Here is a 144,179-nt window from a genome sequence, read left to right as displayed (position 1 = left end):
ATCTTGCTCAGCTCAAAGCGTGAGCAAGGTAAACGGTAGTTGGATCAGTGAAATAAGGCACCGATCCAAAAACCTGTGTGGTTGAAGAATATATCACTGCAATTTCCCATTCCTGTTCGACGCAATCCTCCTACTTCACCGCAGTGAGACCAGCCTCAGTATTGGCTTGAGTGAAACAATTTCATAGACAGTCAGTGTGTTTAGCAACTGTGTACCTGGAAGAAGTACACAAGTGTGCTTTCTCTCTTACTTCGGATGTAAAACGTGCGTTAGCGGATTTTCTGCAGAATATCAACTCTTGAGTAGAATAGCTTAGTTAACAACCATATTTAATATTTCGAAGTAAGCCAGAAACAGTTGGCTTGCCTCATATTCCACACACTGCACCAAACATACATCTAGGTAACATTAGCACTGGGTGACCGTGGAAATTACAGGATATCGATTACCCGCCCTTCATAGCGAACGGTTTTCATTGGTCAACGTGTGGGGGAATCTGGATGCCAATTCAATATAGTCAACTTAACAATAAAACACAAAAATTAAATAATCCCATCAACTGAAGTGTGGATGCAACTAGCTGGTTCAGTCATGTCAATTAAAAAGTTCATAAAGATGTCCCACAAAGTCATTTAGCAGAAATACTATTTTAAAAAGAAACAAACATTTGACAGAAATTCAAGTTTGCACCTTCAAGAGAGGAGTGGACTTTAAGGTTAAGGGCTGAGGAACGTTCCATCGGCAGCAATAATTTCATATCAGCAAATATAGTCACGTGATGCAAATGCACGCTCACATTTCATGTAAATGAAATACATCTGTTACTTGGTCTGTTTCTACCCTGACCTTCTATGCTGAAGGCACTGACTCCTGCTGTTCAAATCACTGCAATCTGCCGTACAGTACCCCGGGTCAAGCAAGCAAGAGGACAGAGCGTAACATAACAATCGGACCCAGTCCTTCCAAACCCGCTGGCCATTGCAGACACGCTTTCCAACAGCAATCATTGGATTACATTCATGATTGTGCGCCCTACCCGTTCCACCCCATGCCTGGCCCTGGAGCACCAATGAGACGTTTGCCGCCCCAATGCTACAGTTCAGCACAGAGCGAGAATAAATTATTCGCTGCCAACCAGACTCTTCTAACTCTATCACAAAACTTTGATGAAAACACTATACTTTTAGTGCACCCCGACCGACAATACTTTCATAATTTTAAACAAATAGGTTTGTACATATGCGGCGTTTAATTATTACACTCATTAATGTCACGATGATTAAACATAGACCAGCTGAGTAACATTTTGGAATAATGAACTATACAATGACAGAGCCAAAATGTCTAAACTATATTGATCACAGGAGGATTGCAACCACTAGCAAATCATGTAAGGCATATCGAAACATAGCCATGGAAATAGTGAATGCTTTGGTTGTCATCTTCCAAAATTCTATAGATTATGGAAAATTTCCTGCAGATTGTATGGTGGCACAGGTAAACCCACTATTTAAAAAAGAAGGGAGAGAGAATACAGGGAACCAGAAATGGGTTCGCCTAACATTAGTTGTACGGAAAATGGTAGAGTCTATTATAAAATATATGACAATGGGACACTTAGAAAATATTAACGGATGTAGACAAATTCAACATGGATTTATGAAAGGAAAATCGAGTTTGACAAACCTACTGGAGTTTAGGAGGATGTAACTGATCGACTAGATGAGGAGAACCAATTGCTGTAATGTATGTGGATTTTCAAAAGGTCTTTGGTAAAGTCCGATATAAGAGGGTATTCTGCAATATAAATGAACATCGGATTAGGGGTAACAATCTGCTAAGGATTGACAATTGGTCAACTTGCAGGAAATAGGGAGTAGGAATAAATGGGTCTTTTTCATGGTGGCTGGCAGAGACTTGTTGTGGTACCAAAGGGATCGGTGCTTGGGCCCAAGCTATTCACAATGTATATAAATGATTTGGACCAGGGAACTAAAAGTAATATTGCCATCTTTGCTGCCGACACAGAGCTTGGTGAGATTTTCCAAACCTCTTAGGCTACACGTTAGATCCCAATGGACTGGTAGACTCCTCATGTTGTACCTTGTTTAAAAACGGGAGAAAGGGATAAACTGAGTATTTAGAGTCCCGAAATCCTCACGTCAGTGGGGGGAATTTCATTTGAAAGAAACCTGAGGGAGAGGATAAATCTTCATTTGTAAAGGCATGGAATAATCAAGTAAAGTCAGCACGCATTTGTTCAGCGAAGGTCGTGTCTCAATAAGTTGATCGAACTTTTTCAGTTGGTAATCAGGAGGGTCGATGAGTGCAGTGCGAATGATGTACTTCATTGGATATTAGCAATGCTTTTGAGAAGCTCCCACATAACTGATTGATCACGACAGGACAGCCTGGCATCCAAGGAAAACTGGCAAGTTGGATCCAAAATTGTCTCAGAGGCAGAAAGTAAATAGTAATATTGATGGGTATGTATGTGACTGGAAGACTCTATCCAGTGGCTCCCACTGTAATGGGTCCATTCATTTTGTGCTATATATCAATGACCTGGATTTGAATGTTACGAATACGATTAAGAAGTTTTCAGATTACACTATAATAAGCTGTATGGTTGATAATGAAGAAGAAAGCTGTGGACCTCAGGAATATATCAATGTTTTGGTTAGGAGGGCAGAACAGTGGGAAGTGGAATTCAATTTGAACATGTGTGTGGTAATGAATTTTGCAAAGGTCTAACAAGGCAAGGGAATACAAGCTAAATGCTTCGACACTGAAAAGTGTAGAGGAAATACGTGACCATGGGGTACAGGTCCACAGATCACTGAATGAAGCAGGCCAGGTTGATAAGGAGGTTCAGAAGGCTTATGGAATATTTGCCTTTTGTAGTCGAGGCATGGAATACAAATCATGGCGTTTATGCTGGAACGGTATAGAACAGTAGTAAGGCCGCAGCAAGATTAAATAAAGGAGAATACAAAGGTATGAGGGTAGAGTTGGCTAAATTTCACTGGGAATATAGATTAAGTTGTAATACTGTTGATGATCAGTGGCGTTCATTTAAGGAGATATTTCACAACTCTGAAGAAAAACATATTCCAGTGAGGAGGAGAGGGTGTAAAAGAAAAGTTAGCTCTCCATGACTAATGAAAGAAATAAAGGACGATATCCAATCCATGGCCATACAAACTGGCCAAAAGTAATGGGAGGACAGGAACATGGAAACATAGGAAATTGGTGCACGAGTAGGCCATTCGGTCCTTCGAGCCTGCACCACCATTCTATATGATCATGGCTGATCATGCAACCTCCGTACACCACTCATGCCTTCTCTCCATACCCCCGGATCCATTTAGCCATAAGGGACACATCTAACACTCTTTTGATATATCCAACAAACTAGACTCAACAACTTTATGTGGTAGAGAATTCCATAGGTTCACAATTCTCTGGGTAAAACCGTTTCTCCCCAACTCGGTCCTAGATGGATTACCCCTTATAATTAGATTGTGTCCCCTGGCTCTTGGCGTCCCCAACGTCGGGAACATTCTTCCTGCATCGAACCTGTCCAATACCGTCAAAATGTGTATGTTTCTTTCAGATCCCCTTTCATTCTTCTAAATTCCCGTGAATATTAGCCTAGTCGATCGAGTCTTTCTTCTTATGTCAGTCCTACTATCTCGGAAATCAGTCTGCTATACCTTTTCTGCAGTCCGTCAATAGCAAGAATGCCCTTCCTCAGATTAGCATTACAAAACTGCACACAATACTCAAGGTCTGGTCTCACCAAGGCTATGTCCAAATGCTGTAAGAACTCCCTGTTCCTATACTGAAATCGTCTCGCTGTGAAGGCCAACGTGCAATATGCCTTATTCACCACCTGCTGTACCTGCCTGCAAACTTTCAATGGATAATGTGCCATGACACCCAGGTCTCGTTGCAGCTCCGTGTCTGCTAATCTGCCACCATACAGATAATGCTCTGCTATTCTGTTTTCTTTAAATTAAAGTGGATAACCTGACATTTATCTACATTATACTGCATCTGCCATGCATTTGCTCACTCACCTAACCTGTCCAAGTCACCCCGCAGCCTCTTAGCATCCTTCCCACAGCTCACACTGCCACCCAGCTTAGTGTCATCTTCAACCTTGAAGATATTATATTCAATTCCTTCGTTTAAATCATTAATCTATATTGTAAATAACTGGTGTCCCAGCAGGGATCATTGTGGTACCCCACTAGTTACTGCCTGCCAGTCTGAAAAGGATCCGTTTATTCCCACTCTTTGCTTCCTGTCTGCCAACCAGTTCTCTATCCACGTCAATACATTACCCCCAATCCCATGTGACGTCATTTCGCACCTTAATCTCTCGTGTGGGACCTTGTCAAAAGCCTTTTGAAAGTTCAAATACACCTACTCTATTGGTTCTCCCTTATCCCCTCCACAAGTTACAACCTGAAAAAATTCTAAAAGTCTTGTCAAGCATCATTCCTCTTTCATAAATGCATGCTGATTTGGAATACTCACTGACTGCTGTCCAACTGCGCTGCTTTAAATCTTTAATAATTGCTTATAGAATTTTCACCACTACCGATGTCAGGCTAACCGCTCTATAATTCCCTGTCGTTTCTCTCCGTCATATTTTAAAATTCAGATGGAGGGTGAGAAATTTGGTTCTCAAAACAGCTTATTAAGATTAATACTGGGGAATACAAAGGTATGAAAACAGAGTTGGCTAAAGTGTACTGGGAAATTAGATTAAAGTGCAGGAGGGTTGATAAACAGTGGCGTACAATTACGGAGATATTTCACAACTCTCAAGAAAAATATATTCCAGTGAGCAGGAAAGGGTTTAAAATAAATGATATCCACCAATGGCGAGCTAAAGAAATAAAGGACGGTGTCCAATTGAAGAGCAAACAAACTGGCCTCTGTTTCTGGAATTCTCATACATCTGGAGATTGGGAAGATTTAAAAAGCAACAAAACATAATTTTAAAAATGATTAACAAAGCGAAGATTGGCTATGAAAGTAAACTAGCACGAAATACATAAACGTATAGCAAGACTTTACACAAATATATAAAAGGGAAATGTTGGCTGAAATAACTGTTGCTCCCTTAGAGGACGAGACTGGGGAATTTGTACTGGGGAACATGGAAATGGCAGAAACTCTGAACAAATTTCTTGCATCAGTCTTTACGGTCGAAGACACTTACGATATCCCAACAGTGGATAGACAAGAGGCTTAAGGGGGAGGAACTTAACACAATCACAATCGCTAAGAAAGTGTTACTCAGTAAGATAATGGGACTAAATGCAGATAAATCCCTTGGAAAAGGTGGCTTGTATCCTGGTATTTAAGAGATGTCGTGGCCAGGATACTGAATGCTTTGGTTGCAATTTACCAACATTCACGAGATTCTGGGCAGGTCCATCAGATTGGAACACTGAAAATGTAACGCCCCAATTTAAAAAATGAGGCAGACAAAAAAGCAGGCATCTATAAACCAGTTGGCCGAACATCTGTGGTTGGGAAAATGTTGGAGTGCGTTATTAAAAGAGCAAGAGCAGGGCATTTGGAAAAACATAATTCAGTCAGGAAGATTCAGCATGGATTTAAGAAAGGTAAGTCATGTATGTCAAATTTGCTGGAATTCATTAAGGATATAACAACAGGGTGGATGAAGTGGAACCAGTGCATGTGGTGTATTTGGACTGCCAGAAGGCCTTCGACAAGGTGCCTCATAAAAGATTACTGCATAATTTGACAAACATTTCTCTGACTGGAACTGCATAAAAGATTGTTCCTTTCAATGTCATTAAACTATCCAATTTCCGCTATCACTCTCAATCTTCTGAATCAGGTGCCTCTTAATGTTCAACAAAAGTGACTCGTCCAACAAGGTGCTCGAGCTCAGGATCCTGAAATTAAGAACTTTATGCTCTGCCAACTGAGCAAGCCTAGCATGTTCCATTTATCTGTCGCTGTCGCTGATTGCAGTCAGAAATATGTTGGCTCCGCTCTATGGAGTTAACTTGTTCTACAAGGCATGACCCATTTTCTCCTGAATTCCATGTTCTGTAAGGAAATCAACCATCAAAATCCTTTCATTAACCACAAGAGTTCCGACAATTTACTGATCGCAAGGCGATTTTAGTGCTTGTTAGTATCTCTTGTCCATTTCCAGCTGTTTCCCGATTCTGATTGTCACTCTAGGCCTGTTCAATCAGACTCTGGGGAAGCAATGAGACATATTTTATAGCAAGGGTCTCGTTATTGTGATGCAGCAAATACAATGTCAATACTGGAAGAACAATATCGAAAAGCAGTGGGACCCCGACGTGAATTAAACACACAGCTGTCTGATCTGGTATCAGAAGCGGTAACATTGCGCCACGAATTTGCGGATGTTTTGTAAAATGTAATCATTGAGGAAATTTTATCACCTACCCGCCTTTACACACTGTATTTTAGGAGACTGCTTTAAAATGACATGGTCACCAGGATTGCTTTTCTTCAATTATATTGCATAATCGTTTTTGTTTCAAAAATGAAGTTTCAACCCAGGGACTTTTCACATGTGAGGCAAACGTGTTAACCACTTCACTATGGAAACCTCTGCTTAACGTCAGCCCCAGAGAAAACTGTTACATGAGAAGCTGAAATACTGAATTCCTCTTTCTGGTTAAAATGCCTTTCACAAACATGTCTCTCACCGAAACTGCACAGAACCAAACTGTTGCTTTCAAAGTCGTTGACCTCCAGAAATTCCGCGATTCCAATTTTCTGCACAATACACAGAGTGAAAGTGCTTTGCGCTCAGAAATTTGCAGGATCCACTGTGGTTAATGAAATGGCTTTTAATGATTGACTTCCTTAAACACCTTAGAATTTTGGAGAACCTTAATTCGTGGTTTGAAATTCAAGGTAAACCCATGGGGTGGAACTAACATGCGCCTGGCTGAAATCAAATACAGGGATACAGAAATTCAGCAATCTCACCAAGCTGAATCGGTAGAGCTTGAGATTCTTAATCGCTGTGTCGTGGGTTGGAACTATTTTCGTTAAACGTTTAAATTTGTGTGTGGAGGCAGAAGACGTGGGTATGATTCTTAATGGATACTTTGGACTTTTTTCATAAAAGAGAGGGTCGAAGCAGACTTTGCATTTAGGGAGGAGGTCTGTGAAATATTAGACGAGATAAACATCGTGAATGAGCAAGTAATAAGGGATTCAGCAGCTTTGAATGCGCAGACATCTTCAAACAAGGATGAAGTGTACCCAGGCTATTAAGAGAAAGGAAAGAGGTATAGCAGAGGCTCTGACCATCATTTTCCAATCCACACTGGCATATTAAATGAGGGATATGCTTGCATTGGAGGCATGTCAGAGAATGTTCACGGTGTTGGCTGATGCAAAAAGTTTGAGCAGATTGTTCCTCGACTTATTGGAATTTAGAAGAATGAGAGGTGATATTTTTGAAACTTATAAGATACTGAGGGGTTTTGACAGGGTAGATGCAGATACGATCTTTCCGCTCGTTGGGGAATCTATAACTAGAGGGCATAGTTTCAGAATAAGGAAACACGCATTCAATAGGGAAATGAGGTGGAATTTCCTCTCAGTGGGTCATGAATCTTTGGAATTATTTACCACAGAGGCTGGGTCATTGAATATAATTAAGGTGGAGATGGACAGAACTTCGAACAATAACGGACGGAAGCATTATGGGGAACCTGCAGGGAAGTGGAGTAGCAGTCAAGATAACATCAGACATAATTTTTTTGGATGACGGATCAGGCTCCAGGGGCCAATTGGCCGACTTCTGCTCCTATTTCTTACGTTCTTATAATATATTATCTGTCAAACCATTGTCTATTGCACACACTATATTGAGGAATCTGATTCAGCATGTTGATTGTAACATGAACATGCCAGTGCGCAAATACTGGGACAGACTGTAGAGTAAAGTTCTGGTTATTGTGAAACACATAATAACTTACCAATTCCGGAAGAACAATATCAAAAAGGAATGCGATCCAGACGAGACCATGTAGCATTCTGATCTGTAATCAGGCGTGCTAGCATTGCGCCATGAGGTCGCGGATGTGTGCATATATAAAGGTTCCTCAAACACAGTTTGATTTATCCTGCATCCAGCAGTGAAAGGGCTTTAAAATACGCACCATCTCCCACCGACGGTCAGAAAGATTCAGAGACAGCACTCACCTGTCAGTCACCATCACACGCGCACTTTCATCACCTGCTGCCAGCGGACTGCAGCAAATCCAGTTACTCACCTTTACGAGTTGTTTCGGCGTTTGAAATGCGATTTAGATCTGCTGATATTAGCCGATAGTGTTGTTTTTCAGAATAAAATAAATGCTACCATGGATTCTGAGAGCGAGTCGAAAGTTCAATAACTTTACTTTAATAATTTGTAAAACTTAATCATTGAGGAAGTTTTATCACCGATCTGAATTTACACACTCTGTATTGCAGGGGGCTCGTTTTAAAGGTTCATTTATCATGTGACAATGCAGCCTCGACTGCTTTTGTTCAACATAATTGCACGCAAGTTTTTTTTTCAAAAATATTCTTTCTGCCCGAGCTCGAACCACGGTCCTTTTGCATATAAGGCGAACGTGATAACCGTGAACGTGATATTACAGAAACCTCTGCTTTGCTCAGCGCCTGGAGAGAATTGTTACACGGAAAGTTGAAATACTGAATCCCCTTTCTGAGAAAATTTTATTTCACAACATTGTCTCTGACCGAAACGGCACAAAACAAAAATGTTTCTTTAAAATCATTAAACTCCAAATTTCCATGTCTGCAATTTTCTGTACATGGCTTCTCTCTCCACAGATGTTGCCTGGCGTGTTGAGTGTTCCCAGCATTTTCTACATTTTACTAACAAAATACCTGAGGGCGACGGGGGGGAAGGATTTATTTATCATTTTGCTTCATTAATTCTTAAACGGCAGGTCTAAAATTTCTGTAATGGAGAGTTTGGGAAGGGCAGCATTTACCCGATGATTTATAGGATAAATAGGGAGAGATCTAAATGCTCGTTTGCCACCTGAACATTTCTGATGTTGTGCGAATGGCTGATATAGCGGCGTCTCATGTTTTAACATCTTTATAAGATTTCAACAACAAAAACAACTTGTAGTTATCTAGCGCCTTTAACGTAGCAAAGCGTCCCAAGGCAGTTCACAGGAATCTTCAAGATAAGAATGAGTTTGCAATGTAAATATCCGCTGAGGTTGATGAAAAGTGTGAGCTGGAAATCACAATCATAATAAATGTTTTTATAATCTACGTGTATGGGCAATGATATTTGAAATCATCTTACACTACTGATTAAATCTGGTATAGTTTTCCGGATGAGGAATCGAGATAGTGTGGATAGGAAGTTGATATTTCACCTATCAAAGAGGTCAACTGATTCAAAATATTTGGTAGAAGGATTAGAGAGGGGCTAATGAGAACATTCTTCACCCAGCCTCTGGGGGGTGGCTTAAATTACTGCTTGAAAGTGTGGCCGAGGCAGAAATCCTCTTCACATTTAAAAGGTGCAAGGTTATGCACATGCGGTGCACTAACCGACAGGAGTCGGGAGCAAGAGCTGCCTAGTAGTATTAGGCTGGATGACTCTTTTCGGTCGCGAATCACATGCTGGTCCGAATGGCCTCCTTCTGTGCAGTAACTTTCTATGACAAGGATTTAAAGCGGTTTTCTATCAGAAAATTGCTTGAATCCCTGTGGTTATTGAAATGACTTTCGATGATTGCTTTCCTTACACTTGGAATTTGGAGAAAGTAGTTCGTTGTATTTATTTGGAGGTAAACCCATGGGGTGGAGCCAATAGGCGCCTGGCAGAAATCAATAAATCAATTACAAGGAAATGCAAATTTATCAGGCTAGCTCAGTCAGTGTAGCATTAATTTCAGCATCGTGGATTCGAGCCCCACGTTGGGTGAATTGTTTTCGTTAATATGTTGAATCTGTGCGTGGAGGTGGTAGATTTCGGGATGATTCTTCATCAATACTTCGCCTGTATTCACAAAAGAGAGGAACGATGCAGACTTTGTAATAATGGTGTAGGAGTGTGAAATAATGGACACGGAAAACGTGACGAAACAGCAAGTATTAAGGGAATTACCAGATTAAAGTGGATAAATAAACAGACCCGAATGAAATTCATCCCAGGCTGTTACGAGAAGGAAATGATGAAAGAGCAGAGGCTGTGATCATCATTTTCCAACCCTCTCTGGCTACAAGCGTGGTGCCAGTGGACTGTAGGACTGCTAATGTTGTTCCTGTGTTTAAAAAACGAGGAAAGTATAGACCGAATAATTACAGGCCAGTCTGCCTCACGTCAGTGATGCATTTCTGACATGAAAGTGCTTTAACTTCCTCACCCACTCCAACTGATGGACATTATTTGAACAATTAAAGAAATGCTAACGAAAGGAGAATCTATAATTGAATAATTTGTTCTGTGCTCTGCAATTTAACTGGTAAACCATAAATCACTTTACCAATTGTGGTTTAGGTGTCTTTTTCAAAATGTTCATTGTTGGTAACATCTGCATGAGACTGGGGAAAGTGTGAGGCACACTTTAGAGCAAGGGTCTGGTTATCGTGAAGCAGCAGAGAAAATATAAATTCTGGAAGTATCAGGTCGAAAAGGGATGTAACCACGACACTCAGAAAAAACATTAAATGCTGAATCCCTTTCTGCAAATGAATCCTTTCACAAACATTTCTCTGACCGAAAATGCACAAAACAAAAATGTTCGTTTCAAATTCATTTAACTCTCGAATTTCCGCGTCCCTCGAATTTTCAGAACAAGATGCCTCTCCTTGTGCCGACTCAATCCATCTCCCTTTGCATTGTTCTGTTTCCATCCACACTATTATATGTGTCACTAACTTATATTATCACAGAATAATGGAATTGTTACCGCAAGGAAAAAGGAAATTCCTCTCGTCGACCCCATGCCAACTATCAGATAGTCACCTTGCCCCGTCATTTACCAACAGTAGTGCAATTGCTTTTCCTTCAGATTCTTATTCATCTCCCTTTTTACAGATCGCATTGATGCTACATCCACAGCCCTTTCAAGCAGTGCATTCCAGTTTATAACCACTCGCTGCGAAATGGTCACCTCATGAGCAAAGTCTGGGAAAATAACGGGACATCTAAATTAGAATAGTGCAATCAAGCAGTCGCAACATGGATTCATGAAGGTGAAATCATGTTTAACTGATTTACTGGAATTCTTTGAGCATATAACGAGCATGGTGGATAGAGATGTACCAATGGATGTGGTGTATTTAGATTTCCAAAAGGCATTCGATAAGGTGCCACACAAAAGGTTACTGCAGAAGATAAAGGTACGCGGAGTCGGAGCAAATGTAATAGAATGGATCGAGAATTGGCTGGCTAAAAGAAAGCAGAGAGTCAGGATAATTGTGTCCTTTTCGGTTTGGAAATCGTTGGTAAGTGCTGTGCCGCAGGGATCAGTGCTGGGACAACAGCTATTTACAATATACATCGATGACCTGGAAGAGGGGACAAAGTGTAGTGTAACATAATTTGCAGATAACACAAAGATTAGTGGGAAAGCGGGTTGTGTAGAGGACCCAGACAGGCTGCAACGAGAATTATATAGGTAAAGCGAATGGGCTAATGTTTGGCAGATGGAATACTATGTCTGAAAATGTGAGGTCATCCACCTTGGGAAAAAAAACAATAAAAGGGAATATTATTTGAATGGGGAGAAATTACAAAATGCTGCGGTGCAGAGAGACCTGGGGTCCTTGTGCATGAATCCCAAAAAGTTAGTTCGCAGATGCAGCATATAATCAGGAATGCGAATGGATGTTGGCCTTCATTGCGAGAAGGATGGAGTACAAAAGCAGGGAGGTCCTGCTGCAACTGTACAGGGTATTGATGAGGCCGCACCTGGAGTACTGTTTGCAGTTTTCGTCACCATACTTTAGTAAGGATATACTAGTTTTGGAGGGGGTACAGAGACGATTCACTGGGCTGATTCCGGAGATGAGGGCTTTACTTTATGAAGATAGATAGAGTAGACTGGGTCTTTTTACTCGTTGGAGTTCAGAAGGATGAGGGATGATCTTATAGAAACATTTAGAATAATGAAAGGGATAGACAAGATAAAGGCAGAGAGGTTGTTTGCACTGGTTGGGGAGACGAGAACTAGGGGGCAAAGACTCAAAATACGGGGGAGCCAATTTAAAACCGAGTTAAGAAGGAATTTCTTCTCCCAGAGGATTGTGAATCTGTGGAATTCTCTTCCCAAGGAAGCTGTTGAGGCTAGCTCATTGAATGTATTCAAAGCACAGATAGATAGAATTTTAACCAATAAGGGAATGAAGGGTTATGGGGAGCGGACGGGTAAGTGGAGCTGACTCCACGGCCAGATCAGCTATGATCTTGTTGAATGGCGGAGCAGGCTCGAGGGGCTAGATGGCCGACTCCTATTCCTAATTCTTATGTTCTTATGTTCTTATGCAATAAGAAATCAATTCCTGCTAATCGGACAGCATTCCGAAATAAAGCACGGTGATGCTATTCTCGTAAAACAAGCTACTGAAGTATAGGTTAGCCTTGTAGGCTAAATCTCTGGTTATTTCCGAACGTTATTTCTACCGCAGCGTTTCTCTAGTTTCGTGATTGTTACGTTCGCCTACACGCGGGAGGGCCCTGGTTCAAAACCGTGCAGAAGCATTTTGCAAACTTGTTCGATTATATATTAGAAAAAATGGTATAAGTCACATTAGTGGTTCAATATTAACAAAGTGCAGTGTCTCAAAACCTTGTTACATTTGTTCATTTCTCTGTACAGTTCTCTACACACTCAGATGCTCCACTGTCTCCCTCAATGCTCCCATTTCCAGCCCTGATTGTACAGAATGCCCATCTCAAAGCTGTACAATCTTGTTCCTTTCAGGTGAGTAGTGGGCGAATATTAAATGATCCTGCAGTGCTGCCTCACCTCACAACAGTCTGGTTATTTGCTTAACGCAAACAAACCATTGACTAATATTTCCCAAGTATAGACTGAGTGGGGCCGGCACACACAGCAGATTGCAGCCCCACACACTTCAAACAGTCGCTGTAGAAATGCAGGTGCTCTTCTTTGAAAATATTCTGTGCAAATTCAAAATTCATGGGCTCATCTGAGATTTGAATAAGGTAACTCGCAAATTTCAAATAAACAACCTCTCGACCAAGAAGCCGACTGCTTGATAATTTTTCAGATAAAGCATAACAATTATAAAAAAAAAAATTTGTGCAGCTATGGTTGATAGGAGGAGCAATTGAGACGGAACCAGTGACTTTCCCTTTTCGACCAATCTTCTGAAGTGCCGCACGGTCCCTCTCTGACATCCAGGCAGCGGTTGGCCACCCCAAGCGCAGCAGAATAGTTTCTGCATTTCTTCTGGGCGGAGACAATATTTTTCCCCGACTCTCTTCCTCGTGTCTATATCCCTCTGCTTTGATTTCTATATTTAGTCCCCCCTCTCAGTTTCTAGTGTTGAAAAGGGAACAAAATCTGCAATGGGGCTTTTCTGTAGAACAATTTATCTCACTCAAAGTTAGACGCACTACGGTTGTGACATGAAATCTCGACAGCCAGGCATTGACATTAAGGTTTGGATATAACTATATATATGTAAACATATCTACAAGTGTCACATCTGTTTCTTGGTGGTCGAATGGTTAAGTGCGGTGCACTAACCTGGTTTCGATTCTCGATCAATTCATCGCATCAAAATAATTGAGCTCTGTTAGCCGATTAATAATTGCTGTAATCACCATGAATAAACACTTTATTTTCTATTACAGGCGGAGATTACAGATTCTCTTGCTGCTCCTACCATTTTGCCAGACACCTGTTCTGGGGTCAATTTTACAATATGTAGTAGACGTTAGGAGCCTCTGCGGCCCCAGTGTGAGGATGTGGAAGTGAACACGATGGCTGGGGTAACGAGTGACATTTCAGTAAAGGGCAGCAGAGGAGAAGTATTGAGAACTTTCAGTGTGGGACCGAAGTTATTTAAAAGAGCCAACACATTCCCGATTCTCTTCTCTTCTCAGGCAATCCGCTGGATTCAAGGATACGTTGCTTTCACATCAAACATCATTCCCGATCTGCACAGAGGGAGCTCACTGGTTGGTTCCCCTCTGGTGTGGCTACTGTGTCTGTGATTTCCGTAGTGTAGTGGTTATCACGTTTGGGTAGGAATATTATGTTGAAACTTGCTGTGGATGAACATTCGGAGGCGAGATTAGAGTCCTGGCAAAAAGGAAGAGGCTGCTCGAACTGCTGTGCTTTCCAGCATCTGCTGATTATATTTGCCATTTATTATGCTGCGAAAAAGGATCCATTATTCCTTAATATTTTTAAATTCACTTAAATAATTGGTTAACTTTCTTTGAGAGAAACAGATTTTGCGTGTGAGGCCAACGTGATATCCGTTGCACTGCAGGCCATTAATGGGCGGGAGGCCACTAAATACAAAGGATGAGCTCACAAATAACAGGGGCAATGGAGTCTGGTCAAAGTCAAACCCATTCTTTCTTATTCAGCAGAGGCATGGACGGGAGTCAGACAACAACATGTTTAATTAATGACACAAATACAGATAGCACTTACTTCTAAATCTTTTCACTGTAAAATGCTTTCACTTCATTTGAAATCGTATTGCGCTGAATCTGAAAGTGATCACCATGGCACTTTATCTTAACGACTAATTATACTGAACGTGCACGGTAGGAATAACCGGTCCTGTTCAATTTGACCAAATTGCCTCAGATTGCTGGTGTCATCAGCAATGAAGGTTTTGAACCATACTCCTAAAATACAGTGTGTAAAATGCGATGTGGTTTAGCAGTTAACATGCAAAGCATAGAGAAAAATGATTAAAGTACCGACTCTCCTTCAGTTAGCAATGCTTTCATTGTGCAAAAGATGTCGATGGATTAATTAATGATGTTTTCAATTAAAAGCAACACAAAAGTTTAACTTACAAACTGGCAGGTGAGTGCTGCTTCTGACAGCCGGTGAGAGTTGGCGGGGATTTCAAAGCCCTTGTACTGAGGAACGTTCAGATAGACAAACATTTCATGATCACTTGGTGCACCTCGTGCCACAACGGTAGCGCGAATGACTCCGCGTGAAAAGGCTGCCTGACCAAATGATGTCGGAGAAACTGCTCTTTTGTATAATTCTGGAATTAATTTTTTTAATGCTGTTGCGCAGTAACCAGACCATCGCTCCAAGGTTCTCTTAAAACAAGCGCTTGAAGGATAGGCCAGCTGTGTAGCGTGAAGCTCTGGTGATGTTCCAAACACTGCTGCCACAATGTTTCTGTCGTGTACTGGATATCACGTTTGCTTGACGCGCGAAACTTCCATGTTTCAAGACCGGGACAGAAACTTTTGAAAACTTGTTCAATTAAATATTAGAAAAAATTGAGCAAATCACATTAGTGTTTCAATATTAACAAAATGCAGAATCTCACAAACTTCTTACATTTGCTGATTTCCCTGCACAGTTCCGTGGACACTGTCTATCAGTCCCTCCCATTTCCACCACTGATGGAGCAGAAATGCGCTCACAAAGCTACACATTCCATCGGCTTTTAGTTGAGTTGTGAGAGATTATTAAGTGATTCTGCAGCATCGCCTCACTTCACAACAGCTGATCAAACCTGAAAACAAGCCCATGGATTATTCTTCTTCACCAGCTCCAGAGTGTGTGAGGCTGGAACAAGCATCAACTTTCCAACCCCGCACCCCCAATCAGCCGCTGCAGATATGCAAGTCCTTCTTCGCAAAAGTTCTATACCTGTTCGAAATTCACGGGCTCTATGAACCCGGGACTTCTCACAAAATTCAATGAACAACTCCTCAGCGAGAATCATACCTCGACCCCAACGTGCCGAATCATTGACAAATGTGCAGATAAGGTGTACCATTGTAAAAGCATATTTTCCGTTTAGCTATTCTTAATCGATGGAGCATTTGAGACTGAATAAATGACTTTGCCTCTTCGCCCAGTCTTCTGGAGTGCTGCACGGTCTCACTCCGACTGCCAATGAGCTTTTGGGAGCTCAGTGTATACAGGCTGCAGGTGACCACCCCGAGCGCAGCAGTGGAGTTTCTGCATTAGTTCTGGATTTGGACAGTAAATTTCCCCTTCTCTCTTCCTCTTGTCTATATCCCTGTGCTTTGATTTCACTATCTCTTCCAACTGTCTCAGTTTCTAGTGTTTAAAACTGAACACACGATGAAGTGGGCATCATTGTAGAACACTTGCTCTCACTCAAAGTTAGACACGCTACCGTTGCGCGATAGGCAGCTAGCCGTTTATATTCACGTGCACATATAAATATATATAAATATATCTACAAATTGCTTGCTTTTTCCTGGTGGTCATATTGTTAAGTCCGGCGCACTAACCTGTTTGGCTTCTCTATCAATTCATTGCAATAAAATAATTGAGGTCTGTGAGAGGATTAAAACGTGCTGTAAATAACATGAATAACACAATGACGTTCTGTTATAGTCTCAGCTTAGAGCTGTTCTTTCTTCTTCTGCCGTTTCCCCGACACATGTTCCGTGCTTAATTGTATAACCTATATCAGTTCACTGATCGCGGGGAGATGGAAGCAGCCTCTGCGGCACAACGGTGAGCTTGTGGAAGCGAACACGGTGTGGGGTAACCCATTGCATTGCTGAAAAGGGCAGAGGAGGAAAAGAACTGAGAGATTTAATTGTCGGACCAAAGTTGTTCAAGGCGTGTCAAGACATTCCGTGTCCTCCTCTCTTCTGAGACAATCCCTCGGAATCGAGGCTGACTTGCTTCTCCTTCAAAAATCGGTCCCGATCAGCACAGTGCGAGCACACTGGTCAGATCACCTTTGTTGTACGTCTTGTGACAGTGTATTCCATAGTGTAACGTGTATCACGTTCGTTTAGAAGTGAAAGTTCAGCAGTTGGACCACGGGCGTGTATATGAACAATCGGAGGCCAGTTTAACCACCTGGGAAAAAAGGCAGTGCACTATGTTCAACATCAAACACCTACTTTCTTGTTGAGCAGAGACACGGACGCGAGTCAAACGCCGCAAAGTTATTTAAAAACACAAATACAAGTAACACTTACAAATCTTTTCCGTGTAAAACGCTGTCACTCTATTTGAAATAATACTGCGTTGATTCTGAAAATGAGCACCAGGGGATGTTATATGCACGACTGATTCTGTCTTCTGTGCACGATGTGAATAATTGGTCCTGATAAATTTGACAAAGTTGCCCCAGATTCCTGGTGTCATCAGGAATGATGATTTTGAACCAGTCTCCTAAAATACAATGTGTAAATTGGGATATCGTTGAGCATTTTACATGCAGAGCACTGAAACATGATTGAAGTTTCGACTCTCCCTCAGTTACCTTTTTTTATTGTGCAAAAGAAGGCGAGGTGTAAATTATGTATGATTTCCCGTTAAAGAACACAAATGGTTAACAAAAAAACATACGTGGCTGGCAGGTGAGCGCGGCTTCTGAAACCTGCTGGGAGTGAGCGGGGATTTGAAAGCCCTTGTATTGAGAAACGTTCATATTGACAAACATCTAATTTTTATATGTAGACGTCGAGGCGCAACAGTAGCGTGTTTGACTCCAAATCAAAACCTTGCGTGAACAAATCATGACTGGGTCACTGGTCTTTTGGATAATTCCAGAATTAATATTTTATTTGCTGTTTTGAACGAAGCAGACATTTGCTCCAATGTCTTTCTCACTGCTTTCCTTGTTTCGGGCAGAGAGACGTCAGATGCAATAATTTGTTTGATTTGACAAGACACAAAAGTTCAAAATCAACATGCAGGCGGCCACAAATGTCAGTGAGTAGGCAGCATGGCCGAGCGGTCTAAGGTCTTCGATTTCGGTTGTGATGTTCTCTGCAGGCCTGGGTTCGAATTTCATTTCTGGCACTTACTATTTTTAATCATAAAGTGAAACTCCTCTGTTTGGCGCCATGAATACACCAGAAAATAGGATTCAGCAGTACACCTGCTCCCTTAACACTTTCATCTGACCTGGTGCTGAAAGTGGAGATGTTCCGCAGTGTCGCCTTTAATATTTTCGCCACACAGGCAAAAGCACGCTGGTCGGAAATATTTTCTGGAGCTTTAGCCTCATGCATGCTCAGGGGTGAATTTGTTCTCCTGTGAAAGATCATAAGATCAAAAGAAAGTAATACTTACGAGCAGGAGTAGGCCATTTTCCCCAACACTCATGAAGATCCTGGAGGTTCTTCGACAGCAATTTAAACAGCTGGGGCGGAGCCTATAGGCGCCTGGCCGCAATCAGTGAAAAAACGTAGCTTTAGCAGAGGAACGCTAGCTCCATCGGTAGAGCATAAGACTCTTAATCTCAGGATGTTGCTTTCGAACCCCAAGTTGATCGATTATTTTCAATAGAATCAGAATTTTACAGGACAGAAGGAGAGCATTTCGGCACATCGTGTCCACGCCGGCCAACAAGCTTAATCCCGCTTTCCAGCTCGAGGTCTGTAACCCTGCATGTTACGGCACTGAAGTGCACATCCAATTACTCTTGATATGCGGTGCGGGTCCCTTGCTTCACCAGTCTTTCAGATAGTGAGTTCCCGACCACCACCAACCTCTGCATGAAAAACTTTCCCTTCAAATCCCCTCTAAACCTTCTACCAATTGCTATACATTCATGCGCCCTTGTTGTTCAACCCTCTGCAAAAGGAAAAAGGCCATTTATATTGGCTATATCTACGCTCTCTTAATTGTATACACCAAATGTTGTCCCCCTTCAAACTCTGTCCCAAGGGGAAAAAAACAGCCTATGTAATCTGTTCTCATAGCTAAGATACTCATTGCCAGCAACATCCTCGTAAAATATCCAATGCAACGTATCCAGTGCAATCATGTCCTCCCTATAATGCACTGGGCAGAACTGCATGCAGTACTCCAACTGTGGCCTAACCAGTGTTTTATACACTTCAAGCATAAATCACTTGCTTTTCTATTCCATGCCTCGGCAAATAAAGGCAAGCAGGCTGTATGCCTTCTTAATCTGGCCTGCCACTTTCAGGGATCTGTGGATATGCAATCCCTGGTCCTTTTGTCCCTCTTTACCTCTCAATGTCCTACTATTTAATATGTATTCAGTTACGTGTTCGTCCGACCCAAATGTAGTATCTCACACTTCTTTGGAATAAATTCCATTAGCCACTGTTATGCCCACCAGAGAAGTTGACTTATATATTCCTGCAGTCCGCAGCTTTGCTTCCTTTCGCTGAGCCAATTTTGGATCCAATTTGCCATTTTGTCCTGTGGCTTTTACTTCATGACCAGTGTGTCCTGTGGGACCATATGGAAAGCATTGCTAAAATCCTTATGCACTACAACATACGCACTGCACTCATCGAAACTCCTGGTGTCCTCCTCAAAAAATTCACTTAAGTTAGTCAGACACGACCTTTCCTGAACAAATCCGTGCTGACTGTTCCTGACTAACCCGTCTTGTTCTAAATTTAGAAATTATCTGATCGATAAATGTTATCCTGCTTTCAAGGGAAAAACGTAATTAATTAAGCGATGAACTTCATTTACACAATTATATAAATGCTAACTGATGGAATGTGCATAATTGAATAATTTGTTCTGTGCTCTGCAAATTAACTCAGCCATAAACCATTTTACACATTGAGCTTTAGTATTCTAGTGGTCTGGTTCAAAATGTTCAAGTTGATAACAGCTACATTAGACGGGGGAAACAGTGAAATATACTTTAGAGCAAGGGACTGATTATTGTGAAACAGCAAACGAAATATACAACTCGATGAATAAATCTAAATGAAATGTGCCCCTGACGCACAGAAAGAAGTATTAAGGCAGAGGATTAAATGCTGAATGCTTTTCTGCGAAAAATTCATTTCACATATATTTATCTGAGCGAAACGGCACTTAAATAAAATTTTACTTTCAAAGTTATTAAACTCCCGAATGTGCGCGTGCTCTGAAGCATCTGAATCAGATAACTCTCGGCCTGTCAACTCAATCAGTGTTCCTTTGCAATGTTCTCCGTCCATCCTCCCTACTCAATGTGGCACTTACTTATAAAATTATGAAATCACGGAATGGTAACAGCAGAGAAGTAGGCCATTCGGTCCGTCGAGCATCTGCCCACTCTCTGCATGTCACATTCACCCCCGCCCTATCCCCATATCCGTGCAATCGTTTTTCCTTCAGACTCTTACCCAATTCTCTTTTGAAGGCTGAGATTAAGACTGTCTCCACCGCCCTTTCAAACAATGCATTCCAGATTGTAATCACTCAGTGCTAAATGGCCAGCTCCTGTTCCGATGTGTAAAGTCTCAGAAAAACTCGATCAATTTCTGTCACACTCACAGCCTTCATAAATATAGCACCGTCACTCTATTCTCGTAAAACAAAATCCTGTTGTTATAGGCTAGCTGTGTAGGCTAACCCTGTCGTTATGTCCTCTTCAATGGCGTTTCCGCAGTGCAGCGGTGATTACGCTCATCTTACACACAAAAATTCTCTGGTTTGAAACTGCGAGGAATCATTTTGAAAACCTGATTAATTAATATGAGGAAAAAATGGAATAATTCACAGAAGTGGTTCAATATTAACAAAGTGTGGTGTATCACAGCGTTAATGTATTTGCTGATTTATCGGTACAGTTGTGTATACACACACACACAGTGTCTCTCACTCTGTCCCGATTCAAGGCCTGACGGTACAGAAATCGCCTCTCGAAACTGCACAGTCCGGCTGCTTTCAGTTGAACTGTGAAAGACTATTAAAGAATCTTGCTTCACAACAGCAGACCAAAGCCACAAACAAATCGTTCGAAAAATCGCTCTTCCGAAGCTCCAAAAGAGTAATGATGTGACCAGGAGCAACATTCCAGCCCCGCACTCTCCAATCAGCTGCTGCCAGTGGTAAGCGGAGAAAGTAGCCTCAATCAACGGGTTACTTCCTTTCGTTGGGAGGTAACATGCCACTGCCTGGCTAAACATGCTCATACACCAAACACAAGCTGATTAAACTCTTAATCTCAAAGTCATGGATTCGAGCCCCATCTCACATAAACATTATGTCACCGCAAAACAGCATTTATTTACCGATCGGCTCATTTTGCACAATACAAGTTATGCACACTGATGAGGAGTAAATACTTTAATACTTTGTTCTATGCTTTGCATGTTAACTGAAACAACATATCCCATTTTACAAACTGTATTTTAGGTGTCTGGTTCAAAAAAGTAATCGCAGTTCACACCATTAATCTGGCGCAGATGCAGAAGCAGACTGATGACATGCATTAACAATGAACAACGCTTTTTATGGTAAAGCAAAACGGAGAGGGGATACGTCCCCTCCTGGTCGGAGCAATCAGAAGCTTTACTTCACTCACAGCTTTGTTAAAGATGTCTCGTAAGATGTGACTGCATCAGACTCTGTTGCACAATCTGTTCGTGCGTTCGGCTGCTCACCAAAATGTTGGAAGTTAGAATCCTCCAAGTGGCGAAGCATTTAACAATTAATTCTTCCTCTGAAGGTGCAGTGCCCCACAGTTCCAGGTTGTCATCGAAACATAGAAAATAGGTGCAGGAGTAGGCCATTCGGCTCGTCGAGCCTGCACTGCCATTCAATGAGTTCATGGCTGAACATGCAACTTCACAACCACATTCCTGCTTTCTCGCCATACCCCTTGATCCCTCCAATAGTTAGGACTACATCTAACTCCTTTTTGAATATGTTGGCCTCAAGAACTTTCTTTGGAAGAGAATTACACAAGTTCACCACTCTCTGGGTGAAGAAGTTTCTCCTCATCTCGGTCATAAATGCCTTACCCCTTATCCATCGACTGTGGCCCCAACATTGGGAACATTCTTCCTGCATCGAACCTGTCTAAACCCGTCAGAATGTGATACGTTTCTATGAGATCCCATCTTATTCTTGTCATGTGCGTTTTGGCTGCACGAATAAATTCCGCATATATTGCCAGTTGTGCTGTTATCCCGTGAGTTCCCACTCATATACGTTTATGAGAACACAGTTCAAGTAAAATTATTCAACAAAATAAACGAATCATGTTCCTGTAGCAAACCCATTGCAAATAAATTAAGTCATTATGGTTGAAGGTACTGCTGGACCTTGATTCTATGGATACATATGTAGAATTGGAACACGCCATTGCACCTTGTGATACTATATTTAATTTCTGGCTGTTCTACATATGGTATTAGGGGAAGCAATTCAGAACACACTGGATAAATTTAATGATATTTTACCTGTATCGAATATTTGTTGAAGCGAAATGCACCATGAACCGTTTTGCCATTTGATCTCTCCTGCCTTCGACCCTGCACTTTCATTTCCGTACCTTACAATTGCTTAAAACCTGTTGCATCTCCAACATTTCCCGGTTCTGGAAGGAAACGCAGGACTTTCATCGGCAGCTTAAAGACTTTGTACTGGATATTTTTTCTCCACCTGACTTCTGCCGTTTCCAAAGGTGAAATGAGTGCTAAAGTGAATCAGTGCAGAAGATTCCACATTTCACCCTATTTCTGAACACTGCCTTCTTACCCGAGGCCAAAAAGTTTAAAATAATGCATTCCAGATTGCAATACTTCGCTGAGTGAAAAAACATCTCGTCTCCACACATCTCCGCCCCGGATATCGCTTTTTACAAATTATCTTCTGTCATTGTCCTCTGGTTACCGACACTCCTGCCAGTGGAAATATTTTCACTATAATTTTTGAAACCACTATTAATTTGCCCCTTTCGCATGATTATTGGCGTTCAATGTGGTGAAGGTGAAGGGTAAGTTCATCCATTTTGCAAATAAAATGCTCGGCCAGTGCATGATCTAAAAGCATTACATTAGAAAATATATTAGCTGTGAAATAGCGGATCCGGTTAATTTTAACAAAATTTGCACCGGATTCCTGGTGCCATATGAAATTAAAGTTTAAACCATTCTCATAAAATACAATGAGTAAATTAGATGGTGATAACACTTCATCATATGCAAACAGAAAATAAAGGAGTGAAACATTTCACCGTCCCTCAGTAATCATATTATCATTTCTTTCATTCTGAAAAATAAAGTTATCGGTTAATTAATGGTGATTAAATTATTTATTATTTTTAACATTAGCTGCACGTCGTCAATGTTGTGCGGGTTTTAAATTAAAAACCGTGTTGTCAATATTATTTCCCTGACCAAGAGTCTAAAGTGTTTTGCATTGGTATAAGGAGTGGATTCAGCAAGTCATTTAAAGGTGATCTCAAAATGGCGTTAATTTATGATGACGGTTACAATTTGTTTCGGTGTGAAACAAGTGGATTGTAATGGACAATAATATCATTAACCTTGAGGATGCCGCAATGCCGCAATGTTGGTTTCCTTCGTGGTTCAGATTCAGCATTCTCACTGCCGAAGTGCATCGATGTTACACATCTATATGCATCTTGTGCGTGTAATAAAAAGAATAATTGATTTAAACATTATTAATTAATCCTTAACTTTATTTTGTAGAACAGGAATTAATTATTTTGCCGTGATCATGTGAGGAACTTTTATCCCTATCTCATTGTGTTTAATTTTTCAACAAATGTCGAATGAGCACATTGTTTATGCGAAGCTTTCCTTATGTAGTGATCACATCAGATGCGATAAGTCCCTGCTTCGAGCCCTGGCAGAAACATTACATTGGAACAAAAAATTGCATGCAATATAATTGAATAAAAACAACCCTCGGTACCTTTTCGCACGAGCAATTAACATTTTAAAGCAGTCCCCTAAAGTACAGAGTGTGTAAGGTCAAATAGCGGATAAGACTTCCTCAAAGATTAAAATTTCATAAATTATTAATGTTCAGTTCTTGAAGTTTAGACTTCCCTCAGTGACCATATTCGCATTTCTTTCATTCAGTTAAACAGGTCCATCGGTTAATACCAGCAGATCTAAGCCGCATTTCAAACCCAGAAAGAAGTCATTAATTATTTGCCCTTCTCCAGTTCCAGAGCGCAGACGGTTGTTTTCCATCCCTGAAAGATACCAAGGAGCAGGGCCAAACATCCTCATCGACCGAGCACAGGCTCAAGGAAACCATGGGGCGATGATTCACTGGTAACTGAGCATTCAACAGGCATTGAACAAGCTGGACTGAAACGTTCTAAACTAATAACGTGCATACTGAGTATTTAAGAGTCAGGATGGCTGAGAAGTCAAAATTAGTGCATTCCGATCGCAGTAAGTTATGAAGAGGTGAGTTCGAATTTCACTGTTGACATTCATTATTATTCTCATTACGAACTCATTTGTTTTGACCCCACTCAGATGCTTTGGGACATCCATCCAACTCAGTAAAATTACATCACTTCAATTAAAAACGGTGATATCAAAGTTACTTTCCAAATCAGAAATCGTTCGCAGGTGGCTGTAAAGAAAGGAATGGGTTTGTCAAGCATTGAAAGGTGCCATCTGAAAATCTCACACGACCAATTTATAAACACGGTTATAATTTGTTTCCGTGTAAAAGAAGGCTTGCTCGAATGGTCAAATGGACTACTGCTGCTCCTGGTTCCTTTGTTCTTAAGCAAATCACAGAAAAAAATATTAAAATATAAACTGTAGCTCAGTTTATATTTTTCCATTGTGCAAAAGAAGATTATCTGTGAATTAATTATGTTTTCCCGATCCTGGCATGAAGAGCCTCGTACTGACGGAGCTCGATGGGCCTGAATTAATAGCGCAAAATCTGTCACTGACTGAAGCCAGGCGCTTTAACTTAAACTGCAAACCACCAACCAGTTTCTCCTGAATTCGAAGATCTATAAGGAAATGAACCATCCAAACCCCTTTCATTAACCACAGGGGTTCTGGCAATTCTTTTATCTAAAAGCGGTTTTAGTCCTTGTCAATATCTATTGTATATATCCCGATGTTTCACGATTGTATCAGTCTCTCTGGCTTTGTTCAATTGTTGTGCAGCCACCTGCAGTTTGCTTTTCAACGAATGCCTCTGTTTCTGTCTTAAATAAAAACAGACAATGTTTCTTATATATTTCTTATGTTCTTCCAAGTGCCTTTGATATCCTTCCGAAATTGTGGTGCCAAGAACTGGAAGCAGTACTCCAAGTGAGACCGAAGCAGGGATTTATAAAGATATGGAGTAACTTCCTCGCTGGTGTATCTATTCATAAAGCCAAGGGTCATGTCTTCTTTTTTAATAGCACTATCAAATTGTAGACCTACCTTCAACGATTTCTGTGTAAATCTTCCAGTTCCTCTCTTTCTGAATACCATTCAAAACAAAACCATTTTGATTATGTTTCTTCATATCACCTCCCTTTGTTTCCTTTACAATGACCAGTGGAACATAGATGAGCAGGAGGATGCCATTTAGCCCTCGAGCCTGTTTCGCCATTCCACGAGATCATGGCTGATCTGATTATGGCCTCAACGCTACATTCCTGGCCATTCCTCATAATCCTGGACTCCCCTAAAGTTCACAAATCTCTCTATCTCCACCTTTAATTTATTCAATGACACAGTCTCCACAGCTCTCTGAGGTACAAATTCAAAGATTCACGACCCTCTGAAAGAAGAAATTCTTCCTCATCCCCGTTTTAAATGGGCACACCCTTATTCTGAAACTATGTCCCATAGATCCAGATTCCTCCACGAGGGGAAACATCCTCTCTTCATCTACCATGGAAAACCCCTTAGAATCTTACATATTCCAGACTTATCATCTCTCACTCTTCTAAACTCTAATAAGTAGAGTCCCATTCTGCTCGACCATTCTTCATAAGACATCCTTGTGAACCTTCTCTGAAATGTCCCCAATGCAAGGATATTTCTCCTTAAATAAGGAAAGCAAAACGGTACGCAATACTCCAGGTGTGGACTCACCTACGCCCTGTACAGTTGTAGCAGGAATTCCGTACGTTTATACTCCATCCCCCTTGAAATAAAGGCCAACGTTCCATTTGTCTTCCTAATTAATTCATGTATCTGCATGCTAAATATTTCTATTTCATGTGTAAGGACCCTCGGATCCCTCTGCACTGCAATATTTTGTAATCTCTCCCCAATTAAATATTAATTTGCTTTTTTACATTTCCTTCCAAATTGCACAACCTCACATTTTCTCACATTATCCGCTATCAGCAAAATTTTTGCCTATTCACATAGCCCACCTATATTGCTTTGCCGGTTGTTTGCGTCCTCTTTGCAACGTTCTTTCCCAGCTATCTTTGTAACATCAGCAAATTTGCCTATATTATAAACATGCATAGCACAGAACAAATAATTCAAGTATGGGTTCTGCCTGCTTTAACATTTCTTTCGTTGTGCAATCGATGATTATTAGTTAATTAATTGTTCTTTCCTATAAAGAAACGTACATGTTTAATACAATTTTTCGAATGATCTCCCTATCCGTTGATTCCCCTTAATTCAAAAAACTATCGATCTCAAAGTTGAATATATTCAGAGATGTGGCATCCACATCTCTCTGGGTCAAATAATTCCAAAAATTCATAACCCAATGACTGAAAAAATGTGGCCTCATCTCTCACTTAATTTGCCTTCTCCTTATCCTGAGATTTTGATCCCCAGTTCTAGACACACCAGCCACGGAAAACAACATCTCACCATCTACCCTGTGAATACCCTCCAGAATATAGTATGTTTCATAAGAATATAAGAACATAAGAATTCGGAACAGGAATAGGCCATCTCGCCCCTCGAGCCTGCTCCGCCATTGAACAAGATCATGGCTGATCTGGCCGTGAACACAGCTCCATTTACCCGTCCGCTCCTCATATCCCTTAATTCCCTTATTGCTTAAAAATCTATCTATCTGAGATTTGAATACATTTAATGAGCTAGCATCAACTGCATCCTTTGGCAGAGAATTCCACAGATTCACGTCATTCTGGGAGAATAAATTCCGGCTCATCTCTGTTTTAAATTGGCTCTCCCGTATTTTGAGGCTGTGCCCCCAAGTTCTAGTCTCCCCGACCAGTGGATAAAACGTCTCTTCCTCTATTTTGTCTGTACCATTCATTATTTTAAATGTTTCTATAAGATCACCCCTCATCCTTCTGAACTCCAATGAGTAAAGGCCCAGTGTACTCAATCGATCACCATAAGAAACCCCTTCTTCTCCGGAATTAGCCGAGTGAATCGTCTCTGTACCGCCTCCAAAGCCAGTATATCCTTCCTTTAGTAAGGTGACCAAATCTGCACGCAGTACTCCAGGTGCGGCCTCACCAATAACCTGTACAGTGGCAGCAGGACCTCACTGATTTTGGTCTCCATCCCTCACGCAATGAAGGCCAACAGTCCATTTGCATTCCTGATTACCTGCTGCACCTGCAAACTAACATTTTGGGATTCATGCATAAGGACCCCCAGGAACCTCTGCACCGCAGCATGTTGTAATTTCTCTCCATTCAAATAATATTCCCTTTTATTGTTTTTTTTTTCCAATGTGGATCACCTCATATTTTCCGATGTTGAATTCCATCTGCCAAACCTTAGCCCAATTCGCTTAATCTATCTAAATCTCTTTGAAGCCTCTCTGTTTCCTCTACATAACCCGCTTTCCCACTAATCTTTGTGTCATCTGCAAATTTTGTTACACGATACTCTGTTCCCTCCTCCAGGTCATCTTTGCATATTGCAAACAGTTGTGGTCCCATCACCGATCCTTGTGGCACAACACTAACCACCGATTGCCAACCTGAAAAAGACCCATTTATCCAGACTCTCTGCTTTCTGTTTGTAAGCCAATTCTCTATCCATGCTCATACATTTCCTTTGACTCCGCGTGCCTTTATCTTCTGCAGTAACCTTTTGTGTGGCACCTTATCGAATGCCTTTTGTAAATCCAAATACAACACATCCATCGGTACACCACTATCCACCATGCTCGTTATATCCTCAACGAATTCCAGTAAATTAGTTAAACATGATTTCCCCTTCATGAATTCATGTTGCGTCTGCTTGATAGCATTATTCCTATCTAGATGTCCCACTATTTCTTCCTTAATGATAGCTTCAAACATTTTCTCCAATACAGATGTTACACTAACCGGCCTATGGGTACCTGCCTTTTGTCTGCTCCCTTTTTTAAACAGAGGCATTACATTAGCTGTTTTCCAATCCGCTTGTACCTCCCCAGAGTCCAGAGAATTTTGGTAGATTATAACGAATGCATCTGCTGTAACTTCCGGCATCTCTTTTAATACCCTGGGATGCATTTCATCAGGACCAGGGGACTTGTTTGCCTTGAGTCCCATTAGCCTGTCCAACACTACCCCCCTAGTGATAGTGATTGTCTCAAGGTCCTCCCTTCCCACATTCCCGTGACAAGCAATTTTTGGCATGGTTTTTGTGTCTTCCGCTGTGAAGACCGAAGCAAAATAATTGTTTAAGGTCTCAGACATTTCCACATTTCCCATTATTAAATCCCTTTCTCATCTTCTAAGGGACCAACATTTACTTTAGTCACTCTTTTCCGTTTTATATATCGGTAAAAGCTTTTACGATATGTTTTTATGTTTTACTCAAGTTTATTTTCATATTCTATCTTTCCTTTCTTTATTGCTTTCTTATTCATTCTTTGCTGTTGTTTAAAATGTTCCCAATCTTCTAGTTTCCCACTAACCTTGGCCACCTTATAGGCATTGGTTTTGAATTTGATTCTTTCCTTTACCTCCTTGGTTATCCGCGGCTGGTTATCCCTTCTCTTAGCGCCCTTCTTTTTCAATGTTATATATTTTTGTTGAGAACTATGAAAGACCGCCTTAAAAGTCCTCCACTGTTCCTCAATTGTGCCACCGTTTAGTCTGTCTTCCCAGTCTACTTTAGCCAACGCTGCGCTCATCCCACTGTAGTCCCCTTTGTTTAAGCATATTATGCTCGTTTGAGACACTACTTCCTTATCCTAAATCTGTATTGCAAATTCAACCACATTGTGATCACACATTCCGAGAGGATCTTTTACGAGGAGATCGTTTATTATTCCTTTCTCATTACACAGGAGCAGATCTAACATAGCTTGCTCCCTTGTAATTTCTGTAACATACTTTTCTAAGAAACAATCCCGTATGTTTTTTATGAATTCGTCCTCAAGGCTACCCCGTGCGATTTGATTTGACCAATCGATCTGTAGGTTAAAATCCCCCATGATTATTGCCGTTCCTTTTTCACATGCCTCCACCATTCCCTTGATTATTGTCAGCGTCACTGTGAAATTATTACTTGGGGGCCTTAAACTACGCCCACCAGTGACTTTTTCTGCTTACTATCTCTAATCTCCAACCACAATGATTAAACACTTTGTTCATTACAGCCGATATCGTTTTCCACAACTAATCTGATATCATCCTTTATTAACAGAGCTACCCCACCTCCATTCCCTTCTTGTCTATCTTTCCGAATTGTCAGATACTCCTGTCTGTTTAATTCCCAGTCTTGGCCACACTGCAACCACGTTTCTGTAATGGCCACCAAATCATACCCATTTGTAATGATTTGTGCAGTCAACTCATTTACGTTGTTTCGAATGCTGCGTGCGTTTATGTAGAGTCTTTTAATACTTGCTATTAAACCATGATTTTTAGTTTTGACCCCTCCTGCAGCCCCTTTATATTCATTAACGAGATCAGATTTTATTCTTCTAAATCCAGAGAGTATAGTCACAATCTGCAAAAACTCTCATCATAAGACAGTTGTCACATCCCAGGAATCAATTTTGTGAAGTTCCTTGCATCCCATCGTAGGCAAGCATATAATTTCGTGGATAAGGAGACAAAAACTGTGCACAATATTCCAGGTTGTTTTCTCCGTGGCCCTTTAAATTTGTAGCAAGATTTCCTTACTCTTATAGTATGTGCTATATTTTAGGTACTATGGGACGAATGCCCTGTGTTTCTGCTGATTCTACGGTCGTATGAAAAACTATTAAAATTGGACAATCTCGCGGCAAACACGTTCGTTTTTTCCTTCAGTGTGCAACACTTTTGTGAGTGAATTAATGATGATTGAAACAATTATTAAGTAATTCACAGTGCTGAATTATTTTTGTCAATTGCTCAATGAAAATGACTTTTCTGACTGGGAATCGAACACGGGCCACAACAATGAAAGCACCTAATCCTAGCTCGTAGACTACCATGCAACACTAGCTACAGCCTCTGTGATAATTGTAAATATAGTTTGCTTTGATTCACACATGGAAATGGTGCAGTTATACAGAGTGTACCGAGATTTGCTGCAGTCCGCTGGCAGCAGTTGAAGAAAGAGAACGTGATAGTTTGAGTGAGAGATGAGTATTGTTTCTGATGCTGTCTGACACCGTTGGTTGCGGCCGCGGATGTCAAATCCCGATCATTGCAACAATGCAGACTAAGCAAGACCGTGTTGCAGGAATCATTATATATGCAAATATCATCGACCTTGTGGTGCAATAGTAATCCCATCGAACTTCTGATCAGAATTTCTGTTCAAATCATGTCTGCGTCACATTTTTTATTGACATTTTTTTCCGGAAATGATATTTGATTTGCTGTATCACAATGACAGCGCCCATGCTCCAAAGTCTGTCGCAATGTTTCTCCAGTGTCTGCATGAACATGGTAAATTTTCTGATCGCAAATTGTTTTTTAGTTCTTCTCGATATCTCTTGCCTACTTCTCGGTGGGTCAAAATCTCTGTCTATCTGTCTCTGTTTAATCAGTGTGTGGCCACCTGCAGGTTAATTTTGAAAGTATGCCTGCAAATTATCTTCAATAAATACAGGAAATGCTAGAAACATTCCGCAAATCAGGCAGCATCTGTGGAGCTAAAGAAGAGCGATTAGTCGATGGGTCTGTTTGCTGCTTTGATCTGCTGTTGTGAAGCGAGGCTTCGCTGCAGGATCCTTAACTAAACTCTCACGATAAAATAGAAACCATCTGGAATGTGCAGCTTGGAGAGGGGATTTGTGCACTGTCAGGGCTGGAAATGTGAGAGAATGAGATACATGGGTAGACATTGAGTGTGCATAGTACTGTCCAGAGAAACATAAAAAATGACAGTGTTATGAGAAACTCTACTTTACTAAATTTGAACCTCAATGGTGAATAATTCTATTTCTTGTAATATTTAATGGAGCAAATTTTCAAAATATTTCTACCCGATTTCGAAGCAGGGACGTTTTGCGTATTAGGCGAATGTTATAACAACTACAATACGCAAATGCTGTTGTAAGATTCTTGTCTTTTTAGTAGAAGCGTGGACTACAAATCACATCGGGGTCACTGTTAGTTTCCTTGTTGTTCTTCCGGAATCGTTATTTTTTTTGCTGTTTCACAATTACCATAACTTTCCTGTCAAGTCTGTCTCACTGTTTCCCAGTGTCAGGTAAAGAAGCGCCTCATGTCCTAATTTATTTAATGTGACAAGACACAGACGCAGGTATTCGTTCAAAATCAAACTGCAGGTGGCGAAACATTGATTGGATAGAGGCAGATAGAGGGACACAATTGGAAAACAGTCGGAATTAAAAAACCTGTTCCGGACCAACAGGCGCCTGCCTGCAATCCGGGTCAGGGACATAGATCTTAAGCAGGCCCGACCAGCTCACGTTCGGCCAATTGTTTTTGCTAAACTTTCATGTTGCTTTCAAGTAAAATTACAGAATTTAACAGTGAAATTATTGTAGATAATTATGAATTGTACTTGTGCATTTTATTATACCTTGTACCGTCTGAATCCCGTCCATGTCTCTTCTTCCTCTGTTGAACAAGAACGGAGGGGCTTGACATACACTAAACTGTTCTTCCCAGATAATTTCAGGCTGTGTGTTCATATCACGTCGGGATCACAATTCTTTCGATATTGCTCTCACGAAATCGATATTTTCTTTGTTGTTTCACTATAACCAGTTCCGTGCTCTAAAATCGCTCTCATTGTTCACACCATGTTTACTATGCTTTGCGCGTTCACATGCATATACTATGAGGTGCAATTTCTTCTCTCAGAAGTTCGTGTTCTCAGAAATTCTCCACCCCAGAAAGCTGTGGAAGTAGAGTCATGGAATATATTCAAGAATGGGATAGACAGATACTTGAACTACAGAGGAATCCGGCGTATGGGGAACAGGCAGGAAAGTGGAGATGTGGCCAAGTTCTGATCAGCCATGATCTTATTGAATGGCGGACTCGGGACGTGGGGGAAATGCCCTAATCCTTATGTTCTTAACCCTCCAAATTCCTAGTTGGTATAATCTCTCTTGCTAATTTAACCCGTGGATTCCAAGTATCACTCTGGTAAATCTTTCCCATGTTACAAATGTGACTACACTCCAAAAAGTACTTTATTGTCTGCAAAGCGCTTTGAGACCTCCTGTGGTCGTGGAAGGCGCGATATAAATCCAAGTCTTACTTTTGTTAACTCTATGCAGCACTTGCTCCAAGGCAAATATCTCCTTCCGAAGGCAAGGAAAGGCGAAAACTAATAAACAGGAGGGTTCTAACTAGATTTAACATAATGATTTCCAGCAGGCGTTTGATGAGGTTCCACATCAGAGCGTGTTGGACAAAAACAAATCTGAGACAATTTGTGAACATGGACAGGGCATTGAGAGTAGCGATACTGGGGATGTTCTCTAATTGGCAGGAAATGAATACTGGTCTCCAGCAGAGATCTTTATGAGTGCCTCAGATTTTTACGATAGTTAAAATGATTTACATGAAGGAATAATTAACGATATTGCCAAGGTCACACACATCAAAATAGTGTGAAAGGTAACAGATAATATCAAAGGTACAATGATTCAGTCGGCAAACTATAGGCAGCTGGTAAAGAAGATTGGAAGCGGACACAGAAATTCGGGATTTAAATGACATCTTGAACACTTGTTCAATTAAATGTTTGTTTTGAGCATTTTCGTTCACAGTAATGTATGTGAAAGCAATTTTTTGCAGCAAGAGCGATTGAGCATTTCAGCTTGCTGCTGAACTCTTCACTCTGGGCGCTGAACTCAGCACATGTTTCTGTCGTGTAACGATTATCACTTTAGCCTCATACCCGGTCAAACAGATTAATCTAGAGAATACTTTTGCTGTGAATTAAAAATTGTTATAAGTAGCCCCAGGTTCCTTGTCGATTGAGCAATGACCATTTATATTAGTTTCCTCAAATACAGCGTGTGTAATATCAGAGAGTGGATAAATCTTTATCTATTATTATGTTTTCCCAAATTATTAAAGTACAGTCATTGAAGTTTCGAGTGTCCCTCAGTAACCATGTTAGCAGTTATTTCAGACTGCTAAACAATGGTATTAATTAATGAGTGGTGGTTAATCTGCCCCTCCCCCCGCACAGTTTAATGTATTGCATGTCATTATTTTTAAAGATTTTGGATTTAAAAGAGTTACTTTCCGAATCCGCGCTCCCTCTGTTTGCGCCGAACCACTAAACGACAAGCAATAACATTAAAAAGTTTATCACAGTTGATTACATTTCTTGTCTTTGTTGTTTGTGTTTTTTAATCTCGATGTCGTTTTCAGGTCATAACTGCAGATATTCCTGTGATTAAACATGAATAAAATGCAATGTCTCGCAGCACCGCCTCGGCTAATACCGGCACATCCAAGCCAATCTTCCCCAGCCTTGGGATGCAAGTTGTCCGCACCCAGGACAAAACCCTCCATACTCCAAACACAGGCTCAGCGAAATCTCGGTGAAGAGGATATCCCCTCATGGGGCCTTCCAGCAGCATTGAATAAGTGCACGGACTGAAATGTTCTACATGTGCAAGTGATAAATTCCATTTATCGCCCTTTTCAGTCAGGATTGCCCGAGCGGTGTAAGGCAGTGCGTTCACAAAGCAGTCTTCTCTGGAGGCGTGGGAGCGAATCCCGATTCAGACTTTCCTTAGTTTTAATTAGATCCGTGTATTGTGCGAAATCAATTGCAGATGTTTCTCTGATTGCTCTCGTTTATAAGAGAACTCTTGCTGTTTGATCCCGTTGGACGACAAATCACACCTTGAAGCTTCTCCGGAATATGAACATGGACATACTTAGCTGAACTTTGCACTTTATGACATGATCCATTTGGGCATCTGAAGTCAGAAATTACACATACCTCACCCAGCCCGAATTCCCTCCTTTCCACAATGCAAGTTCTTCCCTCACCTGCCAACATTGAAACATAGAAACATAGGAAACCTGTGCAGGAGTAGGCCATTCGGCCTTTCGAGTCTGCACCGCCATTTAGTAAGATCATGGCTGATCAATCCCTCAGTATCTCTTTCATGCTTTCTCTCCATACCCTTTGATCCCCTTAGCCGTAAGGTACATATCAAACTCCCTCTTAAATATATCAAATGAACTGGGATAAAAAAAACTCTCTGTGGCAGGGAATTCCACAGGTTAACAACTCTCTGAGTGAAGAAATTTCTCTTCATCGCAGTCCTAAATGACACACCCCTTATCCTAAGACAATGTCCCCTGGTTCTGGACTTCCCCAAAAGCGGGAACATTCTTCCCGCATCTAACCTCTCCAGATACGTCAGAATCTTATACGTTTCTATGAGATCCCCTCTCATCCTTCTAAACTCCAGTGAATAAAGGCCCAGTTGATCCAGTCTCTCCTCATATGACCCGCCAGCCATCCCTGGATTCAGTCTGGTGAACCTTCGCTGCAGTCCCTCAATAGCAAAAACGTCCTTCCTCAGATTCGGTGACCAAAACGGAACACAATATTCCTGGTGAGGCCTCACTAAGGCCCTGTCCAACTGCAGTAAGACCTCCCTGCTCCTATGAAGGCCAACATACAACTTGCCTTCTTCACCGCCTGCTGTACCTGCATGTCAACTTTCAATGACTGATGAACCATGACACCCAGGTCTCGTTGCACCTCCCCTTTTCCTAATCTGCCGTCATTCAGATAATATTCTGCCTTCAAATGGATAACCTCACATTTATCCACATTATACTGCATCTGCTATGCAGTTGCCCACTCACCTAACATGTCCACGTTACGTTGCAGCCTATTCACTTCCTCCTCACAGCTCACACTGCTACCAGTTTAGTGTCATCTGCAAACTTGGAGTTATTATACTCAATTCCTTCATCTAAATCGTTGATGTATATTGTAAAGAGAAGGGGTCCCAGTGCCGAGCCCTTCGGCACTCCAGCAATCACTGCCTGCCGTTCCAAAACGACTCTTACCCAAGAGCAAGTGCATGATCTTAACATTCTCCGCCCACCATAGAAGGGGAATTGTGTGCAGATTGTGAACGGATTTTGTGGTATCAAGTATTGTGAACTCTGGATTTCATCCACTCCAACTATGTTGGTTTCGGTATAAGCTGGGTTCGAAGATTTGTCTTCCCCGAGTTCCCTCTCTCCTCACCCAACGCCTTTCTTTCTACCCAGCAAAATAATCTCCCTCTCTCTCTTCCCCCAAAAACTCGCTGTCTCTAAATCTCTCTCCCCCACCGCCAGAAAACAGTCTCTAGCGCTCCCCTATAAATCAGGCTAACTCTACAAACCACCCACAACAACCAGGATCTTTCTCTCTCCACCACCGCCCCCTAACAAGCATCATTATCATAGGCAGACTCGCTAAAGTGAGCAAGACTTTTTTCCACTCAGAAGTGAGTTCGTAGGTGACTGGACAGTCTTATACGGGAATTACAGTCTCTGTCTCTGGTGGGACAGAGTAGTTGGCCGAAAGGGAGGGTGGAGAATCAGGTTTGCATAACGCTTCCTGCTCTGCCTACGCTTGCTTTCTGCATGCTCTCGGTCATGAGATTCGAGGTATTAAACGCTCTCCCGGATGCTCTTCCAGTCTCTCCCAGGTGTCCTTGGGGATCATGCATTTGATCAAACTGGCGTTGAGGGTGTCCTTGAAAATTTTCCTCTGGCCACCTGGCGCTTGCTTGCCATGTAGGAGATCGGAGTCGATCACCAGCTTTGGGAGTTTTTGGTCAGACATGCGAACAATGTGGCCCACCCAACGGAGCTGGTCGAGAGTGGTCAGTGCTTCGATGCTGCGGATATTGGCCTGATCATTCAGCGCTGGTGGAATTTCTCCATCGATTTGAAGTGTCTACTGTATATGGTCCACGTCTCTGAGTGATATAGGAAGGCAGGTAACACTACAACCCTTTGACCATAAGCTTGATGCGAGACTTGAGGGCCTGAACTTCGAACACTCTCTGCCTCCGGCGGCCGTAGGCTGCTCTGGCGACAGAAGGATGTGTTGAATCTCGTCGTCGATGACTGCCCTTGCTGATAATAGGTATGCAAATTGATCCACGTTTTCCAGGACCATACCTTGGATCTTGATGACTGAGGGGCAGTGCTGTGTGGCGGGGTCCGATTGCTGGAGGACCTTTGTCCTACTGACGTTTACTCTAAGGCGCATGCTTTTGCATGCCTCGTTGGAGATGCTGACCATGGCTTGGAGTTCAGCCTCTTAATGTGCGAAGATACAGCCATTGTCCACTTTTGTAGCTCGAAGACAGAGGATGGGACGGTCTTCTATTTGGTCTGAAGGCGTCGAAGGTTGAACAGGTTAAAACTTGTTCCACAGTTTACATCCAGTACATCAGGGAGCTTGTTGAGTGTGAGGTGGAGCCTTGGAGCGAGGAAGATCAAGAACAGATTTGGCGCGATGACGCTGGCCTGCTTGACACTGAACGGGATGTTGTTTGGGTCTGTGTTGGATCCGTTGGTCAGGATCACGGCTATTATGTAGTGGAGCACGGAGACGATGCCGACAAACTTTTGGGGGCAGCCGAAACGGAAGAGGACGCTCCACAGTCCTTGGTTAGCCGTGCAAATGCCATTGTAACATCAAAAAAGGCCATGTACAAGGGTTGCTGCTTTTCCCTGCTTTATCCTGCAATTGGCATGCCGTGCAGGCCATGTCTGTTGTACCCCATCGTGGACGGAATCCGCACTGTGACTCAGGGAGGAGCTCAACAGCCACAGTGAGAAGGCGGTTGAGGAGGATTCTAGCGCTAACATTCCCAGTGGCTGATAACAGGGAGATTCAGCTGTATTTTCTGCTGTCGGACTTGTCTACTTCTTTCTCTCCCCACCCAAGAACCTGCTCTCTATCTCCCATCCAAACTCGCTCTCTCTCTACCAGTCAAAAACTGTCTCTGTCTCTACCCTTCCGCCCACAAACAGGCTCTGTCGCTCCCCCCCAAACCAGGCATGCTCTTCCACCGACTCTCCCATTAACCAGGCACCCTCTCTCCCCCTCCCCCAACAAACAGGCATTACTGCCACCCCACCAACAAACAGGCTGTCCCTTCTGAACAACCAGGCTCTCTCCACAAACTCCTGAACAACGTCGCTCTCTCTCTACCCACCACAAAACAGGCTCGCTCGCTCACCGACCCCCCACCCTACAAGGCTCTCTCTCCTACACCCGCCCCGAACAACCAGTCTCTCCCGCATTCCACATCCATGCTAGCTCTTCCCCGCCCACCCATCCAACAACCCCCCCCGCAAAAAACAGTCTCTCTCTCTCACACACCCTACATCCAGTCCCTCTCTTTGCCACCCTCAACAACAAGACTCTTTCTCCAATCCCACTCAACAACCAGGCTCTCTCCTCGTCCTGGTCCAACAACCAGGTTCTCACCCGGCAACAATAGGCCTTTTAATTACCGATTTTTTCTATTAGCAGTGAGATATTTTTACAGGGCACATTTAAATAATTCACACAGCACATTCTATCGCTACTGCCACTCGACATCGATTATGATTTTGAAGTATTGACTGTCACTCAGCGATACCACCGTTTTTAATGAAAGTGAAGTAATTTTCCATAAGTGACATAGATGACCCAAAGCACGTCGAGTCGTGTCAAAATAAATGAGTTCGTAGTTAGAACTAAAGGATGTCAGAAGTGCGAAGCGAACCCAGCCTCCAAAGAAGACCCTTTAGCTGTCCTGACTGTTGAATGCTCCAGTTGGACGTTATTACGTGAAAACGATTCAGTCTAGGTGTTTGTTCAATGCTGCTAGAAGGCCCAATTGAAGGCAAATCATCTCCTCTGGAGTTTTCCAGAACCTGTGTTCGGTGTTTGTGGAAGCTTGACGGGGAAACGGGGTATCTTGAATCTCAGAGTTGGACAATAGCCCTATGAGCTCTGGAACTGGGTAAGAGAAAATAATTATTGATTGTTTCCGGATTTGAATTGCGCCTTAATTCTGCTTGTATAAGCCGAAAAAGTTGTGTAGCAATATGAAAAAAAATGCTAAAATCGTCACTGATGGACAGTGAAAGGTTAATCAACTGAATTTTAATATTTTATGAAACTTTACTCATGGAGGAAATGTTATCGTCTATCTGACTTTACACAGTTTGTATTTTAGGAGACGGGTTTAAAATTTTCACTGCTGATGACAATTAGATCAGCACGCAGAGAGAAATGTTCAGCGAGCAGATGAAATGCTGAATCCCGCTTTCTGCAAACATTCCTTTGACAAACGTTTCTCTGACTGCAGCTGCAGAAAACAAAAATATTCCTTTCCAAGTCATTAAACTCACAATTTCGCGACCATTCCCAATCTTCTTAATCAGAGGCCTCGATATGGTCAACAAAAATTTATCACCCAAAGTAGACCTCGTAGCCACGAACCTGAAATTAACAGTCTCTTGCACCATCAACTGAGCTCGCCAAGCCTCCTTATATTCATTGCAGCCAGGCGCCCGTTCGCTGCGCCACAGGTGTTTAGCTTGCTCGACAGAACACGACCATGTTTCGCCTGATTTCCAAGTTGTATAAGGAAATCATCCTTTCATTAAACACAAAGTTCCGGCAATTTACTTATCACAAAACGCTTTTATTCCTTGTCAGTTTCTCTTGTCCATTTCCAGCTGTTTCCCCATTCTATCTCTCTCCCTGGCTTTGTCCAATCAGACACTGAGGAACAAGTGAGCCAGACTTGAGAGCAAGGGTCTGGTTAATGTGATTCAGTCGAGGAGGCGGGAGCTCGGAGCAGCGCGAGTCCGGGGTCGGCGAGAGGCCGATAAAGGCCAGCGGGAGTCGGGCAGTTCGAGCAGTCGGTCGAGCAGGCGGGAACCGGAGCAGCTGGGATGAGGGCAGCGGGATGAGGGCAGAGTTGGCCAAAGGAGACTGGGAATACAGACTAAACGGTGGCACAATTGAGCAACAGTGGAGGACTTTTAAGGAGCTCTTTCATCGTGCTCAAGAAAATATATTCCTGTGAAAAAGAAGGGCGGGAGGAGAAGTGATAACAGCCGTGGATAACCAAGGAAATAAAGGGGAGTATCAAATTAAAAACCAATGCGTATAAGGTGGCCAAGGTTAGAACTAGAAGATTGGGAACATTTTAAACGACAGCAAAGTATAAGTAAGAAAGCAATAATGAAAGGAAAGTAAACTTGCGCAAAGCATAAAAACAGATAGTAAAAGCTTTTACCGATATATAAAACGGAAGCGAGTGACTAAAGTAAATGTTGGTCACTTAGAAGATGAGAAGGGGATTTAATAATGGGAAATGTGGAAATGGCTGGGACCTTAACCGATTATTTTGCTTCGGTCTTCACAGTGGAAGACACAAAAACCATGCCAAAAATTGCTGGTCACGGGAAAGTGGGAAGGGAGGACCTTGAGACAATCACTATCATTAGGAGTGTAGTGCTGGACAGGCTAATGGGACTCAATGTAAACAAGTCCCACGGCCCTGATGAATTGCATCCCAGCGTATTAAAAGGGATGGCGGAAGTTGTAGGAGATGCATTCGTTATAATCTACAAAAATGCTCTGGACTCTGGGGTGGTACCAGCAGATTGGAAAGCATCTAATGTAACGCCTCTGTATAAAAAATGGGGCAGACAAAAGGCAGGTAACTATAGGCCGGTTATTTTAACATCTGTAATGGGGAAAATGCTTTAAGCTATCATTAAGGAAGAAATAGCGGGACATCAAGTTAGGAATAGTCCAATTAAGCAGACGCAACATAGATTTATGAAGGGGAAATCATGGTCAACTAATTTACTGGAATTCTTTGAGGATATAACGAGCATGGTAGATAGAGGTGTACCGATGGATATGGTTACTCGCCCTCGATCTCCATTTGAAATTGAACCATTCCAATTGGAGATTGTTGATTAATCTTGTCTCATTACACAGGATCAGAACTAAGATATAACGTAGAGGCATCTGAGTCAGAAGATTGCGAGCAGTAGCAGAAATTGGGGAGTGTGTAGCACGGAAAATAACATTTTTGTGCTGTACAGTCAGATAAATGTTTGTGAAAGGAATTTTATATAGAAAGAGGGATTCAGCTTTTGAGCTGCTCGCTGACCACTTCTCTCTGGGTGTGGATATAATAAGCATGAGCAATGAACGTTTTAAACGAGTCTCCTGAAACATAGAATGTGTAAAGTCAGACAGGGGATAAAACGTCCTCAAGGATTATATTTTCACGAATTATTAAAGTACATGTGTTGAAGTTTTGACGTTCTATCTATAGCCATGTTATCATTTCTTTCATTCTGCTAAACAACGCTCTCGGCTAATACCAGCAGATCTAAGCCACATTTAAACCCGGATGCAAATCATTAGTTATTCGCTCTTCCCCAGTTGCAGAGGTTATTGTCCCCCCCGGGATGCAAATTACCACGGATACGGGACAACCCTCTGCATACATCGAGCACGGGCCCAGGAAACCCGCGGGGGAGATGATATTCCGGTCAGTGGGCCTTACAGCTGCAATGAACTCGAGCCTGATGTCAACATCACTAAAGTAATAATTTGCAACTGCATATTCACCAGTCAGGATTGCCGAGATTTCAAAAGCTCTGTATTCACTTAGCAGTCTACTGCAGAGGCTTTGGTTCGAATCCCACTTTTGAAATTCATTATATTTAATTATGAACTCATTTGTTTTGACACAACTGTGAACTGCTCATTTACCTCTATGTAATTTAATAAAATTACTTCACTCAAATTAAAAACGGTGATATCAAAGTTATTTTCCAAACCGGGAATCGATCCCGGGTAGCTGTAATGATAGGAATGATTTTTTGAAATCATTAAAATGCCCCTTAAAAAACTCGCACTGCTATTTTAAACACAATTTATTTCGGTGTCAAAGAAGGGGATTCGAAATAACAATAAAAACGCCAAGCAGCGCCTACAGTAAGACAGAGTCAAAATTCACAGGAAGCTGGTGCTACGAAGTAATCGCTCAGCTAAAGTTAGCGCATATCAAAGGGCGAGAAACAACTCAATATCTCAAATCAGCTCACAAATATCAGGAGCAGTGCAGTCCAGTCAACGTCATACCCTGTCTTTCTTATACAACAGAGGAAGAATAGAGACGAACGGGAGTCAGACGCCACACATTTAATGAAAGGCACAAATATAAGTCACACTTATTTTCCAAACCGTTTCATTTTAACATTTTTCCATGTTATTTCCAATCTTACTGCATTGAATCTTAAAATTGGCACGATGAGATTGTGTCTTCATTACTGATTTTAATTTCTGTGCATGATAGCAATTACTTGCCCAGTTAAATTTGTCAAAAATAGCCATGATTCCTGGTTTCAACAGCAATGACCATTTTGAGCCATACTCCTAAAGTACAGATTTTTAAAAATATTAGTTCATGGGATGTGGGCGACACTGGCACAGCCAGCATTTATTGCCCAACGCTAATTGCCTTTGATAATGTGCTGCTGAGACACCTTCTTGAAGCGCTTCAGTTTGCGTGGTGAAGGTGCTCCTACAATGCTGATAGGGAGGGAGTTCCAGGATTTATGAGCCATTCTTGATGAAGGAACGGCGATATATTTACAAGTCATGATGGCGTGTTACGTGGGGGCGGCGCGCCCTCTAGCTCGTGTTGTTCCCATGCAACTGCTGCCCTTGTCCATCGATGAGGTAGAGGTCGCGGTTTTGGGAGGTGCAGCCGAACAAACCTTCGTGAGTTCCCGCAGTGCAACTTTTAGATGGCAAACACCGCTGCCAATTTATGCCGGTGATAGAGGGAGTGAAAGTTTAAGGTGCTGGATGTTGCACCAATCACGCGGCTGCATTGCCGCAAATGGTGTCGAGCCTCTTGAGTGGAATGGAGCTGCACTCATCTAGGCAAGTGGAGAATATTCCGCCCACCTCCAGACTTGTGGCTTGCAGATTGTAGAAAGACTTTGGAGAGTCAGAAGGTGAGACACTCGCCGCAGAATACCCAATCTCTGACGTGGTCTTGTTGCCACAGTATTTATATGGCTGCTCCATTTAAGATGCTGGACAATGGTGAACTATAGGATCTTGATGGTGGGGGAATTGAGTGATGGTAATGCATTACAATGCCCAGGGGCGGTGGTTATACTCTTGGTTGTTATAGATAGCCATTGCCTGGCACTTGTGTGGCGCAAATGTTACATGCCACTTATCGGACCAAGCATAAATATCGTGCAAGTCTTGCTGCACTTGTGCATGGACTGCTTCATAATCTTGGAATGTGTGAGTGGAACTGAGCACTGTGCAATCATCAGCGAGCATCCGAACTTCTGACCTTATGAGGTAGGGAAGATCATCGATAAAGCGGCTGTAAAGGGTTGTGCCAAGGGAACTGCCCTGACGAACTCCTGCAGCGATGCCCTGAGCCTGGAATGATTGACTTCCAACAGCCGCCACCTTCTTCCTCTGTGTTAGGTAGGACTGCAGCCAATGGAAACTTTCTCCCCAGATTCCCATTTACTTAATTGTGATAGTCATTCTTTCTTTTGAATATGTTCGACGACTGCTTCAGCCTTACAACCCCCTGAGTTGTCTACGCTCCTCAAATACTGCCTCTTGAGCATCAATGATTATAACTGCTCAACCATTAGTCGACATGCCATCAGCTGCCTGGGCCTGAAGCTCTGGAACTCCATCCGTAAATCTCTCCGCCTCTTTAAATTTCATGTTTTGCTGCAGTTCGCTGGCAGCACGTGATGAAAGTGGGAGTGAGAGGGTGACTGACAGGTGAGCGCTGCTTCTCATGCTGTGTGACACCCGATGGGAGTGGGCGGCGATTTTTCTGTCTTTTCTCACTCCAACGTAGGATAAATACAACTGAGTTTGAGGAACTTTCAGTGAACAAACATCCGCTGCCAACACTGTGGACCTCGTGTGCAACGGTAGCATGTCTGACTCCAGATCAGACGGCTGCGTGTTCAAAGCACGTCGGGTTCACGTTTCTTTTCGATATTGTCCTTCAAGAATTGTTATTTTCTTTGCTGTTTCAGAGAAACCAGCCCTTGTTCTCAAGTTCGTCTCAATTTTTCCCCAATGGCGTATTCATGTTACAATGAACATTCTGAATTAGACGCCTCAATTAAAGTGCGTGCAATTTGAAATGATTTGCAAGTTACCCTAACAGATGAACGCAGCAATAATTGCAGGAGTCGGCCATTTGCCACCTGGAGATTGGTCCTCCATTCAATAAGTTCATGATTGAACTGATCTTGGTCTCAACTCCACTTCTCACACTGCTCCCCATAATGCTTGAGTCCTTTATCGTTCAAAAATCTTTCTATCGCCTCCTTAAATATATTCAATGACCCAGCATCCACAGCTATCCGGGTTGGAGAATTCCAATAATTCTCGACCCTCTGAGAGGAGAAATTCCTCCTCATTTCCGTTTTAAATGGGCAACCCTTTATTCTGAAACTATGCCCCCTCGTTCTGGATAAACTCACTAGAGGAAACAACCTGTTTGCATCTACCCTGTCAAGCCCCCTCAGATTCGTAGGAGATTCCAAAAGATAATCTCTCATTCTTCTAAACTCCAATAAGTATATGCCTAATCTGCTCAAGCTTTCTTCATAAGACAACCTCGTGTACCTTATCTGACTTGCCTCCAATGCAAGTATATCATTATAAGGATACCAAAACTGCATGCTGTGTTCCACGTGTGGTCATAAAATCATAGAAATTTACAGCAAAGAAATAGGCCATTTTGGCCAATCGTGTGTGCACCAGGCAACCAAGAGCTTTCCAGCCTAATTATTGTTTCCAACTCTTGATTAGTAGCTCTGTAGATTATGTAACTTTAAGTGCAAATCCAAGTATTTTTTTAAATGTGGTGAGGCTTTCTGCCTCCACCCTCCTTTCAGACAGTGAGCTCCAGCTCCCACCACCCAATAGATGACGGTATTTAACCTCATATCTCAACTAATCCGCCCCCAATTACTTTAAATCTGTGACGCTGCTTTTTGGCCCCCCTGCAAAGGGAAACAGGTGCTTCCAATCCAAACTAGCCAGGATCCCCGTGATTTTATACAACCAAACAGATATCCGCACAGCCACCTCTGTTCCAACGAAAACAGGCCCAGCACTCCAATCGTTCCTCATCGGAAAAATTCTCCCGCGCAGGCAACATTTTTGTGAATCTCCTCTACACTCTTTCTCGTGCAATCACATCATTCCTGAATGCAGTGACTAGCAACGGAAGCAGTACTCCACCTGCGGCCTAATCACTGTTCATACAGTTCAAGCATAAGCACCTTGATTTATATTCCATGCCTCGAATATTGAAAGCAAATATTCCAAATGCCTTCTTAACCATCTTATCCAGCTGGCCTGCTAGCTTCAGTGATCTATGGACCTTCACCCCAAGATCCCTTAGTTCCCCTACTCTTTTCAGTATCGTACCATGTATTGCTTATTCCCTTGCTTTGTGAGACCTCACAAAATACATTTCCTCACAGTTTTCCGAATTGAGTTCCACGTGACAGTGTTCTGCCCACCTGATCAGGACATTGATATCGTTCTGCAGTACGCAGCTTTCCTTATCATTACCAACCCCACAGCCTATTATGATGTAATCTGCAAATTCTTAATCATACCTGCAACATTCAAGTCCAGGTCATTGATTTATACCAGAAAAAGCAAGGGACCCAGTACTGCGGGACACACTGGATAGAGCCTTCCATTCACAAAAGGTACAATCAACCATTACCATTTGCTTCCTGACTCTGAGTCAATTTTGGATACAACTTGCAATGTTTCCTTCGATGCCATGGGTTTTCCTTTCATGACCAATCTGCCATGTACGACCTTATCAAATGCATGGCTAAATCCAATAGACTACACCCTATGCACAGCCCTCATCGATCGTCCTGGTTACCTCCTGCAAAAATTCGCTCAAATTATTCAGACACGACCTTGCCTTAAAACAAATCCGTGCAGAATGTACTTCATTAATCCATGCCTTTCCAAATGAAGATTTTTCCTCTCGCTCCGGATTTATACCACTAATATTCACACCACTGATGTCAGGCTGACTGGACTGTAACTACTCGGTCTATCCCTTTGTCCCTTTTTTCACAAAGGTACAACTTTAGCAGTCTTCCAGTCCACGGGCACCAAACCTCTAGCGATAGAGGATTGGATAATCTCACCTAGTCTGTGTCTTCAGCAAACATGGACATTTTACTTTTGGTTCCCTCATCCAAATCATTTATACACATTGTGATTAGGTGGGGCCCAAGCATTGATCCCTGTGCTACCCCATTAGCTACTGTCGCAATATTCCCGATGCCATTTTTCAATTTTCCATTCCATTTTCGATCTATTCCATTACACATTCCATTGCCGATTCCATTCCCTTCCCGATTTCATGTTACATTCCATTCCCCATTCCATTCTCTCCCCATTTCATATTCCATTCCAATCCCCATTCCACGTTGCATTTCCATTCCATTTTCCATATTCCTTCCATTTAATGTTCAATTCCATTCTATAACCAATTCCATTCCACGTTCCATTCTCTATTCCCATTCCATTCCATTCCATATCCAGCTCCATATCCCGTTACATTCGCCATTCCATTCCGTATTTCATTCCATTGCATATTCCATTCCATTCTCCATTACCTATTCCATTTTCCATTCAATTTTTCACTCTGTATTCCATTCCATGTTCCATTCCATTCCATATATCATTCCATTCCATATTCTATTCCATTCGCCATTCAATTTTCCATTCTATTTACACTCCATATTCCACTCCATTTTCCATTCCATATCCCATTCCATTCCCCAATCCATTCCATTCTCCATTCCGCATTTATTCTATTCCCCGTTCCATTCCTTTCCCTCACTCGATTTCATTCCATTTCATTCCATTCCCTATTCCATTCTATTTTCCGCATTCCGTTCCGTTGCATTTCATTCCTTATTCCATTCTCCATTCCATTCCGCATTCCATTCTGCATTCCATTTTCCTTCCATTCCATTCCATTTATCAATCATAGAAACATAGAAACATATAAAATAGGTGCAGGAGTAGTCCATTCGGCGACTCGAGCTGGTCCACCATTCAATATGATCATGGCTGATCATGCAATTTCAGTAACCGTTTCTGCTTGTTCTCCATACCCCTTGTTCGCTTTAGCAATAAGGGTCACATCTAACTCCCTTTTGAATATATCTAAAAACTGGCAACAACAACTTTCTGTGGAAGAGAATACTACAAGTTCAATATTCTCTTAGTGAAGAAGTTTCTCCTCATCTCAATCCTAACTGGACTATCACGTATCCTAAGACTATGACCACTGGTTCTGGACTTCCCCAACATCGGGAACATTCTTCCTGCATCTTACCTGTGCAATCCCGTCAGAATTGTATATGTTTCTATGAGATCCCTCTCATTCTTCTTTCATTCCACCTTTCGTTCCCCATTCCATTCCAATGACCATTCCATATTCCATTGTTTATTCCATCAATTCTGTTCCATTTCATTCTATCCCCCTTTGAATATTCGACTCTATTCCATATTACATTTCATTCTCCATTACAATCCATTCACAATTTCATTCCCTATTCCATTTTGTATTCCATTAAAACCCCCATTCCCCATTCCATATTCAGTGCCATGTTCCATTACATTCCATATTGCATATTGCATTTCATTCCAGGTGCCATATTCTATTCCATATTCCATTCCATATTCCATTCCATTTCCATTCGGTTCCAAATTCCCTATTCCATATTTTCAATCCCATTCCATATTCCATTCCATGCCTTATTTCATTCCATCCCATATTCCATATCCCATATTCAATTTTCCATTCCATATCCCTTATTCCATTTTCCATTGCATTTCGCGTTCCATTCCCCATTTATTTCCCGATTCCATTTTCCATACCATTCCATTCTCCATTCCTTATTACATTACTTTGCATAACGCACTCCACACATTCCCCATTCTATTCCATATGACATAACCCATTCCATATTCCAATCTTTGCCATGTACAATATTAAATTCCACGTTAAATATTCCATTCCATATTCCATACTCGATTACATGCAATATTCCATTCCATTCTCCATTCCCCATTATATTGCCCACTTCATTTCCCATTCCCCATGCCATTGAATATTAAATTCCGAAGTTGCGTTCCGCATTCCATATTCCATTGCATTTCATTCTATTTCATTCGATTCCATTTCATTGCCTATTACCTATTCCTTTCCCTATTCCAATCCACATTCAATTCCATTCCATATTCCTAATTCCATGCACTACTACATTTTCCATTCTATTCCTTTTTCCATTCCGTTCCATATTCCACATTACATTCTATTTTCCATTCCATTCCATTCTTCATTGCATTCCATTTTACACTCCATTCCATTGCATTTCATTGCACTTGACAAGGTTACTCTCCAGTAGGAGGCAATTAGCAGCGATTTAAAACCAGTTCTGTAAACGACTGACCAGTAGTGAGTCTTCTGACATAGATACATTTTAAAAAGAGGCAGCTCGTGCAGAGCACTGAGTGCAACAGCATAGAGTGGCATTTGTGAGTTTGGTAAATGGGTGAATTCGGGCAAGCGGGGGTGGCAGATGCTGTTTTGTCTAGTTTTTCCTACCAGTGCTGACACGAGAGCAGCTGATAAAGAGAGCGAGAGTCGGATACGGAGGCCCAGAGACCAGCCCAACCAGTTGCAGACAAAGATAGAGTGGTGCGAAATCGAGAGGTGACGTCACAGCCAAGCTGGTAAGTGGTTGGCTGTTCGACTGGTATGTATAACTCTCCTAAATGGCTTACCCCTTATCCTAAGACCTGTCTCCTGTTTCTGGACTTCTCCAAAATTGGGAACATTCTTCCTGCATCTAACCTTTCTAACCCCGTCAGAATTTTAAACGTTTCTATGAGGTCCCCTCTCATTCTTCTGAACTCCAGTGAATACAAGCCCAGTTGATCCAGTCTTTCTTGATAGGTCAGTCCCGCCATCCCGGGAATCAGTCTGGTGAATCTTCGCTGCACTCCCTCAATAGCAAGAATGTCCTTCCTCAGGTTAGGAGATCAAAACTGTACACAATACTCCAGGTGTGGCCTCACCAAGGCCCTGTACAACTGTAGCAACACCTCCCTGCCCCTGTACTCAAATACCCTCGCTATGAAGGCCAACATGACATTTGCTTTCTTAACCGCCTGCTGTACCTGCATGGCAACCTTCAATGACTGATGTACCATGACACCCAGGTCTCGTTGCACCTCCCCTTTTCCTAATCTGTCACCATTCAGATAATAGTCTGTCTCTCTGTTTTTACCACCAAAGTGGATAACCTCACATTTATCCACATTATACTTCATCTGCCATGCATTTGCCCACTGACCTAACCTATCCAAGTCGCTCTGCAGCCCCATAGCATCCTCCTCGCAGCTCACACTGCCACCCAACTAAGTGCCATCCGCAAATTTGGAGATACTACATTTAATCCCCTCGTATAAATCATTAATGTACAGTGTAAACAGCTGGGTCCCCAGCACAGAACCTTGCGGTACACCACGAGTCACTGCCTGCCATTTTGAAAATTCCCCATTTACTCCTACTCTTTGCTTCCTGTCTGACAACCAGTTCTCAGTCCATGTCAGCACACTACCCCCAATCCCATGTGCCTTAACTTTGCACATTAATCTCTTGTCTGGGACCTTGTCGAAAGCCTTCTGAAATCCAAATATACCACATCAACCGGTTCTCCCTTGTCCACTCTACTGGAAACATCCTCAAAAAATTCCAGAAGATTTGTCAAGCTTGATTTCCCTTTCACAAATCCATGCTGACTTGGACCTATCATATCACCTCTTTCAAAATGCGCTGCTATGACATCCTTAATAATTGATTCCATCATTTTACCCACTACCGATGCCAGGCTGACCGGTATATAATTCCCTGTTATTTCTCTCCCTCCTTTTTTAAAAAGTGTGTTTACATTGGCTATCCTCCACTCCATAGGAACGGATCCAGAGTCAACGGAATGTTGGAAAATGACTGTCAATGCATCCACTATTTCCAAGTCCACCTCCTTAAGTACTCTGGGATGCAGTCCATCAGGCCCTGGGGATTTATCGGCCTTCAATCCCATCAATTTTCCCAACACAATGTCCCGAGTAATAAGGATTTCCCTCAGTTCCTCCTCCTTACTAGATACTCCGACACCTTTGATATCCGGAAGCTTGTTTGTGTCCTCCTCAGTGAATACCGAACCAAAGTACTTGTTAAATTGGTCCGCCATTGCTTTGTTCCCAGTTATGACTTGCACTGATTCTGACTGCAGGGGACCTACGATTGTCTTTACTAACCTTTTTCTCTTTACATATCTACAGATACTTTTGCAATCCTTCTTAATGTTTACTGCAAGCTTCTTCTCGTACTCCATTTTCTCTGTTACGTACCTGGAAACGAAAAACTGAGCAACTGACCACAGTCTGACCTCGAAATCTGAAACTGACCAACTGACCACATTGTGACCAAGAAACGAGAAACTGAGTAACTTAACACATTCTGACCTACCAAACAGAAACTGAAGAAATGACCACAGTCTGACCAGGCAACGAAAAACTGAGCAACTGAGCACAGTCTGACCTAGAAACCCGAAACTGACCAACTGACCACAGTCCGACCTAGGAACGAGAAACAGACCAACTGACGAAACAGACCAACTGACCACAGACAGACCTAGAAACCTGAAAATGACCAGCTGACCACGGTCTGACTGAGAATACCAGAAACTGAACAACTGACCACAGTCTGACCTCGCAACTAGTAACTGACCAACAGAACACAGTCTGACCTAGAAACCAGAAACTGACCAACTGACCACAGTCTGACTTAGAAACCAGAAGGTGACCAAATGACCACATTCTGACTGAGAAACCAGGACCTGATCAACTGACCAGAGTCTGATTTAGAAACCAGAAACTGACAATCTGATCTCAGACTGAGCTAGGAACCAGAAACTGACCAACTGACCACAGACTGATCTAGCGACCCGAAACTGACCAACTGATCACAGTCTGAACTAGGAAACAGAAACTGACCAAATGACCACAGCATGACCTAGAAAACAAAAATTGGCCAACTGACTACAGTCTTAACAAGAAAGCAGAAACTGACCAACTGACCACAGTCTGACCTAGAAACCAGAAAGTGACCAACTGACCACATTCAGACCTAGAAACCAGAAACTGACCAACTGATCACAGTCTGACCTAGAAACCAGAAACTGACCAACTGAACACAGTCAAACTTAGAAACCAGAAACTGACCAACTGACCACAGTCCGACCTAGAAAGCAGAAACTGACCAACTGACCACATTCATACCTAGAAACAAGAAACTGACCAACTGATCACAGTCTGACCTAGAAACCAGAAACTGACCAACTGACCACAGACAAACCTAGAAACCAGAAACTGAACAACGGACCACAGTCCGACCTAGAAACCAGAAACTGACTAACTGACCTCAGACTGACCAAGAAATCAGCAACTAACCAACTGGGCACTTTCTGACATCGCAACCAGAACCTGACAAACTGACCTCAGACTTACCTAGAAACCGGAAACTGACCAACTGACCACAGTCTGCCCTCGGAACCAGAAACTGACCAAATGACCACAGTATGACCTAGAAACCAGAAATTGATCAACTGACCATATTCTGAACTGGAAACCAGAACCTGACCAACTGAACACAGTCTAACCAAGGAACCAGAAACTGACCAACTGACCACAGTCTGATGTCGGAACTAGAAACTGACCAACTGACCGCAGTCTCATCTAGCAACCCGAAACTGATTGACTGATCACAGTCTGACCTTGGAACCAGAAACTGACCAAATGACCACAGCATGACCTAGAAACCAGAAATTGGCCAACTGACCACAGTCTGAACTAGAAAGCAGAAACTTACCAACTGACCACAGTCTGACCTAGAAACCAGAAAGTGACCAACTGACCACATTCAGACCTAGAAACCAGAAACTGACCAACTGATCACAGTCTGACCTAGAAACCAGAAACTGACCAACTGACCAGAGTCTGACCTAGAAACCAGAAACTGACCAATTGACCACAGTCTGACCTCGGAACCAGAAACTGACCAGATGACCACAGTCTGGTCGTGCAACCCGAAACTGACCAACTGACCACAGTCTGAACTAGCAACCGGAAACTGACCAACTGACCACAGTCTGACCTTGGAATCAGAAACTGACCAAATGACCACAGTATGACCTAGAAACCAGAAATTGACCAACTGACCACATTCTGAACTGGAAACCAGAAACTGACCAACTGAACACTCTCTGACCAAGGAACCAGAAACTGACCAACTGACCACAGTCTGATGTCGGAACTAGAAACTGACCAACTGACCGCAGTCTCAACTAGCAACCCGAAACTGATTGACTGATCACAGTCTGACCTTGGAACCAGAAACTGACCAAATGACCACAGCATGACCTAGAAACCAGAAATTGACCAACTGACCACAGTCTGAACTAGAAAGCAGAAACTTACCAACTGACCACAGTCTGACCTAGAAACCAGAAAGTGACCAACTGACCACATTCAGACCTAGAAACCAGAAACTGACCAACTGATCACAGTCTGACCTAGAAACCAGAAACTGACCAACTGACCAGAGTCTGACCTAGAAACCAGCAACTGACCAATTGACCACAGTCTGACCTCGGAACCAGAAACTGACCAGATGACCACAGTCTGGTCGTGCAACCCGAAACTGACCAACTGACCACAGTCTGAACTAGCAACCGGAAACTGACCAACTGACCACAGTCTGCCCTCGGAACCAGAAACTGACCAAATGACCACAGTATGACCTAGAAACCAGAAATTGATCAACTGACCATATTCTGAACTGGAAACCAGAACCTGACCAACTGAACACAGTCTAACCAAGGAACCAGAAACTGACCAACTGACCACAGTCTGATGTCGGAACTAGAAACTGACCAACTGACCGCAGTCTCATCTAGCAACCCGAAACTGATTGACTGATCACAGTCTGACCTTGGAACCAGAAACTGACCAAATGACCACAGCATGACCTAGAAACCAGAAATTGGCCAACTGACCACAGTCTGAACTAGAAAGCAGAAACTTACCAACTGACCACAGTCTGACCTAGAAACCAGAAAGTGACCAACTGACCACATTCAGACCTAGAAACCAGAAACTGACCAACTGATCACAGTCTGACCTAGAAACCAGAAACTGACCAACTGACCAGAGTCTGACCTAGAAACCAGAAACTGACCAATTGACCACAGTCTGACCTCGGAACCAGAAACTGACCAGATGACCACAGTCTGGTCGTGCAACCCGAAACTGACCAACTGACCACAGTCTGAACTAGCAACCGGAAACTGACCAACTGACCACAGTCTGACCTTGGAACCAGATACTGACCAAATGACCACAGTATGACCTAGAAACCAGAAATTGACCAACTGACCACATTCTGAACTGGAAACCAGAAACTGACCAACTGAACACTCTCTGACCAAGGAACCAGAAACTGACCAACTGACCACAGTCTGATGTCGGAACTAGAAACTGACCAACTGACCGCAGTCTCATCTAGCAACCCGAAACTGATTGACTGATCACAGTCTGACCTTGGAACCAGAAACTGACCAAATGACCACAGCATGACCTAGAAACCAGAAATTGACCAACTGACCACAGTCTGAACTAGAAAGCAGAAACTTACCAACTGACCACAGTCTGACCTAGAAACCAGAAAGTGACCAACTGACCACATTCAGACCTAGAAACCAGAAACTGACCAACTGATCACAGTCTGACCTAGAAACCAGAAACTGACCAACTGACGAGAGTCTGACCTAGAAACCAGAAACTGACCAATTGACCACAGTCTGACCTCGGAACCAGAAACTGACCAGATGACCACAGTCTGGTCGTGCAACCCGAAACTGACCAACTGACCACAGTCTGAACTAGCAACCGGAAACTGACCAACTGACCACAGTCTGACCTTGGAACCAGAAACTGACCAAATGACCACAGTATGACCTAGAAACCAGAAATTGACCAACTGACCACATTCTGAACTGGAAACCAGAAACTGACCAACTGAACACTCTCTGGCCAAGGAAACAGAAACTGACCAACTGACCACAGTCTGATGTCGGAACTAGAAACTGACCAACTGACCGCAGTCTCATCTAGCAACCCGAAACTGATTGACTGATCACAGTCTGACCTTGGAACCAGAAACTGACCAAATGACCACAGCATGACCTAGAAACCAGAAATTGACCAACTGACCACAGTCTGAACTAGAAAGCAGAAACTTACCAACTGACCACAGTCTGACCTAGAAACCAGAAAGTGACCAACTGACCACATTCAGACCTAGAAACCAGAAACTGACCAACTGATCACAGTCTGACCTAGAAACCAGAAACTGACCAACTGACCAGAGTCTGACCTAGAAACCAGAAACTGACCAATTGACCACAGTCTGACCTCGGAACCAGAAACTGACCAGATGACCACAGTCTGGTCGTGCAACCCGAAACTGACCAACTGACCACAGTCTGAACTAGCAACCGGAAACTGACCAACTGACCACAGTCTGACCTTGGAACCAGAAACTGACCAAAATGACCACAGTATGACCTAGAAACCAGAAATTGACCAACTGACCACATTCTGAACTGGAAACCAGAAACTGACCAACTGAACACTCTCTGACCAAGGAACCAGAAACTGACCACAGTCTGACCTCGGAACCAGAATCTGACCAAATGACCACAGCATGACCGAGAAAACAAAATTTGACCAACTGACCAAAGTCTTAACAAGAAAGCAGAAACTGACCTACTGACCACAGTCTGACCTGGAAACCAGAAAGTGACCAACTGACCACATTCAGACCTAGAAACCGGAAACTGACCAACTGATCACAGTCTGACCTAGAAACCAGAAATTGACCAACTGACCACAGTCAAACTTACAAACCAGAAACTGACCAACTGACCACAGTCCGACCTAGAAACCAGAAACTGACCAACTGACCACATTCATACCTAGAAACCAGAAACTGACCAACATTTCACAGTCTGACCTAGAAACCAGAAACTGACCAACTGACCACAGACAAACCTAGAAACCAGAAACTGACCAACTGACCTGAGTCCGACCGAGAAACCAGAAACTGACAAACTGACCTCAGAGTGACCTAGAAATCAGCAACTAACCAACTGGGCATAATCTGACCTCGCATCCAGAAGCTGACAAACTGACCTCAGACTTACCTAGAAACGAGAAACTGGCCAACTGACCACAGTCTGCCCTAGGAACCAGAAAGTGACCAAATGACCACATTCTGAACTGGAAACCAGAACCTGACCAACTGAACACAGTCTGACCAAGAAACCAGAAACTGATCAACTGACCACAGTCTGATCGCGGGACTAGAAACTGACCAACTGAAGACAGTCTGATTTAGCAACCCGAAACTGATTAACTGATCACAGTCTGACCTTGGAACCAGAAACTGACCAAATGACCACAGCATGACCTTCAAACCAGAAATTGACCAACTGACTAAATTCTGAACTGGAAACCAGAAATTGACTAACTGAACACAGTCTGACCAAGGAACCAGAAAATGACCAACTGACCACAGTCTGACCTCGGAACCAGAAACTGGCCAAATGACCACAGTCTGATCTTGCAACCCAAAACTGACCAACTGATCACTGTCTGACCTCGGAACCAGAAATGATCACAGCATGGCCAAGAAACCAGAAAGTGTCCAACTGACCACAGTCTGAACTAGAAAACAGAAACTGACCAACTGACCACAGTCTGACCTAGAAACCAGAAAGTGACCAACTGACCACATTCTGAACTGGAAACCAGAAACTGACCAACTGAACACAATCTGACCAAGGAATCATAAACTGACCAACTGACCACAGTCTGATGTTGGAACTAGAAACTGACCAACTGACCGCAGTCTCATCTAGCAACCCAAAACTGATTAACTGACCACAGTCTGACCTGGAACAAGAAAGTGACCAACTGACCACATTCAGATCTAGAAACCAGAAACTGACCAATTGATCACAGTCTGACCTAGAAACCAGAAACTGACTAACTGACCACAGTCCGACATAGAAACCAGAAACTGACCAACTGACACAGTCTGAGCTTGGAACCAGAAACTGACCAAATGACCACAGTGTGAACTAGAAACAAGAAATTGACCAACTGACCACAGTCTCAACTAGAAACCAGAAACTGACCAACTGAACACAGTCTGAACTAGCAACCAGAAACTTAAGAACTGACCACAGTCTGACCTAGAAACCAGAAACTGACCAACTGTCCATAGTCTGACCGAGAAACCAGAAACTGACCAACTGACCATAGTCTGACTTAGAAAACAGATACTGACCAACTGACCACAGTCTGACCTACAAATCAGAAACTGACCAAATGGCCACAGTCTGACCTACACAACAGAAATTGACCAACTGACCACATTCTGACCTAGCAACCAGAAATTGACAAACTGACCTCAGACTGACCTAGCATCCCGAAGCTGACCACAGTCTGACATAGGAACCAGAAACTGACAAACTGACCTAAGTCTGACCTCGGAACCAGAAACTGACCAACAGAACACAGTCAGACCTAGCAACCCGAAACTTACCAAATGAACACAGTCTGTGCTAGGAACAAGAAACTGATCAAATGACCACAGTATGACCTAGAAACAGAAATCGTCCAACTTACCACAGTCTGAACTAGAAACCAGAAACTGACCAACTGAACACATACTAGCCTTGGAACCAGAAACTGAAACATAGAAACATAGAAACATAGAAAATAGGTGCAGGAGCAGGCCATTCAGCCCTTCAAGCCTGCACCGCCATTCAATGAATTCATGGCTGAACATGAATCGTTAGTACCTCCGTCCTGCTTTCTCGCCATACCCATTGATCCCCCGAGTAGTAAGGAGTTCATCTAACTCCCGTTTGAATATATTTGAAGAAATGATCACAGTCTGATCTAGGAACAAGAAACTGAGCAACTGACTACAGCCTGACCCAGAAATCAGAAACTGACCGACTGACCACAGTCTGACCTATGAAGCAGAAACTGACCAACTGACCACAGTCTGACCTACAAACCAGTAACTGACCAACTGACCTCAGTCTGACCTAGGAACCAGAAACTGACCAACTGACCACATTTAGACCGAGAAACCTGAAATTGACCAGTTGTCCACAGTCTGACCTCGGAACCAGAAACTGACTAACTGACGACAGTCTGACCTAGCAACCCGAAACTGACCAACTGACACAGTCTGAGCTAGGAACTAGAAACTGACCAAATGACCACAGTATGACCTAGAAACAAGGAATTGACCAACTTACCAGAGTCTGAACTAGAAACCAGAAACTGACCAACTGAACACAGTCTGAACTAGCAACCAGAAACTGAAGACCTGACCACAGTCTGACCTAGAAACCAGAAACTGACCAACTGTCCATAGTCTGACCGAGAAACCAGAAACTGTCCAACTGACCATACTCTGACTTAGAAAACAGAAACTGACCAACTGACCACAGTCTGACCTACAAATCAGAAACTGACCAACTGGCCACAGTCTGACCTACACACCAGAAACTGACCAACTGACCACAGTCTGACCTAGGAACCAGTAACTGACCAACTGACATCAGTGTGACCTAGGAACCGGAAACTGACCAACTGACCACAGACTGACCTCGAAACCAGAAACTAAAGAACTGAACACAGTCAAACAAAGACAACGCAAAACTGACCAACTGACCACAATGTGACCTAGAAACCAGAAACTGACAACTGACCACAGACTGACCTCGTAAACAGAAACTGAAGAAATGACCAGTCTTACCTGGCAACCAGAAATTGAGCAACTGACCACACTCTGACCTAGAAACCCGAAACTGACCAACTGACCACAGTCTGACCTAGAACACCGAAACTGACCAACTGACCAAAAACTGACCTAGGAACAAGAAACTGACCAACTGACCATATTCTGACTTAGAAAACAGAAACTGACCAACTGACCACAGTCTGACCTAGCAACCATTATCTGACCAACTGATCACCGTCTGACCTGGAAAGTAGAAACTGACCAACTGACCACAGTCTGACCTAGAAACCAGAAACTGACCAACTGAACACAGTCTGACCTCGAAACCAGAAACTGACCAACTGACCACAGTCTGACTTAGAAAACGGAAACTGACCAACTCATCACAGTCTGACATGCTAACCAGCAACTGACCTACTGACCACAGTCTGACGGGGAAAACCAGAAACTTACCAACTGGCCACAGTCTGACCTAGGAACTAGAAACTGAACAACTGACCACAGACTGACCTATACACCAGAAAATGGAGAATTGATCAAAGTCGAGCCGAGACAACCCGAAACTGACCACAGTGTGACCTAGAAACCAGAAACTGACCAACTGATCACAGTCTGACCTACAAACCAGAAACTGATGAAATGAGCACAGTCATAGAAACATAGAAACATAGAAACATAGAAACATAGAAAATATGTGCAGGAGTAGGCTATTCGGCCCTTCTAGCCTGCACCGCCATTCAATTAGTTCATGGCTGAACATGCAACTTCATACCCCAAACCTGCTTTCTCGCCATACCCATTGATTCCACTCATAGTAAGGACTCCATCTAACTCCTTTTTGAATATATTTATTGGATTGGCCTCAACAACTTTCTGTGGTAGAGAATTCCACAGGTTCATCACTCTCTGGGTGAAGAAATTCCTCCTCATCTCGGTCCTAAATGGCTTACCCCTTATCCTAAGACTGTGTCCCCTGTTTCTGGACTTCTCCAACATTGGGAACATTCTTCCTGAATCTCACTGTCTAACCCCGTCTGAATTTTAAACGTTTCTATGAGGTCCCCTCTCATTCTTCTGAACTCCAGTGAATACAAGCCCAGTTGATCCAGTCTTTCTTGATAGGTCAGTCCCGCCATCCCGGGAATCAGTCTGGTGAATCTTAGCTGCACTCCCTCAATAACAAGAATGTCCTATCTCAGGTTAGGAGACCAAAACTGTACACAATACTCCAGGTGTGGCCTCACCAAGGCACTGTACAACTGTAGCAACACCTCCCTGCCCCTGTACTCAAATCCCCTCGCTATGAAGGCCAACATGCCATTTGCTTTCTTAACCGCCTGCTGTACCTGCATGGCAACCTTCAATGACTGATGTACCATGACACCCAGGTCTCGTTGCACCTCCCCTTTTCCTAATCTGTCACCATTCAGATAATAGTCTGTCTCTCTGTTTTTACCACCAAAGTGGATAACCTCACATTTATCCACATTATACTTCAACTGCCATGCATTTGCCCACTGACCTAACCTATCCAAGTCGCTCTGCAGCCCCATAGCATCCTCCTCGCAGCTCACACTGCCACCCAACTTAGTGTCATCCGCAAATTTGGAGATACTACATTTAATCCCCTCGTCTAAATCATTAATGTACAGTGTAAACAGCTGGGTCCCCAGCACAGAACCTTGCGGTACACCACTAGTCACTGCCTGCCATTCTGAATATTGCCCATTTACTCCTACTCTTTGCTTCCTGTCTGACAACCAGTTCTCAATTCATGTCAGCACACTACCCCCAAACCCATGTGCTTTAACTTTGCATATTAATCTCTTGTGTGGGACCTTGTCGAAAGTCTTCTGAAAGTCCAAATATACCACATCAACTGGTTCTCCCTTGTCCACTCTACTGGGAACATCCTCAAAAAATTCCAGAAGATTTGTCAAGCATGATTTCCCTTTCACAAATCCATGCTGACTTGGACCTATCATATCACCTCTTTCCAAATGCGCTGCTATGACTTTTTACCCACTACCGATGTCAGGCTGACTGGTCTATAATTCCCTGTTACTTCTCTCCCACCTTTTTCAAAAAGTGGGGTTACATTGGCTATTCTCCACTCCATAGGAACTGATCCAGAGTCAATGGAATGTTGGAAAATGACTGTCAATGCAACCACTATTTCCAAAGCCACCTCCTTAAGTACTCTGGGATGCAGTCCATCAGGCCCTGGGGATTTATCGGCCTTCAATTCCATCAATTTCCCCAACACAATGTCCTGACGAATAAGGATTTCCCTCAGTTCCTCCTCCTTACTAGACCCTCCGACCCCCTTTTATATCCGGAAGGTTATTTGTGTCCTCCTCAGTGAATACCGAACCAAAGTACTTGTTCAATTGGTCCGCCATTTCTTTATTCCCCGTTATGACTTCCCCTGATTCGGACTGCAGGGGACCTACGTTTGTCTTTACTAACCTTTTTGTCTTTACATATCTATAGATACTTTTGCAATCCTTCTTAATGTTTCCTGCAAGTTTCTTCTCGTACTCCATTTTCCCTGTTACTGACCTGGAAACGGAAAACTGAGCAACTGACCGCAGTCTGACCTCGAAACCTGAAACTGACCAACTGACCACATTGTGGCCTAGAAACCAGAAACTGAGTAACTGAACACATTCTGACCTAGAAAACAGAAACTGAAGAAATGACCACAGTCTGACCAGGAAACCCGAAACTGACCAACTGACCACAGACTAACCTAGGAACCAGAAACAGACCAACTGACGAAACAGACCAACTGACCACAGACAGACCTAGAAACCTGAAAATGACCAGCTGACCACAGTCTGACTGAGAATACCAGAAACTGACCAACTGACCACAGTCTGACCTCGCAACTAGTAACTGACCAACTGACCACAGTCTGACTTAGAAACCAGAATCTGACCAAATGACCACATTCTGACCTGGAAACCAGGACCTGATCAACTGACCAGAGTCTGACTTAGAAACCAGAAACTGACAATCTGATCTCAGACTGACCTAGGAACCAGAATCTGACCAACTGATCACAATCTGCACTAGCAACCAGAAACTGACCAACTGACCACAGTCTGACCTTGGAACCAGAAACTGAGCAAATGACCACAATATGACCTAGAAACCAGAAATTGACCAACTGACCACATTCTGAACTGGAAACCAGAAACTGACCAACTGAACACTCTCTGACCAAGAAACCAGAAACTGACCAACTGACCACAGTCTGACCTCGGAACCAGAAACTGACCAACTGACCACAGTCTTATCTAGCGACCCGAAACTGACCAACTGATCACAGTCTGAACTAGGAACCAGAAACTGACCAAATGACCACAGTATGACCTAGAAAACAAAAATTGACCAACTGACTACAGTCTTAACAAGAAAGCAGAAACTGACCAAGTGACCACAGTCTGACCTAGAAACCAGAAAGTGACCAACTGACCACATTCAGACCTAGAAACCAGAAACTGACCAACTGATCACAGTCTGTCCTAGAAACCAGAAACTGACCACCTGACCACAGTCAGACTTAGAAACCAGAAACTGACCAACTGACCACAGTCCGACCTAGAAACCAGAAACTGACCAACTAACCACATTCATACCTAGAAACCAGAAACTGACCAATTGATCACAGTCTGACCTAGAAACCAGAAACTGACCAACTGACCACAGACAAACCTAGAAACCAGAAACTGACCAACTGACCACAGTCCGACCTAGAAACCAGAAACTGACAAACTGACCTCAGACTTACCTAGAAATCAGCAACTAACCAACTGGGCACATTCTGACTTCGCAACCAGAACCTGGCAAACTGACCTCAGACTTGCCTAGAAACCGGAAACTGACCAACTGACCACAGTCTACCCTAGGAACCAGAAACTGACCAAATGACCACAGTATAACCTAGAAACCAGAAATTGATCCACTGACCACATTCTGAACTGGAAACCAGAAACTGACCAACTGAACACAGTCTGAGCAAGGAATCAGAAACTGACCAACTGACCACAGTCTGATGTCGGAACTAGAAACTGATCAACTGACCGCAGTCTCATCTAGCAACCAGGAACTGACCAGATGACCACAGTCTGGTCGTGCAACCCGAAACTGACCAACTGATCACAGTCTGACCTAGGAACCAGAAACTGACCAAATGATCACAGCATGACCTAGAAACCAGAAATTGACCAACTGACCACAGTCTGAACCAGAAAGCAGAAACTGACCAACTGACCACAGTCTGACCTAGAAACCAGAAAGTGACCAACTGACCACATTCAGATCTATAAACCAGAAAGTGACCAACTGATCACAGTCTCACCTAGAAACCAGAATCTGACAAACTGACCACAGTCCGACCGAGAAACCAGAAACTGACAAACTGAACTCAGACTGAACTAGGAACCAGAAACTGATCAACTGACCAGAGTCTGAACCTAGCAACCACCAACTGACCAACAGGCCACATTCTGACCTCGCAACCAGAACCTGACAAACTGACCTCATTTTACCTAGAAACCGGAAACTGACCAACTGACCACAGTCTGCCCTAGGAACCAGAAACTGACCAAATGACCATAGTATGACCTAGAAACCAGAAATTGACCAACTGACCACATTCTGAACTGGAAACCAGAACCTGACCAACTGAACACAGTCTGACCAAGGAACCAGAAACTGAACAACTGACCACAGTCTGATGTCGGAACTAGAAAGTGACCAACTGACAGCAGTCTCATCTAGCAACTCGAAACTGATTAACTGATCACAGTCTGACCTAGAAACCAGAAACTGACCAAATGACCACAGCATGAGCTAGAAACCAGAAATTGACCAACTGACCACAGTCTGAACTAGAAAGCAGAAACTTACCAACTGACCACAGTCTGACCTAAAAACCAGAAAGTGACCAACTGACCACATTCAGGCGTAGAAACAAGCAACTCACCAACTGATCACAGTCTGACCTAGAAACCAGAAACTGACCAACTGACCACAGTCTGACCTAGAAACCAGAAACTGACCAACTGACCACATTCTGAACTGGAAACCAGAAACTGACTAACTGAACACAGTCTGAGCAAGGAATCAGAAACTGACCAACTGACCACAGTCTGATGTCGGAACTAGAAACTGACCAACTGACCGCAGTCTCATCTAGCAACCAGGAACTGACCAGATGACCACAGTCTGGTCGTGCAACCCGAAACTGACCAACTGATCACATTCTGACCTAGGAACCAGAAACTGACCAAATGATCACAGCATGACCTAGAAACCAGAAATTGACAAACTGACCACATTCTGAACTAGAAAGCAGAAACTGACCAACTGACCACAGTCTGACCTAGAAACCAGAAAGTGACCAACTGACCACATTCAGATCTATAAACCAGAAAGTGACCAACTGATCACAGTCTCACCTAGAAACCAGAAACTGACAAACTGACCACAGTCCTACCTAGAAACCAGAAACTGACAAACTGACCTCAGACTGAACTAGGAACCAGAAACTGATCAACTGACCAGAGTTTGAACCTAGCAACCACCAACTGACCAACAGGCCACATTCTGTCCTCGCAACCAGAACCTAACATACTGACCTCAGACTTACCGAGAAACCGGAAACTGACCAACTGACCACAGTTTGCCCGAGGAACCAGAAACTGACCAAATGACAACAGTATGACCTAGAAACCAGAAATTGAAAAACTGACCACATTCTGAACTGGAAACCAGAAACTGACCAACTGAACACAGTCTGACCAAGAAACAAGAAACTGACCAACTGCCCACAGTCTGATCGCGGAACTAGAAACTGACCAACTGAACACAGTCTGATTTAGCAACCCGAAACTGACCAACTGATCACAGTCTGACCTAGGAACCAGAAACTGACCAAATGATCACAGCATGACCTAGAAACCAGAAATTGACCAACTGACCACATTCTGAACTAGAAAGCAGAAACTGACCAACTTACCACAGTCTGACCTAGCAAACACCAACTGACCAACAGGCCACATTCTGACCTCGCAACCAGAACCTGACAAACTGACCTCAGACTTAACTTGAAACCGGAAACTGACCAACTGACCACAGTCTGCCCTAGGAACGAGAAACTGACCAAATGACCACAGCATGACCTAGAAACCAGAAATTGACCAACTGACCACATTCTGAACTGGAAACCAGAAACTGACCAACTGAACACAGTCTGACCAAGGAACCAGAAAATGACCAACTGACCGCAGTCTGACCTCGGAACCAGAAACTGACCAAATGACCACAGTCTGATCTTGCAACCCAAAACTGACCAACTGATCACAGTCTGACCAAGGAACCAGAAAATGACCAACTGACCACAGTCTGATCTTGCAACCCAAAACTGACCAACTGATCACAGTCTGACCTACGAACCAGAAATGTACCAAATGTTCACAGAATGGCCTAGAAACCAGAAAGTGTCCAACTGACCACAGTCTGAACTAGAAAGCAGAAACTGACCAACTGACCACAGTCTGAACTAGAAACCAGAAAGTGACCAACTGACCACATTCTGAACTGGAAACCAGAAACTGACCAACTGAACACAATCTGACCAAGGAACCATAAACTGACCAACTGACCACAGTCTGATGTCGGAACTAGAAACTGACCAACTGACCGCAGTCTCATCTAGCAACCCGAAACTGATTAACTGACCACAGTCTGACCTAGAAACCAGAGAGTGACCAACTGACCACATTCAGATCTAGAAACCAGAAACTGACCAACTGATCACAGTCTGACCTAGAAACCAGAAACTGACTAACTGACCACAGTCCGACCTAGAAACCAGAAACTGACCAACTGACACAGTCTGAGCTAGGAACCAGAAACTGACCAAATGACCACAGTGTGACCTAGAAACAAGAAATTGACCAACTGACCACATTCTGACCTAGCAACCAGAAACTGACAAACTGACCTCAGACTGACCTCGGAACCAGAAACTGACCAACAGACCACAGTCAGATCTAGAAAGCAGAAACTGACAAACTGACCTCAGACTGACCTAGAAATCAGCAACTAACCAACTGGGCATATTCTGACCTCGCAACCAGAACCTGACAAACTGACCTCAGACTTACCTAGAAACCGGAAACTGACCAACTGACCACAGTCTGCCCTAGGAACCAGAAACTGACCAAATGACCATAGTATGACCTAGAAACCAGAAATTGACCAACTGACCACATTCTGAACTGGAAACCAGAACCTGACCACTGAACACAGTCTGACCAAGGAACCAGAAACTGAACAACTGACCACAGTCTGATGTCGGAACTAGAAAGTGACCAACTGACAGCAGTCTCATCTAGCAACCCGAAACTGATTAACTGATCACAGTCTGACCTAGAAACCAGAAACTGACCAAATGACCACAGCATGAGCTGGAAACCAGAAATTGACCAACTGACCACAGTCTGAACTGGAAAGCAGAAACTTACCAACTGACCACAGTCTGACCGAAAAACCAGAAAGTGACCAACTGACCACATTCAGACGTAGAAACAAGCAACTCACCAACTGATCACAGTCTGACCTAGAAACCAGAAACTGACCAACTGACCACAGTCTGACCTAGAAACCAGAAACTGACCAACTGACCACATTCTGAACTGGAAACCAGAAACTGACTAACTGAACACAGTCTGAGCAAGGAATCAGAAACTGACCAACTGACCACAGTCTGATGTCGGAACTAGAAACTGACCAACTGACCGCAGTCTCATCTAGCAACCAGGAACTGACCAGATGACCACAGTCTGATTTAGCAACCCGAAACTGACCAACTGATCACAATCTGACCTAGGAACCAGAAACTGACCAAATGATCACAGCATGACCTAGAAACCAGAAATTGACCAACTGACCACATTCTGAACTAGAAAGCAGAAACTGACCAACTGACCACAGTCTGACCTAGCAAACACCAACTGACCAACAGGCCACATTCTGACCTCGCAACCAGAACCTGACAAACTGACCTCAGACTTACCTTGAAACCGGAAACTGACCAACTGACCACAGTCTGCCCGAGGAACGAGAAACTGACCAAATGACCACAGCATGACCTAGAAACCAGAAATTGACCAACTGACCACATTCTGAACTGGAAACCAGAAACTGACCAACTGAACACAGTCTGACCAAGGAACCAGAAAATGACCAACTGACCACCGTCTGATCTTGCAACCCAAAACTGACCAACTGATCACAGTCTGACCTAGGAACCAGAAATGTACCAAATGTTCACAGAATGGCCTAGAAACCAGAAAGTGTCCAACTGACCACAGTCTGAACTAGAAAGCAGAAACTGACCAACTGACCACAGTCTGACCTAGAAACCAGAAAGTGACCAACTGACCACATTCTGAACTGGAAACCAGAAACTGACCAACTGAACACAATCTGACCAAGGAACCATAAACTGACCAACTGACCACAGTCTGATGTCGGAACTAGAAACTGACCAACTGACCGCAGTCTCATCTAGCAACCCGAAACTGATTAACTGACCACAGTCTGACCTAGAAACCAGAGAGTGACCAACTGACCACATTCAGATCTAGAAACCAGAAACTGACCAACTGATCACAGTCTGACCTAGAAACCAGAAACTGACTAACTGACCACAGTCCGACCTAGAAACCAGAAACTGACCAACTGACACAGTCTGAGCTAGGAACCAGAAACTGACCAAATGACCACAGTGTGACCTAGAAACAAGAAATTGACCAACTGACCACAGTCTCAACTAGAAACCAGAAACTGACCAACTGACCACAGTCCGAACTAGAAACCAGAAACTGACCAACTGACACAGTCTGAGCTAGGAACCAGAAACTGACCAAATGATCCCAGTGTGACCTAGAAACAAGAAATTGACCAACTGACCACAGTCTCAACTAGAAACCAGAAACTGAAGAACTGACCACAGTCTGACCTAGAAAGCAGAAACTGACCAACTGTCCATAGTCTGACCGAGAAACCAGAAACTGTCCAACTGATCATAGTCTGACTTAGAAAACAGATACTGACCAACTGACCACAGTCTGACCTACAAATCAGAAACTGACCAACTGACCACAGTCTGACCTACACACCAGAAACTGACCAACTGACCACATTCTGACCTAGCAACCAGAAACTGACAAACTGACCTCAGACTGACCTAGCATCCCGAAGCTGACCACAGTCTGACATAGGAACCAGAAACTGACTAACTGACCTCAGTCTGACCTCGGAACCAGAAACTGACCAACAGACCACAGTCAGATCTAGAAACCAGAAACTGACAAACTGACCTCAGACTGAACTAGAAATCAGCAACTAACCAACTGGGCATATTCTGACCTCGCAACCAGAACCTGACAAACTGACCTCAGACTTACCTAGAAACCGTAAACTGACCAACTGACCACAGTCTGCCCTAGGAACCAGAAACTGACCAAATGACCATAGTATGACCGAGAAACCAGAAATTGACCAACTGACCACATTCTGAACTGGAAACCAGAACCTGACCAACTGAACACAGTCTGACCAAGGAACCAGAAACTGACCAACTGACCACAGTCTGATGTCGGAACTAGATACTGACCAACTGACAGCAGTCTCATCTAGCAACCCGAAACTGATTAACTGATCACAGTCTGACCTAGAAACCAGAAACTGACAAATGACCACAGCATGACCTAGAAACCAGAAATTGACCAACTGACCACAGTCTGAAATAGAAAGCAGAAACTTACCAACTGACCACAGTCTGACCTAAAAACCAGAAAGTGACCAACTGACCACATTCAGACGTAGAAACAAGAAACTCACCAACTGATCACAGTCTGACCTAGAAACCAGAAACTGACAAAATGACCACAGCATGACCTAGAAACCAGAAATTGACCAACTCACCACAGTCTGACTTAGAAACCAGAAACTGACCAACTGACCATAGTCTGACCTAGGAACCAGAAACTGAAGTAATGATCGCAGTCTAACCGAGACAACCCTAAACTGACAAACTGACCACAGTGTGACCTAGAAATCAGAAAATGACCAAGAGACCACAGTCTGACCGATCAGCCAGTAAGTGAGTTACTAACCACAGTCTGGTCGTGCAACCCGAAACTGACCAACTGATCACAGTCTGAACTAGAAAGCAGAAACTGACCAACTGACCACAGTCTGACCTAGCAAACACCAACTGACCAACAGGCAACATTCTGACTTCGCAACCAGAACCTGACAAACTGACCTCAGACTTAACTTGAAACCGGAAACTGACCAACTGACCACAGTCTGCCCTAGGAACGAGAAACTGACCAAATGACCACAGCATGACCTAGAAACCAGAAATTGACCAACTGACCACATTCTGAACTGGAAACCAGAAACTGACCAACTGAACACAGTCTGACCAAGGAACCAGAAAATGACCAACTGACCGCAGTCTGACCTCGGAACCAGAAACTGACCAAATGACCACAGTCTGATCTTGCAACCCAAAACTGACCAACTGATCACAGTCTGACCTAGGAACCAGAAATGGACCAAATGATCACAGCATGGCCTAGAAACCAGAAAGTGTCCAACTGACCACAGTCTGAACTAGAAAGCAGAAACTGACCAACTGACCACAGTCTGACCTAGAAACCAGAAAGTGACCAACTGACCACATTCTGAACTGGAAACCAGAAATTGACCAACTGAACACAATCTGACCAAGGAACCATAAACTGACCAACTGACCACAGTCTGATGTCGGAACTAGAAACTGACCAACTGATCGCAGTCTCATCTTGCAACCCGAAACTGATTAACTGACCACAGTCTGACCTAGAAACCAGAGAGTGACCAACTGACCACATTCAGATCTAGAAACCAGAAACTGACCAACTGATCACAGTCTGACCTAGAAACCAGAAACTGACTAACTGACCACAGTCCGACATAGAAACCAGAAACTGACCAACTGACACAGTCTGAGCTAGGAACCAGAAACTGACCAAATGACCACAGTGTGACCGAGAAACAAGAAATTGACCAACTGACCACAGTCTCAACTAGAAACCAGAAACTGACCAACTGAACACAGTCTGAACTAGCAACCAGAAACTGAAGAACTGATCACAGTCTGACCTAGAAACCAGAAACTGACCAACTGTCCATACTCTGACCGAGAAACCAGAAACTGACCAACTGACCATAGTCTGACTTAGAAAACAGATACTGACCAACTGACCACAGTCTGACCTACAAATCAGAAACTGACCAACTGGCCACAGTCTGACCTACACAACAGAAACTGACCAACTGACCACATTCTGACCTAGCAACCAGAAACTGACAAACTGACCTTAGACTGACCTAGCATCCCGAAGCTGACCACAGTCTGACATAGGAACCAGAAACTGACTAACTGACCTAAGTCTGACCTCGGAACCAGAAACTGACCAACAGACCACAGTCAGACCTAGCAACCCTAAACTAACCAACTGACCACAGTCTGTGCTAGGAACAAGAAACTGACCAAATGACCACAGTATGACCTAGAAACAGAAATCGTCCAACTTACCACAGTCTGAACTAGAAACCAGAAACTGACCAACTGACCACATACTAGCCTTGGAACCAGAAACTGAAACATAGAAACATAGAAAATAGGTGCAGGAGCAGGCCATTCAGCCCTTCAAGCCTGCACCGCCATTCAATGAGTTCATGGCTGAACATGAAACGTCAGTACCTCCGTCCTGCTTTCTCGCCATACCCCTTGATCCCCCGAGTAGTAAGGACTTCATCTAACTCCCTTTTGAATATATTTGAAGAAATGATCACAGTCTGATCTAGGAACAAGAAACTGAGTAACTGACTACAGCCTGACCCAGAAAACAGAAACTGACCAACTGACCACAGTCTGACCTATGAAGCAGAAACTGACCAACTGACCACAGTCTGACCTAGCAACCAGTAACTGACCAACTGACCTCAGTCTGACCTACCAACCCGAAACTGACCAACTGACACAGTCTGAGCTAGGAACTAGAAACTGACCAAATGACCACAGTATGACCGAGAAACAAAAAATTTGACCAACTGACCACAGTCTGAACTAGAAACCAGAAACTGACCAACTGAACACAGTCTGAACTCGCAACCAGAAACTGAAGACCTGACCACAGTCTGACCTAGAAACCAGAAACTGACCAACTGTCCATAGTCTGAACTACAAATCAGAAACTGACCAACTGACCACAGTCTGACCTACACACCAGAAACTGAACAACTGACCACAGTCTGACCTAGGAACCAGTAACTGACCAACTGACCTCAGTCTGACCTAGAAACCAGAAACTGACCAACTGACCACAGTCTGACTTAGAAAACAGAAACTGACCAACTCATCACAGTCTGACATGCTAACCAGCAACTGACCTACTGACCACAGTCTGACGGGCAAAACCAGAAGCTGACCAACTGAACACAGTCTGACCAAGGAACCAGAAACTGACCAACTGACCACAGTCTGATGTCGGAACTAGAAACTGACCAACTGACAGCAGTCTCATCTAGCAACCCGAAACTGATTAACTGATCACAGTCTGACCTAGAAACCAGAAACTGACCAAATGACCACAGCATGACCTAGAAACCAGAAATTGACCAACTGACCACAGTCTGAACTAGAAAGCAGAAACTTACCAACTGACCACAGTCTGACCTAAAAACCAGAAAGTGACCAACTGACCACATTCAGACGTAGAAACAAGAAACTCACCAACTGATCACAGTCTGACCTAGAAACCAGAAACTGACCAAATGACCACAGCATGACCTAGAAACCAGAAATTGACCAACTCACCACAGTCTGACTTAGAAACCAGAAACTGACCAACTGACCATAGTCTGACCTAGGAACCAGAAACTGAAGTAATGATCGCAGTCTAACCGAGACAACCCTAAACTGACAAACTGACCACAGTGTGACCTAGAAATCAGAAAATGACCAAGAGACCACAGTCTGACCGATCAGCCAGTAAGTGAGTTACTAACCACAGTCTGGTCGTGCAACCCGAAACTGACCAACTGATCACAGTCTGAACTAGGAACCAGAAACTGACCAAATGATCACAGCATGACCTAGAAACCAGAAATTGACCAACTGACCACATTCTGAACTAGAAAGCAGAAACTGACCAACTGACCACAGTCTGACCTAGCAAACACCAACTGACCAACAGGCAACATTCTGACTTCGCAACCAGAACCTGACAAACTGACCTCAGACTTAACTTGAAACCGGAAACTGACCAACTGACCACAGTCTGCCCTAGGAACGAGAAACTGACCAAATGACCACAGCATGACCTAGAAACCAGAAATTGACCAACTGACCACATTCTGAACTGGAAACCAGAAACTGACCAACTGAACACAGTCTGACCAAGGAACCAGAAAATGACCAACTGACCACAGTCTGACCTCGGAACCAGAAACTGACCAAATGACCACAGTCTGATCTTGCAACCCAAAACTGACCAACTGATCACAGTCTGACCTAGGAACCAGAAATGGACCAAATGATCACAGCATGGCCTAGAAACCAGAAAGTGTCCAACTGACCACAGTCTGAACTAGAAAGCAGAAACTGACCAACTGACCACAGTCTGACCTAGAAACCAGAAAGTGACCAACTGACCACATTCTGAACTGGAAACCAGAAATTGACCAACTGAACACAATCTGACCAAGGAACCATAAACTGACCAACTGACCACAGTCTGATGTCGGAACTAGAAACTGACCAACTGACCGCAGTCTCATCTTGCAACCCGAAACTGATTAACTGACCACAGTCTGACCTAGAAACCAGAGAGTGACCAACTGACCACATTCAGATCTAGAAACCAGAAACTGACCAACTGATCACAGTCTGACCTAGAAACCAGAAACTGACTAACTGACCACAGTCCGACATAGAAACCAGAAACTGACCAACTGACACAGTCTGAGCTAGGAACCAGAAACTGACCAAATGACCACAGTGTGACCGAGAAACAAGAAATTGACCAACTGACCACAGTCTCAACTAGAAACCAGAAACTGACCAACTGAACACAGTCTGAACTAGCAACCAGAAACTGAAGAACTGACCACAGTCTGACCTAGAAACCAGAAACTGACCAACTGTCCATACTCTGACCGAGAAACCAGAAACTGACCAACTGACCATAGTCTGACTTAGAAAACAGATACTGACCAACTGACCACAGTCTGACCTACAAATCAGAAACTGACCAACTGGCCACAGTCTGACCTACACAACAGAAACTGACCAACTGACCACATTCTGACCTAGCAACCAGAAACTGACAAACTGACCTCAGACTGACCTAGCATCCCGAAGCTGACCACAGTCTGACATAGGAACCAGAAACTGACTAACTGACCTAAGTCTGACCTCGGAACCAGAAACTGACCAACAGACCACAGTCAGACCTAGCAACCCTAAACTAACCAACTGACCACAGTCTGTGCTAGGAACAAGAAACTGACCAAATGACCACAGTATGACCTAGAAACAGAAATCGTCCAACTTACCACAGTCTGAACTAGAAACCAGAAACTGACCAACTGACCACATACAAGCCTTGGAACCAGAAACTGAAACATAGAAACATAGAAACATAGAAAATAGGTGCAGGAGCAGGCCATTCAGCCCTTCAAGCCTGCACCGCCATTCAATGAGTTCATGGCTGAACATGAAACGTCAGTACCTCCGTCCTGCTTTCTCGCCATACCCCTTGATCCCCCGAGTAGTAAGGACTTCATCTAACTCCCTTTTGAATATATTTGAAGAAATGATCACAGTCTGATCTAGGAACAAGAAACTGAGTAACTGACTACAGCCTGACCCAGAAACCAGAAACTGACCAACTGACCACAGTCTGACCTATGAAGCAGAAACTGACCAACTGACCACAGTCTGACCTAGCAACCAGTAACTGACCAACTGACCTCAGTCTGACCTACCAACCCGAAACTGACCAACTGACACAGTCTGAGCTAGGAACTAGAAACTGACCAAATGACCACAGTATGACCGAGAAACAAAAAATTTGACCAACTGACCACAGTCTGAACTAGAAACCAGAAACTGACCAACTGAACACAGTCTGAACTCGCAACCAGAAACTGAAGACCTGACCACAGTCTGACCTAGAAACCAGAAACTGACCAACTGTCCATAGTCTGAACTACAAATCAGAAACTGACCAACTGACCACAGTCTGACCTACACACCAGAAACTGAACAACTGACCACAGTCTGACCTAGGAACCAGTAACTGACCAACTGACCTCAGTCTGACCTAGAAACCAGAAACTGACCAACTGACCACAGTCTGACTTAGAAAACAGAAACTGACCAACTCATCACAGTCTGACATGCTAACCAGCAACTGACCTACTGACCACAGTCTGACGGGCAAAACCACAAGCTGACCAACTGAACACAGTCTGACCAAGGAACCAGAAACTGACCAACTGACCACAGTCTGATGTCGGAACTAGAAACTGACCAACTGACAGCAGTCTCATCTAGCAACCCGAAACTGATTAACTGATCACAGTCTGACCTAGAAACCAGAAACTGACCAAATGACCACAGCATGACCTAGAAACCAGAAATTGACCAACTGACCACAGTCTGAACTAGAAAGCAGAAACTTACCAACTGACCACAGTCTGACCTAAAAACCAGAAAGTGACCAACTGACCACATTCAGACGTAGAAACAAGAAACTCACCAACTGATCACAGTCTGACCTAGAAACCAGAAACTGACCAAATGACCACAGCATGACCTAGAAACCAGAAATTGACCAACTCACCACAGTCTGACTTAGAAACCAGAAACTGACCAACTGACCATAGTCTGACCTAGGAACCAGAAACTGAAGTAATGATCGCAGTCTAACCGAGACAACCCTAAACTGACAAACTGACCACAGTGTGACCTAGAAATCAGAAAATGACCAAGAGACCACAGTCTGACCGATCAGCCAGTAAGTGAGTTACTAACCACAGTCTGGTCGTGCAACCCGAAACTGACCAACTGATCACAGTCTGAACTAGGAACCAGAAACTGACCAAATGATCACAGCATGACCTAGAAACCAGAAATTGACCAACTGACCACATTCTGAACTAGAAAGCAGAAACTGACCAACTGAACACAGTCTGACCTAGCAAACACCAACTGACCAACAGGCAACATTCTGACTTCGCAACCAGAACCTGACAAACTGACCTCAGACTTAACTTGAAACCGGAAACTGACCAACTGACCACAGTCTGCCCTAGGAACGAGAAACTGACCAAATGACCACAGCATGACCTAGAAACCAGAAATTGACCAACTGACCACATTCTGAACTGGAAACCAGAAACTGACCAACTGAACACAGTCTGACCAAGGAACCAGAAAATGACCAACTGACCGCAGTCTGACCTCAGAACCAGAAACTGACCAAATGACCACAGTCTGATCTTGCAACCCAAAACTGACCAACTGATCACAGTCTGACCTAGGAACCAGAAATGGACCAAATGATCACAGCATGGCCTAGAAACCAGAAAGTGTCCAACTGACCACAGTCTGAACTAGAAAGCAGAAACTGACCAACTGACCACAGTCTGACCTAGAAACCAGAAAGTGACCAACTGACCACATTCTGAACTGGAAACCAGAAATTGACCAACTGAACACAATCTGACCAAGGAACCATAAACTGACCAACTGACCACAGTCTGATGTCGGAACTAGAAACTGACCAACTGACCGCAGTCTCATCTTGCAACCCGAAACTGATTAACTGACCACAGTCTGACCTAGAAACCAGAGAGTGACCAACTGACCACATTCAGATCTAGAAACCAGAAACTGACCAACTGATCACAGTCTGACCTAGAAACCAGAAACTGACTAACTGACCACAGTCCGACATAGAAACCAGAAACTGACCAACTGTCACAGTCTGAGCTAGGAACCAGAAACTGACCAAATGACCACAGTGTGACCGAGAAACAAGAAATTGACCAACTGACCACAGTCTCAACTAGAAACCAGAAACTGACCAACTGAACACAGTCTGAACTAGCAACCAGAAACTGAAGAACTGACCACAGTCTGACCTAGAAACCAGAAACTGACCAACTGTCCATACTCTGACCGAGAAACCAGAAACTGACCAACTGACCATAGTCTGATTTAGAAAACAGATACTGACCAACTGACCACAGTCTGACCTACAAATCAGAAACTGACCAACTGGCCACAGTCTCACCTACACAACAGAAACTGACCAACTGACCACATTCTGACCTAGCAACCAGAAACTGACAAACTGACCTCAGACTGACCTAGCATCCCGAAGCTGACCACAGTCTGACATAGGAACCAGAAACTGACTAACTGACCTAAGTCTGACCTCGGAACCAGAAACTGACCAACAGACCACAGTCAGACCTAGCAACCCTAAACTAACCAACTGACCACAGTCTGTGCTAGGAACAAGAAACTGACCAAATGACCACAGTATGACCTAGAAACAGAAATCGTCCAACTTACCACAGTCTGAACTAGAAACCAGAAACTGACCAACTGACCACATACTAGCCTTGGAACCAGAAACTGAAACATAGAAACATAGAAACATAGAAAATAGGTGCAGGAGCAGGCCATTCAGCCCTTCAAGCCTGCACCGCCATTCAATGAGTTCATGGCTGAACATGAAACGTCAGTACCTCCGTCCTGCTTTCTCGCCATACCCCTTGATCCCCCGAGTAGTAAGGACTTCATCTAACTCCCTTTTGAATATATTTGAAGAAATGATCACAGTCTGATCTAGGAACAAGAAACTGAGTAACTGACTACAGCCTGACCCAGAAACCAGAAACTGACCAACTGACCACAGTCTGACCTATGAAGCAGAAACTGACCAACTGACCACAGTCTGACCTAGCAACCAGTAACTGACCAACTGACCTCAGTCTGACCTACCAACGTGAAACTGACCAACTGTCACAGTCTGAGCTAGGAACTAGAAACTGACCAAATGACCACAGTATGACCGAGAAACAAAAAATTTAACCAACTGACCACAGTCTGAACTAGAAACCAGAAACTGACCAACTGAACACAGTCTGAACTCGCAACCAGAAACTGAAGACCTGACCACAGTCTGACCTAGAAACCAGAAACTGACCAACTGTCCATAGTCTGAACTACAAATCAGAAACTGACCAACTGACCACAGTCTGACCTACACACCAGAAACTGAACAACTGACCACAGTCTGACCTAGGAACCAGTAACTGACCAACTGACCTCAGTCTGACCTAGAAACCAGAAACTGACCAACTGACCACAGTCTGACTTAGAAAACAGAAACTGACCAACTCATCACAGTCTGACATGCTAACCAGCAACTGACCTACTGACCACAGTCTGACGGGGAAAACCAGAAGCTGACCAACTGAACACAGTCTGACCAAGGAACCAGAAACTGACCAACTGACCACAGTCTGATGTCGGAACTAGAAACTGACCAACTGACCGCAGTCTCTTCTAGCAACCCGAAACTGAAGACCTGACCACAGTCTGACCTAGAAACCAGAAACTGACCAACTGTCCATAGTCTGAACTACAATTCAGAAACTGACCAACTGACCACAGTCTGACCTACACACCAGAAACTGAACAACTGACCACAGTCTGACCTAGGAACCAGTAACTGACCAACTGACCTCAGTCTGACCTAGAAACCAGAAACTGACCAACTGACCACAGTCTGACTTAGAAAGCAGAAACTGACCAACTCATCACAGTCTGACATGCTAACCAGCAACTGACCTACTGACCACAGTCTGACGGGGAAAACCAGAAGCTGACCAACTGAACACAGTCTGACCAAGGAACCAGAAACTGACCAACTGACCACAGTCTGATGTCGGAACTAGAAACTGACCAACTGACAGCAGTCTCATCTAGCAACCCGAAACTGATTAACTGATCACAGTCTGACCTAGAAACCAGAAACTGACCAAATGACCACAGCATGACCTAGGAACCAGAAATTGACCAACTGACCACAGTCTGAACTAGAAAGCAGAAACTTACCAACTGACCACAGTCTGACCTAAAAACCAGAAAGTGACCAACTGACCACATTCAGACGTAGAAACAAGAAACTCACCAACTGATCACAGTCTGACCTAGAAACCAGAAATTGACCAACTCACCACAGTCTGACGTAGAAACCAGAAACTGACCAACTGACCATAGTCTGACCTAGGAACCAGAAACTGAAGTAATGATCGCAGTCTAACCGAGACAACCCTAAACTGACAAACTGACCACAGTGTGACCTAGAAATCAGAAAATGACCAAGAGACCACAGTCTGACCGAGCAGCCATTAAGTGAGTTACTAACCACAGTCTGGTCGTGCAACCCGAAACTGACCAACTGATCACAGTCTGACCTAGGAACCAGAAACTGACCAAATGATCACAGCATGACCTAGAAACCAGAAATTGACCAACTGACCATATTCTGAACTAGAAAGCAGAAACTGACCAACTGACCACAGTCTGACCTAGCAAACACCAACTGACCAACAGGCCACATTCTGACCTCGCAACCAGAACCTGACAAACTGACCTCAGACTTACCTTGAAACCGGAAACTGACCAACTGACCACAGTCTGCCCTAGGAACGAGAAACTGACCAAATGACCACAGCATGACCTAGAAACCAGAAATTGACCAACTGACCACATTCTGAACTGGAAACCAGAAACTGACCAACTGAACACAGTCTGATCAAGGAACCAGAAAATGACCAACTGACCACAGTCTGACCTCAGAACCAGAAACTGACCAAATGACCACAGTCTGATCTTGCAACCCAAAACTGACCAACTGATCACAGTCTGACCTAGGAACCAGAAATGGACCAAATGATCACAGCATGGCCTAGAAACCAGAAAGTGTCCAACTGACCACAGTCTGAACTAGAAAGCAGAAACTGACCAACTGACCACAGTCTGACCTAGAAACCAGAGAGTGACCAACTGACCACATTCAGATCTAGAAACCAGAAACTGACCAACTGATCACAGTCTGACCTAGAAACCAGACACTGACTAACTGACCACAGTCCGACATAGAAACCAGAAACTGACCAACTGACACAGTCTGAGCTAGGAACCAGAAACTGACCAAATGACCACAGTGTGACCGAGAAACAAGAAATTGACCAACTGACCACAGTCTCAACTAGAAACCAGAAACTGACCAACTGAACACAGTCTGAACTAGCAACCAGAAACTGAAGAACTGACCACAGTCTGACCTAGAAACCAGAAACTGACCAACTGTCCATAGTCTGACCGAGAAACCAGAAACTGACCAACTGACCATAGTCTGACTTAGAAAACAGATAATGACCAACTGACCACAGTCTGACCTACAAATCAGAAACTGACCAACTGGCCACAGTCTGACCTACACAACAGAAACTGACCAACTGACCACATTCTGACCTAGCAAAAAGAAACTGACAAACTGACCTCAGACTGACCTAGCATCCCGAAGCTGACCACAGTCTGACATAGGAACCAGAAACTGACTAACTGACCTAAGTCTGACCTCGGAACCAGAAACTGACCTACAGACCACAGTCAGACCTAGCAACCCTAAACTAACCAACTGACCACAGTCTGTGCTCGGAACAAGAAACTGACCAAATGACCACAGTATGACCTAGAAACAGAAATCGTCCAACTTACCACAGTCTGAACTAGAAACCAGAAACTGACCAACTGACCACATACTAGCCTTGGAACCAGAAACTGAAACATAGAAACATAGAAACATAGAAAATAGGTGCAGGAGCAGGCCATTCAGCCCTTCAAGCCTGCACCGCCATTCAATGAGTTCATGGCTGAACATGAAACGTCAGTACCTCCGTCCTGCTTTCTCGCCATACCCCTTGATCCCCCGAGTAGTAAGGACTTCATCTAACTCCCTTTTGAATATATTTGAAGAAATGATCACAGTCTGATCTAGGATCAAGAAACTGAGCAACTGACTACAGCCTGACCCAGAAACCAGAAACTGACCAACTGACCACAGTCTGACCTATGAAGCAGAAACTGACCAACTGACCACAATCTGACCTAGCAACCAGTAACTGACCAACTGACCTCAGTCTGACCAAGCAACCCGAAACTGACCAACTGACACAGTCTGAGCTAGGAACTAGAAACTGACCAAATGATCACAGTATGACCGAGAAACAAGAAATTGACCAACTGACCACAGTCTGAACTAGAAACCAGAAACTGACCAACTGAACACAGTCTGAACTAGCAACCAGAAACTGAAGACCTGACCACAGTCTGACCTAGAAACCAGAACCTGACCAACTGTCCATAGTCTGACCTACAAATCAGAAACTGACCAACTGACCACAGTCTGACCTACACACCAGAAACTGAACAACTGACCACAGTCTGAGCTAGGAACCAGTAACTGACCAACTGACCTCAGTCTGACCTAGGAACCAGAAACTGACCAACTGACCTCATTTAGACCTGGAAACCTGAAATTGACCAGTTGACCACAGTCTGACCTCGGAACCAGAAACTGACTAACTGACCACAGTCTTACCTAGCAACCCGAAACTGACCAACTGACACAGTCTGAGCTAGGAACTAGAAACTGACCAAATGACCACAATATGACCTAGAAACAAGAAATTGACCAACTGACCACAGTCTGAACTAGAAACCAGAAACTGAGCAACTGAACACAGTCTGAACTAGCAACCAGAAACTGAAGACCTGACCACAGTCTGACCTAGAAACCAGAAACTGACCAACTGTCCATAGTCTGACCGAGAAACCAGAAACTGTCCAACTGACCATAGTCTGACTTAGAAAACAGAAACTGACCAACTGACCACAGTCTGACCTACAAATCAGAAACTGACCAACTGACCACAGTCTGACCTACACACCAGAAACTGACCAACTGACCACAGTCTGACCTAGGAACCAGAAACTGACCAACTGACCACAGACTGACCTCGAAACCAGAAACTAAAGAACTGAACACAGTCAAACAAAGACAACGCGAAACTGACCAACTGACCACAATATGACCTAGAAAACAGAAACTGACAACTGACCACAGACTGACCTCGTAAACAGAAACTGAAGAAATGACCAGTCTTACATGGCAACCAGAAACTGAGCAACTGACCACACTCTGACCTAGAAACCCGAAACTGACCAACTGACCACAGTCTGACCTAGAACACCGAAACTGGCCAACTGACCAAAAACTGACCTAGGAACAAGAAACTGACCAACTGACCATATTCTGACTTAGAAAACAGAAACTGACCAACTGACCACAGTCTGACCTAGCAACCAGTATCTGACCAACTGATCACCGTCTGACCTGGAAAGTAGAAACTGACCAACTGGCCGCAGTCTGACCTAGAAACCAGAAACTGACCAACTGAACACAGTCTGACCTCGAAACCAGAAACTGACCAACTGACCACAGTCTGACTTAGAAAACAGAAACTGACCAACTCATCACAGTCTGACATGCTAACCAGCAACTGACCTACTGACCACAGTCTGACGGGGAAAACCAGAAACTGACCAACTGGCCACAGTCTGACCTAGGAACTAGAAACTGAACAACTGACCACAGACTGACCTATACACCAGAAAATGAAGAAGTGATCAAGGTCGAGCCGAGACAACCCGAAACTGACCAAAGTGTGACCTAGAAATCTGAAACTGACCACCTGATCACAGTCTGACCTACAAAACAGAAACTGATGAAATGAGCACAGTCATAGAAACATAGAAACATAGAAACATAGAAACATAGAAAATACGTGCAGGAGTAGGCTATTCGGCCCTTCTAGCCTGCACCGCCATTCAATGAGTTCATGGCTGAACATGCAACTTCATACCCCAAACCTGCTTTCACGCCATACCCCTTGATTCAACTCATAGTAAGGACTCCATCTAACTCCTTTTTGAATATATTTAGTGGATTGGCCTCAACAACTTTCAGTGGTAGAGAATTCCACAGGTTCATCACTCTCTGGGTGAAGAAATTCCTCCTCATTTCGGTCCTAAATGGCTTACCCCTTATCCTAAGACTGTGTCCCCTGTTTCTGGGCTTCTCCAACATTGGGAACATTCTTCCTGCATCTCACTGTCTAACCACGTCTGAATTTTAAATGTTTCTATGAGGTCCCCTCTCATTCTTCTGAACTCAAGTGAATACAAGCCCAGTTGATCCAGTCTTTCTTGATAGGTCAGTCCCGCCATCCCGGGAATCAGTCTGGTGAATCTTAGCTGCACTCCCTCAATAGCAAGAATGTCCTTCCTCAGGTTAGGAGACCAAAACTGTACACAATACTCCAGGTGTGGCCTCACCAAGGCCCTGTACAACTGTAGCAACACCTCCCTGCCCCTGTACTCAAATCCCCTCGCTATGAAGGCAACATGCCATTTGCTTTCTTAACCGCCTGCTGTACCTGCATGGCAACCTTCAATGACTGATGTACCATGACACCCAGGTCTCGTTGCACCTCCCCTTTTCCTAATCTGTCACCATACAGATAATAGTCTGTCTCTCTGTTTTTACCACCAAAGTGAATAACCTCCATTTATCCACAATATACTTCAACTGCCATGCATTTGCCCACTGACCTAACCTATCCAAGTCGCTCTGCAGCCCCATAGCATCCTCCTCGCAGCTCACACTGCCACCCAACTTAGTGTCATCCGCAAATTTGGAGATACTACATTTAATCCCCTCGTCTAAATCATTAATGTACAGTGTAAACAGCTGGGTCCCCAGCACATAACCTTGCGGTACACCACTAGTCACTGCCTGCCATTCTGAAAATTGCTCATTTACTCCTACTCTTTGCTTCCTGTCTGACAACCAGTTCTCAATCCATGTCAGCACACTACCCCCAATCCCATGTGCTTTAACTTTGCATATTAATCTCTTGTGTGGGACCTTGTCGAAAGTCTTCTGAAAGTCCAAATATACCACATCAACTGGTTCTCCCTTGTCCACTGCACTGGAAACATCCTCAAAAAATTCCAGAAGATTTGTCAAGCATGATTTCCCTTTCACAAATCCACGCTGACTTGGAACTATCATATCACTCTTTCCAAATGCGCTGCTATGACATCCTTAATAATTGATTCCATCATTTTACCCACTACCGATGTCAGGCTGACTGGTCTATAATTCCCTGTTACTTCTCTCCCTCCTTTTTTAAAAAGTGGGGTTACATTGGCTATTCTCCACTCCGTAGGAACTGATCCAGATTCAATGGAATGTTGGAAAATGACTGTCAATGCAACCACTATTTCCAAAACCACCTCCTTAAGTACTCTGGGATGCAGTCCATCAGGCCCTGGGGATTTATCGGCCTTCAATTCCATCAATTTCCCCAACACAATGTCCCGACTAATAAGGATTTCCCTCAGTTCCGCCTCCTTACTAGACTCTCCGACCCCCTTTTATATCCGGAAGATTGTTTGTGTCCTCCTCAGTGAATACCGAACCAAAGTACTTGTTCAATTGGTCCGCCATTTCTTTGTACCCCGTTATGACTTCCCGTGATTCTGACTGCAGGGGACCTACGTTTGTCTTTACTAACCTTTTTATCTTTACATATCTATAGATACTTTTGCAATCCTTCTTAATGTTTCCTGCAAGTTTCTTCTCGTACTCCATTTTCCCTGTTACTGACCTGGAAACGGAAAACTGAGCAACTGACCGCAGTCTGACCTCGAAACTTGAAACTGACCAACTAACCACATTGTGACCTAGAAACCAGAAACTGAGTAACTGAACACATTCTGACCTAGAAAACAGAAACTGAAGAAATGACCACAGTCTGACCAGGAAACCCGAAACTGACAACTGACCACAGACTGACCTAGGAACCAGAAACAGACCAACTGACGAAACAGACCAACTGACCACAGACAGACCTAGAAACCTGAAAATGACCAGCTGACCACAGTCTGACTGAGAATACCAGAAACTGACCAACTGACCACAGTCTGACTTAGAAACCAGAATCTGACCAAATGACCACATTCTGACCTGGAAACCAGGACCTGATCAACTGACCAGAGTCTGACTTAGAAACCAGAAACTGACAATCTGATCTCAGACTGACCTAGGAACCAGAAACTGACCAACAGATCACAGTCTGCACTAGCAACCAGAAACTGACCAACTGACCACAGTCTGACCTTGGAACCAGAAACTGAGCAAATGACCACAATATGACCTAGAAACCAGAAATTGACCAACTGACCACATTCTGAACTGGAAACCAGAAACTGACCAACTGAACACTCTCTGACCTCGGAACCAGAAACTGACCAACTGACCACAGTCTGATCTAGCGACCCGAAACTGACCAACTGATCACAGTTTGAACTAGGAACCAGAAACTGACCAAATGACCACAGCATGACCTAGAAAACAAAAATTGACCAACTGACTACATTCTTAACTAAAAAGCAGAAACTGACCAACTGACCACAGTCTGACCTAGAAACCTGAAAGTGACCAACTGACCACAGTCAAACTTAGAAACCAGAAACTGACCAACTGACCACAGTCAAACTTAGAAACCAGAAACTGACCAACTGACCACAGTCCGACCTAGAAACCAGAAACTGACCAACTGACCACATTCATACCTAGAAACCAGAAACTGACCAATTGATCACAGTTTGACCTAGAAACCAGAAACTGACCAACTGACCACAGACAAACCTAGAAACCAGAAACTGACCAACTGACCACAGTCCGATCTAGAAACCAGAAACTGACAAACTGACCTCAGACTGACCTAGAAATCAGCAACTAACCAACTGGGCACATTCTGACTTCGCAACCAGAACCTGACAAACTGACCTCAGGCTTGCCTAGAAACCGGAAACTGACCAACTGACCACAGTCTGCCCTAGGAACCAGAAACTGACCAAATGACCACAGTATAACCTAGAAACCAGAAATTGATCCACTGACCACATTCTGAACTGGAAACCAGAAGCTGACCAACTGAACACAGTCTGAGCAAGGAATCAGAAACTGACCAACTGACCACAGTCTGATGTCGGAACTAGAAACTGACCAACTGACCGCAGTCTCATCTAGCAACCAGGAACTGACCAGATGACCACAGTCTTGTCGTGCATCCCGAAACTGACCAACTGATCACAGTCTGACCTAGGAACCAGATACTGACCAAATGATCACAGCATGACCTAGAAACCAGAAATTGACCAACTGACCACAGTCTGAACTAGAAAGCAGAAACTGACCAACTGACCACAGTCTGACCTAGAAACCAGAAAGTGACCAACTGACCACATTCAGATCTATAAACCAGAAAGTGACCAACTGATCACAGTCTCACCTAGAAACCAGAAACTGACAAACTGACCACAGTCCTACCTAGAAACCAGAAACTGACAAACTGACCTCAGACTGAACTAGGAACCAGAAACTGATCAACTGACCAGAGTCTGAACCTAGCAACAACCAACTGACCAACAGATCACATTCTGACCTCGCAACCAGAACCTAACATACTGTCCTCAGACTTACCTAGAAACCAGAAATTGACCAACTGACCACATTCTGAACTGGAAACCAGAAACTGACCAACTGAACACACTCTGACCAAGAAACCAGAAACTGACCAACTACCACAGTCTGATCGCGGAACTAGAAACTGACCAATTGAACACAGTCTGATTTAGCAACCCGAAACTGATTAACTGATCACAGTCTGACCTTGGAACCAGAAACTGACCAAATGACCACAGCATGACCTAGAAACCAGAAATTGACCAACTGACCACAGTCTGACTTGGAACCAGAAACTGACCAACTGACCATAGTCTGACCTAGGAACCAGAGACTGAAGTAATGATCGCAGTCTAACCGAGACAACCCTAAACTGACAAACTGACCACAGTGTGACCTAGAAATCAGAAAATGACCAAGAGACCACAGTCTGACCGATCAGCCAGTAAGTGAGTTACTAACCACAGTCTGACCCAGAAACCAGAAACTGATCAAAATTCTGAACTAGAAACCAGAAACTGAGCAACTGATCACAGTCTGAACTAGAAACCCAAACTGACCAACTGACCACAGACGGACATAGGAACCAGAAACTGACCAACTGATCACAGTCTGACCTAGAAACCAGAAATTGACCAGCTGACCACAGTCTGATTGAGAATACCAGAAACTGATCAACTGACCACAGTCTGTCCTAGAAACCAGAAACAGACCAACTGACCACAGTCTGACCTCGAAACCAGAAACAGATCAACTGAACACAGACTGACCGAGAAACCAGAAACTGAAGAACTGATCACAGTCTAACCGAGACAACGTGACATTGACCAACTGACCAAAGTGTGACATAGAAACCAGAAACTGACCAACTGACCACAGTCTCACCGAGCAGCCAGTAACTGAGCAAGTGGCCACATTCTGACCTAGAAAACAGAAACTGAAGATATGATCACAGTCTGAAATGGAAACGAAAAACTGAGCAACTGACCACAGTCTGACCTAGAAACCCGAAACTGACCAACTGACCACAGACTGACCTAGAAACCAGAATCTGACTAACTGACCACATTCTGACCTAGAAACCAGAAACTGACCAACTGACCACAGTCTGACTTAGAAACCAGAAACTCAGCAACTGACCAATGTCTGACCTAAATAGCAGAAACTGACAAACTGACCTCAGCCTGACCTAGGAACCAGACCTGACCAACTGACCACAGTCTGACTTAGCAAGCATAAGCTGGCCTACTGGCCACATTATGACCTGGCAACCATTAACTGACCAACTGTCCGCAGTCTGAACTAGTTACCCGAAACTGAGCAACTGAAGACAGACTGACCTGCGAACCAGAAACAGACCAAGTGACCACAGTCTGACCTCGGGACCAGAAACTGACCAACTGACCACAGTCTGACCTAGCAACCCGAAACTGACCAACCGACCACAGTCTGACCTAGGAAACAGAAACTGACAAAATGACCACAGTATGACTTAGAAACCATAAATTGACCAAATGACCACAGTCTGAACAAGAAACCAGAAACTGAACAACTTACCACAGACTGACCTAGAAACCAGAAAGCGACCAACTGACCATATTCTGACCTCGAAACGAGAAACTGACCAACTGACCACATTCTGACCTAGAAACCAGAAATTAAGAAATGACCACAGACTGACCTCGAAAACAGAAACTGAGAAACTGACCACAGATTGAGCGAGGAACCAAAAACTGACCAAAAGACCACAGTCTGAACTAGGAACCTGAAATTGACCAGCTGAACACAGCATGACCGAAAAAAACAGAAACTAATCAACTGACCACAGTCTGACCTAGAAAACAAAAACTGACCAACTGACCACAGTCTGACTTAGAAACCAGGATCTGACCAACTGACCACATTCTGACTTATTAACCAGAAACTGACAAACTGAGCACAGCGTGACCTAGAAACCAGAAATTGACCAACTGACCACAGTCTGACCGAGCATCCAGTAACTGAGCAACTGACCGCAGTCTGACCTAGAAACCAGAAACTGACTAACTGACCACATTCTGACCAAGAAACCAGAAACTGAAGAGCTGAGCACAGTCTGACCTTGAAACCAGAAACTGACCAAATGATCACAGTCTGACCTAGAAACCAGAAATTGACCAGCTGACCGCAGTCTGATTGAGAATACCAGAAACTGATCAACTGACCACAGTCTGTCCTAGAAACCAGAAACAGACCAACTGTCCAAAGTCTGACCTCGAAACCAGAAACTGATCAACTGACCACAGACTGACCGAGAAACCAGTAACTGAAGAACTGATCACAGTCTAACCGAGACAACGTGACATTGACCAACTGACCACAGTGTGACATAGCAACCAGAAACTGACCAACTGAAGACAGTCTCACCGAGCAGCCAGTAACTGAGCAAGTGACCACATTCTGACCTAGAAAAGAGAAACTGAAGATATGAACACAGTCTGAAATGGAAACGAAAAACTGAGCAACTGACCACAGTCTGACCTAGAAACCCGAAACTGACCAACGGACCACAGACTGACCTAGAAACCAGAATCTGACCAACTGACCACATTCTGACCTATAAACCAGAAACTGACCAACTGACCACAGTCTGAATTAGAAACCAGAAGCTCAGCAACTGACCAATGTCTGACCTAAATAGCAGAAACTGATAAACTGACCTCAGCCTGACCTAGGAACCAGAACTGACCAACTGACCACAGTCTGAATTAGCAAGCATAAACTGGCCTACTGGCTACATTATGACCTAGCAACCATTAACTGACCAACTGTCCGCAGTCTGAACTAGTTACCCGAAACTGAGCAACTGAATACAGACTGACCTACGAACCAGAAACAGACCAAGTGACCAAGGTCTGACCTCGGAACCAGAAAATGACAACTGACCACAGTCTGACCTAGCAACCCAAAACTGACCAACCGACCACAGTCTGACCGTGGAAACAGAAACTGACCAAATGACCACAGTATGACTTAGAAACCAGAAATTGACCAACTGACCACAGTCTGAACTAGAAACCAGAAACTGAACAACTTACCACAGACAGACCTAGAAACCAGAAAGCGACCAACTGACCACATTCTGACCTCGAAACGAGAAACTGACCAACAGACCACATTCTGACCGAGAAACCAGAAATTAAGAAATGACCACAGACTGACCTCGAAAATAGAAACTGAGAAACTGACCACAGATTGACCGAGGAAACAAAAACTGACCAACAGACCACAGTCTGAACTAGGAACCTGAAATTGACCAGCTGAACACAGCATGACCGAAAAAAACAGAAACTAATCATCTGACCACAATCTGACCTAGAAAACAAAAACTGACCAACTGACCACAGTCTGACTTAGAAACCAGTATCTGACCAACTGACCACATTCTGACTTATTAACCAGAAATTGACAAACTGAGCACAGCGTGGCCTAGAAACCAGAAATTGACCAACTGACCACAGTCTGACCGAGCATTCAGTAACTGAGCAACTGACTGCAGTCTGACCTAGAAACCAGAAACTGACTAACTGACCACATTCTGACCTAGAAACCAGAAACTGAAGAGCTGAGCACAGTCTGACCTTGAAACCAGAAACTGACCAACAGACCACAGTGTAAACTAGCATCCATATCCTGACCAACTGACCACAGTCTGACCTGGAATACAGAAACTGACCAACTGATCACAATCTGACCGACAAAGCACTAACTGACCAGCTGACCACAGTCTGACCGGGACAACCAGAAACTGATCAACTGACCACAGTCTAACCTAGAAACCCGAAACTGACCAACTGACCACAGACTGACCTAGAAACCAGAAACTGAAGAACTGATCACAGTCTAAGCGAGACAACCCAAAACTGACCAACTGACCACAGTGTGATCTAGAAACCATAAACCGAAGAAATGACCACAGTCTGACCAAGAAACCAGAAACTGAGCAACTGACCACAGTCTGAACTCGGAACCCGAAACTGACCAACAGACCACAGACAGACCTAGAAACCAGAAACTGACCAACTGACCACAGTCTGACCTAGAAACCTGAAATTTACCAGCTGACCACAGTCTGACCGAGAATACCAGAAATTGACCAACTGACCACAGTCTGAATTTGCAACCAGCAACTGACCAACTGACCATAGTCTGACCTCGAAACTAAAAACTGACGAACTGATCCCAGTCTGACTTCGAAACCAGAAACTGAAGAGCTGACCACAGTCTGACCTAGAAACCAGAAACTGACCAACTGAGCACAGTCTGACTGAGCAACCAGAAACTGACCAACTGGCCACAGTCTGACCAAGCAACCAGAAACTGACCAACTGCCCGCAGTCTGTCCTAGAAAGCCGAAACTGAGCAACTGACCACAATTTGACGTAGAAACCAGAAACTGACCAACTGACCACAGTCTGACCTAGCAACCCAAAACTGACCAACTGACCACAATCTGACCTCGGAACCAGAAACTGACCAATTGACCACAGTATGACCGAGAAAACAGAAATTGACCAATTGACGACAGTCTGAACTTCAAAACAGAAACTGACCAACTGACCACAGTCTGACCTAGAAACTAAAAACTGTCCAACTGATCACAGTCTGACTTAGAAACCAGAAACTGAAGGACTGACCACAGTCTGACCTCGGAACCAGAATCTGACCAATTGACCACAGTATGACCGAGAAAACAGAAATTGTCCAATTGACGATAGTCTTTCCTAGAAACCAGAAACAGACCAACTGACCACTGTCTGACCTCGAAACCAGAAATTGATCAACTGACCACAGACTGAACGAGAAACCAGAAACTGAAGATCTGATCACAGTCGAACCGAAACAACCTGACATCGACCAACTGACCACAGTGTGACATAGAAACCAGAAACTGACCAACTGACCACAGTCTCACCGGGCAGCCAGTAACTGAGCAAGTGACCACATTCTGACCTACAAAACAGAAACTGAAGATATGACCACAGTCTGAAATGGAAACGAAAAACTGAGCAACTGACCACAGTCTGACCAAGAAACCCGAAACTGACCAACTGTCCACAGACTGACCTAGAAACCAGAATCTGACCAACTGACCACATTCTGACCTAGAAACCAGAAACTGACCAACTGACCAAAGTCTGACTTAGAAACCAGAAACTCAGCAACTGACCAATGTCTGAGCTAAATAGCAGAAACTGACAAACTGACCTCAGCCTGACCTAGGAACCAGATCTGACCAACTGACCACAGTCTGACTTAGCAAGCAGAAACTGGCCTACTGGCCACATTATGACCGAGCAACCATTAACTGACCAACTGTCCGCAGTCTGAACTATTTACCCGAAACTGAGCAACTGAATACAGACTGACCTACAAACCAGAAACAGACCAAGTGACCACAGTCTGACGTCGGAACCAGAAACTGACAACTGACCACAGTCTGACCTAGCAACCCGAAACTGACAAACTGACCACAGTCTGACCGTGGAAACAGAAACTGACCAAATGACCACAGTATGACTTAGAAACCAGAAATTGACCAACTGACCACAGTCTGAACTAGAAACCAGAAACTGAACAACTTACCACAGAGTGACATAGAAACCAGAAAGTGACCAACTGACCACATTCTGACCTCGAAACGAGAAACTGACCAACTGACCACATTCTGACCTAGAAACCAGAAACTAAGAAATGACCACAGACTGACCTGGAAAACAGAAACTGAGAATCTGACCACAGATTGACCGAGGAACGAAAAACTGACCAACAGACCACCGTCTGACCTAGGAACCTGAAATTGACCAGCTGAACACAGCATGACCGAAAAAAACAGAAACTGATCAACTGACCACAGTCTGACCTAGAAAACAAAAACTGACCAGCTGACCACAGTCTGACCAAGAAACCAGAAACTGAGCAACTAACCACAGTCTGAACTCGGAACCCGAAACTGACCAACAGACCACAGACAGACCGAGAAACCAGAAACTGACCAACTGACCACAGTCTGACCTAGAAACCTGAAATTTACCAGCTGACCACAGTCTGACCGAGAATACCAGAAATTGACCAACTGACCACAGTCTGAATTTGCAACCAGCAACTGACCAACTGACCATAGTCTGACCTCGAAACTAAAAACTGACGAACTGATCACAGTCTGACTTCGAAACCAGAAATGAAGAGCTGACCACAGTCTGACCTAGAAACCAGAAACTGACCAACTGAGCACAGTCTGACCTAGAAACCAGAAACTGACCAACTGACCTTAGTCCCACCAAGAAACCAGATACTGAAAAACTGACATTAGACTGACCCAGGAACCTGAATCTGACCAACTGACCACAGTCTGACTGAGCAACCAGAAACTGACCAACTGGCCACAGTCTGACCAAGCAACCAGAAACTGACCAACTGCCCGCAGTCTGTCCTAGAAAGCCGAAACTGAGCAACTGACCACAATTTGACGTAGAAATCAGAAACTGACCAACTGACCACAGTCTGACCTAGCAACCCAAAACTGACCAACTGACCACAATCTGACCTCGGAACCAGAAACTGACCAATTGACCACAGTATGACCGAGAAAACAGAAATTGTCCAATTGACGACAGTCTGAACTTCAAAACAGAAACTGACCAACTGACCACAGTCTGACCTAGAAACTAAAAACTGTCCAACTGATCACTGTCTGACTTAGAAACCAGAAACTGAAGGACTGACCACAGTCTGACCTCGAAACCAGAAACTGACCAACTGACCACAGTCTGACCTCGGAACCAGAATATGACCAATTGACCACAGTATGACCGAGAAAACAGAAATTGTCCAATTGACGACAGTCTGTCCTAGAAACCAGAAACAGACCAACTGACCACAGTCTGACCTCGAAACCAGAAATTGATCAACTGACCACAGACTGAACGAGAAACCAGAAACTGAAGATCTGATCACAGTCGAACCGAAACAACCTGACATGGACCAACTGACCACAGTGTGACATAGAAACCAGAAACTGACCAACTGACCACAGTCTTACCGGGCAGCCAGTAACTGAGCAAGTGACCACATTCTGACCTACAAAACAGAAACTGAAGATATGACCACATTCTGAAATGGAAACGAAAAACTGAGCAACTGACCACAGTCTGACCAAGAAACCCGAAACTGACCAACTGACCACAGACTAACCTAGAAACCAGAATCTGACCAACTGACCACATTCTGACCTAGAAACCAGAAACTGACCAACTGACCAAAGTCTGACTTAGAAACCAGAAACTCAGCAACTGACCAATGTCTGAGCTAAATAGCAGAAACTGACAAACTGACCTCAGCCTGACCTAGGAACCAGATCTGACCAACTGACCACAGTCTGACTTAGCAAGCAGAAACTGGCCTACTGGCCTCATTATGACCGAGCAACCATTAACTGACCAACTGTCCGCAGTCTGAATTATTTACCCGAAACTGAGCAACTGAATACAGACTGACCTACGAACCAGAAACAGACCAAGTGACCACAGTCTGACCTCGGAACCAGAAACTGACAAATGACCACAGTCTGACCTAGCAACCCGAAACTGACCAACTGACCACAGTCTGACCGTGGAAACAGAAACTGACCAAATGACCACAATATGACATAGAAACCAGAAATTGACCAACTGACCACAGTCTGAACTAGAAACCAGAAACTGAACAACTTACCACAGACTGACATAGAAACCAGAAAGTGACCAACTGACCACATTCTGACCTCGAAACGAGAAACTGACCAACTGACCACATTCTGATCTAGAAACCAGAAACTTAAGAAATGACCACAGACTGACCTGGAAAACAGAAACTGAGAATCTGACCACAGATTGACCGAGGAATCAAAAACTGACCAACAGACCACAGTCTGACCTAGGAACCTGAAATTGACCAGCTGAACACAGCATGACCGAAAAAAACAGAAACTGATCAACTGACCACAGTCTGACCTAGAAAACAAAAACTGACCAGCTGACCACCGTCTGACTTAGAAACAAGAATTTGACCAACTGACCACATTCTCACTTAGGAACCAGAAACTGACAAACTGAGCACAGCGTGACCTAGAAAGCAGAAATTGACCAACTGACCACAGTCTGACCGAGCATCCAGTAACTGAGCATCTGACCGCAGTCCGACCTAGAAATCAGAAACTGACTAACTGACCACATTCTGACCTAGAAACCAGAAACTGAAGAGCTGAGCACAGTCTGACTGTGGTAACCAGAAACTGACCAACAGACCACAGTGTGAACTAGCATCCAGAAACTGACCAACTGACAACAGTCTGACCTGGAAAACAGAAACTGACCAACTGATCACAATCTGACCGACAAAGCAGAAACTGACCAACTGACCACAGTCTGACCGGGACAACCAGAAACTGATCAACTGACCACAGTCTTACCTAGCAATCATAAACAGACCAACTGACTAAAGACTGACCTAGAAACCAAAAACTGAAGAACTTATCACAGTCTAAGCGAGACAACCCAAAACTGATCAACTGACCACAGTGTGACCAAGAAACCAGAAACCGAAGAAATGACCACAGTCTGACCAAGAAACCAGAAACTGAGCAACTGTCCACAGTCTGACCTCGTAACCCGAAACTGAGCAACAGACCACAGACTGACCTAGAATACAGAAACTGACCAACTGACCACAGTCTGACCTAGAAACCTGAAATTTACCAGCTGACCACAGTCTGACCGAGAATACCAGAAACTGACCAACTGACCACAGACTGACCTAGAAACCAAAAACTGAAGAACTTATCACAGTCTAAGCGCGACAACCCAAAACTGATCAACTGACCACAGTGTGAACTAGAAACTGGAAACCGAAGAAATGACCACAGTCTGACCAAGAAACCAGAAACTGAGCAACTGTCCACAGTCTGACCTCATAACCCGAAACTGACCAACAGACCACAGACTGACCTAGAAAACAGAAACTTACTAACTGACCACAGTCTGACCTAGAAACCTGAAATTTACAAGCTGACCACAGTCTGACCGAGAATACCAGAAACTATCCAACTGACGACAGTCTGACTTAGCAACCAGTAACTCACCAACTGACCATAGCCTGACCTCGAAACTAAAAGCTGACCAACTGATCACAGTCTGACTTCGAAACCAGAAACTGAAGAGCTGACCACAGTCTGACCTAGAAACCAGAAACTGAAGAGCTGACCACAGTCTGACCTAGAAACCAGAAACTGACCAACTGAGCACAGTCTGACCTAGAAACCAGCAACAGACCAACTGACCTCAGTCCCACCAAGAAACCAGATACTGAAAAACTGACATGAGACTGACCCAGGAACCTGAAACTGACCAACTGACCACAGTCGGACTGAGCAACCAGAAACTGAAGAACTGATCACAGTCTAACCGAGACAACCTGAAACTGACCAACTGACCACAGTGTGACGTAGAAATCAGAAACTGACCAACTGACCAATGTCTCACCGAGCAGCCAGTAACTGAGTACTTGACCACAGTCTGACCCAGAAACCAGAAACTGACAAAAATTCTGACCTAGAAACTAGAAACTGAAGAAATGACCACAATCTGACCGAGAAACCAGAAACTGAGCAACTGACCAAAGTCTAACCTAGAAACCCGAAACTGACCAACTGATCACAGACGGACATAGGAACCAGAAACTGACCAACTGACCACAGTCTGACCTAGAAACCAGAAATTGACCAGCTGACCACAGTCTGTTTGAGAATACCAGAAACTGACCAATTGACCAGAGTCTGACCAAGCAACCAGAAGCTGACCAATGTCCACAATCTGACCGAGAAAGCAGAAACTGAGCAACTGACCACAGCATGACCTAGAAACCGAAACTGAACAACTGACCACAGTCTGACCTATGAACCAGAAACTGACCAACTGACCACAGTCTGACCTAGCAACCAGTAACTGACCAACTGACCACAGTCTGAACAAGAAATCAGAAACTGATCAACTGACCACAGTCTGACCTAGAAACCAGAAACAGACCAACTGACCACAGTCTGACATCGAAACCAGAAACTGACCAACTGACCACAGACTGACCGAGAAACCAGAAACTGAAGAACTGATCACAGTCTAACCGAGACAACCTGAAACTGACCAACTGACCACAGTGTGACGTAGGAATCAGAAACTGACCAATTGACCAATGTCTCACCGAGCAGCCAGTAACTGAGCAAGTGACCACATTCTGACCAAGAAAACAGAAACTGAAGATATGACCACAGTCAGAAATGGAAACGAAAAACTGAGCAACTGACCACAGTCTGACCTAGAAACCCGAAACTGACCAACTGACCTCAAACTGACCTAGAAACCAGAATCTGACCAACTGACCACATTCTGACCTAAAAACCAGAAACTGACCAACTGACCACAGTCTGACTTAGCAACCAGAAACTCACCAACTGACCAATGACTGACATAAATAGCAGAAACTGACAAACAGACGTCACCCTGACCTAGGAACCAGAACTGACCAACTGACCACATTATGACCTAGCAACCATTAACTGACCAACTCTCAGCAGTCTGAACTAGAAACACGAAACTGAGCAACTGAACACAGACTAACCTACGAACCAGAAACAGACCAAGTGATCACAGTCTGACCTAGCAACCAGAAACTGACGAACTGCCCGCAGTCTGTACTAGAAAGCTGAAACTGAGCAACTGACCACAATCTGACATAGAAACCAGAAACTGAACAAATGACCACAATCTGATCAAGCAACCCAAAACTGACCATCTGACCACAGTCTGACTTCGGAACCAGAAACTGACCAATTGACCACAGTATGACCGAGAAAACAGAAATTGACGAATTGACGACAGTCTGAACTAGAAACTAAAAACTGACCAACTGATCACAGTCTGACTTAGAAACCAGAAACTGAAGGACTGAACACAGTCTGACCTAGAAACCAGAAACTAACCCACTGACCACAGTCTGACCGTGAATCCAGAAACTGAAGAACTGACCACAGTCTGACCCACAAACCAGAAACTGACCAACAGACCACATTCTGAGCTACAAACCAGAAACTGACCAACTGAACACAGTCTGACCTAGGAACCAGAAACTGACCAACAGACCACAGACTGACCTCGAAATCGGTAAACTAAAGAACTGATCACAATCTAACCAAGACAACCCGAATCGGACCAACTTACCACAGTGTGACCTAGAAACCAGAAACTGAAGAAATGACCAGTCTTACCTTGCAACCAAAAACAGACCAACTGACCAAAGTCTGAACTGGAAATCAGAAACTGACCAACTGACCACAGTCTGATTTAGAAACCAGAAACTGACCAACTGAAAACAGTCTGACCTAGCAAACCGAAACTGACCAACTGACCACAGTCTGACCTAGGATCTACAAAATGACCAAATGACCACAGTATGACATTGAAAACAGAAATTGACCTACTGACCACATTCTGAACTAGAAACCAGAAACTGACCGACTGATCACAGTCTGACTTGGAACCAGAAATTGACCAACTAACCACAGTCTGAACGAGAAACCAGAAACTGACCAACTGACCACAGTCTGACCTAGAAACCAGAAACTGAAGAATTGACCACAGTCTGACCTAGAAACCAGAAACTGACCAACTGACAATAGTCTGACTTCGAAAACAAAAACGGACCAACTGACCACAGTCTGACCTACAAACCAGGAACTGACCAACTGATCACAATCTAAGCAAGACAACCCGAATCTGACCAACTGACCACAGTCTGACCGAGCAACCAGTAACTCAGCAACTGGCCACATTCTGACCTAGAAAACAGAAACTGGAGAAATGACCAGTCATACCTTGAAACCAAAAACTGACCAACTGACCACAGTCTGACATTGCAACCAATAAGTGACCGACTGACCAAAGTCTGACCTGGAAATGAGAAACTGACCAACTGACCACAGTCTGATTTAGAAACCAGAATGTGACCAACTGACCACAATCTGACATAGAAACTAGAAACTGACCAACTGAAAACAGTCTGACCTAGCAACAAGACACTGACCAACTGACCACAGTCTGACCAATTATCTAGAAACTGACCAAATGACCACAGTATGACCTTGAAAACAGAAATTGACCAACTGACCACATTCTGAATTACAAAGCAAAAACTGTCCAACTGATCACAGTCTGACCTGCAACTAGAAATTGAACAACTGACCACAGTCTGAACTAGAAAGCAGAAACTGACCAACTGAACACAGGCTGACCTCAGAACCAGGAATTGACCAACTGACCACAGTCTGAACTAGCAACCCGAAAGTGACCAACGGAAAACAGTCTGGCCTAGGAACCAGAAACCTACCAACTGACCACAGTCTGACCTAGAAACCAGAAACTGACCAACTGACCATAGTCTGACTTCGAAAACAAAAACTGACCAACTGACCACAATCTGATCTACAAACCAGGAACTGACCAACTGATCACAATCTAAGCAAAACAACCCGAATCTGACCAACTGACCACAGTCTGACCGAGCAACCAGTAACACAGCAACTGACCACATTCTGACCTAGAAAACAGAAACTGAAGAAATGACCAGTCTTACCTGGAAACCAAAAACTGACCAACTGACCACAGTCTGACATTGCAACTAATAAGTGACCTACTGACCAAAGTCTGACCTGGAAATGAGAAACTGACCAACTGACCACAGTCTGATTTAGAAACCAGAATGTGACCAACTGACCACAATCTGACATAGAAACTAGAAACTGACCAACTGAAAACAGTCTGACCTCGCAACAAGAAACTGACCAACTGACTACAGTCTGACCAATTATCTAGAAACTGACCAAATGACCACAGTATGACCTTGAAAACAGAAATTGACCAACTGACCACATTCTGAATTACAAACCAAAAACTGTCCAACTGATCACAGTCTGACCTGGAACTAGAAATTGAACAACTGACCACAGTCTGAACTAGAAAGCAGAAACTGACCAACTGAACACAGGCTGACCTCAGAACCAGGAATTGACCAACTGACCACAGTCTGAACTAGCAACCCGAAACTAACCAACGGAAAACAGTCTGGCCTAGAAACCAGAAACCTACCAACTGAACACAGTCTGACCTAGAAACCAGAAACTGACCAACTGACCACAGGCTGACCTACAGACCAGAAAATGACCAGCTGACCACAATCTGACCGAGCAACCAGAAACTGATCAACTGACCACAGTCTAACCTAGAAACCCGAAACTGACCAACTGATCACAGACATAGGAACAAGAAACTGACCAACTGACCACAGTCTGACCTAGAAACCAGAAATTGATAGCTGACCACAGTCTGTTTGAGAATACCAGAAACTGACCAATTGACCAGAGTCTGACCGAGCAACCAGAAGCTGACCAATGTCCACAATCTGACCTAGAAAGCAGAAACTGAGCAACTGACCACAGCATGACCTAGAAACCAAAACTGAACAACTGACCACATTCTGACCTATGAACCAGAAACTGACAAACTGATCACAGTCTGACCTAGCAACCAGTAACTGACCAACTGACCACAGTCTCAACAAGAAATCAGAAACTGATCAACTGACAACAGTCTGAGCTAGAAACCAGAAACAGACCAACTGACTACAGACTGACATCGAAACCAGAAACTGAACAACTGACCACAGACTGACCGAGAAACCAGAAACTGAAGAACTGATCACAGTCTAACCGAGACAACCTGAAACTGACCAACTGACCACAGTGTGATATAGAAATCAGAAACTGACCAACTGACCAATGTCTCACCGAGCAGCCAGTGACTGAGTACTTGACCACAGTCTGACCCAGAAACCAGAAACTGACAAAAATTCTGACCTAGAAACTAGAAACTGAAGAAATTACCACAATCTGACCGAGAAACCAGAAACTGAGCAACTGACCACAGTCTAACCTAGAAACCCGAAACTGACCAACTGATCACAGACGGACATAGGAACCAGAAACTGACCAACTGACCACAGTCTGACCTAGAAACCAGAAATTGACCAGCTGACCACAGTCTCTTTGAGAATACCAGAAACTGACCAATTGACCAGAGTCTGACCAAGCAACTAGAAGCTGACCAATGTCCACAATCTGACGGAGAAAGCAGAAACTGAGCAACTGACCACAGCATGACCTAGAAACCGAAACTGAACAACTGACCACAGTCTGACCTATGAACTAGAAACGGACCAACTGACCACAGTCTGACCTAGCAACCAGTAACTGACCAACTGACCACAGTCTGAACAAGAAATCAGAAACTGATCAACTGACCACAGTCTGACCTAGAAACCAGAAACAGACCAACTGACCACAGTCTGACATCGAAACCAGAAACTGACCAACTGACCACAGACTGACCGAGAAACCAGAAACTGAAGAACTGATCACAGTCTAACCGAGACAACCTGAAACTGACCAACTGACCACAGTGTGACGTAGGAATCAGAAACTGACCAATTGACCAATGTCTCACCGAGCAGCCAGTAACTGAGCAAGTGACCACATTCTGACCAAGAAAACAGAAACTGAAGATATGACCACAGTCAGAAATGGAAACGAAAAACTGAGCAACTGACCACAGTCTGACCTAGAAACCCGAAACTGACCAACTGACCTCAAACTGACCTAGAAACCAGAATCTGACCAACTGACCACATTCTGACCTAAAAACCAGAAACTGACCAACTGACCACAGTCTCACTTAGCAACCAGAAACTCACCAACTGACCAATGACTGACATAAATAGCAGAAACTGACAAACTGACCTCACCCTGACCTAGGAACCAGAACTGACCAACTGACCACATTATGACCTAGCAACCATTAACTGACCAACTGTCCGCAGTCTGAACTAGAAACCCGAAACTGAGCAACTGAACACAGACTAATCTACGAACCAGAAACAGACCAAGTGACCACAGTCTGACCTTGCAACCAGAAACTGACCAACTGCCCGCAGTCTGTCCTAGAAAGCCGAAACTGAGCAATTGACCACAATCTGACATAGAAACCAGAAACTGACCAACTGACCACAATCTGAACTAGCAACCCAAAACTGACTAACTGACCACAGTCTTACTTCGGAACCAGAAACTGACCAATTGACCACAGTATGACCGAGAAAACAGAAATTGACGAATTGACGACAGTCTGAACGAGAAACCAGAAACTGACCAACTGACCACAGTCTGACCTAGAAACTAAAAACTGACCAACTGATCACAGTCTGACTTAGAAACCAGAAACTGAAGGACTGAACACAGTCTGACCTAGAAACCAGAAACTGACCCACTGACCACAGTCTGACCGTGAATCCAGAAACTGAAGAACTGACCACAGTCTGACCCACAAACCAGAAACTGACCAACAGACCACATTCTGAGCTACAAACCAGAAACTGACCAACTGACCACAGTCTGACCTAGGAACCAGAAACTGACCAACAGACCACAGACTGACCTCGAAATCGGTAAACTGAAGAACTGATCACAATCTAACCAAGACAACCCGAATCGGACCAACTTACCACAGTGTGACCTAGAAACCAGAAACTGACCAACTGACCACAGTCTGACCGAGCAGCCAGTAACTGAGCCACTGACCACATTCTGACCTAGAAAACAGAAACTGAAGAAATGACCAGTCTTACCTTGCAACCAATAACTGACCAACTGACCAAAGTCTGAACTGGAAACCAGAAACTGACCAACTGACCACAGTCTGATTTACAAACCAGAAAATGACCAACTGAAAACAGTCTGACCTAGCAAACCGAAACTGACCAACTGACCACAGTCTGACCTAGGATCTACAAAATGACCAAATGACCACAGTATGACCTTGAAAACAGAAATTGACCTACTGACCACATTCTGAACTAGAAACCAGAAACTGACCAACTGATCACAGTCTGACTTGGAACCAGAAATTGACCAACTAACCACAGGCTGAACGAGAAACCAGAAACTGACCAACTGACCACAGTATGACCTAGAAACCAGAAACTGAAGAATTGACCACAGTCTGACCTAGAAACCAGAAACTGACCAACTGACCATAGTCTGACTTCGAAAACAAAAACGGACCAACTGACCACAGTCTGACCTACAAACCAGGAACTGACCAACTGATCACAATCTAAGCAAGACAACCCGAATCTGACCAACTGACCACAGTCTGACCGAGCAACCAGTAACTCAGCAACTGGCCACATTCTGACCTAGAAAACAGAAACTGGAGAAATGACCAGTCATACCTTGAAACCAAAAACTGACCAACTGACCACAGTCTGACATTGCAACCAATAAGTGACCGACTGACCAAAGTCTGACCTGGAAATGAGAAACTGACCAACTGACCACAGTCTGATTTAGAAACCAGAATGTGACCAACTGACCACAATCTGACATAGAAACTAGAAACTGACCAACTGGAAACAGTCTGACCTAGCAACAAGAAACTGACCAACTGACCACAGTCTGACCAATTATCTAGAAACTGACCAAATGACCACAGTATGACCTTGAAAACAGAAATTGACCAACTGACCACATTCTGAATTACAAACCAAAAACTGTCCAACTGATCACAGTCTGACCTGGAACTTGAAATTGACCTACTGACCACAGTCTGAACTAGCAACCCGAACGTGACCAACGGAAAACAGTCTGACCTAGGAACCAGAAACCTACCAACTGACCACAGTCTGACCTAGAAACCAGAAACTGACCAACTGACCACAGCATGACCTAGAAACCAAAACTGACCAACTGACCACAGTCTGACCTAGAAACCAGAAACTGACTAACTGACCACATTCTGACCTTGAAACCAGAAACTGACCTAGCAATCATAAACTGACCAACTGACCACAGACTGACCTAGAAACCAGAAACTGAAGAACTGATCACAGTCTAAGCGAGACAACCCGAAACTGATCAACTGAACACAGTGTGACCTAGAAACCATAAACCGAAGAAATGACCACCATCTGACCAAGAAAACAGAAACTGAGCAACTGTCCACAGTCTGACCTCGTAACCCGAAACTGACCAACAGACCACAGACTGACCAAGAAACCAGAAAGTGACCAACTGACCACAGTCTGACCTAGAAACCTGAAATTTACCAGCTGACCATAGTCTGACCGAGAATACCAGAAACTGACCAAATTACCACAGTCTGACCTAGCAACCCGAAACTGACCAACTGACCATAGTCTGACCGTGGAAACAGAAACTGACCAAATGACCACAGTATGACTTAGAAACCAGAAATTGACCAACTGACCACAGTCTGAAATAAAAACCAGAAACTGACCAACTTACCACAGACTGACCTAGAAACCAGAAAATGACCAACTGACCATATTCTGACCTAGAAACGAGAAATTGACCAACTGACCACATTCTGACCGAGAAACCAGAAACTTAAGAAATGACCACAGTCTGACCTCGAAAACAGAAACTGAGAAACTGACCACAGATTGACCGAGGAACCAAAAACTGACAAACAGACCACAGTCTGACATAGGAACCTGAAATTGACCAGCTGAACACAGCATGACCGAAAATACCAGAAACTGATCAACTGACCATAGTCTGACCTAGAAACCAAAAACTGACTAACTGACCACAGTCTGACTTAGAAACCAGAATCTGACCAACTGACCACATTCTGACTTAGGAACCAGAAACTGACAAACTGAGCACAGTGTGACCTAGAAACCAGAAATTGACCAACTGACCACAGTCTGACCGAGCATCCAGAAACTGAGCAACTGAGGGCAGTCTGATCTAGAAACCAGAAACTGACTAACTGACCACATTCTGACCTTGAAACCAGAAACTGAAGAGCTGAGCACAGTCTGACCTTGAAACCAGAAACTGACCAACAGACGACAGTGTGAACTAGCAACCAGAAACTGACCAACTAACCACAGTCTGACCCGGAAAGCAGAAACTGACCAACTGATCACAATCTGACCGACAAATCAGAAACTGACCAACTGACCACAGTCTGACCGGGACAACCAGAAACTGATCAACTGACCACAGTCTTACCTAGCAATCATAAACTGACCAACTTACCACAGACTGACCTAGAAACCAGAAACTGAAGAAGTGATCACAGTCTAAGCGAGACAACCCGAAACTGATCAACTGACCACAGTGTGACCTAGAAACCATAAACCGAAGAAATGACCACAGTCTGACCAAGAAACCAGAAACTGAGCAACTGTCCACAGTCTGACCTCGTAACCCGAAACTGACCAACAGACCACAGACTGACCTAGAAACCAAAAAGTGACCAACTGACCACAGTCTGACCTAGAAACCTGAAATTTACCAGCTGACCACAGTCTGACCGAGAATACCAGAAACTGACCAACTGACCACAGTCTGACCTAGCAACCCGAAACTGACCAACTGACCACAGTCTGACCATGGAAACAGAAACTGACCAAATGACCACAGTATGACTTAGAAACCAGAAATTGACCAACTGACCACAGTCTGAAATAAAAACCAGAAACTGACCAACTTACCACTGACCAACTGAAAATTGTCTGATCTAGCAACCCGAAACTGACCAACTGACCACAGTTTGACCTAGGATCTAGAAAATGACAAAATGACCACAGTTTGATCTTGAAAACAGAAATTGACCAACTGACCACATTCTGAACCAGAAACCAGAAACTGACCAACTGACCACAGTCTGACCTAGCAACCCGAAACTGCCCAACTGACCACAGTCTGACCTAGCAACCCGAAACTGACCAACTGGTCACAGTCTGGCCTCGGTACCAGAAACTGACCAACTGACCTCAGACTGACCCAGGAACCAGAAACTGACCAACTGAACACAGTCTGAACTAGCAACCGAAACTGACCAACTGACCACAGTCTTAGCTGGAAACCAGAAACTGACCAACTGACCACAGTCTGATTTAGAAACCAGAAACTGACCAACTGAAAACAATCTGACCTAGCAACCTGAAACTGACCAACTGACCACAGTCTGACCAAGGATCTAGAAACTGACCAAATGACCACAGTTTGAACTTGAAAACAGAAATTGACCAACTGACCACATTCTGAACCAGAAACCAGAAACTGACCAACTGATCACGGTCTGACCAGAATCAGAAATTGAACAACTGAGCACAGGCTGACCTCGGAACCAGAAACTGACCAATTGACCAATGTCGGACCTAGCAACCCGAAACTGCCCAACTGACCACAGTCTGACCTAGCAAACCAAAACTGACCAACTGACCACAGTCTGGCCTCGGTACCAGAAACTGACCAACTGACCTCAGACTGACCCAGTAACCAGAAACTGACCAACTGAACACAGTCTGAACTAGCAACCGAAACTGACCAACTGACCACAGTCTGACCTCGGTACCAGAAACTGACCAACTGAACACATTCTGGCCTAGAAAACAGAAACTGAAGAAATTACAACAGTCTGACCTCGAAGACAGAAGCTGAGTAACTGACCACAGATTGCCCCAGGAACCAAACACTGACCAACAGACCACAGTCTGACCTAGAAACCTGAAATTGACCAGCTGAACGCATTCTGACCGAAAATACCAGAAACTGACAAACTGACCACATTCTGACCTAGAAACCAAAAACTGACCAACTGACCACAGTCTGACTTTGAAACCAGAATCTGACGAACTGACCACAGTCTGAACGAGAAATCAGAAACTGATCAACTGGCCACATTCTGACCTAGCAACCAGAACCGCACAAACTGACCTCAGACTGACCTCGCAAACCGAAACTGACCAACTGATCACAGTCTGAACTAGGAACCAGAAACTGAATAACTGACCACAGTCTGACCTCGGAACCAGAAACTCACCAACTGACCACAGTCTTACCTAGCAAACCGAAACTGAACAACTGACACAGTCTGAGCTAGGAACCAGAAACTGACCAAATGACCACAGTATGACCTAGAAACAAGAAATTGACCTACTGAACACATTCAGAACTAGAGACCAGATACTGAACAACTGACCACAGTCTGAACTCGGAACCAGAAACTGACCAACTGACCACAGTCTGACCGAGATTAACCGAAACTGCCCAACTGACCACAGACTGACCTAGGAACCAGAAACTGACCAACTGACCACAGTCTGACCTCAGAACCAGGAACTGACCAACTGACCACAGTCTGACCTAGCAACCCGAAACTGACCAACTGAACACAGTCTGGCCTAGGTACCAGAAACTGACCAACTGACCTCAGACTGACCGAGGAATCAGAAACTGACCAACTGAACACAGTCTGAACTAGCAACCAGAAACTGACCAACTGACCACAGTCTGACCTCGGTACCAGAAACAGACCAACTGACCACATTCTGACCTAGAAACCAGAAACTGAAGAAATGACCACAGTCTGACCTCGAAAACAGAAACTGATAAACTGACCACAGATTGCCCCAGGAACCAAAAACTGACCAACATATCACAGTCTGACCTAGAAACCTGAAATTGACCAGCTGAACAGAGCATGACCGAAAATACCAGAAACTGATCAACTGACCATAGTCTGACCTAGAAACCAAAAACTGACTAACTGACCACAGTCTGACTTAGAAACCAGAATCTGACCAACTGACCACATTCTGACTTAGGAACCAGAAACTGACAAACTGAGCACAGTGTGACCTAGAAACCAGAAATTGACCAACTGACCACAGTCTGACCGAGCATCCAGTAACTGAGCAACTGAGGGCAGTCTGATCTAGAAACCAGAAACTGACTAACTGACCACATTCTGACCTTGAAACCAGAAACTGAAGAGCTGAGCACAGTCTGACCTTGAAACCAGAAACTGACCAACAGACGACAGTGTGAACTAGCAACCAGAAACTGACCAACTGACCACTGTCTGACCCGGAAAGCAGAAACTGACCAACTGATCACAATCTGACCAAGAAACCAGAAACTGAGCAACTGTCCACAGTCTGACCTCGTAACTCGAAACTGACCAACAGACCACAGACTGACCTAGAAACCAGAAAGTGACCAACTGACCACAGTCTGACCTAGAAACCTGAAATTTACCAGCTGACCACAGTCTGACCGAGATTACCAGAAACTGACCAACTGACCACAGTCTGACCACGAAACTAAAAACTGACCAACTGATCAAAGTCTGACTTTGAAACCAGAAACTGAAGAGCTGACCACAGTCTGACCTAGAAACCAGAAACTGACCAACTGAGCACAGTCTGACATAGAAACCAGAAAGTGACCAACTGACCTTAGTCCCACCAAGAAACCAGATACTGAAAAACTGACCTTAGACTTACGCAGGAACCTGAATCTGACCAACTGACCACAGTCTGACCAAACAACCAGAAACTGACCAACTGCCCGCAGTCTGACCTAGAAATCCGAAACTGAGCAACTGACCATAACCTGATGTAGAAACCAGAAACTGACCAACTGACCACAGTCTGAGCGAGCAACCCGAAACTGACCAACTGACCAGTCTGACCTCGGAACCAGAAACTGATCAATTAACCACAGTATGATCGAGAAAACAGAAATTGACCAATTGACGACAGTCTGAACTAGAAACCAGAAACTGACCAACTGACCACAGTCTGACCTAGAATCTAAAAACTGACCAACTGATCACAGTCTGACTTAGAAACCAGAAATTGAAGGACTGACCACAGTGTGACCTAGAAACCAGAAACTGACCAACTGACCACAGTCTGACCGAGAAACCAGAAATTGACCAACTGACCACAGTCTGACCTACAAACCAGAAACTGACCAATTGACCACATTCTGTCCTACAAACCAGAAACTGACCAACTGACCACAGACTGACCTAGGAACCAGAAACTGACCAACTGACCACTGTCTGACCCGGAAAGCAGAAACTGACCAACTGATCACAATCTGACCAAGAAACCAGAAACTGAGCAACTGTCCACAGTCTGACCTCGTAACTCGAAACTGACCAACAGACCACAGACTGACCTAGAAACCAGAAAGTGACCAACTGACCACAGTCTGACCTAGAAACCTGAAATTTACCAGCTGACCACAGTCTGACCGAGATTACCAGAAACTGACCAACTGACCACAGTCTGACCACGAAACTAAAAACTGACCAACTGATCAAAGTCTGACTTTGAAACCAGAAACTGAAGAGCTGACCACAGTCTGATCTAGAAACCAGAAACTGACCAACTGAGCACATTCTGACATAGAAACCAGAAAGTGACCAACTGACCTTAGTCCCACCAAGAAACCAGATACTGAAAAACTGACCTTAGACTGACGCAGGAACCTGAATCTGACCAACTGACCACAGTCTGACCAAACAACCAGAAACTGACCAACTGCCGCAGTCTGACCTAGAAATCCGAAACTGAGCAACTGACCATAACCTAATGTAGAAACCAGAAACTGACCAACTGACCACAGTCTGAGCGAGCAACCCGAAACTGACCAACTGACCAGTCTGACCTCGGAACCAGAAACTGATCAATTAACCACAGTATGATCGAGAAAACAGAAATTGACCAATTGACGACAGTCTGAACTAGAAACCAGAAACTGACCAACTGACCACAGTCTGACCTAGAATCTAAAAACTGACCAACTGATCACAGTCTGACTTAGAAACCAGAAACTGAAGGACTGACCACAGTGTGACCTAGAAACCAGAAACTGACCAACTGAACACAGTCTGACCGAGAAACCAGATATTGACCAACTGACCACAGTCTGACCTACAAACCAGAAACTGACCAACTGACCACATTCTGTCCTACAAACCAGAAACTGACCAACTGACCACAGACTGACCTAGGAACCAGAAACTGACGAACAGACCACAGACTGACCTCGAAATCGGTAAACTGAGGAACTGAACACAATCTAACCAAGACAACCCGAATGGGACCAACTGACCACAGTGTGACCTAGAAACCAGATACTGACCAACTGACCACAGTCTGACCGAGCAGCCAGTAACTGAGCAACTGACCACAGTCTGACCTTAAAACAGAAACTGAAGAAATGACCAGTCTTACCTTGCAACCAATAACTGACCAACTGACCAAAGTCTTAACTGGAAACCAGAAACTGACCAACTGACCACAGTCTGATTTAGAAATCAGAAACTGACCAACTGAAAACAGTCTGATCTTGAAAACAGAAATTGACCAACTGACCACATTCTGACCTAGGATCTAGAAACTGACAAAATGACCACAGTCTGAGCTAGCAACCCGAAACTGCCCAACTGACCACAGTCTGACCTAGCAACCCGAAAATGACCAACTGACCACAGTCTGGCCTCGGTGCCAGAAACTGACCAACTGACCTCAGACTGACCCAGGAACCAGAAATTGACCAACTGACCACAGTCTGAACTAGCAACCGAAACTGACCAACTGACCACAGTCTTAACTGGAAACCAGAAACTGACCAACTGACCACAGTCTGATTTAGAAACCAGAAACTGACCAACTGAAAACAGTCTGACCTAGCAACAGGAAACTGACCAACTGACCACAGTTTGACCAAGGATCTAGAAACTGACCAAATGACCACAGTTTGAACTTGAAAACAGAAATTGACCAACTGACCACATTCTGAACCAGAAACCAGAAACTGACCAACTGATCACGGACTGACCAGAATCAGAAATTGAACAACTGAGCACAGGCTGACCTCGGAACTAGAAACTGACCAACTGACCAATGTCTGACCTAGCAACCCGAAACTGCCCAACTGACCACAGTCTGACCTAGCTACCCAAAACTGACCAACTGACCACAGTCTGGGCTCGGTACCAGAAACTGACCAACTGACCTCAGACTGACCCAGGAACCAGAAACTGACCAACTGAACACAGTCTGAACTAGCAACCGAAACTGACCAACTGACCACAGTCTGACCTCGGTACCAGAAACTGACCAACTGAACACATTCTGGCCGAGAAACAAGAAACTGAAGAAATGACAACAGTCTGACCTCGAAAACAGAAACTGAGTAACTGACCACAGATTGCCCCAGGAACCAAAAACTGACCAACAGACCACAGTCTGACCTAGAAACCTGAAATTGACCAGCTGAACGCATTCTGATCGAAAATACCAGAAACTGACCAACTGACCACATTCTGACCTAGAAACCAAAAACTGACCAACTGACCACAGTCTGACTTTGAAGCCAGAATCTGACGAACTGTCCACAGTCTGAACGAGAAATCAGAAACTGATCAACTGGCCACATTCTGACCTAGCAACCAGAACCGGACAAACTGACCTCAGACTGACCTCGCAACCCGAAACTGACCAACTGATCACAGTCTGAACTAGGAACCAGAAACTGAATAACTGACCACAGTCTGACCTCGGAACCAGAAACTCACCAACTGACCACAGCCTTACCTAGCAAACCGAAACTGAACAACTGACACAGTCTGAGCTAGGAACCAGAAACTGACCAAATGACCACAGTATGACCTAGAAACAAGAAATTGACCTACTGACCACATTCAGAACTAGAGACCAGATACTGAACAACTGACCACAGTCTGAACTCGGAACCAGAAACTGACCAACTGACCACAGTCTGACCGAGCAAACCGAAACTGCCCAACTGACCACAGACTGACCTAGGAACCAGAAACTGACCAACTGACCACAGTCTGACCTCAGAACCAGGAACTGACCAACTGACCACAGTCTGACCTAGCAACCCGAAACTGACCAACTGAACACAGTCTGGCCTAGGTACCAGAAACTGACCAACTGACCTCAGACTGACCCAGGAACCAGAAACTGACCAACTGAACACAGTATGAACTAGCAACCAGAAACTGACCAACTGACCACAGTCTGACCTCGGTACCAGAAACAGATCAACTGACCACATTCTGACCTATAAACCAGAAACTGAAGAAATGACCACAGTCTGACCTCGAAAACAGAAACTGATAAACTGACCACAGATTGCCCCAGGAACCAAAAACTGACCAACAGACCACAGTCTGACCTAGAAACCTGAAATTGACCAGCTGAACACAGTCTGACCGAAAATACCAGAAACTGACCATCTGACCACAGTCTGACCTCGCAACCCGAAACTGACCAATTGACACAGTCTGACCTAGGAACCAGAAACTGACCAAATGACCGCAGTCTGACCTAGAAACAAGAAATTGACCAAGTTACCGCAGTCTGAACTAGAGACCAGAAACTGACTAACTGACCACAGTATGACCTCGGAACCAGAAACTGACCAACTGACCACAGTCTGAGCTAGCATCCCGAAACTGACCAACTGACACAGACTGAGCTAGGAACAAGAAACTGACCAAATGACCACAGTATGACCTAGAATCAAGAAATTGACAAACTGACCACAGTCTGAACTACAAACCCGAAACTGACCAACTGACCACAGTCTGATCTAAAAACTAGAAACTGAAGAACTGACCACACTCTGACCGAGAAACCAGAAACTGACCAACTGACCATAGTCTGACTTTGAAAACAAAAACTGCCAACTGACCACAGTCTGGCCTACAAACCAGAAAATGACCAACTGACCACATTCTGACCTACAAACCAGAAACTGACCTACTGATTACAATCTAACCAAGACAACCCGAATCTGACCAACTGACCACAGTCTGACTGAACAGCCAGTAACTGACCAACTGGCCACATTCTGACCTAGCAACCAGAACCTGACAAACTGACCTCAGACTGACCTATCAACACGAAACTGACCAACTGACCACAGTCTGAACTAGCAACTCGAAACTGATCAATAGACTCAGTCTGAGCTAAGAAGCAGAAACTGACGACATGACCACAGTATGACATAGAAACAAGAAATTGACCAACTGACCACAGTCTGAATTGGAAACCAGAAACTGACCAACTGACCACAGTCTGAACTAGGAACCAGAAACTGACCAATTGACACAGTCTGAGCTAGGAACCAGAAACTGATCAAATGACCACATTATGACCTAGAATCAAGAAATTGACCAACTGACCACAGTCTGAACGAGTAATCAGAAACTGGCCAACTGACCACAGTCTGACCAAGGAACCAGAAACTGAAGAACTGATTACAGTCTTACCATGAAACCAGAAACTGACCAACTGACCACAGTCTGACCGAGAATCCAGAATCTGACCAACTGACCATAGACTGACTTCGAAAACAAAAACTGACCAACTGACCACAGTCTGACCTACAAACCAGAAACTGACCAACTGACCACATTCTGACCTACAGACCAGAAACTGACCAACTGATCACAATCTGATCAATTATCTAGAAACAGACCAAATGACCTTGAAAACAGAAATTGTCCAATTGACCACATTCTGAAAAACCAACCAAAAACTGACCAACTGATCATAGTCTGACCGAGCAACCCGAAACTGACCAACTGACCACAGTTTGGCCGAGGTACCAGAAACTGACCAACTGACCTCAGACTCACCCAGGAACCAGAAACTGACCAACTGAACACAGTCTGAACTAGCAACCAGAAACTGACCAACTGACCACAGTCTGACCTCGGTACCAGAAACTGACCAACTGACCACAGTCTGACCTAGAAACAAGAATTTGACCAACTGACCACAGTCTGAACTAGAGACCTTAAACTGACCAACTGACCACAGTCTGAACTAGGAACCATAAACTGACTAACAGACCACAGTCTGACCTCTGAACCAGAAACTGACCAACTGACCACAGCCTGACCTAGCAACACGAAACTGACCAACTGACACAGTCTGAGCTAGGAACCAGAAACTGACCAAATGACCACAGTATGAACTAGAATCAAGAAATTGTCCAGCTGACCACAGTCTGAACTAGAAACCAGAAACTGACCAACTGACCATAGTCTGACCTAGGAACCAGAAACTGAAGAACTGACCACACTCTGACCGAGAAACCAGAAACTGACCAACAGACCATAGTCTGATTTAGAAAAAAAAAACTGACCAACTGACCACAGTCTGACCTACAAACCAAAAAGTGGCCAACTGACCACATTCTGACCTACAAACCAGAAACTGACAAACTGATCACAATCTTACCAAGACAACCCGAATCTGATCAACTGACCATAGTCTGACCGAGCAGCCAGTAACTGACCAACTGGCCACATTCTGACCTAGCAACCAGAACCTGACAAACTGACCTCAGACTGACCTATCAACCCGAAACTGACCAACTGACCACAGTCTGAACGAGGAACAAGCAACTGAATAACTGTCCACAGTCTGACCTCGGAACCAGAAACTGACCAACTGACCATAGTCTGATTTAGAAAACAAAAACTGACCAACTGACACAGTCTGAGCTAGGAACCAGAAACTGAGCAAATGACCACAGTATGACCTAGAAACAAGAAATTGACTAACTGATCACAATCTGACCTCGGAAACAGAAACTGACCAACTGACCACAATCTGACCTAGCAACCCGAAACTGTCCATCTGACACAGTCTGAGCTAGGAACCAGAAACTGAAGAAATGACCACAGTCTTACGTAGAAACCAGAAACTGACCAACTGACCACAGTCTGATCGAGAAACCAGATACTGACCAACCGACCATAGACTGACTTCGAAAACAAAAACTGACCAACTGACCACAGTCTGCCCTACAAACCAGAAACTGACCAAATGACCTTGAAAACAGAAATTGACCAACTGACCAATTCAGAAATACCAACCAAAAACTGACTAACTGATCACAGTCTGACCTGGAACTAGAAATTGAACAACTGACCACAGCCTGACCTAGCAACCCGAAACTGACCAACTGACACAGTCTGAGCTAGGAACCAGAAACTGACCAAATGACCACAGTATGAACTAGAATCAAGAAATTGACCAGCTCACCACAGTCTGAACTAGAAACTAGAAACTGACCAACTGACCACAGTCTGACCTTGGAACCAGAAACTGAAGAACTGACCACACTCTGACCGAGAAACCAGAAACTGACCAACTGACCATAGTCTGATTTAGAAAAAAAAAACTGACCAACTGACCACAGTCTGCCCTACAAACCAAAAAGTGGCCAACTGACCACATTCTGACCTACAAACCAGAAACTGACAAACTGATCACAATCTTACCAAGACAACCCGAATCTGATCAACTGACCACAGTCTGACCGAGCAGCCAGTAACTGACCAACTGGCCACATTCTGACCTAGCAACCAGAACCTGACAAACTGACCTCAGACTGACCTATCAACCCGAAACTGACCAACTGACCACAGTCTGAACTAGGAACAAGCAACTGAATAACTGTCCACAGTCTGACCTCGGAACCAGAAACTGACCAACTGACCATAGTCTGATTTAGAAAACAAAAACTGACCAACTGACACAGTCTGAGCTATGAACCAGAGACTGAGCAAATGACCACAGTATGACCTAGAAACAAGAAATTGACTAACTGATCACAATCTGACCTCGGAAACAGAAACTGACCAACTGACCACAGCCTGACCTAGCAACCCGAAACTGACCAACTGACACAGTCTGAGCTAGGAACCAGAAACTGAAGAAATGACCACAGTCTTACGTAGAAACCAGAAACTGACCAACTGACCACAGTCTGATCGAGAAACCAGATACTGACCAACTGACCATAGACTGACTACGAAAACAAAAACTGACCAACTGACCACAGTCTGCCCTACAAACCAGAAACTGACCAAATGACCTTGAAAACAGAAATTGACCAACTGACCACATTCAGAAATACCAACCAAAAACTGACTAACTGATCACAGTCTGACCTGGAACTAGAAATTCAACAACTGACCACATTCTGAACTAGAAACCGGAAACTGACCAACTGAACACAGGCTGACCTCAGAGACAGGAACTGACCAACTGACGACAGTCTGAACTAGCAACCCGAAACTGACCAACTGACCACAGTTTGGCCTAGGTACCAGAAACTGACCAACTGACCTCAGACTTACCCAGGAACCAGAAACTGACCAACTGAACACAGTCTGAACTAGCAACCAGAAACTGACCACAATCTGACCACGGTACCAGAAACTGACCAACTGACCACAGTCTGACCTAGAAACAAGAAATTGACCAACTGACCACAGTCTGAACTAGAGACCAGAAACTGACCAACTGACCACAGTCTGAACTAGGAACCAGAAAATGACTAACAGACCACAGTCTGACCTCTGAACCAGAAACTGACCAACTGACCACATTCTGACCAAGCAAACCGAAACTGACTAAATGACCACATTATGACCTAGAAACAAGAAATTGACCAACTGACCACAGTCTGAATTAGAAACCAGAAACTGACCACAGTCTGAACTAGGAACCAGAAACTGACCAATTGACACAGTCTGAGCTAGCAACCAGAAACTGACCAAATGACCACATTATGACCTAGAATCAAGAAATTGACCAACTGACCACAGTCTGAACGAGAAACCAGAAACTGGCCAACTGACCACAGTCTGAACTACGAACCAGAAACTGAAGAACTGATCACAGTCTTACCTCGAAACCAGAAACTGACCAACTGACCACAGTCTGACCGAGAAACCAGAATCTGACCAACTGACCATAGACTGACTTCGAAAACAAAAACTGACCAACTGACCACAGTCTGACGTACAAACCAGAAACTGACCAACTGACCACATTCTGACCTACAAACCAGAAACTGACCAACTCATCACAATCTAAGCAAGACAACCCGAATCTGATCAACTGACCACAGTCTGACCGAGCAGCCATTACCTCAGCAACTGACCACATTCTGACCTAGAAATCAGAAACTGAAGAAATGACCAGTCTTATCTGGAAACCAATAACTGACCAACTGACCAAAGTCTGACCTGGAAACCACAAACTGACCAAATGACCGCAGTCTGATTTAGAAACAGGAATGTGACCAACTGACCACAATCTGATGTAGAAACTAGAAACTGACCAACAGAAACCAGTCTGACCTAGCAACACGAAACTGACCAACTGACCACAGTCTGACCAATTATCTAGAAACAGACCAAATGACCTTGAAAACAGAAATTGACCAACTGACCACATTCTGAAATACCAACCAGAAACTGACCAACTGATCACAGTCTGATCTAGCAACCCGAAACTGACAAACTGACCACAGTTTGGCCTAGGTACCAGAAACTGACCAACTGACCACGTTCTGACCTACAAACCAGAAACTGACCAACTGATCACAATCTAAGCAAGACAACCCGAATCTGACCAACTGACCACAGTCTGACCGAGCAGCCAGTACCTCAGCAACTGACCACATTCTGACCTAGAAAACAGAAACTGAAGAAATGACCAGTCTTACCTGGAAACCAAAAACGGACCAACTGACCACAGTCTGAGATTGCAGCCAATAACTGACCAACTGACCAAAGTCTGACCTGGAAACCACAAACTGACCAACTGACCGCAGTCTGAATTAGAAACAGGAATGTGACCAACTGACCACAATCTGAGATAGAAACTAGAAACTGACCAACATAACCAGTCTGACCTAGCAACACGAAACTGACAAACTGACCACAGTCTGACCAATTATCTAGAAACAGACCAAATGACCTTGAAAACAGAAATTGACCAACTGACCACATTCTGAAATACCAACCAAAAACTGACCAACTGATCACAGTCTGACCTAGCAACCCGAAACTGACCAACTGACCACAGTTTGGCCTAGGTAACAGAAACTGACCAACTGACCTCAGACTGACCCAGGAACCAGAATCTGACCAACTGAACACAGTCTGAACTAGCAACCTGAAACTGACCAACTGACCTCAGACTGACCCAGGAACCAGAAACTGACCAAATGAACACAGTCAGAACTTGTAACTAGAAACTGACCAACTGACCACAGTCTGACCTCGGTCCCAGCAACTGACCAACTGACCACAGTCTGACCTAGAAACAAGAAATTGACCAACTGACCACAGTCTGAACTAGAGACCAGAAACTGACCAACTGACCACAGTCTGAACTAGGAACCAGAAACTGACAGACCCCAGTCTGACCTCTGAACCAGAAACTGACCAACTGACCACAGTCTGACCTAGCAACCCGAATCTGACCAACTGACACAGTCTGAGCTGGGAACCAGAAACTGACCAAATGACCACAGTATGACCTAGAATCAAGAAATTGACCAACTGACCACAGTCTGAACTAAAAACCAGAAACTGACCAACTGACCACAGTCTGACCTAGGAACCAGAAACTGAAGAACTGACCACACTCTGACCGAGAAACCAGAAACTGACCAACTGACCAAAGTCTGATTTAGAAAACAAAAACTGACCAACTGACCACAGTCTGAACTACAAACCAGAAAGTGACCAACTGACCACATTCTGAACTACAAACCAGAAACTGACCAACTGATCACAATCTAACCAAGACAACCCGAATCTGACCACCTGACCACGGAATGACCGAGCAGCCAGTAACTAACCAACTGGCCACATTCTGAACTAGCAACCAGAACCTGAAAAACTGACCTCAGACTGACCTATCAACCCGAAACTGACCAACTGACCACAGTCTGAACTAGGAACCAGAAACTGAATAACTGTCCACAGTCTGACCTCGGAACCAGAAACTGACAACTGACCATAGTGTGATTTAGAAAACAAAAACTGTCCAACTGACACAGTCTGAGCTAGGAACCAGAAACTGACCAAATGACCACAGTATGACCTAGAAACAAGAAATTCACTAACTGATCACAATCTGACCTCGGAAACAGAAACTGACCAACTGAACACAGTCTGACCGAGCAACCCGAAATTGACCAACTGACCAAAGTCTGAACGAGAAACCAGAAACTGGCCAACTGACCACAGTCTGACCTAGGAACCCGAAACTGAAGAACTGACCACAGTCTGACCTACAAAACAAAAACTGACCAACTGACCACAGTCTGACCAAGAAACCAGAAACTGACCAACTGACCATAGACTGACTTCGAAAAAAAAACTGACCTACTGATCACAGTCTGACCTACAAAACAGAAACTGACCAAATGACCTTGAAAACAGAAATTGACCAACTGACCACATTCAGAAATACCAACCAAAAACTGACTAACTGATCACAGTCTGACCTGGAACTAGAAATTGAACAACTGACCACATTCTGAACTAGAATCCGGAAACTGACCAACTGAACACAGGCTGAACTCAGAGACAGGAACTGACCAACTGACGACAGTCTGAACTAGCAACCAGAAACTGACCAACTGACCACAGTCTGACCTCGGTACCAGAAACTGACCAACTGACCACAGTCTGACCTAGAAACAAGAAATTGACCAACTGACCACAGTCTGAATTAGAGATCAGAAACTGACCAACTGACCACAGTCTGAACTAGGAACCAGAAACTGACTAACAGACCAAAGTCTGACCTCTGAACCAGAAACTGACCAACTGACCACAGTCTAACCAAGCAACCCGAAACTGACCAACTGACACAGTCTGAGCTAGGAACCAGAAACTGACCAAATGACCACAGAATGACCTAGAATCAAGAAATTGAACAAATGACCAAAGTCTGAGCTAGAAACCAGAAACTGACCAACTGGCCACAGTCTGACCAAAAACCAGAAACTGAAGAACTGACCACATTCTGACCGAGAAACCAGAAACTGACCAACTGACCATAGTCTGACTTTGAAAACAAAAACTGCCAACTGACCACAGTCTGACTTACAAACCAGAACATGACCAACTGACCACATTCTGACCTACAAACCAGAAACTGACCAACTAATCACAATCTAACCAAGACAACCCGAATCTGACCATCTGACCACAATCTGACCGAGCAGCCAGTAACTGACCAACTGGCCACATTCTGACCTAGCAACCAGAACCTGACAAACTGACCTCAGACTGACCGATCAACACGAAACTGACCAACTGACCACATTCTGAACTAGGAACCAGAAACTGAATAACTGTCCACAGTCTGACCTCGGAACCAGAAACTGACCAACTGACCATAGTCTGATTTAGAAAACAAAAACTGACCAACTGACACAGTCTGAGCTCGGAAGCAGAAACTGACCAAATGACCACAGTATGAACTAGAAACAAGAAATTGACCAACTGACCACAGTCTGATTTAGAAACCATAAACTGACCAAATGACCACATTATGACCTAGAATCAAGAAATTGACCAACTGACCACAGTCTGAACGAGAAACCAGAAACGGGCCAACTGACCACAGTCTGACCTAGGAACCAGAAACTGACCAACTGACCACAGTCTGACAGAGAAACCAGAATCTGACCAACTGACCACAGTCTGACCTACAAATCAGAAACTGACCAACTGACCACATTCTGACCTACAAACCAGAAACTGACCAACTGATCACAATCTAAGCAAGACAACCCGAATCTGACCAACTGACCACAGTCTGACCGAGCAGCCAGTAACTCAGCAACTGACCACATTCTGACCTAGAAAACAGAAACTGAAGAAATGACCAAATACAAACCAAAATCTGAACAACTGATCACAGTCTGACATGGAACTAGAAATTGACCAACTGACCATAGTCTGTCCTACAAACCAGAAAATGACCAACTGACCACAGTCTGACCCAGAAACCAGAAACTGACCAAAATTCTGACCTAGAAACCAGAAACTGAAGAAATGATCACAATCTGAACTAGAAACCAGAAACTGACCAACTGACCACAGTCTGAGCTAGAAATCCGAAACGGACCAACTGACCACAGACGGACATAGGAACCAGAAACTGACCAACTGACCACAGTCTGATCTAGAAACCTGAAATTGACATGCTGACCACAGTCTGATCGAGCAACCCGTAACTGACCAACTGACCAAAGTTTGAACAAGAAATAAGAAACTGATCAACTGACCACAGTTTGTCCTGGAAAGCAGAAACTGACCAACTGACCATAGTCTGACGTCGAAACCTGAAACTGACCAAGTGACCATATTCTGACTGAGAAAACCAGAAACTGACCAACTGACCACAGTCTGACCTAGGAACCAGAAACTGACCAACTGACCACAGACTGACCGAGAAACCAGAAAATGAAGAACTGATCACAGTCTAACCGAGACAACCTTAAACTGACCAACTGAGCACAGTGCGACCTAGAAACCAGAAACTGGCCAACTGACCACAGTCTCACCGAGCAGCCAGTAACTGAGCAAGTGACCATATTCTGACCTAGAAAACAGAAACTGAAGATATGACCACCGTCTGAAATGGAAACGAAAAACGGAGCAACTGACCACAGTCTGACCTAGAAACCCGAAACTGACCAACTGACCACAGACTGAACTAGAAACCAGAATCTGACCAACTAACCACATTCTGACCTCGAAACCAGAAATTGATCAACTGACCACAGTCTGACTTAGAAACCAGAAACTCAGCAACTGACCAATATCTGACCTAAATAGCAGAAACTTACAAACTGACCTCAGCCTGAACTAGGAACCAGAACTGACCAACTGGCCACAGTCTGAATTAGCAACCAGAAACTGGCCAACTGGCCACATTCTGAACTAGCAACCATGAACCGATAAACTGTCCGCAGTCTGAACTAGAAACCCGAAACTGAGCAACTGAACACAGCCTGATCTACGAAGCAGAAAGAGACCAACTGACCACAGTCTGACCTAGCAACCCGAAACTGACCAACTGACCACAGTCTGACCAAGCAACCCGAAACTGACCAACTGACACAGTCTGAGCTAGGAACCAGAAACAGACCAAATGACCACAGTATGACCTAGAATCAAGAAATTGAACAAATGACCACAGTCTGAACTACAAACCAGAAACTGACCAACTGACCACAGTCTGACCTAAAAACCAGAAACTGAAGAACTGACCACACTCTGACCAAGAAACAAGAAACTGACCAACTGACCATAGTCTGACGTAGAAACTAGAAACTGACCAACTGAAAACAGTCTGACCTAGCAACACGAAAGTGACCAACTGACCACAGTCTGAACAATTATCTAGAAACTGACCAAATGACCACAGTATGACCTTGAAAACAGAAATTGACCAACTGACCACATTCTCAAATACAAACCAAAAACTGAACAACTGATCTTAGTCTGACCTGGAACTAGAAATTGACCAACTGACCACAGTCTGACCTTCAAACCAGAAAATGACCAACTGACCACAATCTGACCAAGACAACCAGAAACTGACCAACTGACCACAGTCTGACGTGCAAACCAGAAAATGACCAACTGACCACAATCTGACCGAGACAACCCGAAACTGAGTAACTGACCAAAGTCTGTCCCAGAAACCAGAAACTGACGAAATTCTGACCGAGAAACCAGAAACTGAAGAAATGACCACAATCTGACCTAGAAACCAGAAACTGAGCAACTGACCACAGTCTGAGCTAGAAACCCGAAACTGACCAACTGACCACAGACGGACATAGGAACCAGAAACTGACCAACTGACCACAGTCTGATCTAGAAACCTGAAATTGACAAGCTGACCACAGTCTGACCGAGCAACCAGTAACTGACCAACTGACCAAAGTTTGAACAAGAAATAAGAAACTGATCAACTGACCACAGTTTGTCCTGGAAACCAGAAACTGACCAACTGACCATAGTCTGACCTCGAAACCAGAAACAGACCAACTGACCACAGACTGACCGAGAAACCAGAAAATTAAGAACTGATCACAGTCTAACCGAGACAACCTGAAACTGACCAACTGAGCAAAGTGCGACCTAGAAACCAGAAACTGACCAACTGACCACAGTCTCACCGAGCAGCCAGTAACTGAGCAAGTGACCATATTCTGACCTAGAAAACAGAAACTGAAGACATGACCACCGTCTGAAATGGAAACAAAAACTGAGCAACTGACCACAGTCTGACCTAGAAACCAGAAACTGACCAACTGACCACAGACTGAACTAGAAACCAGAATCTGACCAACGAACCACATTCTGACCTCGAAACCAGAAACTGATCAACTGACCACAGTCTGACTTAGAAACCAGAAACTCAGCAACTGACCAATGTCTGACCTAAATAGCAGAAACTTACAAACTGACCTCCGCCTGAACTAGGAACCAGAACTGACCAACTGGCCACAGTCTGAATTAGCAAACAGAAACTGGCTAACTGGCCACATTATGAACTAACAACCATTAACTGATCAACTGTCCGCAGTCTGAACTAGAAACCCGAAACTGAGCAACTGAACACAGACTGATCTACGAAGCAGAAACAGACCAACTGACCACAGTCTGACCTAGCAACCCGAAACTGACCAACTGACCACAGTCTGACCAAGCAATCCGAAACTGACCAACTGACACAGTCTGAGCTAGGAACCAGAAACAGACCAAATGACCACAGTATGACCGAGAATCAAGAAATTGAACAAATGACCACAGTCTGAACTACAAACCAGAAACTGACCAACTGACCACAGTCTGACCTAAAAACCAGAAACTGAAGAACTGACCACACTCTGAGCGAGAAACAAGAAACTGACCAACTGACCATAGTCTGACTATGAAAACAAAAACTGCCAACTGACCACAGTCTGACCTACAAACCAGAAAATGACCAACTGACCACATTCTGACCTACAAACCAGAAACTGACCAACTGATCACAATCTAACCAAGACAACCCGAATCTGACCATCTGACCACAGTCTGACCGAGCAGCCAGTACCTCAGCAACTGACCACATTCTGACCTAGAAAACAGAAACTGAAGAAATTACCAGTCTTACCTGGAAAATAAAAACTGACCAACTGACCAAAGTCTGACCTTGCAACCAATAACTGACCAACTGACCAAAGTCTGACCTGGAAACCACAAACTGACCAACTGACCACAGTCTGATTTAGAAACAGGAATGTGACCAACTGACCACAATCTGACGTAGAAACTAGAAACTGACCAACTGAAAACAGTCTGACCTAGCAACACGAAAGTGACCAACTGACCACAGTCTGACCAATTATCTAGAAACTGACCAAATGACCACAGTATGACCTTGAAAATAGAAATTGACCAACTGACCACATTCTCAAATACAAACCAAAAACTGAACAACTGATCACAGTCTGACCTGGAACTAGAAATTGACCAACTGACCACAGTCTGACCTACAAACCAGAAAATTATCAACTGACCACAATCTGACCAAGAAAACCAGAAACTGACCAACTGACCACAGTCTGACCTGCAAACCAGAAAATGACCAACTGACCACAATCTGACCGAGACAACCCGAAACTGAGTAACTGACCACAGTCTGACCCAGAAACCAGAAATTGACCAAAATTCTGACCAAGAAACCAGAAACTGAAGAAATGACCACAATCTGACCTAGAAACCAGAAACTGAGCAACTGACCACAGTCTGAGCTAGAAACCCGAAACTGACCAACTGACCACAGACGGACATAGTAACGAGAAACTGACCAACTGACCACAGTTTGTCCTGGAAACCAGAAACTGACCAACTGACCACAGTCTGACCTCGAAACCAGAAACTGACCAACTGACCATATTCTGACTGAGAAAACCAGAAACTGACCAACTGACCACAGTCTGACCTTGGAACCAGAAACTGACCAACTGACCACAGGCTGACCGAGAAACCAGAAAATGAAGAACTGATCACAGTCTAACCGAGACAACCTGAAACTGACCAACTGAGCACAGTGCGACCTAGAAACCAGAAACTGACCAACTGACCACAGTCTCACCGAGCATTAAGTAACTGAGCAAGTGACCATATTCTGACCTAGAAAACAGAAACTGAAGATATGACCACAGTCTGAAATGGAAACGAAAAACTGAGCAACTGACCACAGTCTGACCTAGAAACCCGAAACTGACCAACTGACCACAGACTGAACTAGAAACCAGAATCTGACCAACTAACCACATTCTGACCTCGAAACCAGAAACTGATCAACTGATCACAGTCTGACTTAGAAACCAGAAACTCAGCAACTGACCAATGTCTGACCTAAATAGCAGAAACTTACAAACTGAACTCAGCCTGAACTAGGAACCAGAACTGACCAACTGACCACAGTCTGAATTAGCAAACAGAAACTGGCCAACTGGCCACATTATGAACAAGCAACCATTAACTGATCAACTGTCCGCAGTCTGAACTAGAAACCCGAAACTGAGCAACTGAACACAGACTGATCTACGAAGCAGAAACAGACCAACTGACCACAGTCTGACCTAGCAACCCGAAACTGACCAACTGACCACAGTCTGACCTAGGAAACAGAAACTGACCAAATGACCCAGTATGATCTAGAAACCAGAAACTGACCAATTTACCCAGACTGAACTAGAAACCAGAAAGTGACCAACTGACAAAATTCTGACCTAGAAACGAGAAACTGACCAACTGACCACATTCTGACCTAGAAACCAGAAACGTAAGAAATGAGCTAGGAACCAGAAACTGACCAAATGACCACAGTATGACCTAGAATCAAGAAATTGACCAACTGACCACAGTCTGACCTAGCAACCTGCAACTGACCAACTGACCACAGTCTGACCTCGGAACCAGAAACTGACCAATTGACCACAGTATGACCTAGAATCAAGAAATTGACCAACTGACCACAGTCTGACCGAGAAACCAGAAACTGAGCAACTGACCACAGTCTGACCTCGAAACAAGAAACTGACCAACTGACCACACTCTGACCTCGAAACCAGAAACTGACCAATTGACCACATTCTGACTGAGAAAACCATAAACTGACCAACTGACCACAGTCTGAACTAGGAACCAGAAACTGGCCAACTGACCACAGACTGACCGAGACACCAGAAAATGAAGAACTGATCACAGTCTAACCGAGACAACCTGAAACTGACCAACTGACTACAGTGTGACCAAGAAACTAGAAACTGACCAACTGAACCCAGTCTCACCGAGCAGCCAGTAACTGAGCAAGTGACCACATCCTGACCTAGAAAAAAGAAACTGAAGATATGACCACAGTCTGAAATGGAAACGAAAAACTGAGCAACTGACCACAGTCTGAGCTTGAAACCCGAAACTGACCAACTGACCACAGACGGACATAGCAACCAGAAACTGACCAACTGACCACAGTCTGATCTAGAAACTTGAAATTGACAAGCTGACCACAGTCTGGCCGAGCAACCAGTAACTGACCAACTGACCAAAGTTTGAACAAGAAATAAGAAACTGATCAACTGACCACAGATTGTCCTGGAAACCAGAAACTGACCAACTGACCACAGTCTGACCTCGAAACCAGAAACTGACCAACTGACCATATTCTGACTGAGAAAACCAGAAACTGACCAACTGACCACAGTCTGTCCTCGGAACAAGAAACTGACCAACTGACCACAGACTGACCGAGAAACCAGAAAATGAAGAACTGATCACAGTCTTACCGAGACAACCTGAAACTGACCAACTGAGCACAGTGCGACCTAGAAGCCAGAAACTGACCAACTGACCACAGTCTCACCGAGCAGCCAGTAACTGAGCAAGTGACCATATTCTGACCTAGAAAACAGAAACTGAAGATATGACCACCGTCTGAAATGGAAACGAAAAACTGAGCAACTGACCACAGTCTGACCTAGAGACCCGAAACTGACGAACTGACCACAGACTGAACTAGAAACCAGAATCTGACCAACTAACCACATTCTGACCTCGAAACCAGAAACTGATCAACTGACCACATTCTGACTTAGAAACCAGAAACTCAGCAACTGACCAATGTCTGACCTAAATAGCAGAAACTTACAAACTGACCTCAGCCTGAAATGGAACCAGAACTGACCAACTGGCCACAGTCTGAATTAGCAAACAGAAACTGGCCAACTGGCCACATTATGAACTAGCAATCATTAACTGATCAACTGTCCGCAGTCTGAACTAGAAACCCGAAACTGAGCAACTGAAAACAGACTGATCTACGAAGCAGAAACAGACCAACTGACCACAGTCTGACCTAGCAACCCGAAACACACCAACTGACCACAGTCTGACCTAGGAAACAGAAACTGACCAAATGACCCAGTATGAACTAGAAACCAGAAACTGACCAATTTACCCAGACTGAACTAGAAACCAGAAAGTGACCAACTGACCACATTATGACCTAGAAACGAGAAACTGACCAACTGACCACATTCTGAACTAGAAACCAGAAACTGAAGAAATGAGCTAGGAACCAGAAACTGATCACATGACCACAGTATGACCTAGAATCAAGAAATTGACCAACTGACCACAGTCTGACCTAGCAACCTGAAACTGATCAACTGACCACAGTCTGACCTCGGAACCAGAAACTGACCAATTGACCACAGTATGACCTAGAATCAAGAAATTGACCAACTGACCACAGTCTGACATAGAAAACAGAAACTGAGCAACTGACCACAGTCTGACCTCGAAACAAGAAACTGACCAACTGACCACACTCTGAGCTCGAAACCAGAAACTGACCAATTGACCACATTCTGAATGACAAAACCAGAAACTGACCAACTGACCACAGTCTGAACTAGGAACCAGAAACTGACCAACTGACCACAGACTGACCGAGACACCAGAAAATGAAGAACTGATCACAGTCTAACCGAGACAACCTGAAACTGACCAACTGACTACAGTGTGACCTAGAAACCAGAAACTGACCAGCTGAACACAGTCTCACCGAGCAGCCAGTAACTGAGCAAGTGACCACATTCTGACCTAGAAAAAAGAAACTGAAGATATGACCACAGCCTGAAATGGAAACGAAAAACTGAGCAACTGACCACAGTCTGATCTAGAAACCCGAAACTGACCAACTGACCACAGACTGACCTAGACACCATAATCTGACCAACTGACCACATTCTGACCTAGAAACCAGAAACTGACCAACTGACCACAGTCTGACTTAGAAACCAGAAACTCACCAACTGACCAATGTCTGACCTAAATAGCAGAAACTGACAAAGTGACCTCAGCCTGACCTAGGAACCAGAACTGACCAACTGACCACAGTCTGACTTAGCAAGCAGAAACTGGCCAACTGGCCACATTATGACCTAGCAACCATTAACTGACCAATTGTCCGCAGTCTGACCAAGCAACCCGAAACTGACCAACTAACCACCGTCTGACCTAGCAACCCGAAACTGACCAACTGACCACAGTCTGACCTAGGAAACTGAAACTGACCAAATGACCACAGTATGACTTAGAAACCAGAAATTGACCAACTGATCCATAGTCTGAACTGGAAACCAGAAACTGACCAACTGACCACAGTCTGATTTAGAAATCAGAAACTGACCAACTGAAAACAGTCTGACCTAGCAACCCGAAACTGACCAACTGACCACAGTCTGACCTAGGATCTAGAAACTGACCAACTGACCACAGTATGACCTAGAATCAAGAAATTGACGAACTGACCACAGTCTGACATAGAAAACAGAAACTGAGCAACTGACCACAGTCTGACCTCGAAACAAGAAACTGACCAACTGACCACACTCTGAGCTCGAAACCAGAAACTGACCAATTGTCCACATTCTGAATGAGAAAACCAGAAACTGACCAACTGACCACAGTCTGAACTAGGAACCAGAAACTGACCAACTGACCACAGACTGACCGAGACACCAGAAAATGAAGAACTGATCACAGTCTAACCGAGACAACCTGAAACTGACCAACTGACTACAGTGTGACCTAGAAACCAGAAACTGGCCAACTGAACACAGTCTCACCGAGCAGCCAGTAACTGAGCAAGTGACCACATTCTGACCTAGAAAAAAGAAACTGAAGATATGACCACAGTCTGAAATGGAAACGAAAAACTGAGCAACTGACCACAGTCTGACCTAGAAACCCGAAACTGACCAACTGACCACAGACTGACCTAGACACCATAATCTGACCAACTGACCACATTCTGACCTAGAAACCAGAAACTGACCAACTGACCACAGTCTGACTTAGAAACCAGAAACTCACCAACTGACCAATGTCTGACCTAAATAGCAGAAACTGACAAACTGACCTCAGCCTGACCTAGGAACCAGAACTGACCAACTGACCACAGTCTGACTTAGCAAGCAGAAACTGGCCAACTGGCCACATTATGACCTAGCAACCATTAACTGACCAACTGTCCGCAGTCTGACCAAGCAACCCGAAACTGACCAACTGACCACCGTCTGACCTAGCAACCCGAAACTGACCAACTGACCACAGTCTGACCTAGGAAACAGAAACTGACCAAATGACCACAGTATGACTTAGAAACCAGAAACTGACCAATTGACCACAGTCTTACCTAGAAACCTGAAATTTACCAGCTGACCACAGTCTGACCGAGAATACCAGAAACTGACCAACTGACCACAGTCTGACCTAGCAACCAGTAACTGACCAACTGAGTACAGTCTGACCTAGAAACCAGAAACTGACCAACTGACCTTAGTTCCACCAAGAAACCAGATACTGAAAAACTGACATTAGACTGACCCAGGAACCTGAATTTGACCAACTGACCACAGTCTGACTGAGCAACCAGAAACTGACCAACTGGTTACAGTCTGACCAAGCAAAAAGAAACTGACCAACTGTCCGCAGTCTGACCTCGCAAGCCGAAACTGAGAAACTGACCACAATCTAACGTAGAAACCAGAAACTGACCAACTGACCAAAGTCTGACCTAGCAACCCGAAACAAACCAACTGACCACAGTCTGGCCTCAAAACCAGAAGCTGACCAATTGCCCACAGTGTGACCGAGGAAACAGAAATTGACCAATTGACGACAATCTGAAATAGAAACCAGAAACTGACCAACTGACCACAGTCTGACCTAGAAACTAAAAACTGACCAACTGATCACAGTCTGACTTCGAAACCAGAAACTGAAGGACTGACCACAGTCTGACCTCGAAACCAGAAACTGACCAACTGACCACAGTCTGACCGAGAAACCAGAAACTGAAGAACTGCTCACAATCTAACCAAGACAACCCGAATCGGACCAACTGACCACAATGTGACCTAGAAACCAGAAACTGACCAACTGACCAAAGTCTGACCGAGCAGCCAGTAACTGAGCAACTGACCACATTCTGACCTAGAAAACAGAAACTGAAGAAATGACCAGTCGTAACTTGTAACCAGTAACTGACCAACTGACCAAAGTCTGAACTGGAAACCAGAAACTGACCAACTGACCACAGTCTGATTTAGAAATCAGAAACTGACCAACTGAAAACAGTCTGACCTAGCAACCCGAAACTGACCAACTGACCACAGTCTGACCTAGGATCTAGAAACTGACCAACTGACCACAGTATGACTTAGAACAAGAAACTGACCAAATGACCACAGTATGACTTAGAACAAGAAATTGACCAACTGACCACAGTCTGAACTAGAAACCAGAAACTGACCAATTTACCCAGACTGAACTAGAAACCATAAAGTGACCAACTGACCACATTCTGACCTAGAAACGAGAAACTGACCAACTGACCACATTCTGAACTAGAAACCAGAAACTGAAGAAATGAGCTAGGAACCAGAAACTGACCAAATGACCACAGTATGACCTAGAATCAAGAAATTGACCAACTGACCACAGTCTGACCTAGAAACCAGAAACTGACCAACTGACCACAGTCTGACCTAGGAACCTAAAACTGACCAACTGACGACAGACTGACCGAGACACCAGAAAATGAAGAACTGATCACAGTCTAACGGAGACAACCTGAAACTGACCAACTGACTACAGTGTAACCTAGAAACCAGAAACTGACCAACTGACCACAGTCTGACTTAGAAACCAGAAACTCACCAACTGACCAATGTCTGACCTAAATAGCAGAAACTGACAAAGTGACCTCAGCCTGACCTAGGAACCAGAACTGACCAACTGACCACAGTCTGACTTAGCAAGCAGAAACTGGCCAACTGGCCACATTATGACCTAGCAACCATTAACTGACCAATTGTCCGCAGTCTGACCAAGCAACCCGAAACTGACCAACTAACCACCGTCTGACCTAGCAACCCGAAACTGACCAACTGACCACAGTCTGACCTAGGAAACTGAAACTGACCAAATGACCACAGTATGACTTAGAAACCAGAAATTGACCAACTGATCCATAGTCTGAACTAGAAACCAGAAACTGACCAACTTACCACAGACTGACCTAGAAACCAGAAAGTGACCAACTGACCACATTCTGACCTAGAAACGAGAAACTGACCAACTGACCACATTCTCACCTAGAAACCAGAAACTGAAGAAATGACCACAGTCTGACCTCGAAAACAGAAACGGATAAACTGACCTCAGATTGACCGAGGAACCAAAAACTGACCAACAGACCACAGTCTGACCTAGGAACCGGAAATTGACCAGCTGATCACAGCATGACCGAAAATACCAGAAACTGATCAACTGACCACAGTCTGACCTAGAAACCAAAAACTGACCATATGACAACAGTCTGACTTAGAAACCAGAATCTGACCAACTGACCACATTCTGACTTAGGAACCAGAAACTGACAAACTGAGCACAGTGTGACCTAGAAACCAGAAATTGACCAACTGACCACAGTCTGACCGAGCATCCAGTAACTGAGCAACTGAATGCAGACTGACCTAGAAACCAGAAACTGAAGAACTGACCACATTCTGACCGGGACAAGCAGAAACTGATCAACTGACCACAATCTTACCTAGCAATCATAAACTGACCAACTGACCACAGATTGACCTAGAAACCAGAAACTGAAGGACTGATCACAGTCCAAGCGAGACAAACCCGAAACTGATCAACTGACCAAAGACTGACCTAGAAACCAGAAACTGACCAACTGACCACAGTCTGACCTAGAAACCTGAAATTTACCAGCTGACCACAGTCTGACCGAGAATACCAGAAACTGACCAACTGACCACAGTCTGACCTAGCAAACAGTAACTGACCAACAGACCCAAGTCTGAATTAAAAACCTGAAACTGACCAACACCACAGTCTGATTTAGAAACCAGAATCTGACCAACTGACCGCAGTCTGACCTGGAAACTAAAAACTGACCAACTGACCTTAGTCCCACCAAGAAACCAGATCCTGAAAAACTGACCTTAGACTGATCCAGGAACCTGAATCTGAACAACTGACCACAGTCTGACTGAGCAACCAGAAACTGACCAACTGACCATAGTCTGACCAAGCAACCAGAAACTGACCAACTGCCCGCAGTCTGACCTAGAAAGCTAAAACTGAGCAACTGACCACAATCTGACGTAGAAACCAGAAACTGACCAATTGACCACAGTCTTACCTAGAAACCTGAAATTTACCAGCTGACCACAGTCTGACCGAGAATACCAGAAACTGACCAACTGACCACAGTCTGACCTAGCAACCAGTAACTGACCAACTGACCACAGTCTGAATTAAAAACCTGAAACTGACCAACTGACCACAGGCTGACCTTGAAACCAAAAACTGACCAACTGACCACAGTCTGACCTAGAAACCAGAATCTGACCAACTGACCACATTCTGACTGAGGAACCAGTAACTGAGCAACTGACCGCAGTCTGACCTAGAAACCAGAAACTGACTAACTGACCACATTCTGAACTAGAAACCAGAAACTGACGAGCTGAGCACAGTCTGACCTTGAAACCAGAAACAGAGCAACTGACCAAAGTCTGACCTAGAAAGCAGAAACTGACCAACAGACCACAGTGTGAACTAGAAACCAGAAACTGACCAAATGATCACAATCTGACCGACAAAGCAGAAACTGACCAACTGACCACAGTCTGACCAGGACAACCAGAAACTAATCAATTGACCACAGTCTTACCTGGCAACCATAAACTGACCAACTGACCACAGACTGACCTAGAAACCAGAAACTGACCAACTGTGGTCACTTTGGTCTGACCTAGCATCCATAACTGAGCAACTGACCACATTCTGACCTAGAAAACAGAAACCGAAGAAATGACCAGTCTTACCTTGCAACGAATAACTGACCAACTGACCAAAGACTGAACTGGAAACCAGAAACTGACCAACTGACCAGAGATTCACCGAGAAACCTGAAACTTAGCAACTGACCAAAGTCTGACCTAGAAACCTGAAATTTACCAGCTGACCACAGTCTGAACGAGAATACCAGAAACTGACCAACTGACTACAGTCTGAACTAGCAACCAGTAACTGACCAACTGACCACAGTCTGAATTAATAACCTTAAACTCTTAAACTGACCAACTGACCACAGTCTGACTTAGAAACCAGAATCTGACCGACTGACCACAATCAGATCTCGAAACTAAAAACTGACCAACTTAACACAGTCTGACTTCGAAACCAGAAACTGAAGAACGGACCACAGTCTGACCTAGAAACCAGAAACTGACCAACTGAGCACAGTCTGACCTAGAAACCAGAAACTGACCAACTGACCTTAGTTCCACCAAGAAAGCAGATACTGAAAAACTGACATTAGACTGACCCAGGAACCTGAATTTGACCAACTGACCACAGTCTGACTGAGCAACCAGAAACTGACCAACTGGTCACAGTCTGACCAAGCAACAAGAAACTGACCAACTGTCCGCAGTCTGACCTAGCAAGCCAAAACTGAGCAACTGACCACAATCTAACGTAGAAACCAGAAACTAACCAACTGACCAAAGTCTGACCTAGCAACCCGAAACAAACCAACTGACCACAGTCTGACCTCAGAACCAGAAGCTGACCAATTGTACACAGTATGACCGAGGAAACAGAAATTGACCAATTGACGACAATCTGAACTAGAAACCAGAAACTCACCAACTGACCACAGTCTGACCTAGAAACTAAAAACTGACCAACTGATCACAGTCTGACTTCGAAACCAGAAACTGAAGGACTGACCACAGTCTGACCTCGAAACCAGAAACTGACCAACTGACCACAGTCTGACCGAGAAACCAGAAACTGAAGAACTGCTCACAATCTAACCAAGACAACCCGAATCGGACCAACTGATCACAGTGTGACCTAGAAACCAGAAACTGACCAACTGACCAAAGTCTGACCGAGCAGCCAGTAACTGAGCAACTGACCACATTCTGACCTAGAAAACAGAAACTGAAGAAATGACCAGTCGTAACTTGTAACCAATAACTGACCAACTGACCAAAGTCTGAACTGGAAACCAGAAACTGACCAACTGACCACAGTCTGATTTAGAAATCAGAAACTGACCAACTGAAAACAGTCTGACCTAGCAACCCGAAACTGACCAACTGACCACAGTCTGACCTAGGATCTAGAAACTGACCAACTGACCACAGTATGACCTAGAATCAAGAAATTGACCAACTGACCACAGTCTGACATAGAAAACAGAAACTGAGCAACTGACCACAGTCTGACCTCGAAACAAGAAACTGACCAACTGACCACACTCTGAGCTCGAAACCAGAAACTGACCAATTGTCCACATTCTGAATGAGAAAACCAGAAACTGACCAACTGACCACAGTCTGAACTAGGAACCAGAAACTGACCAACTGACCACAGACTGACCGAGACACCAGAAAATGAAGAACTGATCACAGTCTAACCGAGACAACCTGAAACTGACCAACTGACTACAGTGTGACCTAGAAACCAGAAACTGGCCAACTGAACACAGTCTCACCGAGCAGCCAGTAACTGAGCAAGTGACCACATTCTGACCTAGAAAAAAGAAACTGAAGATATGACCACAGTCTGAAATGGAAACGAAAAACTGAGCAACTGACCACAGTCTGACCTAGAAACCCGAAACTGACCAACTGACCACAGACTGACCTAGACACCATAATCTGACCAACTGACCACATTCTGACCTAGAAACCAGAAACTGACCAACTGACCACAGTCTGACTTAGAAACCAGAAACTCACCAACTGACCAATGTCTGACCTAAATAGCAGAAACTGACAAAGTGTCCTCAGCCTGACCTAAGAACCAGAACTGACCAACTGACCACAGTCTGAGTTAGCAAGCAGAAACTGGCCAACTGGCCACATTATGACCTAGCAACCATTAACTGACCAACTGTCCGCAGTCTGACCAAGCGACCCGAAACTGACCAACTGACCACCGTCTGACCTAGCAACCCGAAACTGACCAACTGACCACAGTCTGACCTAGGAAACAGAAACTGACCAAATGACCACAGTATGACTTAGAAACCAGAAACTGACCAATTGACCACAGTCTTACCTAGAAACCTGAAATTTACCTGCTGACCACAGTCTGACCGAGAATACCAGAAACTGACCAACTGACCACAGTCTGACCTAGCAACCAGTAACTGACCAACTGAGTACAGTCTGACCTAGAAACCAGAAACTGACCAACTGACCTTAGTTCCACCAAGAAACCAGATACTGAAAAACTGACATTAGACTGACCCAGGAACCTGAATTTGACCAACTGACCACAGTCTGACTGAGCAACCAGAAACTGACCAACTGGTTACAGTCTGACCAAGCAAAAAGAAACTGACCAACTGTCCGCAGTCTGACCTCGCAAGCCGAAACTGAGAAACTGACCACAATCTAACGTAGAAACCAGAAACTGACCAACTGACCAAAGTCTGACCTAGCAACCCGAAACAAACCAACTGACCACAGTCTGGCCTCAAAACCAGAAGCTGACCAATTGCCCACAGTGTGACCGAGGAAACAGAAATTGACCAATTGACGACAATCTGAAATAGAAACCAGAAACTGACCAACTGACCACAGTCTGACCTAGAAACTAAAAACTGACCAACTGATCACAGTCTGACTTCGAAACCAGAAACTGAAGGACTGACCACAGTCTGACCTCGAAACCAGAAACTGACCAACTGACCACAGTCTGACCGAGAAACCAGAAACTGAAGAACTACTCACAATCTAACCAAGACAACCCGAATCGGACCAACTGACCACAATGTGACCTAGAAACCAGAAACTGACCAACTGACCAAAGTCTGACCGAGCAGCCAGTAACTGAGCAACTGACCACATTCTGACCTAGAAAACAGAAACTGAAGAAATGACCAGTCGTAACTTGTAACCAGTAACTGACCAACTGACCAAAGTCTGAACTGGAAACAAGAAACTGACCAACTGACCACAGTCTGATTTAGAAATCAGAAACTGACCAACTGAAAACAGTCTGACCTAGCAACCCGAAACTGACCAACTGACCACAGTCTGACCTAGGATCTAGAAACTGACCAACTGACCACAGTATGACTTAGAACAAGAAACTGACCAAATGACCACAGTATGACTTAGAACAAGAAATTGACCAACTGACCACAGTCTGAACTAGAAACCAGAAACTGACCAATTTACCCAGACTGAACTAGAAACCATAAAGTGACCAACTGACCACATTCTGACCTAGAAACGAGAAACTGACCAACTGACCACATTCTGAACTAGAAACCAGAAACTGAAGAAATGAGCTAGGAACCAGAAACTGACCAAATGACCACAGTATGACCTAGAATCAAGAAATTGACCAACTGACCACAGTCTGACCTAGAAACCAGAAACTGACCAACTGACCACAGTCTGACCTAGGAACCTGAAACTGACCAACTGACGACAGACTGACCGAGACACCAGAAAATGAAGAACTGATCACAGTCTAACGGAGACAACCTGAAACTGACCAACTGACTACAGTGTAACCTAGAAACCAGAAACTGACCAACTGACCACAGACTGACCTAGAAACCATAATCTGACCAACTGACCACATTCTGACCTAGAAACCAAAAACTGACCAGCTGAACACAGCATGACCGAAAATACCAGAAACTGATCAACTGACCACAGTCTGACCTAGAAACCAAAAACTGACCAAATGACCACAGTCTGACTTAGAAACCAGAATCTGACCAACTAACCACATTCTGACTTAGGAACCAGAAACTGACAAACTGAGCACAGTGTGACCTAGAAACCAGAAATTGACCAACTGACCACAGTCTTACCGAGCATCCAGTAACTGAGCAACTGACAGCAGTCTGACCTAGAAACCTGTAACTGAAGAATTGACCACATCTGACCAGGACAACCAGAAACTGATCAACTGACCAGAATCTTACCTAGCAATCATAAACTGACCAACTGACCACAGACTGACCTAGAAACCAGAAACTGAAGAACTGATCACAGTCTAAGCGAGACAACCCGAAACTGATCAACTGACCACAGACTGACCTAGAAACCAGAACTGACCAACTGACCACAGTCTGACCTAGAAACCTGAAATTTACCAGCTGACCAAAGTCTGACGGAGAATACCAGAAACTGACAAACTGACCACAGTCTGACCTAGCAACCAGTAACTGACCAACTGACCAAAGTCAGAATTAAAAACCTGAAACTGACCAACACCACAGTCTGATTTAGAAACCAGAATCTGACCAATTGACCGCAGTCTGACCTGGAAACTAAAAACTGACCAACTGACTTTAGACCCACCAAGAAACCAGATCCTGAAAAACTGACCTTAGACTGATCCAGGAACCTGAATCTGACCAACTGACCACAGTCTGGCTGAGCAACCAGAAACTGACCAACTGCCCGCGGTCTGACCTAGAAAGCTAAAACTGAGCAACTGACCACAATCTGACGTAGAAACCAGAAACTGACCAATTGACCACAGTCGTACCTAGAAACCTGAAATTTACCAGCTGACCACAGTCTGACCGAGAATACCAGAAACTGACCAACTGACCACAGTCTGACCTAGCAACCAGTAACTGACCAACTGACCACAGTCTGAATTAAAAACCTGAAACTGACCAACTGACCACAGTCTGACCTTGAAACCATAATCTGACCAACTGACCACATTCTGACCTAGAAACCAGAAACTGACCAACTGACCACAGTCTGACTTAGAAACCAGAAACTCACCAACTGACCAATGTCTGACCTAAATAGCAGAAACTGACAAACTGACCTCAGCCTGACCTAGGAACCAGAACTGACCAACTGACCACAGTCTGACTTAGCAAGCAGAAACTGGCCAACTGGCCACATTATGACCTAGCAACCATTAACTGACCAACTGTCCGCAGTCTGACCAAGCAACCCGAAAGTGACCAACTGACAACAGTCTGACCTCGGAACCAGAAACTGACCAACTGTCCACAGTCTGGCCTAGCAACCCGAAACTGACCAACTGACCACAGTCTGACCTAGGAAACAGATACTGACCAAATGACCACAGTATGACTTAGAAACCAGGAATTGACCAACTGACCATCGTCTGAACTAGAAACCAGAAACTGACCAACTTACCACAGACTGACCTAGAAACCAGAAAGTGACCAACTGACCACATTCTGACCTAGAAACGAGAAACTTTCCAACTGACCACATTCTCACCTAGAAGCCAGAAACTGAAGAAATGACCACAGTCTGTTCTCGAAAACAGAAACGGAGAAACTGACCACAGATTGACCGAGGAACCAAAAACTGACCAACAGACCACAGTCTGACCTCGGAACCTGAAATTGACCAGCTGAACACAGCATGACCGAAAATACCAGATACTGATCAACTGACCACAGTCTGACCTAGAAACCAAAAACTGACCAAATGACCACAGTCTGACTTAGAAACCAGAATCTGACCAACTAACCACATTCTGACTTAGGAACCAGAAACTGACAAACTGAGCACAGTGTGACCTAGAAACCAGAAATTGACCAACTGATCACAGTCTTACCGAGCATCCAGTAAATGAGCAACTGACTGCAGTCTGACCTAGAAACCAGAAACTGAAGAACTGACCACATCTGACCGGGACAACCAGAAACTGATCAACTGACCAGAATCTTACCTAGCAATCATAAACTGACCAACTGACCACAGACTGACCTAGAAACCAGAAACTGACCAACTGACCACAGTCTGACATAGAAACCTGAAATTTACCAGCTGACCACAGTCTGACGGAGAATACCAGAAACTGACCAACTGACCACAGTCTGACCTAGCAACCAGTAACTGACCAACTGACCAAATTCAGAATTAAAAACCTGAAACTGACCAACACCACAGTCTGATTTAGAAACAAGAATCTGACCAACTGACCGCAGTCTGACCTGGAAACTAAAAACTGACCAACTGACTTTAGACCCACCAAGAAACCAGATCTTGAAAAACTGACCTTGGACTGATCCAGGAACCTGATTCTGACCAACTGACCACAGTCTGACTGAGCAACCAGAAACTGACCAACTGCCCGCGGTCTGACCTGGAAAGCTAAAACTGAGCAACTGACCACAATCTGACGTAGAAACCAGAAACTGACCAATTGACCACTGCCGTACCTAGAAACCTGAAATTTACCAGCTGACCACAGTCTGACCGAGAATACCAGAAACTGACCAACTGACCACAGTCTGACCTAGCAACCAGTAACTGACCAACTGACCACAGTCTGAATTAAAAACCTGAAACTGACCAACTGACCACAGTCTGACCTTGAAACCATAATCTGACCAACTGACCACATTCTGACCTAGAAACCAGAAACTGACCAACTGACCACAGTCTGACTTAGAACCCAGAAACTCACCAACTGACCAATGTCTGACCTAAATAGCAGAAACTGACAAACTGACCTCAGCCTGACCTAGGAACCAGAACTGACCAAATGACCACAGTCTGACTTAGCAAGCAGAAACTGGCCAACTGGCCACGTTATGACCTAGCAACCATTAACTGACCAACTGTCCGCAGTCTGACCAAGCATCCCGAAAGTGACCAACTGAAAACAGTCTGACCTCGGAACCAGAAACTGACCAACTGTCCACAGTCTGGCCTAGCAACCCGAAACTGACCAACTGACCACAGTCTGACCTAGGAAACAGATACTGACCAAATGACCACAGTATGACTTAGAAACCAGGAATTGACCAACTGACCATCGTCTGAACTAGAAACCAGAAACTGACCAACTTACCACAGACTGACGTAGAAACCAGAAAGTGACCAACTGACCACATTCTCACCTAGAAGCCAGAAACTGAAGAAATGACCACAGTCTGTTCTCGAAAACAGAAACGGAGAAACTGACCACAGATTGACCGAGGAACCAAAAACTGACCAACAGACCACAGTCTGACCTCGGAACCTGAAATTGACCAGCTGAACACAGCATGACCGAAAATACCAGAAACTGATCAACTGACCACAGTCTGACCTAGAAACCAAAAACTGACCAAATGACCACAGTCTGACTTAGAAACCAGAATCTGACCAACTAACCACATTCTGACTTCGGAACCAGAAACTGACAAACTGAGCACAGTGTGACCTAGAAACCAGAAATTGACCAACTGATCACAGTCTTACCGAGCATCCAGTAAATGAGCAACTGACTGCAGTCTGACCTAGAAACCAGAAACTGAAGAACTGACCACATCTGACCGGGACAACCAGAACATGATCAACTGACCAGAATCTTACCTAGCAATCATAAACTGACCAACTGACCACAGACTGTCCTAGAAACCAGAAACTGAAGAACTGATCACAGTCTAAGCGAGACAACCCGAAACTGATCAACTGACCACAGACTGACCTAGAAACCAGAAACTGACCAACTGACCACAGTCTGACATAGAAACCTGAAATTTACCAGCTGACCACAGTCTGACGGAGAATACCAGAAACTGACCAACTGACCACAGTCTGACCTAGCAACCAGTAACTGACCAACTGACCAAAGTCAGAATTAAAAACCTGAAACTGACCAACACCACAGTCTGATTTAGAAACCAGAATCTGACCAACTGACCGCAGTCTGACCTGGAAACTAAAAACTGACCAACTGACCTTAGTCCCACCAAGAAACCAGATCTTGAAAAACTGACCTTGGACTGATCCAGGAACCTGATTCTGACCAACTGACCACAGTCTGACTGAGCAACCAGAAACTGACCAACTGCCCGCGGTCTGACCTAGAAAGCTAAAACTGAGCAACTGACCACAATCTGACGTAGAAACCAGAAACTGACCAATTGACCACAGTCTTACCTAGAAACCTGAAATTTACCAGCTGACCACAGTCTGACCGAGAATACCAGAAACTGACCAACTGACCACAGTCTGACCTAGCAACCAGTAACTGACCAACTGACCACAGTCTGAATTAAAAACCTGAAACTGACCAACTGACCACAGTCTGACCTTGAAACCAAAAACTGACCAACTGACCACAGTCTGACTTAGAAACCAGAATCTGATCAACTGACCACATTCTGACTGAGGAACCAGAAACTGACAAACTGAGCAAAGTCTGACCTAGAAACCAGATATTGACCAACTGACCACAGTCTGACCGAGCATCCAGTAACTGAGCAACTGACCGCAGTCTGACCTAGAAACCAGAAACTGACTAACTGACCACATTCTGAACTAGAAACCAGAAACTGACGAGCTGAGCACAGTCTGACCTTGAAACCAGAAACTGAGCAACTGACCAAAGTCTGACCTAGAAATCAGAAACTTACCAACAGACCACAGTTGAACTAGAAACCAGAAACTAACCAACTGATCACAATCTGACAGACAAAGCAGAAACTGACCAACTGACCACAGTCTGACCGGGACAACCAGAAACTAATCAATTGACCACAGTCTTAACTGGCAACCATAAACTGACCAACTGACCACAGACTAACCTAAAAACCAAAACCGACCAACTGACCAAAGTCTGACCGAGCAGCCAGTCACTGAGCAACTGACCACATTCTGACCTAGAAAACAGAAACTGAAGAAATGTCTCGTCTTACCTTGCAACGAATAACTGACCAACTGATCAAAGTCTGAACTGGAAACCAGAAACTGACCAACTGACCACAGACTCACCGAGAATCCTGAAACTTACCAACTGACCAAAGTCTAACCGAGAAACCTGAAATTTACCAGCTGACCACAGTATGACCGAGAATACCAGAAACTGACCAACTGACCACAGTCTGAATTAATAACCTGAAACTGACCAACTGACCAGAGTCTGAGTTAGAAACCAGAATCTGACCGACTGACCACAATCTGAGCTCGAAACTAAAAATTGACCAACTTAACGCAGTCTGACTTCGAAACCAGAAAATGAAGTACTGACCACAGACTGACCTAGAAACCAGAAACTGACCAACTTAGCACATTCTGACCTAGAAACCAGAAACTGACCAACTGACTTTAGTTCCACCAAGAAACCAGATAATGAAAAACTGACATTAGACTGACCCAGGAACCTGAATTTGACCAACTGACCACAGTCTGACTGAGCAACCAGAAACTGACCAACTGGTCACAGTCTGACCAAGCAACAAGAAACTGACCAACAGCCCGCAGTCTGACCGAGAAAGGCGAAACTGAGCAACTGACCACAATCTGACGTAGAAACCAGAAACTGACCAACTGACCAAAGTCTGACCTAGCAACCCGAAACTAACCAACTGACCACAGTCTGACCTAGAAACTAAAAACTGACCAACTGATCACAGTCTGACTTCGAAACCAGAAACTGAAGTACTGACCACAGTCTGACTTAGAAACCAGAAACTGACCAACTGACCACAGTCTGACCGAGAAACCAGAAACTGAAGAACTGCTCACAATCTAACCAAGACAACCCGAATCGGACCAACTGACCACAGAGTGACCTAGAAACCAGAAACTGACCAACTGACCAAAGTCTGACCGAGCAGCCAATAACTGAGCAACTGACCACATTCTGACCTAGAAAACAGAAACTGAAGAAATGACCAGTCGTACCTTGCAACCAATAACTGACCAACTGACCAAAGTCTGAACTGGAAACAAGAAACTGACCAACTGACCACAGTCTGATTTAGAAACCAGAAACTGACCAACTGAAAACAGTCTGACCTAGCAACCCGAAACTGACCAACTGACCACAGTCTGACCTAGGATCTAGAAACTGACCAACTGACCACAGTCTGACCTAGGATCTAGAAACTGACCAAATGACAACAGTATGATCTTGAAAACAGAAATTGACCAACTGACCACATTCTGAACTAGAAACCAGAAACTGACCAACTGATCACAGTCTCGCCTGGAACCAGAAATTGAACAACTGACGACAGTCTGAACTAGAAACCAGAAACTGACCAACTGAACACAGGCTGACATCGGAACCAGAAACTGACCAACTGACCACAGTCTGACCTAGCAACCCGAAACTGCCCAACTGACCACAGTCTGATCTAGGAACAAGAAACTGACCAACTGACCACAGTCTGACGACGGTACCAGAAACTGACCATTTGACCATAGTCTGACTTGGAAACCAGAAACTGACCAACTGAGCACAGTCTGACCTACAAACCAGAAAATGACCAACTGACCACAATCTGACCAAGACTACCAGAAAGTGACCAACTGACCACAGGTTGACCTAGCAACCTGAAACTGACCAACTGACCACAGACTGACCTAGAAACCGGAAACTGAATACATTTTCACAGTTTAACTGAGACAACCCGAAACTGACAAACTGTCCACAGTCGGACCTAGAAACCAGAAACTGACCAACATTCTGACCTAGAAACCAGAAACTGAAGAAATTACCACAATCTGATCTAGAAAACTGAAGCTGAGCAACAGACCACAGACTGACCTAGAAACCCGAAACTGATGAACTGACCACACACGGACATAAGAACCAGAAACTGACCAACTGACCACAGTCTGACCTAGAAACCTGAAATTGACCAGCTGACTACAGTCTGACTGAGAATACCAGAAACTGACCAATTGACCACAGTCTGACCGAGCAACCAGTAAATGACCAACTGACCATAGTCTGACCTTGCAACCAGAAACTGAGCAACTGACCACTGCCTGACATAGAAACCCGAAACTGACCAACTGACCACAGTCTGAACTATGAACCAGAAACTGACCAACTGACCACAGCCTGACCTAGCAACCAGCAACTGACCAACTGACCAGAGTCTGACCGAGAAACCAGAAACTGATCAACTGACCACAGACTGACCTATAAACCAGAAACTGACCAACTGACCACAGTCTGGCCTCGAAACCAGAAACTGACCAACTGACCACATTCTGACTGTGAAAACCATAAACTGACCAACTGACCACAGTCTGACCGAGAATCGAGAAATTGAAGAACTGATCACATCCTAACCGAGACAACCTGAAACTGACCAACAGACCACAGTGTGAGCTAGAAACCAGAAACTGACCAACTGACCACAGTCTGACTGAGCAGCCAGTAACTGAGCAAGTGACCACATTCTGACCTAGAAAACTGAAACGGAAGAAATGACCACAGTCTGACCTGGAAACGAAAAACTGAGCAACTGATCTCAGACTGACCCAGGAACCTGAATCTGACCAACTGACCACTGTCTGACTGAGCAACCAGAAACCGACCAACTGGCCACAGTCTGACCTGGCAACCAGAATCTGACCAAATGCTCGCAGTCTGACCTAGCAAGCCGAAACTGAGCAACTGACCACAATCTGACGTAGAAACCAGAAACTGAACAACTGACCACAATCTGACCTAGCAACCCGAAAATGACCAACTGACCACAGTCTGACCTCGGAACCAGAAACTGACCAATTGACCACAGTGTGACCGATAAAACAGAAATTGACCAACTGACTACAGTCTGAACTACAAACCAGAAACTGACCAACTGACCACAGTCTGATCTAGAAATTAAACTGACCAACTGATCACAATCTGAATTAGAAACCATAATCTGACCAACTGACCACATTCAGAGCTAGAAACCAAAAACTGACCAACTGAGCGCAGTCTGACCTAGAAAGCAGAAACTGACCAACTGAGCACATTGTGACCTAGAAACCACAAATTGACCAACTGACCACCGTCTGACCGGGCAGCCCGTAACTGAGCAACTGAACACAGTCTGACCGAGAAACCAGAAACTGAGCAACTGACCACAGTCTGATCTAGAAACAAGAAACTGACCAACTGACCACACTCTGACCTAGAAACCAGAAACTGAAGAATTAATCACATTCTAAGCGAGACAACCCAAAACTGATCAACTGACCACAGAGTGACCTAGAAACCAGATACTGACCAACTGACCACTGTCTGACCTAGAAACCCGAAACTGACCAACAGACCACAGACTGAGCTAGAAACCAGATTCTGACCAACTGAACACATTCTGTCCTAGAAACCAGAAACTGACCAACTGACCACAGTCTGACATAGGAACCAGAAACTGAACAACTGAGCAGAGTCTGACCTAGTAACCAGATACTCACCAGCTGACCACAGTCTGACCAAGGTAGCAGAAACTGACAAACTGATCACAGTCTTACTTAGCAAAAAGAACCTGGCCAACTGGCAACTTTATGAGCTAGCAACCAGTAACTGACCAACTGTCCACAGTCTGAACTAGAAACACGAAACTGAGCAACTGAACACAGACTGACCTACAAACCAGAAACAGACCAAAGGACCACAGTCTGATCTCGGAACCAGAAACTGACCAACTGATCACAGTCTGACCTGGCAACCCGAAACTGACCAACTGATCATAGTCTGACCTAGGAAACAGAAAATGACGAAATGACCACAGTATGACTTAGAAACCAAAAATTGACAAATTGAACACCGTTTGAACTAGAAACCAGAAACTGACCAACTGACCACAGAGTGACCTAGAAACCAGAAAGTGACCAACAGACCACAGTCTGACCTGGAAAACAGAAACTGAGAAACTGATCACTGATTGACCGTCGAACCAAAAACTGACCCACAGACCACAGTCTGATCTAGAAACCTGAAATTGACCAGCTGAACGCAGTCTGACCGAAAATACCAGAAACTGACCAAATGAGCACAGTCTGACTTAGAAACCAGAACCTGAAAAACTGTGCACAGTCTGACCTAGAAACCAGAAATTTAACAACTGACCACAGTCTGACCGAGCAGCCAGTAACTGAGCAACTGACCGCAGTCTGACCTAGAAACGAGAAACTGACGAACTGACTACATTCTGACCTAGAAACCACAAAATGACCAACTGACCGCAGTCTGACCGAGCAGCCAGTAACTGAGTAACTGACAACATTCTGACCTGGAAAACAGAAACTCACCAACTGATCACAATCTGAACGACAGAGAAGAAATTGACCAACTGACCACAGACTGACCTAGAAACCAGAAACTGAAGAACTGATCACATTCTAAGCGAGACAACCCAAAACTGAACAACTGACCACAGAGTGACCTAGAAACCAGATACTGACCAACTGACCACAATCTGACATAGACACCTGAAATTGAACAGCTGACGACTGTCTGACAGAGAATACCAGAAACTGACCACTGGCCATAGTCTGACCTAGCAACCAGGAACTGACCAACTGACCACAGTCTGACTTAGAAACCAGAATCTGACCAACTGACCACAGTCTGATCTAGAAACCAGAAACTGACCAACTGATCTCAGACTGACCCAGGAACCT

The sequence above is a fragment of the Pristiophorus japonicus genome, unplaced genomic scaffold, assembly GCF_044704955.1.
Source record: "Pristiophorus japonicus isolate sPriJap1 unplaced genomic scaffold, sPriJap1.hap1 HAP1_SCAFFOLD_104, whole genome shotgun sequence".
Lineage (NCBI taxonomy): Eukaryota > Metazoa > Chordata > Chondrichthyes > Pristiophoridae > Pristiophorus > Pristiophorus japonicus.
This window is presented reverse-complemented; position numbering follows the sequence as displayed.